This window comes from Eurytemora carolleeae, unplaced genomic scaffold, assembly GCF_000591075.1.
Source record: "Eurytemora carolleeae unplaced genomic scaffold, Eaff_2.0 scaffold131, whole genome shotgun sequence".
Classification (NCBI taxonomy): Eukaryota; Metazoa; Arthropoda; class Copepoda; order Calanoida; family Temoridae; genus Eurytemora; species Eurytemora carolleeae.
In genome coordinates, this window is record NW_019396496.1 from 253,413 (window position 1) to 395,739 (window position 142,327).

The 142,327-nt window shown below is 33.4% G+C and overlaps 14 protein-coding genes across 21 annotated transcripts in view; 7 read left to right on the plus strand and 7 right to left on the minus strand.

Annotated features, from left to right (window-relative positions):
* Positions 1 to 1,968, plus strand: part of LOC111704376 (extended synaptotagmin-3) — a 16,109-nt gene extending 14,141 nt beyond the window's left edge. The window contains exons 14-15 of the mRNA XM_023476603.1: positions 1,118 to 1,218; positions 1,690 to 1,968. Coding sequence (XP_023332371.1) covers positions 1,118 to 1,218; positions 1,690 to 1,847 — 259 coding nt within the window. The 3' untranslated portion in view covers positions 1,848 to 1,968. The remainder of the gene's footprint in view (positions 1 to 1,117; positions 1,219 to 1,689) is intronic.
* Positions 1,969 to 8,335: 6,367 nt separating this feature from the next.
* On the plus strand, positions 8,336 to 10,668 carry LOC111704377 (zinc finger protein 271). Of its 3 annotated transcripts, none has more exons than XR_002765811.1 (3): positions 8,336 to 8,594; positions 8,957 to 10,120; positions 10,304 to 10,668. XR_002765811.1 is itself a non-coding variant. In XM_023476604.1 (2 exons), exons 1-2 carry the CDS (start codon positions 8,360 to 8,362, stop codon positions 9,772 to 9,774), a joined length of 1,053 nt encoding a protein of 350 aa, XP_023332372.1. In that variant the 5' UTR covers positions 8,336 to 8,359; the 3' UTR covers positions 9,775 to 10,173. The 3 variants fall into 3 exon arrangements, 1 of the variants encoding a protein (XP_023332372.1); XR_002765812.1 differs by having other exon boundaries at positions 10,345 to 10,668; XM_023476604.1 differs by lacking the exon at positions 10,304 to 10,668 and having other exon boundaries at positions 8,957 to 10,173.
* A 203-nt stretch (positions 10,669 to 10,871) lies between these two features.
* LOC111704378 (RE1-silencing transcription factor B-like) lies at positions 10,872 to 12,978 on the plus strand. The gene is made up of 3 exons (XM_023476605.1): positions 10,872 to 11,035; positions 11,618 to 11,770; positions 12,002 to 12,978. The coding sequence occupies exons 1-3, from the start codon at positions 10,873 to 10,875 to the stop codon at positions 12,829 to 12,831; spliced, it is 1,146 nt and encodes a 381-aa protein (XP_023332373.1). The 5' UTR covers position 10,872; the 3' UTR covers positions 12,832 to 12,978.
* A 1,833-nt stretch (positions 12,979 to 14,811) lies between these two features.
* LOC111704364 (zinc finger protein ZFAT) lies at positions 14,812 to 23,304 on the plus strand. Of its 3 annotated transcripts, XM_023476590.1 has the most exons (4): positions 14,812 to 16,132; positions 17,314 to 17,481; positions 17,672 to 17,791; positions 20,299 to 21,650. In XM_023476590.1, exons 1-4 carry the CDS (start codon positions 15,988 to 15,990, stop codon positions 20,361 to 20,363), a joined length of 498 nt encoding a protein of 165 aa, XP_023332358.1. In that variant the 5' UTR covers positions 14,812 to 15,987; the 3' UTR covers positions 20,364 to 21,650. The 3 variants fall into 3 exon arrangements, with proteins under 3 accessions (XP_023332358.1, XP_023332356.1, XP_023332357.1); XM_023476588.1 differs by lacking the exon at positions 20,299 to 21,650 and having other exon boundaries at positions 17,672 to 18,682; XM_023476589.1 differs by lacking the exons at positions 17,314 to 17,481; positions 17,672 to 17,791; positions 20,299 to 21,650 and adding exons at positions 21,652 to 22,005; positions 22,247 to 23,304 and having other exon boundaries at positions 14,867 to 16,132.
* A 41-nt stretch (positions 23,305 to 23,345) lies between these two features.
* LOC111704365 (RE1-silencing transcription factor B) lies at positions 23,346 to 26,886 on the plus strand. Its single transcript, XM_023476591.1, has 3 exons — positions 23,346 to 23,463; positions 25,402 to 25,526; positions 26,041 to 26,886. The coding sequence occupies exons 1-3, from the start codon at positions 23,429 to 23,431 to the stop codon at positions 26,694 to 26,696; spliced, it is 816 nt and encodes a 271-aa protein (XP_023332359.1). The 5' UTR covers positions 23,346 to 23,428; the 3' UTR covers positions 26,697 to 26,886.
* Positions 26,887 to 32,229: 5,343 nt separating this feature from the next.
* On the minus strand, positions 32,230 to 59,516 carry LOC111704366 (DNA topoisomerase 2-binding protein 1). The gene is made up of 41 exons (XM_023476592.1): positions 59,446 to 59,516; positions 59,104 to 59,173; positions 58,518 to 58,609; positions 58,368 to 58,408; positions 57,991 to 58,094; positions 57,348 to 57,389; positions 56,867 to 56,939; positions 55,514 to 55,614; positions 53,888 to 53,978; positions 53,357 to 53,429; positions 52,764 to 52,849; positions 51,367 to 51,431; positions 50,598 to 50,723; positions 50,431 to 50,491; positions 48,633 to 48,862; positions 48,320 to 48,356; positions 46,210 to 46,296; positions 44,200 to 44,340; positions 43,396 to 43,490; positions 42,606 to 42,721; positions 41,772 to 41,900; positions 41,583 to 41,637; positions 41,174 to 41,211; positions 40,926 to 40,986; positions 40,769 to 40,840; positions 40,338 to 40,427; positions 39,655 to 39,743; positions 38,873 to 38,954; positions 38,207 to 38,257; positions 38,030 to 38,101; positions 37,828 to 37,863; positions 37,395 to 37,475; positions 36,811 to 36,858; positions 36,513 to 36,595; positions 36,217 to 36,376; positions 35,697 to 35,783; positions 35,135 to 35,236; positions 34,050 to 34,237; positions 33,550 to 33,655; positions 32,931 to 33,049; positions 32,230 to 32,738 (listed from the first exon to the last, which is right to left on the minus strand). Exons 5-41 carry the CDS (start codon positions 58,048 to 58,050, stop codon positions 32,660 to 32,662), a joined length of 3,312 nt encoding a protein of 1,103 aa, XP_023332360.1. The 5' UTR covers positions 58,051 to 58,094; positions 58,368 to 58,408; positions 58,518 to 58,609; positions 59,104 to 59,173; positions 59,446 to 59,516; the 3' UTR covers positions 32,230 to 32,659.
* Positions 59,517 to 60,664: 1,148 nt separating this feature from the next.
* On the minus strand, positions 60,665 to 72,763 carry LOC111704372 (DNA topoisomerase 2-binding protein 1-A). Its single transcript, XM_023476600.1, has 14 exons — positions 72,669 to 72,763; positions 70,422 to 70,462; positions 69,752 to 69,873; positions 68,534 to 68,595; positions 67,708 to 67,810; positions 67,240 to 67,330; positions 66,532 to 66,590; positions 66,077 to 66,147; positions 65,718 to 65,785; positions 64,292 to 64,345; positions 63,714 to 63,788; positions 62,047 to 62,141; positions 61,350 to 61,419; positions 60,665 to 60,690 (listed from the first exon to the last, which is right to left on the minus strand). Exons 1-14 carry the CDS (start codon positions 72,698 to 72,700, stop codon positions 60,665 to 60,667), a joined length of 969 nt encoding a protein of 322 aa, XP_023332368.1. The 5' UTR covers positions 72,701 to 72,763.
* Positions 72,764 to 83,722: 10,959 nt separating this feature from the next.
* On the plus strand, positions 83,723 to 89,497 carry LOC111704354 (histone-lysine N-methyltransferase SETD7). The gene is made up of 9 exons (XM_023476577.1): positions 83,723 to 83,831; positions 84,279 to 84,401; positions 84,630 to 84,789; positions 85,349 to 85,458; positions 85,823 to 85,938; positions 87,084 to 87,150; positions 87,465 to 87,584; positions 88,165 to 88,300; positions 89,043 to 89,497. The coding sequence occupies exons 1-9, from the start codon at positions 83,767 to 83,769 to the stop codon at positions 89,475 to 89,477; spliced, it is 1,332 nt and encodes a 443-aa protein (XP_023332345.1). The 5' UTR covers positions 83,723 to 83,766; the 3' UTR covers positions 89,478 to 89,497.
* A 1,897-nt stretch (positions 89,498 to 91,394) lies between these two features.
* Positions 91,395 to 93,674, minus strand: LOC111704359 (zinc finger protein 845). The gene is made up of 2 exons (XM_023476582.1): positions 93,493 to 93,674; positions 91,395 to 93,289 (listed from the first exon to the last, which is right to left on the minus strand). Exons 1-2 carry the CDS (start codon positions 93,641 to 93,643, stop codon positions 91,977 to 91,979), a joined length of 1,464 nt encoding a protein of 487 aa, XP_023332350.1. The 5' UTR covers positions 93,644 to 93,674; the 3' UTR covers positions 91,395 to 91,976.
* Positions 93,675 to 93,777: 103 nt separating this feature from the next.
* On the minus strand, positions 93,778 to 97,220 carry LOC111704358 (zinc finger protein 142). Its single transcript, XM_023476581.1, has 2 exons — positions 96,916 to 97,220; positions 93,778 to 95,441 (listed from the first exon to the last, which is right to left on the minus strand). Exons 1-2 carry the CDS (start codon positions 97,070 to 97,072, stop codon positions 94,012 to 94,014), a joined length of 1,587 nt encoding a protein of 528 aa, XP_023332349.1. The 5' UTR covers positions 97,073 to 97,220; the 3' UTR covers positions 93,778 to 94,011.
* A 140-nt stretch (positions 97,221 to 97,360) lies between these two features.
* On the minus strand, positions 97,361 to 100,573 carry LOC111704361 (myoneurin). Its single transcript, XM_023476583.1, has 3 exons — positions 100,096 to 100,573; positions 99,692 to 99,772; positions 97,361 to 98,211 (listed from the first exon to the last, which is right to left on the minus strand). Exons 1-3 carry the CDS (start codon positions 100,535 to 100,537, stop codon positions 97,427 to 97,429), a joined length of 1,308 nt encoding a protein of 435 aa, XP_023332351.1. The 5' UTR covers positions 100,538 to 100,573; the 3' UTR covers positions 97,361 to 97,426.
* Positions 100,574 to 104,912: 4,339 nt separating this feature from the next.
* On the minus strand, positions 104,913 to 107,027 carry LOC111704363 (CCAAT/enhancer-binding protein gamma). Its single transcript, XM_023476586.1, has 3 exons — positions 106,477 to 107,027; positions 105,821 to 105,967; positions 104,913 to 105,181 (listed from the first exon to the last, which is right to left on the minus strand). Exons 1-3 carry the CDS (start codon positions 106,645 to 106,647, stop codon positions 105,164 to 105,166), a joined length of 336 nt encoding a protein of 111 aa, XP_023332354.1. The 5' UTR covers positions 106,648 to 107,027; the 3' UTR covers positions 104,913 to 105,163.
* A 3,225-nt stretch (positions 107,028 to 110,252) lies between these two features.
* Positions 110,253 to 118,496, minus strand: LOC111704362 (vitellogenin). 2 transcript variants are annotated; one of them, XM_023476585.1, is made up of 7 exons: positions 118,391 to 118,496; positions 117,334 to 117,410; positions 116,160 to 116,318; positions 115,554 to 115,770; positions 112,912 to 115,508; positions 112,640 to 112,859; positions 110,253 to 112,319 (listed from the first exon to the last, which is right to left on the minus strand). In XM_023476585.1, exons 1-7 carry the CDS (start codon positions 118,428 to 118,430, stop codon positions 110,362 to 110,364), a joined length of 5,268 nt encoding a protein of 1,755 aa, XP_023332353.1. In that variant the 5' UTR covers positions 118,431 to 118,496; the 3' UTR covers positions 110,253 to 110,361. The 2 variants fall into 2 exon arrangements, with proteins under 2 accessions (XP_023332353.1, XP_023332352.1); XM_023476584.1 differs by having other exon boundaries at positions 112,912 to 115,770.
* A 4,997-nt stretch (positions 118,497 to 123,493) lies between these two features.
* Positions 123,494 to 134,982, plus strand: LOC111704370 (CD63 antigen). 3 transcript variants are annotated; one of them, XM_023476596.1, is made up of 8 exons: positions 123,494 to 123,834; positions 124,380 to 124,483; positions 125,412 to 125,566; positions 127,076 to 127,152; positions 127,508 to 127,630; positions 128,766 to 128,890; positions 129,095 to 129,196; positions 133,662 to 134,982. In XM_023476596.1, the coding sequence occupies exons 1-8, from the start codon at positions 123,608 to 123,610 to the stop codon at positions 134,093 to 134,095; spliced, it is 1,347 nt and encodes a 448-aa protein (XP_023332364.1). In that variant the 5' UTR covers positions 123,494 to 123,607; the 3' UTR covers positions 134,096 to 134,982. The 3 variants fall into 3 exon arrangements, with proteins under 3 accessions (XP_023332364.1, XP_023332366.1, XP_023332365.1); XM_023476598.1 differs by lacking the exon at positions 133,662 to 134,982 and adding an exon at positions 131,501 to 132,300 and having other exon boundaries at positions 123,502 to 123,834; XM_023476597.1 differs by having other exon boundaries at positions 123,806 to 123,895.
* Positions 134,983 to 142,327: the final 7,345 nt, after the last annotated feature.

The following is a 142,327-nucleotide window of genomic DNA, read 5'->3' on the forward strand; positions in this document are numbered from 1 at the left end:
TGGGGTTAATCTGAGTTGGAAAAACTATAAACACAGTTTTATTAAAGTTATATCCTAATAGTACAAAGGAAGTATTGCAACACTCTACACCAAAGAAAAAGTAGTTTTTGTTTTTTTACCAACTCTCTTAAGTTTCAGACTCTGCACATGGAGATAATTTACCAAAAATCACAGAAAAAATGTGCATTTTTCAATAAAAGTACAAATCTGTTGAACATTCACGCTGATATTTATAAAGTATAACTGTACACACTGACATGTACATAGGCAGTACCGCTGTACATAGACATGTACCGAGTGCAGTAATTTATAAATGCTGACATGTACTATAGACTGAACATGGTAAACTGATATATTTGTATACTGTATGTACATTATAAACGGACAACTTGACAAGTACGCGTGGACAGTACATTGTTCACTGACAAGTACACGTAGACAATACATTGTACACTGACAAGTACAAGTAGACAGTAAATTGTTCACTGACAAGTACACGTAGACAGTACATTGTACACTGACAAGTACAAGTAGACAGTACATTGTTCACTGACAAGTACAAGTAGACAGTTCATTGTTCCCTGACAAGTACACATAGACAGTACATTGTACACTGACAAGAACACGCAGACAGTACATTGTTCACTGACAAGTACAAGTAGACAGTTCATTGTTCCCTGACAAGTACACATAGACAGTACATTGTACACTGACAAGAACACGAAGACAGTACATTTTGCACTGACAAGAACACGTAGTCAGTGCATTGTACACTGACAAGTACACGTAGTCAGTACATTGTAAACTGACAAGTAAACGTAGTCAGTACATTGTAAACTGACAAGTACACGTAGTCAGTACATTGTACACTGACAAGTACACCTAGTCAGTACATTGTAAACTGACAAGTACACGTAGACAGTACATACATTGAACACTCATAAGTAAGTATAAAATACACTGTACATTGACCTATGCTAGGACAATATACTTTATATTGACATGTACGTAACTGAATTTGGACCTAAATGGCGTAGATACGATCGACTGAAACGTATTTATATAGTACTGGACACGTACATATGTACATATGAAATACTGTAAATTGTATGCACAGGGACACCCAGCAAGCTAGTTTCAACTTTGGAACAAGTTTCAGTCTTCAACAAAACTGGAAAACTCAATCTTTAACTATTAAACTGGAAGATACTGAGTCAAGTAAGTAAAACTAATATTTCTTGAGATTAAGCTTCTTACCTTTTTCTTAATTATTGAACTAAAAAACCAATAATGAAATCGATCTCCCACATTCAGATTTAAATGTTTATAAAAATCTTTTTACTGAAGATTTAGAACGTGATTCTCACGACCATTTAAGAATTTAAAACAACCTTAATAATGTGTGCTTCAGTGATATATTTTTTTTTAATATGATGACAATTTCTAACATTGTTTTGGACAAATATTTTGGTTTTCATTTCAATCTTTTGTTTATGCGTAAATGCCGCGTTTATAGAAGACGAGTTTATTATCATCGTACAAATTTGTACATCTATACCAAAAGAATAAATATATCGTATTCGTAAGTAGAGGATCAAAATTATAGTTTTAATAGTTTAAAGTCGTCTAGTAAAGTTAAATTAAGTTTTAAATTGACAAAACTCAAAGAAGATATTTCCTTGTGTTTAGGAAAATCCCTTGGTGAGGTTCAGCTGAGTTTATCTTCTCTCCTAGGTTCAGATAAAACCAAGGAGATCGTCTCATTAGATCCTAAATATCCGTCCCAGACAATCACATTGTCCGCCAAACTCAGGTTTCCGGCAGATACTACACAGCATCAGGGCTAATCTACCAAAATGTTAACATAAGGATTATTTTGTGATTAATAAATTAATTTAGATTTTTAAATTATTATTTTGTACAAATGTACGTAATTAAAGAAGGAATAAATTAGCATGCAAAATTTCATTGATTTCAGACAAATCTCCTTGTATTTTTTATGTAATAAATGATGAAGGGGATAAAAGTAAGTGAACCAAAGTTTATATAAAAAATAATAATAATAATAATAATAATAATAATATAATCTTGCTAAGGTTTGTTTTAACAGTGTTCCTTTACTTAGCTAATAATTTGCTAAGGTTTGTATAACATTAATAAATATAGAATAAAATTTTAATTGATATTGTTATATTAGCAATAATTATTTTGAATTATTAAATAAGTTACTGTGTGACTACTCCCTACATAGTCATTGCTACACCATACATAACCTTCATGCATCAAGATCTGACCCAGGGGTGTATTGGAGGTTTTACAGTCCAGGGGGGGGTGGTGAATTTTTTTTGTAACCCCCATAGCGTTCGTTGTTCACCCCTTCAAAAAACGGTATTAAGAAAAAAATAGAGTATTAAATTCATTACTAATGACTAATAACTAGAATGGAAAAAATGTTAATTGTTTAAGGAACCAAATATGGGGGGGGGGGGCTTTCGGGCCCATCCCAATACGCCCATGATGTGACTTTCTGTATGATCTGTATACGCTAAACCATGCATTGTCTAGTTTTTTACAGACAGCTTCAATGTTAATGCACAATAGAGAGAACACAATACACAAAATTTACACAATACTAGATATGTAGACATTCAGAGGTAACATGCAGATATTGTATAATAGACATGAATACATTTTAGAGAAGACATGCAGACATTAAATACTAAACACGTATACATTGTCTACTAGACATGCAGACAAGAGAAGCGCTTACATTTGGAAATGCAATCTTGAATAGAGAAAACAAATTGCACAATATGAAACTGATGTATTTGTAAAACCATATCATCCATATGATAGAAGCAAGGACTAAATATGTAAGGTTGGTTTAATGTATTATATATATATATTTATATATTTTAGTGACAAACTTTTACAGCAAACATTTAAATACAATTACAACTTTTAAATATGTAGAAACATATGTAAAACTCTTAAACTTGGTTTTGGTTTGGTCTCCTTTAAAAGGAAGTTTCTTATCCTGCCTAAATGGACAAGTGCAGTGCAAGGCATGGTGCGGGGGTTGCTGGAAAATCAATTTTTTCCCGCATTTTCAATTAACTCGAATTCTCGCTTAAATTGGGCTTCGCCAAAATGTTGAAAATAACTCAACCTTTTTCCAACACGTTTTTCCAGCACGTATATTTGACATTGGTGTTTTATCTAATTTTATTTCATCTCCATTTCTTTTCAAAACACTAAAAAATTTAAACCCTCGAAATATTTTTGAAAAAGGAGTTGGAGGAAGTGATCAATTTCGTGCATGGGTTAATATCAGTCAATCAATCAATCAATTCTACTGAATATTTTTATGTGAAGAGAATGTGAAATTATTAAAAATCCGACACATATGTTTATTCATGAAATACATCAAAAATTTGCATTTAATTTGTCCCGGCATGTTTCCAACAAAATATATTCATCATTTTTCAAGATACCGCGAGTTTTATCCACAGGGTAACTTTAGAGACGACTGTTCGTATTTTATTTGAGTCGTTTTTCTTGAATTCATGAATCCCTCCATCTAGAAAAAAGCTTCTTTCTTTTCCTAAACATTTAATCCGCACTAACATGGCATATTGAAGACAGAAGATCAAATCTCACATCCAAATATGTCATATTTATAAAGTTTTTGGTCGTCATCTTAGTCTCATGCTTTGTGGGTAACCCTGTATAAGACGAGAAGTAAAGTAAAAATGTAAACGCACCCCCCCCCNTAGGGTTTAATGGACTGTAGACAAACATTTTCGAGCGACATGTCCGATGCAGACGTGAAACGATATCGTTGTTTTCCTCTTTAAAAGTGGTAATTTCTGACAATATCCTTATTTGTATCTGCAGCATAAATGCGCAAAGCCTCCTTTACAAGGAAACCTCACTTAAAAAATAATCAATTTTCAGCTGGAAAATGAGGATATCTTCAGTTTTTTTGCTAAAACAGATGTTTGTGAATTTAAAATACAACTTTTTTAAAAGGGGGGAAACTGTAAGTTACGTTGACGCTCACTTTAAAATTCAGACTAATTAATAACATCTATCTTTAATTATTTTTTTATTCTTTATTATTTAAGTATGTATAATGTCTGTTTAGTATATGTCTTCTATATTTCGGTTTAAAAAGACGCGAGAAAACTTGAACACAAATAATGAATTTTGAAAAATTCCTCCAATTATAAATGTTTAGAAAAATAATTTTAAAATTGTTAAATATTTTCAAAAACATATTTAGGATTCCTGAAATATTTAGGATTCCTGAAATATTTAGGATTCCTAAAATGGGCCTAATTTCAGTAAATGTCTAATATTTCTGTTTAAAGAAGAGATGTGGAGAAAAACTTGAAGAAAAATGAAGACACACCTGTGTAGGAGTCCCTGCAGACAAAGGGTCAAATCAATTATATAGCTTGGCATTTAGGGGAGGGGAGCAAGGTTACGAGGAACCCTCTCAGCTTAGTAAATAATATTAATATTTTAGAAATCAATTATATTCTGCGAATTTGCACGAGCTGGCATTCACACAGAAACCTTGTATATTGCAGTCTATAGCAGGGGTGTTTATAAGGAAGGGAGTAGGGAGAAGGGAGACGTGAGTAAGGAGTAGGGAGTAGGGATTAGGGAGTAAGGAGTAGACAACAGGAATTTAGGAAGTAGGGCAGTGGCGTAAATAAGGGGGGTAATTTGGGTTATTTACCCCACCCCCCTAGAATCCTGGGGGTCCCCACTCAGAATCTTGAAGGTAATTACCTCTGAACAATTCAGGCCTGAATAGCAGGGCTTACTGCACTTACTACCCCTTCAAGTTCCATGTTGCCTTCCCCCCTAAAAAAGACATTCCCTCATGGTGGCGGAAATAGAGCTGGGTTTTTAAGGTTTTTTACCCCCCCCCCCCTAGAATTTGTTTTTAAAAAAGGTTGATTTTAAAAATTAAATATCTTTAAAATTTGCACAAAAATAATTTAAATGTGCAGATACTTCAGATATTTAAGATTTTAAGTCAACATATTCTAAATGATTCTAAATTCTAAAACTCTAAAAATCTAAAACAATAAAAATTTACCCCCCCCCCCCTACAGAATTCTTATTTACGCCCCTGGAGAGGGCTAAAAGGATAGGCCGTGTGGCATTTTCATCGTCTGTGACAGGCTCCGGGCCGAGCGCCGCGGCTAGTATAGGCTAGGGGGCCATATCTCAGCTGTAATACTACGTGCTAGGTCGGATGTGTAGTATAGAGGATTTGGCGTAGGTTAGAAGTGGAGTATGGCGGATATATGTGGGTCGAAAAATACACCACCTTTCTTCTGCTTTTATTTTACAAAAGGACTTGTCGTCTTTAATTTAGAAATTTTTCTAAGAAATAGTTCCGCGGCACAAGCCCATTCTCTATTTACTTTTAATTTTATTTAGTTTTGATGTAGTGTCGTTCCTATAAATGTACTTTTAAATATTGGGATAAAAATTTAATATTAATAGTTGAAGGAAGCAAGCCTAATGCGTCTGAATTAGCTAGGAACTCAATTTGGTTATTTCCTGAGTCAGCTATAAGATAACGTTGTTTGGACCCGGTCGGGCCCCTCCCGCACCCCATCTCCTTTTATTTTTGTGCATAGAGCTTATATGGTCAAAGTTGGACATGCGACCGCAGCACCCTCCTTAATAGCCCTTCTCGGCCGCGTGGTCTGGCCCCCTAGCCTATTTTTGCCAAAGAACTCGCCCCCGCCCCCTAGCCTGCCCTGGTCACAGCGATCTGCTTGAAAATTACATAAACCCAACCTAACCACAAACCAACATAAAATGAAAATTTTTTCTGTGCTAGAGATTTATTTCAAATGTTTTCTTGTTTCAACCTTGTTTCTGTTCATTCTTCTGTATTATATTTATTTATTTATTTATAAATCTGTGTTTCTAATATCTGGGAAACTATGGTCCTCTCTTCCCGCCAGGCAAAGTTAATTTTATTGGCTCAATAACAAATGACGGATTCTGGTGTCCATTGATTTATATGGGTTGTCCTAGAGAACGCTTTTTGCCCCCCCCCCCCCCACCGTGGAGCCCTCCTCCTATCATTTTTGTAAATGTCCAATATTTTTCGACATAATTAACAATATTTATTTAGTATTACTTCAGGGTTATGTTAAGTTAAGCCAATTTCTGGGCGGCTAGGATATGTTGGGGGACATTAAACATAAATTAGAAATTAGATATCCTTGTACTAGTTGTGACTACTTTGCATCTACTCCACATATTGAGTTTAAACTCGAGGGCGATATATATCCTTGTGATAAATGTGAATATATTTCTGCTTTAGCTAAAGATCTAAAATGAAACATTGAGATTATACACGAGGGAGTTAGATATGGTTGTAAAAAATGTGAATACGCGGGAACTTCAGCAAGTCATCTGAAAATACACATTCAGAGTAAACCCGAATGAGTGAGACTTCCCTGTGATAAATGTGATTTCACTTTATCTTCAGCAAAAGATCTGAGAAGACCAAATGAGATAAAACATCAAGAAGTCAGATATCCTTGTGATAAATGTGAACACGCTGCTACTACAGCAAGCAATCTAAGAATACACATTGAGGGCAAGCATGAAGGAGTAAAATAGTCTTATGAAAAATGTGGATGCATTGTAGATTCTGCAAGACAACACATCAAAATAAAGCACGAAAGAGGTGAGATATTTATGTGAATACGCTGCAACTACAAGAAGAGATCTCAAGAAGCATATTCGGAGGAAACATGAAACAACCCTTTCTTGTGAGGAATGTGCGTACATATCATCTAAACCTAGTGATCTAATGAAACACATTCATAGTGAACATAAAGACTGCCAAGTGGAAGGAAAAATCAAGATTAAAGGAACTGATTCTTTGCCACAACATTAAATATTTTATATATCTTTACAACCTGATGGTTTAAACCTTTGACATTTCAAACTTAGATTATTTGATAATATAGAATCTTTAGTTAGAAATATATAAGGTCTACAACATTGGATTGCTCAGAAATAGGGATTAGAAAATCAGAGTTTGTGGCAACGAATCAATTCCTTTACGCTTTAGATAGTTCTATAAATACTGATTAAATTCAATAGTGTAAATGTTATAAAATTAGAGAGTTTGATTCCAAGACGATGATATATCTATTTAAAACTATGAGTATAAGTCGATTCAAAGGGAACAATATTCATTAATTCAAATCATCGAAATATACGACATTGTTTCCTTTAATAAAAAAGTAATAAAATTAAACCTGATCAAATACGCCATATTTTCAGTACTATTATTGCAGAATAAGTTCAGTACTTATTATACAACTTCATTTAAGACAAATAAGATTTTTCGTGAAACTGTTTTTGTCAATTTCTATTTAATAATAATGGTTCCCATCTATTGCTTCTATGTTGAGGCCTCGGTAGAACTGTGTTAGCTCTAACTCCTCGGTAGAGCTAGAGCTGTGTTAGCTCTAACCCCTCGGTAGAGATGTGTTAGCTCCAATCCCTCGGTAGAACTGTGTTAGCTCCAACCCCTCGGTAGAACTGTGTTAGCTCCAACCCCTCGGTAGAGTTGTGTTAGCTCCAACCTCTTGGTAGAACTGTGTTAGCTGCAACCCCTCGGTTGAGTTGTGTTAGCTCCAACCCCTCTGTAGAGCTGTGTTAGCTCCACCCCTCGGTAGACCTGTGTTAGCTCCACCCCTCGGTAGAGTTGTGTTAGCTCTAACCCCTCGGTAGAACTGTGTTAGCTCTAACCCCTCGGTAGAGATGTGTTAGCTCCAACCCCTCTGTAGAGCTGTGTTAGCTCTAACCCCTCGGTAGAGCTGTGTTAGCTCTAACCCCTCGGTAGAGCTGTGTAAGCTCTAACCCCTCGGCCAACTTCACAAATCTTGACAGTTTTCTCTCAGGATCCGGAACTATGCATTATGTAAAATGATCAACAGTATTGGTCGGGTGTATGTTTTAAAGGTGCTAGGGACGTAAATTCAAGTGACCCTCCATTTAATAAGGAGTTTAATGCCAAATTCACAACGGTACCTTTTCATCCTTTGTCTGAGAAAAAAATACAACTTCATGTTTTGGTGCTTAAAAACTGAATTCAATCGGGAGAGAGAAAAGGTTTCAAATTGACTAAATTTATTTGTAATATTTTCCCATTACCTTTTAAAAGGTTGAACGGACCGTTGTTAATTGCGCATGTAGATTTTTAAATAAGGGGTTTGTTAGAAAATACATTGGCCTTCCATAAACGAATTTCATCCCGGAAAAGTTAGAAACTGTAAAATACAGTGTACTTATTTCAGAGAGAATGGCTAGAGTTAGTATGGAAGATTTGGAGATGAAAGAAGAAATGAATATCAAAGAGGAAATAGTATCTCCCTCTACTGTAGAGGATACATGTACTGGAGAGGATACATGTACTGCAAAAGATATATTTACTGCAGAGGATACATGTACTGGAGAGGATACATTTAGCATAGAGGACAAATGTACTGTTTATATAAAGGAAGAAGATGTAAAGATTGAAACCACAACGATTAAAGGTAAAGATAAAATTTATGTAAAATTAAGTATAGTCGTCGTCGTTTGTATTAATACAGTGAAGACGACTTTTAATTTCAATTTTAAATTCCAAGCTCTCAAACAGCAAAGAAAAGCTGACATTTTATAGCTTTTCTTTGTTTACTCGTAAACTTATAATCTGAAAAAAGCTTATTAGGAAGCAAATAGAAAACTCGACCACTGCACTGTATGTAATACTTTTATTAGAGTAATTTATTTCTACACAAACAAACAGACAATTTAACTAATTAAACCTTTTTTAATACTTTTTGATTTTTTTCCCTCAGTTTATTATTCGTTAGAATTAATTTTATTCCGTTTTTAATATTGATTTAATGTTCAGATGAACTGATGGATTATGAAGAAGAATCAATGCAAAAAAACATTAAGAATAAATCAGAGAAAGTAAGATATCCCTGTTCTATGTGCTCATTTACAGGAGGCACTACAAGTCATCTTAGAAGGCACATTGACATTAAACATAAAGGAATTAGATATTCTTGTTCTAGTTGTCACTACTCTGCAACTACACCACAGGGTTTAAGAATACATGTTGAGTTTAAACATGAGGGAAAAAGGTATCCTTGCGATAAATGTGAATACATTGCTGCTTTAGCTAAAGATCTCAAAAGACACACTGAGATTATTCATATGGGAATAAGATATCCCTGTGATAAATGTGAATACGCTGGATCGTCGGCATATCATTTAAAAATACACATTCAGAGTAAACACGACGGAGTGAGATATCCCTGCGATAAGTGTGAATTAACTTTCTGTTCTCCAAAAGATCTTCGGAGACACATTGAGATCAAACACGAAGGAGTGAGATATCCTTGTGATATGTGTGATTACACTACGACTAGACCCAATTTACTTAGAAATCATATTGAAGGTAAACATGAAGGAGTAAGATATCCTTGTGATAAGTGTGAATACGCTACAACTTCGGCAAGAACACTTTTACAGCACATTAAAGTTAATCACGAAGGAGTGAGATATCTTTGTGATCAATGCGAATATGCTTCCACTACAAGAAGTCATCTGAAGAAACACATTGAAAAGAAACATGAGACAAAGTATCCGTGTGAGAAATGTGAGTTTATAGGGGACAAAGCTATTGATCTGAGGAAGCATTGTAAAAGTGAACACAAAGACTGACAAGTGACAGGGAATAATATTGAAAATAAGTTTAGACCGTCGAAATCTCGATTAAAACTTTAAAATGATAATATTTCCGAAAGAGAATATCTGTAAATATGCTCCGATCCTCTCCCATCTATCTTTCTACCTGAATTGGCGTATTTCTATGAGAAGGGGTTTATTTGTTGGCTTATTATAGATTAGTGTCATACTTCACCTGGTTCATTAATTTACATCATTTGGTGGAAATTTTGGTACCCAATACCCAGTCATTAAACTGCTAAATAATCTTGAGTCTTTTATTTTTAACTATATGAAATATCTTAAACGACTTTTGAATTTCAGAATCTTCTAGCTTTATTCCGTAACTCATCCCTAGCTCATAGATTATCCTAAAAAATCGTCCCCCCCCCCCCCATATAGAAAATCATTTTTCTTATGGGGTTTTTACGCTGAATTGGGAAAAATAAATGATTTTTTCGGGTGAAATTAATGGGTAAAATATATAAAAAAAATGAAAAAATTTGTCTTTTTGATGTCTCATCAGGGGTGAAATTCTGAAAAATATACACCCCTGCTGCAATCTAGCATCAGGAGTGAACGAACGCTCCATTGCTCACCCATGTATCCGCCCCTGAATGATCATAAAATAGTTTACATGAACATAAAAATAATTTAATGAAATAGTTTTTTTGTTTGGGCTATTTATAGTGACAAATGGACATAGTTGGATATGTGGCCGCAGCGCCTGGCCCACTAGCCTGTCCTAGCCGTAGCGCTCGGCCCACTAGCCTGTCCTAGCCGTAGCGCTCGGCCCGAAAACTGTCTTAACCTCTCCTAACCCTGAAATAATACAAAACAAAAAATAATTCAAATTACTAAAGTAAATAGTTCAAATGAAAAATCTATGTTCATTTGAATTTGATGATTGTTTAACCTATTTTTTTTAATGAAAGTTAAAGATTTTAAGCCTGATATTCAAAGAAAATAGTTCAAATGAGGAAATAACCACTCAAAGGTTAATTTTATTTGAAGCCGTCATTACCCCCCTTTGTTAATGTTTAGATGAAGTATGTTAAAATCTGGTAATTCTTTCAATGAATTATTTCAGAAAAAATGGCCGGGAACTTCAAGAAGGAAATAAAGATGGAGAATGTTGAGATTAAAGGAAAGATTCAGGAAGAAATTCTTCCCTCCTCTACTGTTGAGAATACATGTACTGTAGAGGATTTGTGTACTGTTTATATAAAAGAAGAAGATACAAAGATGGAAACTCAAGGTAAACAATATTTAAAAATAATAAATACCCCACTAATTCTCGTCCGAGTCCTGGTAGTTGCAAAATATCTTCCCGAGTTCCACATCTGAAGATTTAATTTATATTTTATAATATTTAAACATTAAAATAGGGGATCACAATAAGGCTATATTTTCACCATTGTAACTTCAATTTGGTGAATAGTGTTTTCGCGTTAAAATTTCCTTCTTTTCAACGCAATCCAGGTTTCGATCCCAGATAGTTAACAAATACTCGGCCGAGCCCTACATAGGATAAAATTGAGTTCTTTTTTAATCTCATGTACAGGCTTATGTGGTCGATCAATTTGGGGGGCTCGAACGAGATTTTGTGCGGTGCCTAACGTCCCTCCCTCGGTGGACATGGTTTTTCGCAGCAGCAGCTTGCAGACCCTTGCCAATCCAGTTCCCGGGACTATTATCTTAACTTTAGTGACTTTATGACAAAAGTTTTCAAACAATAGCCACCAAAATCCTTTTTTTCAACAATGAGCAATGAGCTTTAATGATTTAATGCACAAGTGGAGCCAATGAGTTCTTGATTGTATATATAATGTAATTTTAGAAAGAATGGAGGAGATAAAGATGGAAAGTGTTGAAATAAAAGAAGAAATTCAAGAAGATATCACCTCATCCTCTACTGAAGAGGATACAGAGGATACAAATATTGTCTATATTAAGGAAGAAGATGTAAAGATTGAAATCACTGAAAATCAAGGTAAATATAAATTTTTTGTTCCTTTTTCTGTTTTATCTCATCTTATCATTTTATACCGCTGTTGTATTGGTATTTGAGGGAGAAGGGCGAGGCACATTTTTATAAAGTAATTATTTATAACAGCAGGCTTTTAATAACAGTTTTCGGACAAGAAAATGATGCAAGATTTCCTACTTAGTATTTTGATAAAAAAAAATCACTATTTGTTTTGTCAAATTGGAAACTTTTCAGATGAAATCTTAGAGGATCCATTGCAACCCAAGTCTAAGGTAAAAAGTCAAAGGAAAGCAGAAGAAGGGAGATATCCATGTGATAAATGTGAGTTTAGGGCGCCTCATCCATGTAAACTTAAGTTGCATATTGAGATCAAACATGAGGGATTGAGGTACCCATGTAAACATTGTGATTATTCTACAACTTCGGCAAGCTATCTTCGAGTACATATTAGGAGTAAACATGAAGGAGTGAGTTATACTTGTAATCAATGCAAGTACACTGCATCTAGAGCAAGTATTCTAAGAATTCATATTGAGAGTAAGCATGAAGGAGTGAGATATCCTTGTGATAAATGTGAATACGCTGCAACTAGAGCAGGAGATCTTAAAGTTCATATTAAGAGTGTACACGAAGGACTAAAATATCCATGTGATAGATGTGGATTCACTTCAACCAGAGAAAGTCATCTCAAATCACATATTGAGGCAAAACATGAAGGAGTCAGATTTCTTTGTAATAAATGTGAATACTCTACTTCTACAGAACGAAATCTTAGAGTACATATTGAGAGTAAACACGAAGGAGTAACATATCCCTGTGATAAATGTGAATTCACTACAACTAGGAAAAATCATCTTAAATCACACATTGAGAGCAAGCACGAAGGAGTAAGATATACATGTGATAAGTGTGAATACTCTGCAGCTAGAGCATATCAGTTAAAACAACACATTAAGAGTAAACACGCAGGAGTAAGATATCCTTGTGATAAATGTGAACATAGGTCAAGTAATAACAGTGATCTCAAGAAGCACATTCGTAAAAAACACGGAGGAATAGGTTGAATTAATTAATCTCGAGAAAATAAAATTACGTGTATATTATGCATGTAATTTCAGAAATCTCATTTAAAATTCGGATGGTGATGGACCAAACCTCTGTAGAGTAAAAAAGTAGATGTTAGTTCCACATTTATTGAAAATATATTTCGGTCTGGGTTGACCCTCTTCAGTTCTAACGATATAACAACCATCAAAATCGATAAAAAAAAAAAATGAAACCAAAGGAAAATAAACAAAAAGATTATTTAAAAAAAAATTGGGCTGTCAAATGGACTAAAGGGAAACGAACACAGATCATGAGTTTGAAAAAAAGATAATTTGCAAATATTCACTTTAAAAAAATGTTTTTAGACAATTATTATTCCTTGAGATTGTTTCTTCACAAAGATTAAAAACAAACTGTGTCGATGTGTGTGTATAGAGTGGGGGTCGGGGTGGGGGTCGATCTAATTAACGAACTTTTGCGTAAGTCGGGGGGAGGGGGAGGGGGGGCGGCTTGTTTAAGGAGGGGTATTTAAACCTTTTAAAGAATTGGACATAAAAAAACTCTTTTTTTAAAACATACTGAATTAGAGTTAACAATTAAAGTAAAACTATTTTTTTCTGTTCATTCCTCTGAGTTCTGTTATAAAATCTCTGATGTATTTAGATTCTCGTACTTCAAGTAAACTTCTTCCGTGGTCCCAAACCTTCTCTAGAACGCTAATTTTTAGATGGTAGAGTTCATGTCCAGGAAGGTTAACATGTTCAGAAATCTCTTCAATCTCATTATCTTGTAAAAACCAACATTAACATTTTTTGGTTTCAAGAATGATTTTAGAAATAATCGATTAGGTTAACTCAACGCGCCTTTTTAGGGATTTAAAAACCAGAAAGACCTCTTTATTGTTTTATAACAATGGTCTTTGAAAATAAAAAATCTGAATTAAGAGTCTGATGCAATTGTTATTATTGTGTTTGGAATAAAAGGAGAATCGGTACCAGTACAAACGTCAGTCCAACAAACGGCGGATGTTTCAAATGTCGGACACTACAAACGTTGGACTTACAAACGTCAGACTGGTACAAACGTCGGACTGGTACAAACGGCAGACCAGTACAAACGTCAGACTGGTACAAACGTCGGACTGGTACAATTGGCAGACCAGTACAAACGTCGGACGGGAACATTTATAAGGAAAAGACCGTTGCTATAATAAATAAATTAAAAATCACATATTGTGTTCAAAATCAAAGACAACTGAATAAAGTCTCATCCTTTGTAGGTAGCACTGTATAAAACAACAGACAATAAAGGATTTGGGTTCAATTGTCACAAACTCTAATGCTTCAAAATTTCTATATCTTTGAAACCCGACGTCGTATAACCTTTAATATTTTAACCTGTCCTGTGAAATCAATAAGATCATACAGTTTAAGTTTAAAAGTATTAAATGTTAATTACCAGGTTGCAAAGATATAGGGATGAGAATATTTGAGTTGGTGGCAAGAAGTCAGTTCCTTTGGATAGTTTTTAATTAGACCAGTCGATAAAGGAAATAACTTTTTAATTAAAAAATCTTAAAGTTCAAATAATTTTTTTTCCTTAGTCCGACCTTTGTACTGTTCCGACGTTTGTACTGGTCCGACGTTTGTACTAGTCCGACGTTTGTCCTGGTTCAACGTTTGTACTGTCCGACGTTTTTACTGTCCGACGTCTGTAAGTCTTAGGTTTGTACCGTCCGACGTTTGTGGGTCCGACGTTTGAACTGGTACCGGAGAATCCTTAAGTTAAATATTTCATACAGCGATAACCGGAAAACAATGGAATAGAAAGACGAAGCAATATTCAAGCGTTTTGTTACAAAGCAAATATTTTTACTGGTAACTTAGCAAAACACTACTTAAGTGAAATGGGTCTATTTACACTGTACAATTGATATGTCTAATGTTCATTGAACTAGTTTAAGTCCTAACTTGAGTTTAAAAGTCATATTCCTTTTTCAGAATTTTCTGGTTATCACAGTAAAATTGATTAAACACGTAATAAAAAGGATTTATTAAATCATTAGTAAGCGCTTAAAAAGGAATAGATAATCACTATCATTACTACCTTTGATTAGATATGTAAAAATGAATTATACTATGATATAATTTATATTGAACTTTAACAAGTTTAAAGTATCATAGGTCTGTAAATTCTCAAAATTAAATATATCTAGTCAAATAATGTATTCTGTGGCAAATATTTGATTCTTTCACGTTGTTTCAACTACAGGGTTACCCACAAAGGATAAGACTTAAAGACGACCTGAATCGCTTGAAATATGAAGATTCCAAAAATACAGAAACCCCTCGAAAATTTTACAGAAAAGTCTCCAAAAAAGTAAAAACCTCAACTAAATAGAGTTTTAAAAGTACGGAAACCCCTCAAAAATTTTGCGTAAACGCCTTAAAGAAAAAGAGCTAACACCTCAACTAAATAGAGTTTAAAAATATATAGAAACGCCTAAAATATTTTGCGGAAACACCTCAAAAATATTGTGAAATCCCTAAAAAATACTGGGAAATCCCTTAAAAATATTTGTCGGCTAAAAATATTTTAGGAAATGCCTCAAAATAAAGAGGGCACCCCACAAAAACTGGGTTTTGAGGGATTTCCATATTTCTCACAGAAATCGCGGAAACAACTCCAAAAAACTTCTTTTGAGGGGTTTACGCTTTGTAAGAATTCTTCACCGACAGGAATTAATGCAGTAATAATCTGTGTTTGTCTATTTGTTCATATGTCCAATTATCTACTTACATAAAATAGTAATATCTGTTTGTTTGTTTGTATGTTCGATCAGAACCCATAAAATTCTTGACCGATTTGCCTCAAGTTTTGATTCGGGAACTTGTTAGAGCTACGAAAATGTTCTCAGTGTATAGGAAAACTTAGATTTCTGAGAAATGCTGGGTTCCTAAGCTAGTAATTCATGATCTTCTTTAAAAAACTTTGATGGCCCAATACAATTCTCATTTAAATAATTTTTATCAAGTCTCAATTACAAATTCTTAACATTGTAGAAAATTGGGTGTTTTTATTTGTTTTGAAACCTTAAATAATATTCTCCAACTTCATTGAGAATTTTCACAAGTTTTATCCCCATTACAACTAATTACAATATTCCAGAGAATATGGCCGAAAACCAGAGAAAGAAAATAAAAATGGAAAATATTGATATCATAGATGCAATCCTTCTTCCCTCTACTCTAGAGGAAACATGTGCTGTTTATATAAAGGAAGAAGATGTAAAGGTTGAGATAAGTGAACCATATCAAGGTAAAATTATAAAATGTAATTTAAATATCAATATTAAATCTTCTTGCATTGAAAATTTTCCAACAAGAGTTTTGGATAAATTCGAGGTGATGTGCAGATATTTAAAAAAACACACAAAACTTATTAAAACACCGGTAAGTCTAAAGTATTGCTTCTAGATCTACAAAAAGGCAAGACTAGTGTATTTTACCCCAAATCAAGAAAACAACTACATTATTAATCCGATTTAGAACGATACCTTTCATGAATGCCTAATCTATATATAAATTTGGCTTGTCTGTCTGTCTGTTTGTTTGTATCCAATAAACGTCAAAACGGCTGAACCGATCGGGCCCAAATTTTTTGTGGGACATCTAGGGACCCCAGGGAAGGTTTATGAATGATTGAAATTTTAAATATTTGTCTCAATCAAAATTCGATCTTCATTAAATTTTTTAAAATTTTGAAAATCCACGAAATTTTTTGTGAAAATCCGCGAATTATTTTTGTTTTGTTTTACGATGTACACAAAGAGAACATTGTTCACAATTAATTTAGAATATGGGTGCGAAGCGCCCTCTAAGGCTAGAAAGAAGGGCGCGAAGCGCCTTGAATTTCTAGTCTAAATATTGGCTTGTCTGTTTGTTTGTATCCAATAAACGTCAAAACGGCTGAACCGATCGGGCCCAAATTTTTTGTGGGACCTCACGTGACCCCAGGGAAGGTTTATGAATAATCAAAATTTTAAAAATGTGTGTTTAAAATTTTTTTATTTTGAAAAATTTTGAAAATGCGCAAAAAATATTATGAAATCCGCAAACTTTTTTGTTTTTGTTTTATACTGTACAAAGAGAAGATGTTCAGAGATAAAGCCACAATTAAAAGTTGAAATAGAAGATGGGCGCGAAGCGCCCTATAAGCCTAGAAAGAAGGGCGCTTCGCGCCCTGAATTTCTAGTATATTCATATTTCCTCCTTCATCATTTGATTATTTTTTATATTGGTTTCTCTTTGATGGGACTTGCGCATTTCTCCTTTAAAAACATTCGGGAATTTGTGAGAATTCAACATTTACCACTCTAGAAAGTTGACGACAACTTTCACATTGCTGATTAAATATGGATTTAAAGGGTATCATTGTGCATCCGACATACCCCTCTTTTAAATTAATGGTCAATTTGTAATATTTGCACTATATTTTAGAGGACACATGTACTGTATATGTAAAAGAAGAAGAAATCAAGGAGGAAGAGATTAAAGAAGAAAATATTTGTATCAAGGATGAAGTACCCTCCCCTTCTACTGAAGAGGATACATGTACTGTATATGTAAAGGAAGAAGATGTTAAGATGGAAAATACTGAGATTACAGGTAATGATAGAATATCATTACTTCTTTCTTACTTAATGACATAAGTAGGAACTTCATAGGGACTACGCATCTTGATTCAAAGTATTAGCAGAAATGTTTAACTATATTCTTTAATGCGTGATTATTTCCATGTTTAGATTTAGTTTTCCTAATGTGAAATTCCCAGGGTATAATAAAATGTATATTTTAGATGAAATAGTTCTCAATGAAGAGGATCCTCTGCTGGTTGGATCAAAGATAACCAAGAAGAGGAAACTAGAAGGAGTAATATATTCTTGTGATAAATGCGACTATACTGCAACTTGCAGAGGTAATCTAAATAAACATATTAACAGTAAGCATGAAGGAGTGAGATATCCTTGTGATAAATGTGAGTACTCTGCAATCAGCCGAAGTCATCTCAAAAAACATACTGAAAATAAACACGATGGAGTGAGATATCCATGTGATAAATGTGATTATTTGGCAACTAGACCAACTCGTTTAAGAGAACATATTAAGGTTAAACACGAAGGAGGAGGATTTTCGTGTTTGAAATGTGAATACGCTGCAACTACAGCAGCGGATCTTAGAAGACATACCGAAAGTAAACATGAAGGGGTGAGATACCCATGTGATAAATGCGAGTATTCAGCAACTAGACCAACATTTCTCAAAGAACACATTCAGAGGAAACACGAAGGAGGGGGACATCAGTGTGTTATATGTGAACATGTTTTAACTACAGCTGGGGATCTTAGAAAACATATGGAAAGTAAACATGAAGGAGTGAGATATCCTTGTGATCAATGTGAGTATTTGGCTACTAGACCGATTCATCTAAAAACTCATAAAGAGTCTGTGCACGAAGGACTGAGATTTCCTTGTGATAAATGTGAATACTCAGCAACTTGCCGAGGTAATCTCAAAAAACATATTGAGACTAAACATGAAGGAGTAAGATATCCATGTGATAAATGTGAATACGCTGCTACTAGGCCAAATCATCTCAGAGACCATATTAAGGTTAAACACTTAGGTGTGCGATATCCTTGTGATAAATGTGAATACACAGCTTCTAAAGTACAGGATCTGAGAAGACATATCGGAAATAATCATTAAGATATCTTTGAGTTAGATATCTTTGTAATACTAGCCTTAGAGGGCGCTTCGCGCCCATCTTCTTAATTAATTGTGAACATGTTCTCTTTGTGTACATCGTAAAACAAAACAAAAATAATTCGCGGATTTTCACACAAAATTTCGTGGATTTTCAAAATTTTAAAAAATTTAATGAAGATCGAATTTTGATTGAGACAAATATTTAAAATTTCAATCATTCATAAACCTTCCCTGGGGTCCCTAGATGTCCTACAAAAAATGTGGGCCCGATCGGTTCAGCCGTTTTGACGTTTATTGGATACAAACAGACAGACAGACAAGCCAAATTTATATATAGATATGTGAATAAGTTTTAAAATACAAAGTTAGTATTAAGAGTAAACTTAAAGGAGTGAATTATCCTTGTGATGAATGTGATTAAGCTGCAAATAATCATAGTAATCAACTCTTAAAATATAAAGAGTAGAAAAAAAGTAAGTGACTAGTGAGAGATCCCTGTGATAAATGTAAATACTGTGCACCAACAACATCAAATCAAATTTAAAGAGACACTTTCTTGCAAAACATTGAAATTTATCGCCAAGGCTGAGTTCAGAGATATTATTATCCTTGCGCAATTTGTTGGCCTTTTTCGTCTTTTTTCGCTCAGCCCCGCAATTTTCTAAACATTTCAATCTAATTCGATCCAGTTTTGCAATTTATTTATCTGTTTCTATTTGTTGGAACGATTTTCTAATCTCAATTGAATATTTTTTTTTAAGCCGGAAACGGATAAAATATTTTCAGATTAAGAATTTGAGTTGTTTAAAGTTTAGGAAATACGGAAAAAATATTAAGAAATGGAGCAAATAAATTCCTCAGAATTAGAATTTTTAAGTTTTTCAAAAAGCAGAACCAGATCGAAAAATATAGAAAACCTGATCATTAAATTGAGATTAATTCTCTTTCCTTTAAATAATACTTTTCAAGCCACCATGTTTTTTCATCTTTGTAAAATATAGAATTTCGCGTAATTTTCCGTTAACATGGATGAGGGATGCGGCCATGAGCCCAGCAATATCCTGTTCGAACCCAGGTAGTCAGGAGAACCCTGCCCGAACCCCGCAGAATCCTTTTTTTAAAATTCGCGGATTTTCTTGTAAAAATTTAGAAAATTTTCTTCCTTCTAAATATAAAAAAATTCTACCTTTTGAACGTTCTGCCTTTTGTCTATTCTACCTTTTGATCGTTCTACCTTTTGATTGTTCTACCTTTTGTCATTCTACCTTTTGTCATTCTACCTTTTGTCATTCTACCTTTTGTCATTCTACCTTTTGTAATTCTACCTTTTGTACGTGAGCCCCTTTTCGAGCCAAGCAAAAGACTGCCAAAAAAAAACCACTTTTTTTCATAATTGATTTTAAAAAGAAAAAAAAATCATAAAAGAAAATGGTGCGGGAATAGATAATTTTAAAAACTTTAAACCTCTTCTTCAGTGTTAAATGTTGTCCTCTTAACACTGAAAAAGAGTTTTAATGTTTTAAAACTTTAAAGAGTATGTAATCTATTCCCGCACCTTTTCCTTTTATGAATTTTTGTAGATATCTTTTGTAAATATCTTTCAAGTGTAAATTCTTTATTAAACTCATGTAGATTTATTAAAATTTACACCCTTTCTATTGTTAACGTTTCTTATTCTTTCCCTTGGCAGTTTGCCTTTATCTTCTCTGTTTTAAGGGACTTTAAGCGTAATAATGCAAAGATGGCAAGAAGACAGGTGGAAAGTAAACATGATGGAGTAAGATATCCCTGTAATAATTGTAGAATGCTGCATCTTCTACCAGTATTCTGAAAAGGCATATGAAGAGTATACAGGGTGTCAAAAAAAACGGGGAATAAGGGTCAACAGACTCGTTTGAAATCGGATTTTAAAGATTGAGACCATTTTTAAAATCTATTTACAATATTTCCGATTCAAAAAGCCCTATTTAAGGCTTGTAGACCTAAACAAATTGTATAGGCTCCAAAAGTTTCCAACTGGAGTGAGTAAATTTGGTTCAAATAAAGATAATCTCCATTTGCACATACGGGTCTATGCAGACTTGTTTGTAATCGGATTTTCAAATTGTAAACCATTTTTGATATCTACACACAATGTTTGATTCAATGAGCTCAATTAATTGTACTGTAATAAACTGTAACCTTACATTAAATATAAAATAGTGCAAACTGAGATTATCTTTTACTTTTTACTTCGCTCCAGTTGGAAACTTGAGGAGCTTATAAAATTGTTGTTTGTATGTCTACAAGCCTAAAATTGGACTCAATGATTTGGGTATTGTACGTAGATATCAAAAATGATCTCAATCTTGAAAATCCCGTTTACAAGCAAGTCTGTAGACCCTTATACAAAATTGTGCAAACGGAGATTATCTTTTTTTTTACCAAATTTACTCACTCCGATTGAAAACTTTAGTAGCCTAATATTTAAGATGCTGGTAATAAGGCATAAAGAAATAATCGATAATCAATCAATCAATCAATCAATTTAGTAGCCTATAAAACTGTTGCTTTTAGATCTACAAACTCAAAATTGAGCTTTTTGAATTGGAAATTGTAAATAGATTTTAAAATGGGCTCAATCCTTAAAATACGATTATAAACGAGTCTTATTTTCCAAAATGGGCTCAATCCTTAAAATACGAGTACAAACGACCTTTATTTCCCGATTTTTCGAGACACTCTGTAGCTTAAAAAGATTAACGAACTGAAATAGTCTTGTAATAAATGTGAGTTTACTTTGATAACAGTAACAAACAATCTTAGAAAATACACATTGAAAGTAAACACGAAGAAGTGAAACATTCTTGCAATAATTGTAAATACGTTGAAATTTCAATAAAAAGACTTAGGATACTTATTAGGAGTAAACATATAGGAGTAAGTTTCACATCAAAATTTGACGATTTGTCTACCTCATTATGTCTTTTTGGGGACAAACAAACCTATCTTATGAAAAAAAGTGTTTTCGTCAAAGTCATAATCTTCTGAAATAATATATCAATAATAATAACTAATGAAATTTTTCAGAGAGAATGGCCGAAAACATGGCGGCGGAAATAAAGATGGAAATTATTGAGATTGAAGAAGTAATTTATCCATCGTTTGTAGAAGAGGATTCATTTGAGGTTCATTTAACAGAAGAAGATGAAAAAATGGAAAATGTTGAGATAAAAGAAGAAATCCAGGAAGTTATCTTTAAATCCTTCCCTGAAGCGGATACATATACTGTTCATAAAACGGAAGAAGATGTTGGCGTCATGGAAAATATTGAAATAAAAGAAGAAATTCAAGATGAGATCCCAATATCGTCTACTGGAGAGGATACATGTACTGTTCATATCAAGGAAGAAGATGTGAAGATTGAAATTACTGACTCCCAAGGTAAAACTTTGACTTATTCTTTTTTTGTACTAAATATTATTATTTTTTTATTATTATTATAATTATTATCGAGTAACCAACAGCTGCAAGAGTTAGACCAAATTCTCAGATTTTATTGATAGATATTTATAACGACCTGGAGCAGTTTTGGTTGTGGAAGACTTATACTTTAAAGATTATTGTTATATTGATAAAAAATTAAAAGGTAAAAATAAAATTAAAATTTGTTGTTTCTGTCTAGGTAAACTTGTGGCGTATCAAAATGAATTTCCCCTTCCAAACAAACCCACGAAGAGAAAACTCGAAGGAGCTAAACATATCTGCGGTAAATGTGATTTTGCTGCAACTACAAGAAGAGATCTCAGAAGACACACTGAGAGTATACACGAAGGAGTGAGATATCCCTGTGATAAATGTGTGTATAGTGCGACTAGGTCTAGTCATCTTAGAAAACACATTGAAAGTAAACATGAAGGAGTGAGATATCCATGTGAAAAATGCACTTACGCGGCAACTACAGCAAGTGACCTTAAAAGACATGTTGAGGTTATACACGAAGGAGTAAGATACCCATGTGACACATGCGCTTACTCGGCAACTACAGTAAATGGCCTAAGATTGCACGTTCTGAGTAGACATGTAGGCGTAAGATATCCCTGCAAACTTTGTGATTACGCATCCACAAGAAGGAGTGATCTCAACAGACACATGAGAACAAAACATCATGGTTTTCAGTTAAATATTCGTCCTGTTACTGTTCCAGGGGTAACATATCAACTTGTATCTCCCAAGCTAGAGGAACCAGGAGTGTGATACAATGTACTTAATTAGACTTTCACGTAAATTAGACATGGAATATTTCTTTAATGATGATACCCATATTCCCGGAGAAGAACAAAAAATGAGACATCAATTGAATTTATTGGGTTTTCCCTCAAGTCATTCTTCCCCTTAAATTTTAGTATTTAACGATTGAAAATCTAGTGCTTGTTCTGCACTGTGTTATACCACAATTTGGGAGATTAAAGTTTTCAAGGGGATGGGATAATTTTTCTAAAACTTATTTACCCCGGTCTATTTTACATATTGCGCCTAACCGACTTATACCTACATTAAGCTTCTATCTGACCCACTTATTGTTATCACATCATGTCTAAAAGACCAACACTAAGTGACCAATTTTCACTAAAAACTATATTTTATATCTATAAATGACTTTTTATTTATTTTCTTCTCACTTCTTCATTGTGATTCCTCCACTCGGTCTTTTTCCTCTTCTTTGACATGTTTTTTTATTCAACACTTTTTTCAATTAAAATGAGTAATTTTATTATAAAGATTTATTTCCAAATTCTGTAAAAATAACTAAAAATGCCTTTCAGAGAGAATGGTCGGAAATGTTAAAAAGTAAAGATGGAAAATAATGAGATCAAAAAAGAGCTCCTTCCCTACTCTACGGTAGATGATACATGTACTGTAGAGGATACATGTACTGTAGAGGATACATGTACTGTAGAGGAAACATGTACTTTTTACATAAAGGAAGAAGATGTAAAGTATGAGATTACCGAACCTGGAATTACTGGAAAATTTTTCGCTGGGAGATCACTTTTGTGACATTTTCAGCGAGTCAATATATCTTTTTTGTTTCTACTGATAGTGAATTAAGTTTAATCAGGGATCTAGACGCCCCTGACACCTATCACATTGAAGAAATATGTTTGTCATACATATTCTTAAAACTAATCAATGAGGTGGCATTTTTAATGACTATTGGCAAACTGTTCCATCTTTTAATAACTCACAAGCTAAAGAAGTTTCTCCTAATATCTAGATTGCAGTGTTGAGTTGAGGTTCATATTGTATGTCGAAAATCTTGTTTCTCGTTAAGCTGTGTCTACAGACCTTGTAAACCATGTACCTTCTTTACCTTATCATGTTTATAGGAGAATCTTCCAAGTCTGGATTATATCCCCTCTTATTCTTCTTTCTTCTAAGGTGGTCAAGTTGACCTCCTTTAATTGATCAAGGTATGAGGTACTATGAAGGCCTGAACACTCTCAAGCAGTTCAATATCTGATTTAAGCCAAGGTGACCAAGCCTGAACACAGTACTCTAGAAGAGGTCGTACATATACTTTGTAAAGCCTGATCCAAGTATACTTGTCTCTGTATTAGGAGAAGGACCTAAATATCTTTTTCACAATTAGTTACTTCAAGAATCTGACCACCTGGAGCATGACCTCCCATGGTGTAGCTGAACTGTTTATTCTTTTTACCTAGATGCAAGACTTTTCACTTTGATGCATTAAACTCCATTTGCCACTCTTCTGCCCAGATCATTAGGCGGTCAATGACCTCTTGTAATAATAGTGATCTTCTTCACTATTTACTTCACAACCCACCTTAGTATCAAGATACTGGCAAGATTATCTACAACAAGGTCAATGTATTCTGCTTCCACAGCCAGTGGTCTCAGATCACACATTCAAATGAAACATGAAGGAGTAAGATATCCTTGTGATAAATGTGATTACGCTGCAATTACAAAAAGTTTTCTCAGGCAACATACTGAGAGTAAACATGCAGGAATAAAATACCATTGTGATAAATGTGAGTATTCTGTATCTACAAAAGGCACACTCAGAAAACATATTCAATGTAAACATGAAAATGTGAGATATCCTTGTCTTAAATGGAACAACATCAAGTAATCTTAAAGTTCATACTCGGAATAAACATGAACTGTTCTTGATGTATCTATATTTGTGCTACAACTCCATCAAATGATATTTAGTAAACATACATTGAGCTATTTTTATGATGAATGTAATAATGATATTATTAATATCTAATTTGGGAACCCAACTTCGCCTGGAGTTTTCCCTATAAAAGTCAACCCATTCAACATAAATTTATACTCTTAGCTAAGATTCCCGTGGTTCTACCGAATTTCCCAATCAAACTTTTAGGGAAATAGGCTTACGTGGTTCCAAGTTATGATCGGGCATCCAAAAAAACATATAATACAGTAATACCCAGGAAATTCTAAAATAGGAAGACGACTTTTAAACTCAAGTTAGGACTTAAACTAGTTCAATGACTATTAGACATAGCAATTGTACATTGTAAATAGAACCATTTCACTTTAATAGTGCTTTGCAAAGTTACCAGTAAAAATATTTGCTTTATAACAACATTAAAACGCTTGAGTATTGCTATGATGTCGTCTTTCTATTCCACTGTATAATATATAATATATAGATTACAAGTCAAATATGATAAGTTTTATCGAATTTTTTTTGTTAACATTCCAGAAAAGATCGCTATTTTAACAATTGATTTCATATTCTATAAAATGAATGGTTTTACTTGGAAAGTAAGTAAAATTTTTCAGAAAAACTGCCAGAAACTTGAAGATTAATAAAATTGAGATGCGTGAAAAAATTCTGTTACCCTCTACTGTAGAGGAAACAAGCATTGTTTATATAAAAGAAGAAGATGTGAAGAATGCAATTCAAGGTAAAGTTACTGACCTTAAAGGGACTGTAAACGTAATTTTAATCGACCTTCCATTATAGAGTGGCATCATGGTATGTCCGAATGGCAGCAGGAGAAAAAGAAGGAAATAGTTAGAATGCACGTCTTTTCAAGATAGAAAGAAACGGTATCTTTCTACATTTTGCTCAGATGAAAGAATTAATAAGATACTGACGTCAGCTATACAGCCTTCTCTAAAAATTGGGGTTGGGGGGGCAATTACAAAAGAGCCCCCCCCCCCTTCTCTTGTATTAATATAAATTAACCTTGTATAGACTTTAATTGATATCCGTCCATTAATGAGATATATCAGCCATTTAATTTAAAAGTTTTCTTATTTATTTAATTAATTAAAAACTCTAGCTTTCAGTATTTAATGATACTGACAAGGGTTAAATGTGATTTTCTCTTCACAGATTTTGAACCAGTTAATTATCTTAAGTCTCTGTAGATCAAATTAAAGAATCATGATATTGATTTTTTTTACCTTTTTTAGACGGAACCATAAACAATGAAGGAGATCCTCTCGAATCAAACAGAACCAAGAAGAGGAAATTAGAAGGAGCGAGATATCCTTGTGATAAATGTGAATACACTACAACAAGAAAAACCCTTCTTAGAGAACACATTGAAAGCAATCATAAAGGAGTGAGATATCTTTGTGATAAGTGTGAATACGCTGCAACTGCAACTAGGGATTTGAGAAGACATATTGAGAATAAACATTTAGGAGTGAGATATCCCTGTGATAAATGTCATTACGCTGCAACGAAACCAAATCATCTTAGAAGACATAAAGAGACAAAGCATGAAGGATTGAGATATCTTTGTGATCAATGTGAGTACGTTGCGTCTAGACCCAGTCATCTCAAAGAGCATATTGAGAATATACATGAAGGCGTGAAATATTCCTGTGATAAATGTGATTACGCAGTAGCTAGGGAATCACATCTTAGAAGACATTTTGAAAGTACTCATGAGGGAGTGAGGTATCCCTGCTCGAAATGTGAGTACGCTGCAACTACATCAAGTGATCTAAGAAGACATACTGAGAGTAAACATGAAGGAATTAGATATTCTTGTGATAAATGTGAATATTCTGCCACTACAACGTCTAATCTCAAAAGACATATTGGGAGTAAACACAAGTAAAGAAGTCAAGAATTCTGTATTTTTGAAGTAAATATGTTAATTTTACTTCCCTTTCCCCACACCCCCTTTCCTCGCAACCCCCTCTCCCTTTTCCTTACACTCCCTCACCTTACCTTTTTCCTGATTTATCATCATTATTATGTTTAAAATGCACTTTACAGTGTAATCCCTTGTATCTATCTATTTACAATTCTCATTCGTTTATAGTGGGCCAACCAATTTAAACAACCTACTCTGGTTAGGCAGGTACAAATTACACAGTAAATTGTGATTTTATTTTATCTCGTGCTTTGTAGTTAAATAAAAATATGAAAAAAATATGAAAGAATAAACGATGATAAAAGATAAATCGGTTTTTTAAATATTTACATTGCATCCTTTAACTACAATATGTGCTTTTTGATAATTAAAAATAGATTTATCATAAATAAAAAGCACCAGATATTTCAATTATAAAACATTGTTATATTCTTATATAATTAATTAAAATAAAAAACTATGTTGCAATTTACAGGGTGTCCCAATAATCATGGGAATTCAGTGACGAATTCGATATCGTCTTTTTAAATAATTCTTTGATTTAGTATAGTGATACCTACTGAGAAAGCTGTAGTCTGTAAGAGTTTCGTCTGCTATGTTCACATTTTGTTTGTTTATGTTTTGACTGCATAAGGTTGTAGTTCATAAAACAAGAAAATTGCAGTATACAGAGTAAACGGTGACATGGAAACGCCTCAACACGGAAATGTCTCAAAATAACGGACTCATAAAACTAATTTAATGTCGTCTTCTCTCATTAAAAAAATATTTTAACAATTATTTTACCATTAATTTAGGGTAAGTTAGGTTGCGCCGCAGGCTACAGTGTGGGCCGAGCTCTGCGGCTATGATGGGCTAGGGGGCCGAGCGATGCGACTAGGACAGGCTAGGGGGCCGTGCGCTGCGGCTAGAACAGGCTAGGAGGCCGAGCGCTGCAGCTAGAACAGGCTAGGAGGCCGAGCGCTGCGGCCATTGCTGTGAAAATCGTTAGAATACAGTCTTTTTAATTTGAAGTTGAGAGAAGACGACATTAAATTAGTTTTATGATTCTGTTTTTTTGAGGCATTTCCGTGTTGAGTCGTTTCCGTGTTGAGGCGTTTCCATGTCACCGAGTAAACTTGTCCGTCTTCTCTGTTCATATTGCGGAGACATTATAGACACATTTTTGCAGTCTTTTACCCTTTTTATAAAATATACTCTAGCAAACATAAAAATATTATGGCTTTTGAAACTAGGTATTACTATGCTAGTTCATAACAAAGACGATATCGAATTCGTCACTGAATTCCCATGTTTTTTGGGACACCCTGTATTATTTACTCTCTGGAGTCAGGAAAATTAAAATCAATGGAATAATGAACCCGATAGCGTAGTTCAAGGGTTTATCATTGATGGAAGACAATGTTTCTATTTACAAAACAACTAAGAGAGCCCGAGCAAAAACACATCTACGGTTTGGCGCGCATACTTGTAAAGCGTCAACAGTGCAAATCTGTAAAATGACTCAACATCATCTATCGGTTTAAAAAGCGTTATGTGAATTTGAAAATTGTGATATTTTTCAAAATAAAATTATTTATTATCAAAAGCAGAAACAGTTCCAATACTAGAAGAATAATTTGCAATTGTTTTATCTAAAATTGTAGCTTTGAATATTTTACACAAAAGTATGGGGAGCGCGGACGGTTTAAATTAAAAAACATAAAAAGTAAAAAAGGATAGCTTCGTTGCTTTCGCCCAAACATGAAACTTGTTTTTTTTCTTATTGATAGAAATTAAAAAAACATTGACAGTAAAAAAAGTTAATTTTGTTGATTTGGTCAGTGTCAGGTCCAGGTGCGGACTCACGGTTTGGAACTTGCATCCCCAGTATTAATTAAAAGTGTTAGTTGATTGTTAGCTTCCTAAATGTTAAAGGGATTGTGGGCGTAATTTTAAGCGACCCTCCGTACAAAGATGGCAATGCCTGATTCACAACGGTACTATTAATCTTATCAATAATGGAAAAGATTTGTTTTTTCTATGCTTAAATAATTCCGATAATTTCATTACAAATTCCTGCATTAGAAATGTGCAAGTCACTAGAAGAGAAACCACAATTGAAAATAATATGATTTTAAAATTGTAAAAATTGATGTATTAAAACTTTATCAGGCAAAGCTTTTTAGAGTAAATCATGTCAGTCAGGCATGCCATCTTTGCATGTTGGGTCACTTTAAATTACACACAGTTACCCTAAAAGAATAAATAAACATTGAGTATTTAAAATATAACTTTATGATGGCTGCATTTTGTTTTCTGCCTTCTACATAGTTAAATATTTCCTTAAAATTAAATGATATAATTCACAGTTGCAATGAACCAAGACTGTGAGATAAAACGAATAAATTATGAATTAAAGTCCTTTATGGATAACCCTATAATCTATAGACAGTAGACACAGTATTTTGTCCTATTAGAACGCCTCAGTATGGCTCAATTTATCAGATTTTAATTTTGCAGTTGGTGGGACTTGAACTATGAATCCTTAGAATATGGATCAAACCCTGATGATTGGGTAATGAAATAGGACCAGAGACAATTAACAACGTTATTAAATAACTACATAAAAACTTGTATCATGGTTTATCTTCACTATGAACCTGTATCACGATTTAGCTTAATTATGTTTTGTCTTTTAAGACCGATACCTGAGAAAACAGACTGAGTAGTATCCGGATTGATATTGACTATGGTATTTGTGATGAACTTTGAGTTCTAGATTGAGTTGTATCTTGTAAGACAGATTTTTGAGAATATAGAGAGTCGTATCGGATTGATACTGACCAAGGTATTTTTGGAGAACCTGGAGTTCGAGATTGAGATACCCGGATTGGTACTTATCTGAAAGAATTTATTGGAGTCATTTGAGCAGGGCATTTACTACAAACCAACTCGTTATAAGTTGAATTTGCATAATGCTAATTAGTAGTTATATGAATTACCTCCAAGTGCTCAAGTTTAGCGGATTAAACGCATTTATATCCGTAGACACGGTGTTTCGTCCTATTGAATCATCCGTATGGGTCAATTCATCAGTTTTTGATTTGGTATATATATATATATATATAGATATATATAGATATATACATCACCCGACATTTAAATTGGCCGATGTTTCAAATAAAGGAGTGTAAAAGGATAATTTGTAATGATATATTTTTTAAATACTTAAATACAATAGGGCTAGTGTCTAGCCGCATCCCTCTGTTTTTTTTTTATATCATCCAGGATCCTCCTGGGCATGATGCAGGCCAGGTTTTCCAGGTCAGGTCCTATCCTCTGAAGCCAAAACTCAACACTTCACACTTTTTTCTCTCAAAGGATTAATTATTACCTGATCAAATTGGAATTAATATGACAGAGACTCCTCTAGGATGTCAGGACTTATTGGTTATAACGTTTTTGGATTTCGTCCAACCTGCTCTGAATGTCGGCTCCTTGTATCTTTCTTAAAAACCATCACTGACTTAATACTTTTTTATCAGGTTTTACTGTAAAAATGTAATCATGGAGACGATACAGTAAATTCAAAATACATATTAGAAAGCTGTCAATCTTAGCTTTCGTCAGCCGCCAAGATCAACTTCCTACTGTGAGTACAGAGGCGTCAAGAGACCATCATGTACCGGCCAATTCAAATTTCGTGTACTGTAGATAGAGTACTCTAAAAGTGCTTAAATACTTATAGAAAGAAGCTTCTTTCTTAATACAAATATCTTAGATTTATTGAATAAATCTGAAAAAAACATTTGGAAAACAGAAATAACATTGAATTTGCATTACTATGATTTAAAAAGATAAGATTTCCAATTCCTTTACAAACTAGTTGAAGCAACTTTAAACATGAAATGCAAGTCCAATTTTATCACACCTTTAATAACAATTATACAGGGTGTCCCAATAAACATGGGAATTGATAGAAGACTTGAAAATCTTCTATGACTTCCGATATTAGATAAATGACTTAACATGCAACAAAAAAATTTGAAGTCTAATGAGCTTTCTAAAATGTTGTCTACCTTCTTTTATCTTTAAAATTGGCGAAGATATTAAATATTTCAATAGTAATGTTAAATTTTGATAAACTGGAATCTGGACAAATTTCCTGATACCTGCGTTAATCTTGAAGGCAAAAAAATGGTATACATTTTGAAAATTCAATACTCGTAGTTTTCAGCGTTGTATGCGTTAAACTTTGATACTACAAAATTATGTTAACGAAATAGTCCAGCATGGAAAAAAGACAATATAGAAGTCATAATTCAATTCCCTTGTTTATTGGGACACCCTGTAGGATAGAAGACTACTATAGACGGTAAAGTGTTAACAGAGTGAGGACCAGAAAAATGTGGAATAGTATGACGACAATATAGCAGTAGTTAAATGTATTTGATGTTACAAAGCAAATAGTTGTAACAGCAATCTATAAAATTCATAACAAGTTGAATGGGTCTCTTAACATACTACAATTTCTCAGTCTCATGTTTTCGGACAATTTAAAGTCTCATTTTCTGGTTCTCACTGTAGTAAAAACTTAAGATTCTTATAAACTGTAGATCATTGATTGTAGACAAGTAGAGAGTGTTTAGTGTACAGTAGTATACTGCTGACTGTAGCCTAAAATTTAGCCTTTTCTTATTTTTGAATAAGTGTGGCTTTTTATCCATTTGACATCAGACAATTTTTTAGTAACTGAGTATTATTTTTGTAGAAAAAATTGCTTACTTTAAATTTTGTAAAATTTGACTGAACTCCACGGTATGATGTAACCAAATAAAAATTCACAGAAAATCAAATTTACCTTTCAATTTAGGTGTTATGGAACGAAACGTACTAACAGTTTTTATCCAATATATTTCCGAAATCATTTCACCCTTTTACCAGAAATTAGTGTCAAACACCGGCGTAGTGGAGGTTTAAGCTTTTTGGTTCTTTTTGAACCGGAATATGAATTTATCTTAAGAGTAATATTTAACAGAAATATTAGTTTAACCAATCAAATAAATACAGAATAGGATAGTTCAGTTCTCCCTTGTTGAAAGAACCCTATCAAGGCAAAGAGAAAGACAAAAAGGGGGGGGGGACATTGACCTTTGATATTTCAAACAAAAGATCAATAAGTGCAGTAAGTTTGAAATAAAAAGATTTACACGATTAGGTTGCAAAAATATAGGGATTCAAAAATTTGAGTTTGCGACAATAACTGAATTCCTTACTAGGTAGTTAACAAGTCGTATAGCAATTAAATGATAATTTTTGGTTTGTTGATTTAAAGAAGTTCTGGACAATGGAGTTCTTTGCATGCCCTTATAAATATCAAAACAGTATTCATTTGCTTTATTATATCTATTTAAAGGGACTGTAGTCGTTATTTCAAGAGACCTTTCGCCTAATGTCCCTTTAAGATGTCATAAAAGCAACCCTTCCCGTTTAAAGATAAAAATAACTGATGTTTTGTTTTCAAATATGTATTTATTTTCGGAATGTATTTTATCACGCGAATACAGATATTTATGATAGTCATATTAATAATTTCAAAATGATGCTTAATATATTGCCATAGATTAGAAAAAAAAAGAAATAATTTTGTTTCGTCCCAGAAAATTGTCTCCACAGCTTTTTTGTTTGTGGGATTCCGTGACCCAAAAAAATGTCAAAAAAGATAAACTTGGTCTAATTCAAAAATAGGCTGTATAAAAGTCGGTTGATAGTTTTAAAATAAAATAAAAAAACAATAATAGTAGTTATAAATCAGGAATCGGTGATTCAATTCATCTTAAGTTTTAAAGCTTCAAATATTGAGAGATAAAATGAAACAATTGAAGGTTGGGTGAAAGTTTTAACTATAATGTTAAATATAATCATTTCTGAATGATTGTCGTCTACAGTCTGCTCTTTTTAGGAAGACTGGTTGGAGTATCCGTAGTCACTCTGCTCCTTTTATTCTTCTCCCAGCAGGGCCTGAACAGAAATATAAATTTTAAATATAAATTTTAAGATTAAATATAAAAATTTAAAGATTAATATAGATTTTTGTAACTTGGGATAAAAAACTGTAAAAACATTCTAAATCCTATCTCGCACCATCTAATACAATCCCATTTACACAATCTTTAATTCCTTTCAATTCGATCTGATCCCATCCCGTCTTACTTGTACTCTTCCAACATATAGTTCTCTACAACTGGATGTTTCTCGTTAGAAAGATACTCGCTGAGATAAACAGGTTGAAGAACAGGGATACAGAACTCACTTATACAAGGCAACATTTTCTAGATAATAGAATAATTAGTTTGAAGGTAGGTACAGGTTCACCCGCTATGGATGAGACCTGACACCCTTTAAATATGCCGATTGCAAGGTTAAGTTTTCTGTTTTGAAGATAATATTTTTATGGCCTTGCAGAGAATCATTAACGTAAGGAAACTGATATGATAAATTCCGTAAGTCGTCTCTGCTGTTCACCCTTTGTAGGTAACCCTACAGATGGGTAGCCAGTTTATTAGGCTATTGAGTAAAAATCTGATAGTTAAGAGATGTAGTAATGTTTGTAGGCAGGATGTTGGGTGGACACGTATGCAGGAGGTATTGTTGGTAGATAGAATCATTGTCAGTAGACTGATAGGTGAGTTGTTAGAGATGTAATCGGGTAGAGAAGTAGAATGGTTTGTGGATAGTTAGGAAGGTTATAGTTTATGTAGATTGTAGGTATATAGGAAGATACAAGTGTGTATGATATAAAACTCATTTTTCAACAGGGGGGAGACTTCACCTGTATGGTTGGGAAGTATTTTGGTTCTGTGAAAACATGAGATATTTCCATCATTGTGGTCTCACTTAACAAATCAATAATCTTTCCGCCTCCTGCTTCAATTAACCTAAAATTCATTAAATAATAAATCATATAGTTATCAAATCATAGTTTTCAGGTATTGCTTGAGGCATATTTCCTGTAAGATATCAATTAAATTAAACCCCAATTGTTGTTGTGCACTTGTATCTGAAGGGTAGGGGGTGAAACGGTGTTGTGTACTTTCTTCAAGAACTGTTCCCAAGTTGCAAATTTCCATTTGTGAAATGTGTGAATGTTCGACTGAAAAAGAACAACTTCTTCTACACTTGGGAAAATATCTAACATATTAAAGAGGGTCTGGTCGGAGGATTGCTAGAGAGTATAAGTGGGATTCGAAGAAAAAGTCTAAGTCGAACCGTCGCCCGGAGCACAGCAATTAAAAATACCCCAGATCCTAAAATTTACACAAGAATATTTACCTAGCAAAAGATCCTTGCTTCTGACTAGGTATAGCAATGTACGCTTTCATTCCGCTGAAGACCTTTCCTTCACCGCGTTCACGAGCCATCCTCCATCTACGGGCAGCAACACTCATTCTAGACTCAATACTTGCGCTCGTTAGATCTAAGAAGTCGGAGCTTGGATTTCCCCACTCATAGGCCTCCTCCTGCAATGAAAAAACTTTAATACTTTCCTTGATATAGGACGGATTCAACATGAGATACTGACCTGTAACCAGAACCTTGCAGCTAGACTATCCTTGATATAGGACGGATACAACATGAGATATTAACCTGTAACCAGAACCCTGCAGCTAGACTATCCTTGATATAGGACGGATACATCATGAGAAACTAACCTGTAACCAGAACCCAGCAGCTAGACTATCCATGATATAGGACGGATACAACATGAGATATCAACCTGTAACCAGAACCCAGCAGCTAGTCTATCCTTGATATAGGACGGATACAACATGAGATATTAACCTGTAACCAGAACCCTGCAGCTAGTCTATCCATGATATAGGACGGATACAACATGAGATATCAACCTGTAACCAGAACCCTGCAGCTAGACTATCCTTGATATAGGACGGATACAGCATGACATATCAACCTGTAACCAGAACCCTACAGCTAGATTATCCTTGATATAGGACGGATATATCATGAGATACAAACCTGTAACCAGAACCCTGCAGCTAGACTATCCTTGATGTAGGACGGATACAACATGAGATATTAACCTGTAACCAGAACCCAGCAGCTAGACTATCCTTGATATAGGACGGATACAACATGAGATACTAACCTGTAACCAGAACCCATATCCTTGATATAGGACGGATACAACATGAGATATTAACCTGTAACCAGAACCCTGCAGCTAGACTATCCTTGATATAGGACGGATACAACATGACATATCAACCTGTAACCAGCACCCTGCAGTTAGACTATCCTTGATATAGGACGGATACAACATGACATATCAACCTGTAACCAGAACCCTGCAGTTAGACTATCCTTGATATAGGACGGATACAACATGAGATACTAACCTGTAACCAGAAACCTGCAGCTAGACTATCCTTGATATAGGACGGATGAAGAATCCATGAACCTGCAGCTATGCAACCAAGACTCTTTTCACTTCGGTTCACCTAAATAATAAACAAATATATTTCTTTATTATTAATGATTTTATTAGAAACTAGCTGAAGGGCACGGCGTTGCCCGTGGAAAAAAACACCCCCAGGTCACCCATGAGTGTCCACAAGAAATTTCAGCCAAATCGTCCAGCCGTTTGGACGGCAATACGCAACATATATATATATATATATATATATACGAATGTCTTGTTTTATTATATAGATAATAATACCCCATAAAACTAAGAAGAGTTGGAAAGAAAACTATATTAAGGAAGTGTTTACGAGAAAACAGAAGGAATTGTCAATGGAATGGATCGGAAGAAAAACAATTTTACATATAGACTGAACATTTTTGTGAGCATTTTTTTATGCCAAAATGAATCTTCAATAAGTATGAATTCCGAAATTCTCCATCAAAACAGCTTTATACAGCCCAAAAATTTAAAACGTTAATAAAAAAGTTTCCAACCTTTCCCGCAATCATATGTGTAGCTGAGGAGTCATACATTCCCTTCTTACTAACCTCCCCTCCAAGCTTTTTAACTGCAGAACAAATCTGAAGAAAAATATCAGTTAACACAATTTAAATCTTTTAAAAAAGGAGAATGTAAAGTGTAGACACAACTTAAAGCGACCCTCCATTTTAGTGCCTTGTAATATGCAACAATGCCATTCGTTAAATTTGATTTTTAAAAATATTTTTTTTTAAATTGTTCAATCACATCTCAAATTCCTCTCCCCTAATCGCTCTACAGTGAGACCCAAGAAACTGTGGACGAGAAAGACTATTAAACACTTGTTATAATCTTAAAAATCCAATGAACATGAACACAACAAAATTGTGCAGTGTACACAAACTCATTTCAATTAAACTACTTGCTGTAAAGCGACGTCAAATATAAATAAGATTGCTTATATTACGTCTTCTAATTAGTAATTTCCCAGTTTGATGGGTATAATAAAAATGATAATAAAATATTATTTTTAACCTGGTGCTCCTCTACTCCTGAGAATGAGAAGACCTTGTGAATCCCTGAATCCATTTCTGCGGTCATATTCTCAGAGAATCCAGATATCTCCTGGGTCTCCAGACTAATATTAATAATTATAATATTCTCGGAGAATCCAGAAATCTCCTGGGTCTCCAGACTAATATTAATAATTATATTCATGTTACTAATAAAAACGATGATAATGATAACCATGCCCCTCCCCCCCCTTTCTTCATTTTACCTTTATCCTTTCCAATTCCCCCGTTTACCCATTTCCTCCCCCCCCCGCTTACCTAAGTTTATGAGCCAACTCCTTCCTATTCCTTTCCTCTTCAGGGTCAACCCAGAGAACCTGGCTCTCAACCTCTTTAGACTCCTAATACATATTGGTTATAATTGAAGACAATCAGAAGAAAGCTTAGCCGCAGAATTTCTTCTGGAATTTTGGTAGCTTAAGACTTCCACTTCCTGTACATCCTTGAAATCATCTCTGAATTGTTCGTGATATTGACCCATCCAACATCTCAATCAGTCAGTCAGTCAGGTTAGTCAGTCATCAATATTTTTTGTTAGAAATTTAAATATCTATACCTTAGTTCGAGGAGTAGTAATCCTCGTTTTATCCTCAGACATGTCCAACTATAACAATAAATACACTTGTTTATATAAATATATTATATTCGCCTCTTTATAAAATTCTATCTTTCATTCTTGTAAGATTGTGCAAGAGAATTCATTTTGCGTATGCTTGCTAAAATTTCTCAGTGTGTTTACTGCATTCGAAGTTTGATCAATTTGTATTTTGAAAGCCACCGAAGCTCGAAAAAAGACCGAATCGACCGAAAGACCGAAGAAAATAATTACTTGAATTTATGACCAACTTGAAACTTTACTAGGTTTCAGGTCTAACAAACAAACAATTATCGAAGCATGCATTTATTTCGAAACCTTGGGAAAAATCTTTAAAAATCATTCTGCCGGCTTTTATCTTACCTCAAACAAAATTCAATGAACTTCATTGTTCATGAATTGGGAAAATGATGAGAGGGGGGGGGGGATAATGATGAGAGAGTAGGGAAAATGATGAGAGGGGGGGGATAATGAGAGAGTAGGGAAAATGATGAAAGGGGGGGGGGGATAATCGGAAGTTTGAAAAAATTGGATTGGGGATATACCTGCATCGGTTTTAGTTTTGAACTAGATGCGATAGAGACAGAAGGAGAGTTCTTCATTTCTTCAACAAGGGATTCAAGGGACTTAATACAAATACATTCAGATCAGGGATCAGGTCCAGGATACATCATAATTCATTCAAGGATCAGGATCATTTATAATTATTTATGAATTCAGAAATCATGATAATAAATGATTATATATGAATTCAGAAATCAGGATAATTAATAATTATTTATGAATTCAGGGATCAGGATAAATACATAAATATATAGGAATCGGGATAATTATATATATGAATTGAATACATGGATCAGGATAATTATATAAATGAATTAAATACATGGATCAGGATAATTATATATTTGAATTCAGGGATCAGGATAATTATATATATGAATTAAATGCAAGGTTCAGGATAATTATATTATCTACCTTTAAACTCTTCTTATATGAGTCTACTGGAGTTTCCTTTAAAAGAGAAAATCTTGTGAAATTCAAAATCCGTTTTAATTTTTAAGAAAGTTTTACAAGCTATAAAATAAAATGTATCGCTAATTTATCAAATTGTGCAAATTTCCCAAATTTACCGCATTTTGATTTGGTTAAATGATATAATTGAGTTACAAGTTCTTTCCTGGATAAGTTTGCTTCTTTCTGGTTCAGTTTTATTCATTCCTTCATCCATACTATTCGAATTCTCATCATCCTAACAATAATAATTTATTCATTCCTTCATCCATACTAATCAAATTATCATAATCCTATAATAATCCATTCAGAATACAAAAATTAAATATTAAATATTTTTTACCTGAAATACAGGCTTGGCAAGTTTTTCTTTCTGTTTCAACCGGTTCCCTCGCTATATAAAAAAATATAATTATACGAGGTATACATATATTTACATATATAAAATCGGATCTAATAGTTGCTTCATTATATTTGTGAACATTCCGGTTCTTTTCCTCCATGGATATGGATAAAAATTCTGCACTTCGCGGAAAAAACACATTTAGATTTTTTCAGAGCTTTTGATTTATAGAAATTTAGCGTTTAACATCGCTAGTTTAGTGACCTGTGGTTCTATTTAATAAGGACAGACTTGTCCAAAGATTAAATGAGTAAGGTTGGAGCAACTAACTACCTGTGGTTCTATGAAGAAAAGACTTGTCCAAAGATTTAATGAGTGAGGTTGGAGTAACTGACTACCTGCGGTTCTCTTTGATAAGGACAGACTTGTCCAAAGATTTAATGAGTAAGGTTGGAGCAACTAACTACCTGTGGTTCTACAAAGGAAAGACTTGTCCAAAGATTTAATGAGTGAGGTTGGAGTAACTGACTACCTGTGGTTCTCTTTGATAAGGACAGACTTGTCCAAAGATTAAATGAGTAAGGTTGGAGCAACTAACTACCTGTGGTTCTACAAAGGATAGACTTGTCCAAAGATTAAATGAGTAAGGTTGGAGCAACTAACTACCTGTGGTTCTACAAAGGATAGACTTGTTCTAGGATTGTAAGTGTGGGGGAAAGCTGATTCGTCCACTCTTCTCCCTTCATCTCTGAACATTTTAAATGTTGAAATTAGAAAAATCATGAAATTTTATTGACAATTAAGCTGAAAATAAATGATTTCACAGAACACATGTTAATGTTCAAATCTGAAAGTTAGTGAGTAAGTAAGCACAGACTAAATGCATATCCCCTAGTGTGGAAGTAAGTACATTTTAAATATTCCAATTAGAAAAATTAGGATGAGTTAAAGAATTAAAATGTAAGGATAGTTATTTCAGAGGCGTACGCAGTTTGTCTGCAGAGTACTGTCTCTGGACTTTAAAGTAAAAAAAAGACGGGTGTCACAGCCTGACATGGGATCCATCTTTCACATAAAAAATCAAAGAAATATTCTGGTCATAGGAAACAATTTTGTGAATTATCGAAAATGCTTTTATCCTCCACGGATACTAGAAGAACACTGACGCATCTATTCTTGTTTACAAATACCCCGCCCAGAGAGAACTGTTTTCAATATGTACGCAGAGAATCAATTAACATTCCTTGCCTTATTACCTTGGGATAAGTTAATTAACAAGTAAGGTAAGAAAAACGATTTAAAAGAAAATTACTTGTTAATGTTCAAACCTGAAAGTTGGGGAGAAAGTAAGTAAGTAAGAAATTTTCAAGAGAGTAATATTCTATTTCAACATTTTGAGATAAAATGATGTGTTATTCCACATCTATGTACTGTACATAAAAACTAACCTGCAAATATGTACCCAAACTGGAGAAACAATACATTTTCCTCCTTCTCTTGCCTGTCTAAACTCCTTCGTCAGATCATTGGTTTTACCCTAGACAATTAGTGGGTGAATAGTGTTCATGGATTACTTTACCAGCACATTTCCAGGAGCGTATATTTTTTTGAAAAAGTATTCCCCTCTTTTAAAAATCATTTTATCCCTCAAATGTTTGATATGTAGGAAATGAAAGAAATTTAGAACATATTCAAATGAAATGGTTTTGTTATTATTATTCAAGACACCAAAGATATTAAGTAACCAATCAGCTAACATAGCAAACAAGAAACCATCCAACCCACCAACCAATCTCCCGGTAAACAAGTAACCAACCAGCTAACATAGCAAAAAAGTAACAAACCAACTATCAACACCTAACCAACCCAAACCAACAACACACCCACTCACCCAAACACCCACCAAGCAACAAACCAACCAACAAAATAACCAATAAACTAACCAACCGGAACAAGTAACCAATCAATCAACTAACCCACCAACCAAATAATCAATCAACCAACCAACAAGTAACCCTCCAACCAACCAACCAACCAACCAACCAACCAACCAACCCTCCAACCAACCAACCAACCAACCAACCAACCAACCAAACATCCAACCAACAAACCACCAAACCAACCAACCAACCAGAAATATAAGATGAGTGACGCTTGAATCTAAAGAACTGGATACAGACCCTCCCATCTCTCCTACCATCTCCTCTATTTCTTGGCTCATCTATAAACTCATAAAAAATATTTAAATATTTAGATTTTAATATTACATTGTATACAATTAAACTTCAGCGTTGTATTGAAGAGTCAACATGTCTGTTTTCAAAGTTCTAGTTACCCAATTAGTGAATATTTATAAATAAAAATCTTTTTTAGCCACAAAAAAGCTATGAAAGGCAGATATTTTTTTTTAATTAGCACAAAGCCAGGAAATTTTTGTGAGCTTGATCTATTTCTGAGTTCAATTGGATCCATTTTTTTGGACGGATTCAATTAGGATCCGCATTTGCACCAATATTATTGGATCCTCAGCTTTAAAAACTATAATATGAACTGAGAACAGACCTGCGCATGCTTCTTGGCAATATAAACTGTGACCCCAGCAAGAATCTTGTCAGCGCTATCATCAGTCATTTCCTGAAATTTTATCTTTTTTGTTAAGATAATTCTTTTTGAATTAAAACATAACCAACTATTATTTTGAAGAGAAAGTTGATAAAACCTGATCGGAAGTTTCTTCTCCCTCATCTCCGCCAGATCTCGGCTTTTTAGCCACACTTTCTCTAAAATAAAATCTATCAACTAATCAATTATTAACCAACAAACTTTTAAAAAGTTAGCAACAATTAAAAATTGACTTCCCTTTTCCTAAAAAATTAGAATGTTACGAAAATATTCAGTCTTATCTATTTGAACACAGCAAGAGAATCTAAATGTCAGAATTTTTCTTAAATAAAAAAAGAAAATTACCTTTCCGCGTCATCTATTTCAGCTTCCTGCAGACCCTCCTATAATAAAGGTAGGTATGTATTTTCATGAAAAATCCTTACCCCCCCCCCCCCTGTCTGTTGAAAATATTTCTCCTATAGATTTCAGGTATGTTTGCAGGTCGCAAAATTGAAAAGAAGAAAATATTATTTAGGGGGAAAATAAAAGAATGTAATATTAGTAAAAAAAAACTTTCCAAAAGTTTGAAAAAACTTTCTTTTAGCCTTAAGAATATGTTCTATATTTCATTATTTCTATAGAGCATAGAACTCCCCCCTCTTGAAAATAAATACCTTGATTGAACGGTTACGCATAATTGTCCAATATCTTTTAATATGTAAAATATGGAAAGTTTAAATTTTCTATCAGTATTTTTGTTGTTTTTCTTTACCTGTTTTTTCTCTAACTTTGCATATTTTTCCTCAAGAACTTTCATAAAATTTGGTCTAAAATATTAACAAATTAATTTATAGTTTAGAAATTTCAAAATTTATAAGGATAATAATGATAATAATAATAATAATAGAATAATATAATAACAAATTAACAATAATCACAATGATAATAATGATAACCTGACCTAGGCTGAGGTTTAGGTTTAGTTTTTATATCCTCAGAATATTTTTCCAGAGCTTCCCGTTCCCGTTCTATTTCCTCCTTATGTAAGGTTTGGTAATTTTCAGCAAACCTCTTCAGATCCTCACTCCTCCTGAAGTTAAAACTTTTATGTAAAATCCTTGATCTCGATATCAATTGTGACAACTTTTAATGAGAGATAGGTGCTTGATCTCCTCATTTTGATTATCCCTTACTATCACTTTAATGAGATATGGTGCTTGATCTCCTCATTTTGATTATCCCTTACTATCACTTTAATGAGATATTGGTGCTTGATCTCCTCATTTTGATTATCCCTTACTATCACTTTAATGAGATATTGGTGCTTGATCTCTTCATTTTGATTATCCCTTACTATCACTTTAATGAGATATAGGTGCTTGATCCCCTCATTTTGATTATCCCTTACTATCACTTTAATGAGATATAGGTGCTTGATCCCCTCATTTTGATTATCCCTTACTATCACTTTAATGAGATATTGGTGCTTGATCCCCTCATTTTGATTATCCCATACCGGCGAAGACAGATTAGCGACTCCGTAAATTAATTAAATTCGGTCCTATGACCCACAAAGCTATGAATTAGGAAGACGAACTTCAATAGTTGATGTTGTTAAAAAGCAAATAGAACAACATCAACTGTGTACACTGGACAATTGCTGTCTTTCATAATCATTGGCATAAATTGAGTCTAGACGTTGTCTTACTATTCCACATTTTTTGGATCTCACTGAATTCTGGGATTACAAAAATAAAAAATTAGTGAGTAAGTGCCAATTTACAAGTTTACTCACTTTTTGAAATATTTCCTAGTTGTTGGAGATGGATCTGCTCCCATATGCTGTCCATACGGAGTGTCAGGGGTTGGCATATTCAAGTATCCGTATCCGTCACCTCTCTTCCTCTTCGTCTAAACATAAACATTATTTAATATACAGACATTTCTTTTCTTTTTATAAAGGACCTCGCTGACCCAGCACCCCATGAGACCATGGGATGTTCATCTATGATAACTTGATAAAGGGGTCTGTTAGGTTAGTCCACTGGGGCCGTCTTTAGTAAATCCAGTAAGACTAGAGCATCAATGTTTGTAACAGAGAAATGTTGGGTTAAATCACTCATAAAGGACCTGTCAACGTATTTCAAACTGTTAGTGGTTAAGCCATTACTGTTAGTCTGTATGAACATACTGTTAGTTTGGTTGAGCTTATACTGCCTTTACTGTTAGTACTATGGTAAGGCAATAGACTGAACGAACATACTGTTAGTTTGGTTGAGTATAAATGCCAGTCTGGTACTAAAGGGTGTCCCGAAAAACATGACAGTTGGTTAATAGTTTTGAATGTCGTCTTCCATACACTGTATAAGATATTAAAGGCTGTTTGCAGTTTATTTCGTTTAAAAAATCTTTTGCTGAAATATTTTACTTTGAAGTTAATTTTACTATAATATGACTCCTATATAATATTTTTATTACTGTCTTTGGTATTGAACAACTTAACAAATTATGGAAGAAGACATTTAAAACTATTTACTAACTGTCATGTTTCGTGGGACACCCTGTATATGTCTGGTTGAACCTACCCCTGAAGCAGGCGTGATCGGAGCTTGAGTATCTGGCCAGGGCTGAGAAGGAAGAGGAGAATAATCCATAGGAGCTCCCCGTACTCTACCTACACCTAAACAATGTTCTGTTATCCTGGCACAAAACTGAGAGATGATTTGTGTACATTCAGTGATAATTAAATAAATATGAGTAACTGAGAATCAAGCATTGTAATTTGAAATAAGCGTTGTTTTCAGTTTTCAGAATCTCTACTGTATATTGTCAAGAATTTCAGCATTCCATATATGGTTCAAAAATGGCAGGACCATATTTTGGAATTCCCGGAAAGAGTATTTTTCCGTAATAATACCGCGCAGGACATAGACGACAAATAAGTCGTCACTTAATCCCCAGTTTTAATTTGGCATCCTGTACTAGTTAGCACTTTTCCATCTACAACCATCCTTGTGTTTTCAGATCAATAATAATCTGCAGAACAATACTTTTTTTAAGATTAATAATAATTTGTAGATCAATAATAATCAGCAAAACAATAATACTCTTCAGATCAATAATAATCTCCAGATGAATAATAATCTTTAGATAAATAATAATCTTCATGTGAAAAATAATCTTCAGAATCAGATCAATAATAATCTTCAGATCGATAATAATCTTTGGATCAATAATAATCTTCAGATCAATAATAATCTGCAGATCGATAATAATCTTTGGATCAATAATAATCTTCAGATCAATAATAATCTTCAAATGAATAATAATCTTCACATCAATAATAATCTGTAGATCAATAATAATCTGCAGATGCATAATCATCTAACCTGGTGTAGTAGGACTACTAGTTTTGACTCCAGGAGTAGTGGATATCTTTAATCTGTCAAAAGCAATATGTTCAGGTTTCCTGATATCCTTGGTTCTACTGGATACTGGAGTACCTTCGTCCAACTCCATTCTACTCCCTCCTAGTTCAAGAAAACAATTACACAAAGGAGTAACAATAGACAAGCATTCTACTCACTCCTAGTTCAAGAAAACAATTACACAAAGGATTAACATAGACCACCATTCTACTCATTTCTAGTTCAAGAAAACAATTACACAAGGGAGTAACATAAACCTCCATTCTACTCACCCTAGTTTAAGAAAACAATTACACAAAGGAGTAAAATAGACCTCCATTCTACTCCATTCTAGTTCAAGAAAATAATTACACAGAACCAGTCCTGATCTAGAATGAACCAGTCCTGATCTAAGATGAACCAGTCCTGATCTAAGATGAACCAGTCCTGATGTAGGATGAACCAGTCCTGATCTAGGATGAACCAGTCCTGATGTAGGATGACCCAGTCCTGATCTAAGATGAACCAGTCCTGATCTAAGATGAACCAGTCCTGATCTAGGATGAACCAGTCCTGATCTAAGATGAACCAGCCCTGATCTAAGATGAACCAGTCCTGATCTAAGATGAACCAGTCCTGATCTAAGATGAACCAGTCCTGATCTAAGATGAACCAGTCCTGATATAGGATGAACCAGTCCTGATATAGGATGAACCAGTCCTGATATAGGATGAACCAGTCCTGATCTAAGATGATCCAATGACCCAGTCCTGATCTAAGATGAACCAGTCCTGATCTAAGATGAACCAGTCCTGATCTAAGATGAACCCTGATCTAAGATGAACCAGTCCTGATCTAAGATGAACCAGCCCTGATCTAAGATGAACCAGTCCTGATCTAAGATGAACCAGTCCTGATCTAGGATGAACCAGTCCTGATATAGGATGAACCAGTCCTGATATAGGATGAACCAGTCCTGATCTAAGATGACCCAGTCCTTATGTAAGATGAATCAGTCCTGTTCTAGGATAAACCAGTCCTGATCTAAGATGATCCAGTCCTGATCTAAGATGACCCAGTCCTGATGTAAGATGTAAGTCCTGATCTAAGATGAACCAGTCCTGATCTAAGATGAACCAGTCCTGATCTAGGATGACCCAGTCCTGATCTAAGATGACCCAGTCCTGATGTAAGATGAACCAGTCCTGATCTAGGATGAACCAGTCCTGATCTAAGATGAACCAGCCCTGATCTAAGATGAACCAGTCCTGATCTAAGATGAACCAGTCCTGATCTAAGATGAACCAGTCCTGATCTAAGATGAACCAGTCCTGATAGATGAACCAGTCCTGATCTAAGATGAACCAGCCCTGATCTAAGATGAACCAGTCCTGATCTAAGATGAACCAGTCCTGATATAGGATGAACCAGTCCTGATATAGGATGAACCAGTCCTGATATAGGATGAACCAGTCCTGATCTAAGATGACCCAGTCCTGATCTAAGATGACCCAGTCCTGATATAGGATGAACCAGTCCTGATATAGGATGAACCAGTCCTGATCTAAGATGAACCAGTCCTGATCTAAGATGAACCAGTCCTGATCTAGGATGAACCAGTCCTGACCTAGGATGAACTAGTCCTGATCTAAGATGAACCAGTCCTGATCTAAGATGAACCAGTCCTGATGTAGGATGAACCAGTCCTGATCTAGGATGAACCAGTTTTGATGTAGGATGACCCAGTCCTGATCTAAGATGAACCAGTCCTGATCTAAGATGAACCAGTCCTGATCTAGGATGAACCAGTCCTGATCTNGAGGCAGGCCATTAACCAGTCCTCTAAGATGACCCAGTCCTGATGTAAAATAAACAAGTCCTGATCTAAGATGAACCAGTCCTGATCTAGGATGAACCAGTCCTGATCTAAGATGACCCAGTCCTGATCTAAGATGACCCAGTCCTGATGCTAGATGACCCAGTTAAGTTTACCTCTTTCTTTGATAATAATCTCTGAATTGTCCAAAGAGTCTCTTCTTCCTCCGGACTTTCTGAGCTGACTGGTTCTCCTTCTAGTTCCTATTTATAGTAAAATATAATAAAAAATCTTTAAAAAATGTTTGCAATTTTTTGCTTAAAATCATATTTTGGTTGATCAAGAAATCGAGTCATTTTATCATGAATCCGGATCCAGGATTTGTATCCAGAACGGATCTTATAAGAAATATGGTGGATTCTGATTAAGAGGGGGACAAGAACCTCGGAGTATGTTTTGTTTACATGGCAGCTCTGATCACAGGGAATGATGAATTTAAGGAGTGAAATAGGAAGTTGTACGGCATTATAGAGAATACATGCAATTGTTGATCGCAAAAGGCTATGATTGCATTGTTATGGGTTTCCCTTAGTCCTCTGTATATAATTTTCCGGTTTATGTTTACAAACACTTAGTGTACTGCTCTATACACAAACTAGCCTTAGCCCAGTCAGTTTTAACTGAATCTTAATACATGAAGGATCAATTTGTACTCCAGAGCGTCATCTTGGTACATAATTTTAACTTTATTTTGTCTATATTTATATGCATTTTTCTAACTTTGTCCTATTTTTAGTTAAAACAATGAAGATAAAATAAACTTTTCCTTCTACTGTTCTTTACCTATGAACCCCAAAGAAACAGTTTTCATGTCAACTTATAAGTTGCCGGATCAGTTGTGTCTAAGTCGGCATGCTGATCACTAAACTGCTCTCTGCATTTTGTATATGTGGGCGCTGTTAAAGGCTTTATACATTGGAGGGAGGGAAGGCCAAGCAGCCATGAACCCCATGCTTGATTACTTCCTATCTTACTGATACAGTATATACGGCCGGGGTACTAAGTTAAGAAAAATAAAAAGAGGGAAATATAATAAAGAGCCAATGTGTACACCTACCCTACTTAACAATCAGAGCCCTTTATGGAAAGCCCTGTTCCCCAGCTGATTAAAAAGACACACTCCCTGTGTTTAAAAGCAATGGGAGTTAAATACATGTATCAGTAAATTTGTTTTATAATAAATCTGGAGAAAAAAAATTGTTCAAAATTAAGTTGCAAATCAAGCAAATAAATTTTAGACTCAAGCAGAGGGAAGAGGGAAGGGAAAAGGGGAAGAGGGGAAGACTGAAGATGGAAAGGAAAAATGAGAAGAAGGAAGGTAAAAAGCAGAAAAGGGAAGGAAAAAATGGGAAGAGGGAAGAGAAAAAGAGAAAGATGGAAGGGAAAAGGGGCAAGAGGGAAGGGAAAAGGGGAAGAGGGGAAGACTGAAGATGGAAAGGAAAAATGAGAAGAAGGAAGGTAAAAAGCAGAAAAGGGAAGGAAAAAATGGGAAGAGGGAAGAGAAAAAGAGAAAGATGGAAGGGAAAAGGGGCAAGAGGGAAGGGAAAAGGGGCTAAAGGGAAGGGAAAAGGGGAAAAGAAAAGGGGCAAGGGGGAAAGGAAAAGGGGGAAGGGGGAAAGGAAGAAAAAAGGGGGAAAGGGAAGGGAAAAAACCAGACAAAAAAATAAAATAAAATAAACAGTATCAGAAATGCATAAAAAAAAACTCAGGGGGGACCTTGACCTTTTTTAGGGCTAAAATCAAAAATTTCTTTGCAATTGGGCTTTGCCCCCCATGCAGCCCCTCCCCCACCTCCTGCCGCCGCAAACTTCTTTGAAGTTTGCGCGCGCTTTAGAAACCTGTAAAATACTCCTGTTTTTTTTAAGTTGTGGAGGTGGGGAAATACATGATTCTGAAAGGGAGGGGGGGGGGCAAAAATATGAGTCTCACAACTAATATACACCCCTGAAGTCAATAATCAGTGTCCTTCATTTATAAAACCATCTTGAACATCTGGCCGTACTAATGGTACCGAAAGGATCATTAGGTATCTGAGAGTGTACAGAATGGTCCATGGCAGACCGCCATAGACTTGTCTCTCACCCCTGAATTTGCACTCAGCTCTTAACTGGGTTAATTAATTGGAACATAAAGGGAAGGGAGCTCAAGCCTGAAATCTTAGATTGAGTGATTATTATTATTGTTATTATATTTGGAACCAAGACAAATTAAGAAAAATATTATTACCTGATAAAGCGCCAGATTGGTTTAGGTCTAAGTCCTGCTTTAAAAACTTTGCTAGGAGAAAATAATCCTCATTGGATCCTTTTTTTGGATCCTTTTTGTACTTTTTAAAACATTTGAACATTCTTAAATTACGTCAAATAAAACTAAATTTTACGCATTCACAATCTTTACTCCTCTTTTAAAAGAGGTATTGAGTAGAGATTAAAACGGTAAATGTCTGATATGCAGACAAAACATTCTTTAACGTAAAATCAAAACAGGAGATAAATAGAAACAAAGTTGTAGACAAGGGTTATATAAAGCAAAGTTGTCCCTGGAGTACGGCATCTTCATGTACTGTATCATCCTCCTCGGCGTCATGTACAGTATCATTCTCGGCTTCATGTACAGAATCACAGTGGGCTTCCTGTACAGTATCGTCCTGGGCTTCATGTACAGTATCGTCCTGGGCTTCATCAGCATCATTCTGAGGGTGTTGAAGAGTGTCATCTTGAATATCTTCAGAAGGCAGCGGTTTACCCTCGGTAACGGCGGAGGAATCACCTGGGTAAATTAAAAAAATAATAAGTTTTGAGTAATAAGAATTTTGGCGTGAATTTATGAAATTACAGAGCTCTTATCATAGTTTGATTTGATAATAGTTAAAGCAATATTCTGTTAAAAAATATAATTTCCTTATTAAATAAGGGGTATTCATCTAATCCGGGGTTTTTCTTTCAGGAGAAAACAGAAACATTAATTTAATGTATAACACACTGATTATCGTTTTAGCAAATCTCGAAAGAAAACAAATTCTTTGTGAAATGTACATTACACTATCTGTAAAGGATATGGATGTTTAGATCCCTGGATACACTAGATTAGCAATATTTTAGCTCCTTGAACCCGGGACCAAGTGATAAAATAACAACCAAAATATACAACAAAATCAGCAATTATGTATCTAGACATATTTCTCTTAATGAACAAGTTGATTTTCAAGTTACTAGTGAACTTATTTGCATTTTAACAGCATTAAATACTTAAAAGATTGCTTTAATGTCGTCTTCATATTCCAAGGGTTTTAGGGTCCCACTGTAGATAAATCGGATCCGGGTTCGGATCAATGTCTGTGGCTTTAACTGAACCCAGAATGAAACTTTACTAGATCCCATTATTGTGAATAATTGAAGGATCCCTGAAAATCTCATTCCTTCTTATATTTTAAAGGGACGGTGTGACGGTAGTCGTAATTTGAAGTGACTCGACATATTTAAAGTGGGATGTCCGTTTCTCAACTTTGTCTCATCAAAAATAAATGAGACCCATGTATATTAGGTTGGTTCATAATGAGGTAAATTTTTTTTATTTATGATGTTTAAGGGTGGCGAGGGGGAGCTAAATTTTTTCCCCATTGGGTCCCAAAAAAAACCTGGAAACAATAGATTTCACTGATCCAGGGGGCTAAGCCCCCATAGCCCCCTCCTCCTAAATACACCTCTGAGGGAGGATGAGAAATTTCATGCTAATTTCAGCCCCTCCCCCCTGAAAAAAAGGATTAAATTGAATTAATTATTCTAATATATCACAAAATAATTCATCATTTAAGATTTAAATCTACAATAGAGTGCCGTCTTATATTTTTATTTTAGTTATTTTGAGATTATAGAAAGAACAAAATTTGAATTTATGAATGTTTAAGGGTAAAAAGAAGGGGTTACAGTTTGACAAATATTGCAAAAAAACGGCTAAATAAAAAACTTTAAGCCCCTTAAGCCACCCTAGAACATTGTCAAAGAAAAAAATTTGAAAAAATTATACATAAAATAAATGTCTGTTCACCTTATAAGATACCACTCTAGTCAAGAAAATGTTTGACCTTATTATAAACCAACCTAATGTATTTTGTATAACTTTTTAAAATTTTAATATTTTCAATTATGGATTCGCTACAAAGTGACTTGCGCATTTCTGTTGCCTATAGGATGAAACAAAATTATCAGAATTGAATACTTATTAAGCTACAAAAACGACGATATGTTCCACATTCTTGATAAGATTAACAGTGTGCTGTTGTAAATCTGACATGTACTTCTTTCAATGGAAGGTCCCTTGAAGTTACAATTTCTTACCAACAAGAAAGGGTTGTTCACTGATAAATTTAGATTCCTTGAGGCAGGCCATTAACCAGTCCTATTAAACAATAAAATCAAAATAAAGATAAACAACTAAAATAAAAAGAGAAATATCANGTCTTAGAAATTTGTGTGTTTTGATTTTAAATACTTCTATTTGATACCTTAGTGATGACTGGAAGTCCCCATTTGAGTGCTGCCAAATATTTTTGACCTTCTGCCAGAGGACAAAGTAAATGAGTTGAGGCTTTTACATTCTTTTCTTTATTATCTTTTTTCGCAAACATTTCCTGCACACACATTTAAATATAATGTCGTCGTTTTTTGTAAGTGGCCCTATATGTAAAAAACGGTTATGCCGAATTAGATTCTAGTACAATAGATGGCAACGAAGGATTGTACACTCTTAGTACAGCTGTATTCTGACGTCACAAGTGTCAATTCAGTTTTTTTGTCGGACAAAATTATTGATAATAGTGTAAATTTTAGAATAAAGTGTTTATCTTACAGTAACATAAGTGCAATTTTATGTGTTCCCTATTTTCTGTTTAAACTTTTTTATTTAATCTTGGAAAACATGTCAACTAGTGTGAGAAAATTTCCTTTTCCTTGTTATATTTGGCACTTGTGACGTCGTGTATAATGGTCCATTTCTCTGTTGCCACCTATTGTACTTGACAATCTATTTGGTCATGCCTGATTCATAACGGTACTCTTGAAAACTAAAAATGATAAAAAATGTTGATTTTCATGTTTTTTCTTTGTATCTAAAAAGAAAGTTTTAAAGGGTACCGTAGAAAATCTTGCGTGCCACTTCACATCAATGAGGGTTAAATTAAACCAATTGGAATAGAAAAGATAAGTTTTTTTTTAACCTTTATGAAACTCCTAAGAGTAATAATTTTTCTAGAAAATAAATTTCCCTGGTTTTACCTGGGGGTTACCACCTAGAAGTTCAATAATTGTGTTGATATAAACTCTTTCTCTCCCGGTATATCCTAGAATAAATGCAGAAATGTTATTAAGAAGAGGAATTCAGAATTCAGGTTTTAATTCTGTCGTTTATTTCCATCATAGGAAAACTAAAAAAGCTTAGAGATCAAGGGGTGTCATGCGTAGGTCACAGTGAATCCACCTTGTTTTTCTTAACAATTTCAACACGATCTTAGACATCAAAAGTAATGTTATAACACTTGTTTAAGTTTAGGAATATTTTTTATATTTTAAGAAACACATTGCAAATTATCAATGTCTCAAATAAATATTAATTATTAGATTATTTGAAAGGAAGACGACATTTGAGAGGAAATATCATTTTAGATTTAAATGCGACCATCTTGTACATGTTGGGATGAGAAGGAAATGTACACACTGTGATTTAAAAGTCACAAGCTCCCCAGTAAAAATCTATAAGCAATATGTCAATTACTTCCTAAATACAAAAGCATTTTACTACGTGATTTAATAATTTTCTGTAAGGGGGATTAACTGTCGCAGCTGGGAGATGAACTAATGTAGGACAGTGTCAATAAAGTATTAAAATAAGAATAACTAGCTTTAGTGCCCGGCGTTACCCGAGAAGAATAATCTTTAAAATAAAAACTGTTTAAAAAATATTTATAAAAAAAATGTCGAAATTTGTTAAGCCTCTTTTACTCCCCGGGCACCCATGGTTTCCCTCGAATGTTTCAGCCCATTTGATCCAGTTGGATGGCAAGCTATAGCTAACACATAAATATTATTTTATAATAATCTAAGGAAATAATTTATATACATTATCATATAGATGATAAGGATAAGGAAACTGATCTGTAGATTATTTTATAATAATCTAAGGAAATAATTTATATACATTATCATATAGATGATAAGGATAAGGAAACTGATCTGTAGATTATTTTATAATAATCTAAGGATAAAAAATAAAAATAATAATATCTCTTGTTCAATATTATATCATCGAATTATATCAAATAGACTTGAATGGACTACATTCAGTATCAGTTCTAAAAATTAATAAACTAAGCCAGGGCTGGATTGAAGTTCATAATTATATTTTCAAGAGTAAGTTACACAAGAGGGAGTAGAATGTCAAGAGGTCAGAACTTATGCGTTGCGTTGATATCTCCATGTTATTCAGACCTACGGATTAGTATAATTTCGCTTTGATATCCATAGTGGTTATACCCTGCAATTAATCCCCAAAATTGGCAATCTTAATTGGAAATTGGAAATATTTTTAACAATTAATAAATTCTCGATTATTACAAATAAAAGAGTATTTTCACCTGTTCTTTAAAGAAATAAAATTTTTCGTTTTGTTTCCTGACCTGAGACACAAGTGATGATCCCACTAAGTGGAGAGTCTTTTATCTTCTTGCTGAGGGGTAGATGGTAATATTCTCGTGCCAACATTCTTAAATATACTAATTAAAGGGACTGTTTCCGTAATTAAAGTTATCCTCTTTGCAAAGATGGCAATTTCCGATTCACAACCGTACGCTTATAAGTATGAATTAAATATCCATGTTTATAATTTTGATAACTTAATATTTTCAATTGTGATTTCTATCTAAAAGTCACTTTCGCATTTCTACTGCAGGGAAACATAAATAAATTATCAAAATTAAAAACTTCAGAAAATCGACAAAAATCTAATTCTAATATTTACTAGTTATTTTTTACTAAATAAAGCCGCAATTAAAGCCCATTACTGACTAAAGGTTTTAATATTTAATTTTAAATTTTTTAAGATTCTTTATGTACAATTTTTTTATATTTGAGTTGTCCATGAAATAATATCGATTAAAGATTACAGTACAATAAAGGTTCCGCTGTACATTGCTGTACAGAGTACATTGCTGTACAGTGTACATTGCTGTACAGAGTATATTGCTGTACAGTGTACATATTCCCCCTCTACCTGCCAATATCTAGGGAATCTTCAACCCACAAATAGTTGAGATGCTCTTTATATTTAAATCTGGTGGAACAGCCTAAAATACATATATTGTTTAAACTAGTCAGCAATGACTTGGTTCGGTTTTAAGAAACTTTTTAAATTTTAAAAAGTTCCAACCAACGAGGTTATAGTGTGCAGAGTGATATACCTAAGTGTACAGTCTGGTCTCAATTTTTCAATAAAAGTTTGCTGTCATTAAACCATGTAAAAGTTGTATCCCACTAGAAAAATATGAGGAAAACGATCCAAAAACGTATTTACCCTTTCTCTAAGGAGGTAAGTTTTTCAATAAAGCAGCAATATTAATTTTTGGAGCATTAACTTTAATTTTTGTAAATAAGATCTTCATAAAATATTAGCAATTAGAAACCCAGCTTTATCCCATTTAACCGAGTTTAACCAATTTCCTTTATTAAAATTTGAGGCAAATCTGTCGAGGTGTTCATGAGTTATGATCGGAAATACAAACCAACAAACAGATATGGATATAACCTGAGATTGTAGAGATAAGGAAGTCCACAGTTCCGGTATAATCTGAGAAAACTATTTCCCCTCCGACCTCATGAATCCATTCGGTTAAATCCTTAACAATAACATTTCTTTAATCACGGGATCTTTAAAAAATCCGCAAAACGATTCAGCAAATCAAGAAAGTCTTCATAACCATAATTTTCTATTTTGCCGACTATTATTACCCTCTTAGGTCATTCAAAGCTTTTAAGCTTAAGTGTACCGTTATAATCGGACCTTCCACATTAGATATGAAGTTTCTCTTGCAATGATTACTACAGAGACCCTTTGAATTAAATCCTTTTACCCAATACATAATGTGCATGTTAAGGATCCGGTCCACTGGATCACGATATTTTATCCGGATTGAAGGGGTTTAACATAAACCAAAACATGTGTATGTTAAGGATCCGGTCCACTGGATCGTGATATTTTATCCGGATTGAAGGGGTATAACATAAACCAAAACATAATGTGCATGTCAGACCTCATCTAGAATTTTCTACTCCAGTCTGGGCTCCAACCTCACAACAAGATATTAGGTCTATAGAAAATGTCCAAATACAACCTGTGAATATGATTAGTGGATTGAGAGCAGTTGGATATACTGAAAAACTAAAGAACTAGGACTTCTATCCCATGAAACAAGGAGAACTAGATATGATCTAATACAAACCTACAAAACCTAAGAGGTTGAAGGAGATGAATTCTGGTTTAAAAGAGTTAATCAAGTATCTGTGAGAACCACCAGACAATCAGATGACAGAACCAGGCTGACTAAACAGAGAAGCAACACCACAATCAGAAGTAACTTCATTACCCAAAGAGTCATTGATGATTGGAACCAGTTACCCAGCACAATTAGAGAGTCCCAAAATATCAAGATATTTAAAAGAAATCTAGATCAATATCTATCTTCTTCTGAGATGAACTGATGAACTGAGAATATGACAGGATCTCCAGAAGAAGACTGTGTGGAAAAGATGTTGCTAAATGCCCCTAGTTGGGGCTACACCAACTACTCTCCAAGTATACAAGTAAGTTAAGGATCTGGTCCACTGGATCACGATATTTTATCCGGATTGAAGGGGTATAACATAAACCAAAACAAAATGTGCATGTTAAGGATCCGATCCACTGGATCACGATATTTTATCCGGATTGAAGGGGTATAACATAAACCAAAACATAATTTGTATGTTAAGGATCCGGTCCACTGGATCACGATATTTTATCCGGATTGAAGGGGTATAACATAAACCAAAACATTGAAGAACCAACATTTTCCTTTAAGGCAAAATCATTTTAAATTTCAATTTATCATTCTTTCCAAGCTACCAAGCCAGTCGTATTTTTCTTAAACAACAATTCTTTTGTCCTAATTTACAATCCAGAAACTTTAATTTGCAAATATTTTCTTTACGAAGTGATCATCAATCTAAAGTAAGTTTGGTCGTTTGAGAATAAAGTTTCAACAGAAAATAATCTGAAAGAAGTTTGGTGGGAAAAGATATTAGTAATATTCATTATTATCAAAATCGACTCAAAGTAGTAGCTTTAATATGTGCGAAAAAGTAACGATTAAAAGGGAAAACGTTTATTTCTGACCTGTTCGATCTCCGCTGAAAGTCCAACCAGTGCAAACTTTAAGTTTGAAAAGAAAGGATCAATCTTTGAGGACATGTCTTGGGTCATCGTCCTGTCATCTTCTAGAATAAACTTCAAATCAAAACAGAAAATCGAAGCAGAAAAAAACAAATGATTAGATTTGTGATAGTTTTCTATCAAGGTTAAAAACATAAAGTACATCATATAAATATAATAACTATTTGATTTACATTATTTCTAGTAGAAGGAGTTTAAAAAGTACGGTGCAGTAAATAGCAGTGCTGTGCAGTTCATATTTCATATTTCATATTTTTATTCAACTACAAAGCACGAGATAATACAAATAAAAAAATCACAATTTACTATGTTCTTTGGACCCGCCTAACCAGAGTAGGTTGTTTTAATTGGTTGGCCCACTATAAACGAATGAGAATTGCAGATAAAAACAATGTACATTGTATATTTTAAACATAAGAATGATGATAAATCAGGAAAAAGGTAAGGAGGAGGTGAGGGAGTCTAAGGGAAAGGGAGGATACTCAGCGTAAGGTTTGGAACAGAGTGTAACATAAGTTATTAGAATCATGTTTATGAACTACAGGGTGAAGAAGATAGTAAAGACAGTTGAGCACAGTAAAGTACAGTACAGTACAGTGCAGTGCAGTACAGTACAGTACAGTACAGTACAGTAAAGTACAGTACAGTACAGTACATTACATTACATTACATTACAGTACAGTACAGTACAGTACAGTACTATACAGTACACTACTGTACAGTAAAGTACAGTATATTACAGTACAGTACAGTACAGTACAGTACAGTACAGTACAGTACAGTACAGTACAGTACAGTAAAGTACAGTACATTACATTACATTACAGTACAGTACAGTACAGTACAGTACTGTACAGTACACTACAGTACAGTAAAGTACAGTATATTACAGTACAGTACAGTACAGTACAGTACAGTACAGTACAGTACAGTACAGTACAGTACAGTACAGTACAGTACAGGATGATAGGTACTTTCCCATAGAACTTTTCCCAAGCGGCAACTTCCTAAATGTGCAATTTCCCATGCGGCACTTTTCAAGTCTGTCCTAGACGCAACGCTCGGCACCCTGGCGCATCCTAGCCCCAGTGCTCGGCACCTACTGCAACCTGCGGCACCTCAGAAGGCCTAACTTAACCTTTTTTGAAGTTGCCGCTTGGGAACTTGCACATTTGGGAAGTTGTCAGTTGGGTAGTTGTCACTTTGGAAGTTGCCACTTGGGAAATTGTCACTTGGGAAGTCACCCCTGAAAAAATGCCTTTGGAAAAATAACTAACCCCTGTACAGTACAATTACCTGTTTGGTTTGGTTTGTACTGATCTAGAATATTATCTTCCGCTTTATCAATTCCTACAGAACCCATCGGTATCTGGTCAATAGTTTAAACATTTTGGGCTTAATTTCAAAATAGAAAAATATAAATTTAAAAGGACTGTAAACCTAATTTCAAGTGACCCTCCATGCAAAGATGACAATGCCCGACAGCTGTAAAACCCTTAAAAGCATGGTCTAATCAAGTTTGACTTAGATATCCATGTTTGCTGTTTCTTGAACTGTTTATTTTCATATGAGGTTTCCCCAGAAAAATTACTTGCGCATTTCTTGTCTTTAGGAAACAATGGAGAAATGGAGAACAGAAATAAACAGTTTTCCGAGTCAGAAAATTGACGTTACCGTCCGCATTTTTGATCAATTTAAGATTTCAAGGGATCCGTATGCTTACAGTCTTTTCAGGCTATATCCATCTAAAATAATCGAATTTTGCTAAAACTGTTTCCTGCTGCGGGGATCTAAATGTTTTCTCAGCTGCATTTCCATCCTTGAAAATATATATTTAATTAGAGGTGGCTAAAATAGATAAAATAGATATTTTGAGGTTGTTGTAGCGTATATAGACAAGAACAATTTGTAGTCAAATTTTTTTAAACAATCAACTGAATAGTATAAGGTTCGCGCACCATGTCAGATAAATCAATATTTTCTGTTGGATTGCTGGGAGTAAGCAAGCTGAATTTAGGTTACAATCTTAAATTTTGCTCTAAGAACTAAGTTTAAACTAATGAGATATTATTAAAACCTTCATAAGCTGGATCCAGATTAATTTTTTCAAATCAAATCAATTCATAATTTTTTGAGATTGCTTAAGGCTCCCTTATGCAAGACTGGGTTTCAATTCGTCCTGCATTTGGGAATTTTTTTTTGAGAAAGAACTGTTTAATGTTTTGTAGAACTTGGTTCAAACATAGTTAATTATTTGACCAATCTCGAGTTTAAAGTAATAAGATATTATAAAAAACCTTCATGAGCTGGATCCGATCCATTTTTTACAGGACAAATTTTGACAAACTGACGTCAAAATGGAATGGATCCAAAGCAATGTCTAAATCAGTACCTGGAAGCTGAAAGAAAACAAACCTTACCTTAATCTCTGTAGGAGGGAAGGGGTAACTACTCTCTGAAACCTTCTGTCCACGTTTCATGCTTTCAACAATCCATTCCAGGGATACAGAATACGGACATAAACCTAATTCCGAATTTCAAAAACTTATTTCTTAAAATTTAAAAAAAAAATTTATGCTCTAAATATATTTATGCTGGGACCGAATTTTATGAATTTGAGCTAGGTCGCTGAACTACATACCGCTGGTTCAAATCTTGAATCGCCGATTCAAAGTTAAAGGTTCACCAGAATTTGAACCGGCTGTATGTAGTTCAGCAACCTCTCTAATTCATTAAATTCGGTTCTCCATACCGCAGAATAAGAAACTTTTAAAAAATTGTGTTAAGAAATAATTTCCTAAATCCTTGATGAGTCTTGAGGTTTCAGGTTCAACATTTCTGTTGACGTCCCCCTACCCCTTCTTCCAAGATGGAGAGGAGTTACTTTTCATGAAAATTGTACTTCTGTTGAGAACTTATGTGAGCAGTCTGTTAAATGTATATTTGCCTGGCTACGGCATGAACAACGTGAGTGACACTGTCCACTAGCTGGGCTAGACGAGTAGCTCCAGCATACTTTAGAACACGGGTCAACAGTACCTTAACAAGAAGAGATAATAAAAATAAGATATGACTAAGCATTCGCACGCTTTTCAATTTTTGATCCCCCCCCCATCAGGTTCTTAAAAAAATAACAGATTTTATTCTAAAAAGTAATATTTTTACTCGAAACAAAATGTTGTGAAAAAAACTATTATGGATTTACAATGTTTGTTTCTGCCAAGTTAAAAGTTTTTACAGGAAGCTTCACAACAAAAAATGTTTTTATTTTTCTGCTGAGGGGACTTATATGAAGAGGAGAAAATACCTAGTAAATCAAAAATCTAATATTTGTGTGAAAATGGAACATCCTACTGTACTAGGGGCAATAAGAGGGTGTCATTTTTCTACGGTTAAAAATTGACCATCTATATCACAATCAGCAAGTGTAATGATTTAAAAATGTTTTAAAATTAAGTAGACTTTGGAACGAATTACTGTAGGTTATATATGATTAAGAAATCTATTTTAAAATAAAAAAGATAGATATCCACCTGATCCGTTTCCACAAATCCACTCAGATATATCTTGAGATTATCCAAGAAGGGTCCGCTCTTTTTCACCCTGATCAAAAACACAGGATTAAAAAAATCGACATATTATGAAAACTTGTTATACTTTAATATAAATAGTCATTTGCTTTAAAAATTTATAATGTTAAAATATGATTATAATTTATAATATAAAAAGACCAGTTGAATTATGTTCAAGCCTTGTTTTTTTTCCCCCAACACAAAGCTTCAAAGCCTAAATTCCTCATTAACAATGTATTGCAATTATCGTAATTTTGTGTAAAAGTTAAAAATAAAACAAAATGATAAAATGATTTAATTTACCTTGCCAGATCTAGTTCTCCCAACCAATCCTGGGTACCTTTACCCTGTACAGGAGGGGTAAATATTCCTAGAAAATCATTAAAAAATAGATATTATGCTTGCCTTTACCCCAAGAGTAACCCTAACCCCCTCCCAACCCCGCCCCCATACAAGCCCAACCTCCACTTCACATAAGTTTCAAAAATACTGATAAGACCTCCCAAGAAAAATGCTATTCCCAGATATTTCCGTTTTCCAATTTCGTCAATTATTTGGCTTACATATTGGATTTTGTCTTGTTGGGTTAAGATTCCGAATCAGGTCATTAATTAATACATCATAATGACATTGAAAAGTTTAAAAAAGAACAAATTAATTCGTCCGGAGAAAACATTTATTTCTGACCTGTTCGATCTCCGCTGAAAGTCCAACCAGTGCAAACTTTAAGTTTGAAAAGAAAGGATCAATCTTTGAGGACATGTCTATTTATATACATTATCATATAGATGATAAGGATAAGGAAACTGATCTGTAGATTATTTTATAATAATCTAAGGAAATAATTTATATACATTATCATATAGATGATAAGGATAAGGAAACTGATCTGTAGATTATTTTATAATAATCTAAGGATAAAAAATAAAAATAATAATATCTCTTGTTCAATATTATATCATCGAATTATATCAAATAGACTTGAATGGACTACATTCAGTATCAGTTCTAAAAATTAATAAACTAAGCCAGGGCTGGATTGAAGTTCATAATTATATTTTCAAGAGTAAGTTACACAAGAGGGAGTAGAATGTCAAGAGGTCAGAACTTATGCGTTGCGTTGATATCTCCATGTTATTCAGACCTACGGATTAGTATAATTTCGCTTTGATATCCATAGTGGTTATACCCTGCAATTAATCCCCAAAATTGGCAATCTTAATTGGAAATTGGAAATATTTTTAACAATTAATAAATTCTCGATTATTACAAATAAAAGAGTATTTTCACCTGTTCTTTAAAGAAATAAAATTTTTCGTTTTGTTTCCTGACCTGAGACACAAGTGATGATCCCACTAAGTGGAGAGTCTTTTATCTTCTTGCTGNGTGGAACACATAGAAACCTCTTCAAGACCTAAATAAGATTTTACTACAACTGAATCATTAGGATTCAATATAGTGGAACACATAGAAACCTCTTCAAGACCTAAATAAGATTTTACTACAGCTGAATCATTAGGGTTCAATATATAGAAACCTCTTCAAGACCTTAACAAGATTTTAACTAGTGGTGTATGGAACTATGTTTCAGAAGTGCATATTAACCTCTAGGGGGGGGTATGCAGGTAATAATACAACACAGTTAAATAAAATGAAAAACGGTAGACAGAAAAGAAGCATATTGGAAAAATTAGTATCTGCATTAAAACATGTATCAATTTCTAGTCGCTTAAAACTTATAATTTGTAAAAAATATAAAAATAAAAAAATATCAGCGTAATCTGAATCCCCCCTACATGCGAAGAAGGGAATGTCCGAATTGCCAAAAACTGCAGTGAACTCATCGCAACTGACTTTCCATAAATTTCTCGAAAATCCAGAATATTGTTGTCCAAAACTTATTTCTGAAAAGTAAATGCTAATATTTCTTACATAAAAAACAGATGGCAAACGAGGTTATCAACCATTACAAGCGTTTATATAGACAAATAAGAAAAAGTCTACCAGCCTTAATCAATTAAAGGTTTATAAGCACTACTGTGAATCTCGGCATATAAATTGGGTCACTTGAAATTACTCTTACAGACCCCTTTCAGAAATAAGTAATTAACTGGGTACTGTTGTAAATTGGACACGCAACTCTTCTAATGAAAGGTCACTTGGAATTGACGGGGGCAGCTTTTGGTAAAATAAATTATTGAGGATACCTGTGACAGTTGTATCTTCTTTCGTTGGTGTGGAGGCCTTGTTAGATTCCCGCTCTACCCTGTACTCATCCTAATATATAGTTCTTTGTAGTTCTTAGTAATTTATTGAAATATTACCTCTCCTCATCGACTTTTTGGAATTCATTTTTTCACTGAATGTAAGGTATACACATGTTTTAGCGCTATATTTCTTGAATTTGAAAAAAATGATTTTAAGGGGAAAATAATTTTTTTTGAGTATTTATTATCAGAAAGTCCTATTATGTGGTATACTACTCAGTACTCACCATTGGCAGAGCTAATCCCTTGTCTTAGTATACTATTCACCATTGGCAGAGCTAATCCCTTGTCCTAGTATACTACTCAGTACTCACCATTGGCAGAGCTAATCCCTTGTCCTAGTATACTACTCACCATTGACAGAGCTAATCCCTTGTCTTAGTATACTATTCACCATTGACAGAGCTAATCCCTTGGCCTAGTATACTACTCAGTACTCACCATTGGCAGAGCTAATCCCTTGTCTTAGTATACTACTCACCATTGGTAGAGTAGATCCCTTGTCCTAGTATACTACTCACCATTGGTAGAGTCCCTTGTCCTAGTATTCTACTTACCATTGGCAGAGCTAATCCCTTTACCTAGTATGCTACTAACAATTGGTAGAGCAGATCCCTTGTCTTAGTATACTACTTACCATTGGTAATGCAGTTCCCTTGTCTACACTGTGTAGAATCCATTGTATGTTTAGACAAGGAATTTTCCATTTCTGAGCAAATTCGAACTTAGGACCTGAAATGGTTTATCTTTTTTTTCTAATATTATTTTGTTCTACTATAAACTGTAAGATCTGAGGATCTTTATATAAATATTGTTTAGGTTGATTCACGAGATGCAGAACTAGGAGACTTTGCGAGTGTTAATGAAGAAATAATTCGTTCTCCTAATATTCTTTTTAAACATTTAATTGTAAAGCTGAGAATTTTATCTGAGAAAACTATCTACTGATCACTTTTAACTGAGAACAAGAATTTTATTTAAGTTATAAAGTATTAGATTTTATATGAATAAGCCTAGCCTAACAATATTTAATGGCCGTTATGTTTCAGAAGGTGTAAGGTTATTTCCCCAGCGCAACTTCCCCAGTCACAACTTCCCCAACAGCCAATTTCCTCAACAGCCAATTTCCCCATCAACAATTTCCTCAATCACTAATTTCCATAACAGCAACTTCACCAAACAACAATTTCCCCTTGCAGGAAAAACAGAAACTTCCCCAACAACAATTTCCCCATGCAGTAAAAATAGCAATTTCCCCAATAACAATTTCACCATGCAGTAAAATGTTAAACATTTCCCTTTTTAACACTATTCAAATGGGCACCTGCGCAATTTGAAGATAAAAATTCGAAACTTTTCATATTTGAAAACCCCAATCAGTTGGATTAGAGTCGTCATGCTAGCAGTCTATACAAAGCCACGAATAAGAGAAATGTAATGGTGGATGAGTAAAACTTACAATTAATGTCAGGGGACAAAACTAAATCATACTTTCCAACCAACCATAATAATAATATAAACCATGCAATTGCTAAGTGTGGAGCTTCCGCCAATTAAAAACAGCATATTAGCAATGCTGTGGCCAACCCTGATATTCCAGGCAGGTCGGTTCTGGTAAACCATCAGAAATGAACAGAAGTGTTTCTCTGGTTGCTGCTGACTGCTGAGAGACTAAAAGTTTCTGAGTCAGCACAAGAATTCTTTAATCTCCCGGAAAGGATTCAACTGATGGGGGAGTTGCTGTTGGGGAAATTAGGGACTGGGGAAGTTAGTGTTGGGGAAATTAGCGGTTGGGGAAATTGCTCTTGGGGAAGTTTTGACTGGGGAAATTGTGCTTGTTTTTGAAAAATAATATCCCTTTAGCTCCAGGTTGGTGCAAAACCAGGCTTATATTAGCTTGAATCACTTCTAAAAGAGGTTTCGGATAAGAATGTGAGTCCATGGTATCAGCGTGTGCCTAATCAGATCTGAACCTGGAAGTGAATGAAGTGAATGTTAGCCTGATCTAACATCTACATTTTATAACTCTAATTGGTGTAACAGACGCCACCTAAAGATCCCTAGTGTCTTATTGACTATAATTTTAAAGTGTTCATTTTTAAGACTTGAATTAGTGTAAGGGGCGGGTAATGATCCCTAGTGTTAACTATGACTTTTAAGCTAATAGTGAAAAGGTGTGAAAAAATATCCCTTTCATATTAATCATTTTGATTTACTAAAGAGATTATTTTGATTTAATTACATTAATAAATAAAATTTTATACTTTTTCTGAAACTAAATAAAAATATTTTGTTTGAATGTACCTTCTCCTGAGACACAGATAAGAATATCTGTTTCATCCATTGTCAGCTCGGGCAAGAAGTATCCACCATGAGTTTCTAGCAACATATTTTTTATAAAACTTAGGACTGAATTTAATGAATTGGAGAGTTCGCTGAAATACCTATTGCCGGTACAAATCTTTATTGATTAACATTTAATCTTTAACCAAGAATTGGTGATTCTTTGCACCGGCATGCAGAAGGTAGTTGAGCGACCTAGCTTAAATTCTTGAAATTTGGTCGCTGATTAAAAGAATTTTTTCTAAAGTTGTAACGAGAACTCCTCGAGTATACAATCTCAAGAATTACCCCATACTTCAAGAACGAGAAAGAATAAATTAAAAAGCTGAAAGGGAATAAAAATTGGGTAATCAGTGTGCAAGTTACCCCCCAACACATTTACCATTTTGATACTTTTTTCAAAACTGGATTTTGTGATTTTTCAGGGAGAGGGACGGAGTAATCTTTAAGAAAATACGGACCCCGATTTATACAAGAGAAGAAATTTTTTTTTAAAACCTTTGCTTGAATTAGAATTAATTAAAAGATCTAGTTATCACCTATTTTCTTTTTTATCGCATTTCTATCCACCTTAGAGAGCTGGGATACGGTCACTAAAACAACAATGACAATTATTTTACATTTCTTAATATACTTTTTAGCATTTTATCTCTAAAAAAATTAAAACAAGATAATACAAAATTGTATACAAAATCATTTTAATAGAATTGCAGTATTCATTTCATTAAAATGTTCCATATATTGTAGTTAGATTCATTCATATTCATATTTTTATTCAACGACATTGTAAGCATGAGATATTACAAAAAAGCAATCCCAATTTACTTAGCAGTTTGGACCCGCCTAACCAGGGTAGATTGTTTTGAGTGGTTGGCCCTAAGTTAGTTAACGATACTGAATATAATTGGTTACACACATCAAATTATGTTTTTGAATAGGTAAGGAGTTGATAGGAAGGAAGGAGATTTTCAGGTGATCTGTGGCAGGGTGAGATCAGAGGGATTAATGTAGAGATATATTAAAATACAGGGTGTTAAGGATGGTGGATACACAAACACAAATAAGCTAATAAAGTTTCATTTTTTAAAGTTTTTTTATATATATAAAATTTACTCATATGATATACAACTAGTTTTTTCTTTCGCATTTATACCTCTCATAATTCTCAAGATAAAAATTGATTACTCTGTCTTTAAATATTTTTGCAGATTTAATTTCTTTAAGGTCAATTTCAATTGCATTTTACAATTTAGGAAACATTGTGGACGGAAAGCTTTCTAGATTTTTGTTGAAAGCCCGTTCTGATCTATATGATTTAATTCTATTCGGTTAAGCTAGAGACTTAAACATATTTTGGAAGGAAGAGGGAAGGTTATCATGAAAGTATCCATGCATAAATGTCAGAACACTAAGTTTGTATGTATTATCAAGATTAAGAACTTTCAGTTTTGAAAATAATGGATTTGAATGTGCCTTGAAAGTACTATTATCAACCGCTCTGATTGCATTTTTTTTCAAAGATCTGATTTTTTTTGCAGTTTTAGAGTTTTTAACCCCTCCCCAAGAAACAGTTACATATTCAATATGAGGCCTAACAAGAGAGTTATAAACAAGTAGACGAATGTTTAATTGTAAGATATTCTTAATTTGAGACACAGCAAAGATTGAGCTAGCAATTTTATTCTAGATATGTTCAATTTGAAAATCCCAGTTAAAATTCCTCAATTTAAGTCCAACAAATTACCATTACCAATTCTTTCAAGTATCTCATTTCCAATTAATATATATTAAAACTGTTGGAGTCCACGTGCATATTTTTATTTCTAAATACTGTGTATACTTTGTTTTGGAGACATTAAGTGTCAAACGATTTGCTTGAAACCATTTTGCTGCTTTTCTTAGTTCAGTGTTTGCATCAAGTATTAGACTTGCAATGGCAGGAGATGAATTTAAAAAATTTGAAACCTGTTAATCCAAGCAGAGCAGGGCAGATATATTGAAGAAAACGAGAATCCACCGCAGACACAGTTCCTCTGAATATGGATATTATTTAAAAATTGTACGTCAGATTCACAACGGTACCCTTTAAATCTTTATCTGGGCAAAAATGAAGAGGATATCGTTGTTTTACTGTTCCAAAACCTGGTAAATGTTACTGCATAAACTGTTTTAAACAGCAAGACTCTTTTACAGAGAATTCATTATTTCTCCTTATTAGTGCCCGGACTCAGAAACACAAGAAGCACATTTTCTTCTCTTGGTTGTGTGTAATATATTAAAATTATTTTTGTTAAAAAAACGAAAAGCTTTGCTAGCAATTTTACCTTTTGCACGCTTTCCAGACTTCGTAAACCCATTCCTTTGTCATAACTGGGATTGGGATTTTCACAGCTACCTGAAGAGCAGACATATTTTTGGGTTGTTGATTTTTAGTTTCACAGCCTTGCATCAAGAAGAAAAAAAAAACAAAAAACAGAGAAACAAGAAACAAAAAAAAGTTCCCAGCTCCGTACGAAGCAGGATCCTGATGCTAATCCGAAGATTTATCTTATTTACTTAACAGTTTACAAAAGCAACATTTTCATATCTCCAACGCTTTTTTAATGCTGGAACTCGATTAATTGAATCCTTTAAGATCAGAAGAGTTATACCGATCCCTCTCTAGTCTACACTAAATTTACGTTTTGAGAACAAAATTATAAACTTGAAAAAATTTCATGAATAAATTTTTTTTCTAGAAATAAATCAATTGAGTGTAAAAATTAATTAACTATTTTACCTTATATTTTTCACTATTCACTTTACTCGAGATGATATGTGTTACACCGTCATGAAGTACTGAAAAAAAGTTTTCCTCAAAATTAATGAGTAAACAGGGAGTTTTTTTAACGCTTTTCTTTACTTCGTTAGATACAGGGTGTCCCAATAAACACTGGAATTAATCAAAGACTTCTATATCATCTTTGTTGCCCGCGGAATTTTTTATTGGAGCACTCTTAACGGAAAGTTTTTTTTGGAAAAAATATCTGCTTAATCTGTACAACATAATGGTATTTGCGATGTAGTAAAATGTCAAAAAAGTAGAAAACTTGTTGGGGTGTAATCTGATATGGTGATCATGAAAACGCATAGATAGTCCCGCCAACGGAACGCGTTTTTTCTATTAGGAAAGAGAGAAAAAGTTTATTGATTTCCTGGCCAAAAATACATTTGAATTCGTGTCAGAAGTTTCAAAAGGAAAATTTCTTTTAGAAAATAAATTTCCCCCTGGATAATAGGCAAGAATTTTAGGGGGTTTAACTATGATTTATGAAAAATAAATGATTTTTATAGGAAAAGAAATGAATTTTTGGGTTAATAAACTTGCCTATAGATGTTCAATATTTCGTCTCCCCTTCGCGCGACGAATCGAAACACATTTACCCCCGGAGGGTCAGCGCATAATTCTTGAAAATAAATACACCAGATTAGAACAGAATCTGCTAACCTGGCGAATACATTCCTGACATCCTCTCTATTAAAGTTTGGATCTCAGCCTTCTCATCTTTATGGAATCCTGAGATTGTTATCCACAACCCCTGAACATAAAAAATATAAGAAAATACCAGAAATAACCGACATTTCCCGTGCCCATCAGTCTTTATAAGGCTTTCCACATCTCTCACGCTTATCTTTTGCTTTGAGGAAAAATCCAAATTGTCCTTTCCTTTCTTACCAAGGGGTCATTGAGACATTTAGTGCCGTAACTGATTCTTTAGGGATAAGCCACCTATCCTAGGTTACATACCTTCATTGCTGTACAGTACATTGGATAGGGCAGGTTACATACCTTCATTGCTGTACTGTACATAGGATAGGGCAGGTTACATACCTTCATTGCTGTACTCTACATAGGATAGGGCAGGTTACATACCTTCATTGCTGTACTGTACATAGGATAGGGCAGGTTACACACCTTCATTGCTGTACTGTACATAGGATAGGGCAGGTTAGGTATAGGAGAGTTCTCCTCTACACAAGGAATTAAACACATTGGTCCAACTACAGTACATTTAAACCTATAAAACATTAATGTTTATATTTTTTAACACCATTATTTGGTTCGCAGTGCTGTAATGTTATAACAGAAATTTTCTTTTAATCGAGAATGTTTAAGCGATTTAACAAAGTAACCTTCGAGATACAGAGAAAATTTCAGTCCGGATAAACTTTATAAAACGTTGTTCCAAAATAAAAGTGATGTAAGTAATTTTATGAAATGTGTTAGTACTGATCATGATGCAATTGTTATTTCTGGACACACTAATTAAGCTTTTGAACAAAACAGAAATATCAAATAAAACTTCAATTTTATTTTCATTTTAAATGAAAAAATTATTTTAATATTATCTTTTTTTTGGGAGAAAATCCAGAAATCAATTAAAACTTAAAGCTTATGGCAACTTAGAAATTCAATAATGAATTTTACCATGAGTTGACCATTAATGATAAAATACACACTAGTTTCATTAAATGTATTAAAAGGATGAATATGTAATATGTATTCATCAAAAAGAGGCATTCAGGCATAATTAGTAAATTGATAAAAGTATCAATTCCCGTTCAACTAGAAAAAGGATTTTTATTTTTCATTTTCCAAATGGAAAATTTTAAGTCATTTTATTAAAAAAAATTCTAGACAAAAAGATTATCCTTAAAAATCATTCAGAAAAAAAGATTTAATAACTAATACATAAATATAAATAACAATATTAATTTATAACCCCTCATGAAAAATATACTTGTTAGATTTTGTAAGATGTTCAAACCCCGGTCCCTCGAAAGGATCAAAAACAAACACATCCTGAAAATATTTCATTTTTAATTTTTCATAATTTAATTATTCAATAAATATTAAAGATCAGGTAATCAATAAGAGGAGCTTAGCATGCACAGTACAATATGCAACATGTTTCCTTATAAGAGTAATTTCAGGTGACCCTTCATATGATGACTCTTGACTGGTCATGAATTAATGGTTCATAATTCACTCTTTGAAAATTCATTATTTTCAATCGTGGTTTCACTTGTAAGGAAGAAATAATTGAAAAATTGGAGAAGAAATACGACATGGAACCAACTGATGGCATGCTGATTGCTGATTTATAATACAGAAACATTTGTGGAAATCGCCAGAAATAAACACTTTCCTATCAAGCTAGAAAACGACATTATATTCCACATTGTTGATTAGATAACGGTTAGAATAACACTGTTCTAAGTTTAAACATGTCCTTCTTGCAACGAAGGTCTCTAAAAATTACAACAAAATTCTTTTTATTCTTCTTCTCACCATCGTTTGTTAAAAACAATTTCTAATTATTATATATTGAAGACAAGAAAAAACTTAACAACTACTTTTAGTTCTATGAAATACTTCAATCCTTAAGACATTGTTTTATATTTAGTTTAAAGTTGACTGTTGTCAATTTGTTCCCCAAATGCAGGGGTGTTTATTTTCTGGAAAAAATTCCCCTTTCGAAATTCATTATTTTTTCCACAGTTATACATCCTTTTTTTTTTTTCGCTAAATAGGGGAAAGTAAATGATTTTTTAGGGGATAATATATAAAATTTTGAGTAAATAGTATCAAAAAGAATAAAAAAGACTTGCCTTAAAATGTCCGATTTTTCGTTTGAAAATATACACCCTGTCTATTTCAAAAACTTAGATTCTAGACGTGAAGGGTGGAGTTGTATTAGGAAAAAATCAGGGGGATTTATTTTCTAGAATTACACCCCCCCCCCTCATCCTTTTGGAAATTTTATACCCAGAAAATCATTTATTCCTCTAGAAATTTTTTTTTCCAATTTAGCAAATAAACCACTGAAAAAAAAACACAACTAGTATATGGGGGGGAAATATCTTTTTAAAAATGGGGTGGGGGATAATTTTCCACAAAATATGCACCGCAAGAAAGAATTGTAGTTAAGGTGGGCCCGGTGGGCTCATATTCTCACCAGGTCCCCCTGGATAAAGGTTACCGTCTTGGTAGGGTTTAACTCCAGTAGTTTGTTCTCCTTGATCCAGGTCGGTTCAAAACCTTGCTCCGAGCACAGTTGGAAGGCGTTAACCATTCCATCTACAATAGATACGATATTAAAAACTATTAACCTGTAGAATAACTCCAAATTTAACTTGATCAAGGGATAAAAAGTTTGAATCCTTCCCTCATTCAATATAACCAGTAAATATCTGTATTCTGAAGGCATAATCAAGATTGAGATAATTTGATTATTGCCAGTTGGTGCACACTGCACATTACACGGGGATGTGATTGTACCCCCCCCCCCCCTCCATATTAACCCTTTCTTAAAGGAAATGTCGTTTTCATTTTAAGTGATCCCCATGTAAACAATAGACGGGCATGCCCAATTCACAACAGTATCCTTAACTCCTAAATATAGGATAAATTATATAGAAGATATCGTCGTTTTTATAAATTGAAAAGTTTAAACTTCAAAAAAATCCTCCACTGTATCTCTTATCTATGTAGAAGTTATCACATGGATATCTTAATTGTTCTCGATTATACACAGCTTTAAAGGGTACCGTTGTAAATCGGACATGCCAATCTTTTTAGTAGGGGGTTACCCGAAATAACGTCAGCAAAGGCTGAACAACCCTCACCTGACACTGTCAGCTCCGATTCCCCGGTCGGAATAACAAATCTAAAAGATATGTAAATAATTCATAAACTAAGGCCCGTAGCGAAGGGGCCACAGGGGCAGGTACCCCCCCCCCCCCTCCATTTTGATCCCGAAGGGGGCACACTTTCTGAGACAGAAAAAGAAGAAAATGAAAAGAAAACTGAAAATGAAAGAAAATCGGAAAAAAGGGGAGAAAATCAGCATACAATTAATTTTTGTTTATAGTACTAGGTGTGTAGGGTTATTTTTTCTTCAAATTAAAGAAAAATTGAGTGCTTTCTGAAATTAATTATTTGGGATTTTTTATTTTCTATCCTGTCTTGTGAAATGATATGGTTTAAATAATTTTTTTTATTTTGAAAAGCAATTGGAGAAAATTTCAATTTTATACAAAATATGGCCAGGTTTAGGAGAAGCTGTTTGTACTAAGCGATAGGTAATAGCTAGATTCATTTTACAGAAACTTAAAAAAATATATTTTTAGACTTTTATAAGGTTTACGACAGTCTGAGGGAGTTCCAACGATTTAAATATGTATTCTGTAGAGGTTTGCTTTTATCAAACATGAAAATATCGTTTTAAAAACCCCAAAATTATCGTTTTAAAACGATAGTTTTTGCCGCATTTTTTCTTCTAGGGTAACACATTTGCATGTTTGATAAAAACAAACTTCTACAGAATAAAGTTTTTAAATCTTGGAACCTTCTCCTATTGTTGTAAAACATTCTAAAAGTCGAATCTGGCTATTTCCCATCCCTATTATTGCATGGGGAGTTTATTTCTAATTTTAGGTTCGAGAAAACGGAAGATTTTCATACTTGAGCTTTTCCTGATCTTTACCGGCATTTCATTAGTACATTTATTTATAATTAAACTCAAATTTCTACATCTTAAACCTACATTTTTTTTTGATTTGTTGCAAATAGCTTCTCATTAGCACTTAAGGGAAAGAAAACAGGCAAAATATTTATCTTAATAAACTATAATGTGGGATAAGTTAAAATTCTATCTTTTTTATTCTTCATTCTGCATCGCGCCCCTTACTTCTCTTACTTATCTTACCTATTATCTTATCTATATATACTATTTTTTACTTTTGTGCCACCCCCCTTTTTATATACCTAGGTACGGGCCTGCAAAACTCGAACATACTTCAAAAAAATTCATCGCAACTTATAATTTGTTTAGTGTTTTTTTATTTCACAATAAAGCTTGAATTCCAGGAAACCTTTCAGATCTCTGAGAAAAATTAAATGATTTCTTTCGAAAAGGTTTTAATACAGAGGTAATAAGTTTTCATTAGAAGTACACTATATGATTCCACGTAATTGTCATTTCTAAAAATTACCGATCCCCGTAAAAGCGGGATGAAATTTGAATGAACTAAAATTCTTAGAACCTCAGGAGGCTTTAAGAAAAAACGGGGAATAATCGTATTTTCAAGATTGAGACCATTATAAACATCTATTTGCAATTTCCGATTCAAAAAGGCAAATTTTTGGCTTGTAAATCTAAAAATGACAATTTTAAAGGCTCCAAAAGTTTCCAACTGGAGTGAGTAAATTTGTTAAAAATAAAGATAATCTCCATTTGAACATAAGGGTCTTTGCAGACTTGTTTGTAATCCGATTTTCAAGATTGTGGCCATTTTTGATATCTACGCACATCTACGAACAATTTCCGATTCGGGTCTGTCCTAGTGAACGATTTTTGATTGTATTGTATTGTATTGTATTGTATTGTATTGTATTGTATTGTATTGTATTGTATTGTATTGTATTGTATTGTATTGTATTGTATTGTATTATCTGTAATCTAATATTGAATATAATATTGAGCAAACGGAGATTATCATACTCTTTGTACTTCGCTCCAGTAGGATACTTGAGGAGCCTATAAAATTGTTATTTTCATAAAATTGGACTCATTGAATGAGAAATTGTACGTAAAAATCCTATTACAAACAAGTCTATAGAGCCTTATACAAAATTGTGTATACGGAGATTATCTTATTTATACCAAATAACTCACTCCAGTTGGAAACTTTAGGAGCATTAAAATTTTTATTTTAGATCTACAAACTTTATGAATCGGAAATATTGTAAATAGATTTTTTTTTAAACTGGTCTCAACCTTGAAAATTCTATTACAAACGAGTCTGTAGACCCTTATTTCCCGTTTCTTTTAGACACCCTATATAATTAATTATTAATTAGGATATAAGTACCTCAAAGCAACCTTTTCATCCTCATCTTCCATTGCCGTGTTTTAGAATTGTCTGAAATAAAAACGCGTACGTTTTGACGACATGACCATAAAATTGAATTAGAAAATAAAAATATCTTTTTTTCTGAGATTGAGCCCCAATATGTGTTCAATGAAACTAAAGTGCGATTCAATGATAGTCTGATGTATTGAAGGAACGTTATTAATTCGAAACTGACTCTTATTTGAAATGTATTTTTATTTTGTAATTGTTCTAGTTGCCGCTGAAATTTCATAATTTTCCGCGCAAAACTTTCAAAGTATCAGCTGATTGTATAAAAGGGAGTAAATGTCGTCTTTAAGAAATGGGTACCCTGAGGGGTGTAATAAGATAAGATAAGATAAGATAAAGTTTATTGCTAAAATAAATGTATCTGTATACAGATAGAGTTTACAATTACAAATTGATGATTATATTAACAGTACAAGTATAAAGCAATTAGGTGGAAAATAGCTCTTGGCTGTTTTGATTATTTTTTCCACCTAATTTTAGTAATAATAACAAAACATTTCAATTAAATAGATTTAAGAAGAACGATTAGAGATCAGGGTGCGAATTTATCTTATACAAAATAGTTTAGACATTAATTCGAATAACTAGAGTTTAAAGTAATTTTCTGACATGTACACAACAAATATCAAAGCATATTAAAACATATCTAATTAGTTTTACATGAAAAGCAATTCGGTTTATAACACATTGTCCTATAATTTTCAAATAGAGAATTTAGTAGTCTATTTTTAAATATACTTAGAGAGTTGCTTCTTTTTAAGTCAAGAGGCAGGTTATTCCACATCTTAAGAAGAGAGCTTGATGGTAAATACTGTAATGAGCATATTTTGAGAATGTCAAGTTGATATCGCCATCCTTCTCATAAAGCTTCTCCTCTTTCACACCTTCTCAATCTCATGTCCTTCTCATTTTTTTCATTCTTCTCATCCTTCTCATCATTCTTATCCTATAATTCATACTTCACATCATCGTCCTTCTCATCCTTCTAATCCCTCTCATCTATCTCATCCTTCTTAAAGTCACAATCGTATTAAAGTCATACTCTTAAACTGCAAAATTAAACAAGAAAAATGCGACTTTGAAATGATTGTGATTTATAATTTCATACTTAGAAAGCGTCTTAGACATAATTTTGTCACCAAAAACAGGCTTAGACATAAATTTAGACATTTAAGACTGGAATTTCAGAATCGTGATTCGTGATATTTAATTTCAAGACTCGAGAAATATTCCTTTTGAAAAAATAATCAGGGCCCGGCGTTACCCGTGAAATAAGAATTAAAAAATAAATGATTTTGAAGCCTTCTTTAGCCTATGTCACCCCCAGGCTACCCATGAGTGTCTACAAAAAATTTCAGGCCATTCGGTCCAGCTGTTTGGCCGGCCAGAGGGAACATAACATATATATACGAATGTCTCGTTTTATTACATAAGATTGTCAATATTCTTTTGTTAACAACTTGCTTCAGACTGAAAAAGTTAATTCAATTTTAGCTAAAACATTTATTTATTAACACAGCTATAATACATACATACTTAACATATAGGGTTATCTCACAAAGAATGAGACTGCAGTAAAGACGACCAGAAGAATTTTGAATGTATGGTCTTTTTATGGCCCTTTTATTGATTGGACAAAGAAAGAAATGAGATTGTAGTTGCAAGGAATAATGAATATCAGGAAATATCACTACACATTCTGTACAGTCGATTCTTCAGTATCTTCCTGTGTGGGTAACCCTGATGTAAAAATCATCATAAACTTTTTAAAACAAAAATTCATTTAAACAACATTCTGTGCTGGACGAGCTGGACAGTGGACCTGGACACCTACTTGGTTGCTTTTTAATTGTAAAACTCGCGATTTGACTGCGATCAAAGTTTCTCGGAAATTAGTCATATTCTGGGAAAGTTTGTGCCTCCAGAATTCTTTGATTTTAGGACTTTGAGCAAAGTTGACTAAATACATAGTGAACACTGTCAGCCCTAGTATCAAACTGTAGGGCATCTTTGATTGATCAGTGAAGCGGCGAAGCAATACAATTGAAATGACAATGAAGATGGTCGAAATAACGGTTTTGATGACAGATTTCATGTTGATCATGTTCTTAGCTGAGTCCACATTCTCAGACATTGAACTGAGGTATAAACCCATTAGAGTAAAAATAAAACCTTTTTTTGGGTAGATTTTTACAGTAAGAGTTTAAAGTTCACTTGATGTTAACTTAAAGGGACTGTAAGCTTAATTTCCAATGACCCTCTGTGAAAAGATGGCTATGCTATATTCACAATGGTACCCTTGAAAACTTGAAACCCTGATCAATAACATGGAGGATATTAACGTGTTTTAGGGTTATAGAATAGTTAAATTCTAATATTCTGCAGGCTGCAGAATAAATGCGCAAACCATTGTTGTAGAGAAACCATAATTAAAATAACCTTGACACTCTACTCTTATTACTACAAAATACACAGTAATCGTTTTATCAGTTGTCATTGACATGCACTGGTTCATTCTCATTTTCATTTTTATTTTCAATTTTGTTTTTATTGCCTTTGTTGTCTTCGTTTCTAATTGAAGACTCATCAAACCTTGGATAGGAAAGTAATCGAAAAGACTCTACATATTATAAGTTAAATTGTATTTTCTTGGATTTAGATGAGCCAGCTGTTAGCCATGAAGAGCGCGCCGAGAGCTGCTGATCGTAGCAGCTTCTTGATCAGAGCTGGAAACTTTAGAATGGTGGTTATCGAGATTAATGCTTAATCCTATATTTTTGCTAATCTCCAGACTAACATAATCTCGAGATTATGTTAGTCTCAGGATTAAATATTTAGATCAACAATTTTGATTCTAGGAACTCCAGATTTGTTCGTTTTCTTTACTGGAAGGGCCTTCACTTAATTTCTCACCCATTTATTTATTAATACATTGGTCAATACAATTTACGAACTATAATTCCTGCACTCTCATTGGAGAAAGGAATGTACGGATATCCAAAGAGAGAGAAAAAGAGTGGATTAAGGACTAAAATTAAAAGTTTCCACAGTGGATATTCGGATTAAGTAGTTGGGATTAAAGGTTATCCATTCTAAAGTTCCCAGCTCAGGATGTATTATTTGAGCCGATTCAGTTTCAATGCACCTGTAGGACTGAGTTCTAATATCTTTTGATTACATAAACAGAGTATACATTAAAATATAAAATTGATATCTAATTAATACTTGATCAGAGTCAGACAAAGGGTATCGTTGTAAATCTTGCATTGCCATACTTGCATGGAGGGTCATTTGAAACTACGAGAACAGCCTCTTTAAGGAAAATAATAAATTGATTAAAAATTTTTAAGGGGTTTCCTAATAGAGTGATATCTCTTAAGGTGGTATCTTCCATAGAAGTAAGGTCCTACTGTCCCCAAGCCACAAACAAGCCATGTAGCAATAAAGCTTACTAGGTAGGGGTGTGGTTGTACATCTGATTGAGCCAACCCACTGTAGAATGCAACTTGAGGAGAAACATAATCTAAAATAAAAGAATTCAGTCTGTTTCTATTAAAGGGACTGTAATCTTAATTTGCCCAATTTATAACGATATTCCCAATTGAAACCTATAAATCTGATCAAAAATGTGGAAGATAACGTAGTTTTTCTGATTCAAAAAGTGGTTATTTCTGTTTCTCCATTGCTTCTCATAATCAAGAAATCCGCAAGTCACTTTCACAGATAAACCGAAAATGAAAATAAACAGTTGAAAGATTTAAAAACATGAATATTGAATATCTTTTTCGTACTTGATCAGACAAAGCTTTTAAGGGTACCGTTGTAAATCGGGCATTACCATCTTGGCATGGCAGGTCACTGCTACACAAACATGCCAAATGCATAGATAATCATGACAAACCTTTGGAAACTACGTAATATACTGGGAATCCGAGGATAAAAGAGAATATGACCAAAAGAAGAGAAAACACTCTTCTGCACTCTTCTTCTGGTTCAAACTCAATCATTCGATCAAACTAAACAGTAAAAATATACAAATTAGTTTATTTATTGATGATAACTTAATAGAATTTTAAATTTTTTATCTTTTGAATGACCAACAACGGAAATTTTTTTACAGTGAAACCCTTAATAACAAATACATCAGAAGAATTTATCAAATGTCGTCTTGGCAATTTTTCAATGAGTTTTATACTATATTACGTAAATTTCAGTATTTGCGAAAATAAATAAATAGCCATGAATATGCGGGAACAGTTTTAAAGAGTTCCATATAATCATTTAATTAAAAAACTAAATATCTGCAACATTCCATTATCAAAAAGTGAAGAATACGACATTGATGAATTCTTTCGATGTATTCGTTATTAAGGGTTTCACTGTATCTTTTGCTAAAAGTTTTTCAAGAGTTTTGAAGATTTCAAGATATCAATCATATTTGCAGATAATTCTTAATGTTTGAATTACGGCATTTACATTATATTTATATCGAATTTAAATCTTTCTGAGTTTCATGTTCCGTTAATGCCTAATCCTGTGTGTGATAAAAAATTATAGGTTGGTCTTTAGGATTTCTAACTTCAATCATTTGAAGAGTATTTTCATTGTAAATTCACAGACCATGAGATTGTGCTGCAGTCCCTATTATTCAAATCGTTATTATCTTAACATATCTTTCAGCTTCTTTGATTGCTTTTTGATGATTCGAAAAAAATGTCAACGATTGTTTTCTACAAAAATTTTAAAACATAAAAAAAACTGTGATTTAACATTCTTAACATTATTAATTTAATTTAAATCGACCCCGTCCCCTAAACTAAAATGCGATAATTTGATATTCAAAACGTACACAATATTTCAGCTATTGAAACCTCTATAGTAACTAATTATTTAAAATTTTCTGTTGAAAAAAAAGTAGGTGCTTTAGTTCCACTTTTTTTTTGAAACGATATTTCTATTTCTAACGATATTTAAAAAATTAACAATAAAAATTAAAAAATCACAGGAAAATAAACAAACAAAAATTATTTTTGTAAAAAAGAAAAGGTTGTCAAATGGAAAAAAACGAACCTGTATGATCATGAGAAGTCTGCAGGTTGAGATAACCATGGATATTCCCAAAGTAAGATGCAGAGAGAAGACAACAGGCAGCTCTATCAAGAGTGCACACCAGTGAGGAATGGAAATTATGCTGCCGATTATTGTTGCAACCGCCTATACATATACAGTTAGAAACTTTCATCATTGTTGCAACCCTCTATACATATACAGTTAGAAACTTCTATCATTGTTGCAACCGTCTATACATTTACAGTGGAAACTTCTATCATTGTTGCAACCCTCTATACATATACAGTTAGAAACTTCTATCATTGTTGCAACCCTCTATTCATATACAGTTAGAAACTTCTATCATTGTTGCAACCCTTTATATACAAATACAGTTAGAAACTTTAATCATTGTTGCAACCCTCTATACATATACAGTTAGAAACTTCCATCATTGTTGCAACCGTCTATACATATACAGTTAGAAACTTCCATCATTGTTGCAACCGCCTATACATATACAGTTAGAAACTTCCATCATTGTTGTAACCCTCTATACATATACAGTTAGAAACTTCCATCATTGTTGCAACCGCCTATACATATAACAGTTATAAACTTCTATCATTGTTGCAACCCTTTATATACAAATACAGTTAGAAACTTCAATCATTGTTGCAACCCTCTATACATATCCAGTTAGAAACTTCTATCATTGTTGCAACCCTTTATATACAAATACAGTTAGAAACTTTAATCATTGTTGCAACCGCCTATACATATACAGTTAGAAACTTCAATCATTGGTGCAACCGTCTATACATATACAGTTAAGAACTTCAATCATTGGTGCAACCCTCTATACAATACAATTAATAACTTCAATTATTGTTGCAATTGTCTTTGCATATACGCTTAGAAACTTCAATCATTGTTGCAACGTCCTCTATTTACCAATACAGTTAGAAACTTAAAATTGGAGAAAATGAAGAATATAGTGCAGAATGTGAACAGGCCCATTTCACTTACAAAGTTACTAAAGTGAAATGATTAGCTATATAACAACATTAAATAGCTTTAATTATTGCTTAATGTCGTCCTTTTATTCCATAAATTTTGTTCTCACTGCATAAAGGACTCAAATATCCCCCTGAAAAATGGAGAGAAGAGAATAAGTAATTAACAGATTCATGTCCTAACAATTGCACGAATTCAAAATCAAAGTAAAAATTTTATATATATTCTGTTAGCACTTTAGGTTCACTTCAGTATAATGTGTTAACATGGTGAAGCAAGAAAAAGTAAGATTAAATGATTATTTCTAGTGTTTGTAAGATCTATTTCTTGAAAAGAAATGATTATGTCTTATAATTAAAGGGACTGTAAGTGTAATTTAAAGTGACCCTCCATGCTAAGAAATAGCAATTTCCGGTTTATAACATTTAACAGTACCCTTAAAAGCTTTGTCTTATCAAATATGAATTAAATAACAATGTTTTAAATTTTTATTTACAATTGCGGTCTCTGTGTTAAAGTGACTTGCGGATTTCTTGCTTATAAAAAGCAATGGAGAATTTACAGACATAAAAACTTTTTGAGTCAGAAAAACGACGGTTTCTTCGACATTTTTTATCAGATTAAGGATTCAAGGCTACCGTTGTAAATTCGGGCATTGCCATCTTTGCATGGAGGGTTAATAAAAATTACGCTTACAGTCCCTTTAAGATATCTCTATTTTACCGTAATAGAGGCGCAGGTGTTGAAGGTCTCGACAAGGTAGTAGTTGAGGATAAGGATGATGTTAATGCGAAGGTAGGTTAAGGATCTCCTGTAACCTCGGATGGCTGCGGCGCTCAAGTTTGATATAAGAAGTATAACTAACATATAGATGAAAACTATAAAGTTTGGATTAAGAAATCCAACATTTGGGGAGTTGTTTACATTGACCAGCCTACTTTCAAGAGATTGATTGTTAGAAAAATTCATTTCTTGAAATTTAATTTTTCTTAATTAAATGATGTTTTCTCGCGAAGGAATCTTCTCAGAGTGGCCTCTTCTCTCATGGGTAAACATATTAACAACTCTAGAAAAACGATTCATCTAAGCTCTGAGGTCTCCACTCCAACAGCCAAAAGAATAATACAACTTTTCCTTAAGAGAAAATGGTTTTAGTTCCCAGCAGTGAAGAATTTTTGCATATTCAATGGTTATTTTACTTAATTTTGTTAATGCTCCATGGACGTATTATATGATGTAATTTCAAAATAAATATAAGTGCTAGGCTTCCATTTCTCCCTAGGCATGTTTAAGGGTAAGATAATTCAATTGTACAAAAAATCTCACGCTGATTTAACTGTTCGGTCCTTGCCAATCATCCTTGTTTCAAGTTTCCGGTAGCGTCTGATCCAATCAGGGTTCAGTCGCGTGCTTTTGTGACGATACAGAACCAATAGAAACTGTAACGGCGGTAACATCTATCGATCTATTTATCGTCCAATTATAGAGATGAATCCTACACTAAACAAATAGAGAATAGAATATATATTAGAGGGGAATTTAAAGAATCTCTCGGTATGAATTTTTTCAGTCCCTTTCAGTCTGAAAGGGAGTTCAAAGTGTACAAATCATGTAAATGTTCACAAATTATATGCAGTAGGGTACATTAATACAGTATGTTCCCTAGACTATTCATTTTCTATAAAATGATATTCCAGGGCCCAACAGGTTATAAGCATAAATATGTGAAGTACACCTGCAGTATGGAAACAGTACAACAAAATGGCCGTTTTACACTTTTTTCTAGTAAATTCCCCTCAAATATATATTCTATTCTCTATGACTAAACAGCAAAGTGATTATTTATTCACTTTGGCTAAACAAAGGGAAATGTGTACTTCAACTGAAACAAGATTGCGCGCGATCACAAATGACATATATATCATATAATATATATTAACCATATCTTTTCCCGTTTACCATTTTATACTTTTTTGTTAGTTAATGCATTTAAAATGAAAAGTTTATCAAAGACAACTCCGTCAGTTTTTATAGCTAATACGTACTCTATATAATTCCGTGTAAAACCGTTTATTGGACAATAGGGTCAGAGCCTCGCTACTTTCAGGATGGTCTAATTCCTATGTAGTAACAAAATAAAAATTTAAAAAAAAACGTAATAAAGAAAAACGGGATTTTTTAAAACATTATTCAACGATTTCATAAAATTTTCATTGGAGATTTTCACATTATTTCTGACCATTGAGTTTTTTTTCAGTTTAGAGCTATAAATGGAATTGACAGTTAAATACGGGTCATCCAAAAATATACTGTAAAGAATTTTCAAGGGAAATTTTATGATTTGGTAGGGCAAGAAGAGCAAAAAGGAAGTTTACCACTGCAGAGAAATATGTATATGTTCATATTTAAGACAAAAATATTGATCTACAATAATTATCAATAAGCTGATAAATCTTCATTAAATATTGATTTTTATTCCTTTTTTAGAACAAAATTGTCCAATTATTATAATTTTCAAGAAAATCTAGAAAACGAGGGTTATTTTACTGATAATTTAGTTTCTTAAACACATTATAAGATATTCATAATGATCTGTTTGATTTTATATATATTAGAAGACACTTTGAAAATTGCTTCAACTGGGAATTTCTTCTGGAATGTTTGGCTGCTTAAGCATTTCTTCCCCCTTAAATCCTTGAAATAATCTCATGGACTGTTCAGCAGATTGATGATTGTTCAGCAGATTGATGATTGTTCAGCAGATTGATGACTGTTCAGCAGATTGATGATTGTTCAGCAGATTGAGAATTATTGAGCAGATTGATGATTGTTCAGCAGATTGATGATTGTTCAGCAGATTGATGACTGTTCAGCAGATTGATGATTGTTCAGCAGATTGAGAATTATTGAGCAGATTGATGATTGTTCAGCAGATTGATGATTGTTCAGCAGATTTATGATTGTTCAGCAGATTGATGATTTTTCAGCTTATAACTAACTTAATATATTTGATATTTTAACCTTTTGATTTATATTTTAACTCAACCCTGACAATATTACCTAGAATGGCCATCCTAGAGTTTCTCGATAAAAAAAAATTAACGAAAAAAGTAAACGATTTAATCCAGAGTCTAAAACTAAAGAACGAGAAGTTTTGACTTAAATTGTTCAAGGTTAAATGCCACTTCTGACTTAATTTAAACCTGAACTTTAACCGTGAGGTTAAACATTTAACCCTGTGGTTAAATATTTAACTCGCCGAAATCGACGAGTTAAAATTTAAACACAGGTTTAAAATCTTGAAATCCTGCATTTTCCCTATTTGTCTATTATTCAATCATCATTCAGCTGCAGTTTTCGGTTACGTAAGAACAGCTGATTAGCGATGGTTATGTAATATTCTCCATAAATCCTTTTCTCTGATTGGTTCAGATTTTTCCCGGGAAATTCAAATTCAAAATTGAGAAAGTTTAATATTTAAGTAGCTATTCATTATTTTACAGAACTTTTAACCTCGAACTTAAAATTCGCGCATTCTTTAGTTTTAGACTCTGTTCCAACTAAATATATCCCCATTAACTTGTTAATTTTAATTCTATCATTAAGAAAAAAAATATTCGAAGGTTTAGAACTATGATTAAATTTTATTCGGTTGTAAGCATGACAGATGGCGTTTCTTTACATATCTACAGTGTAATTAATAATGAATAGCCAATTAATTAATATATTGAAGCATGAATAAGGAACCAAATTTAAATTTAACAGAGAAGGGAATAAAAAACTATCAGAAAAAGTTATGTTGTCGAAAAAACGTCTCAGTACAGAAATACCCACTAAGCATGAAAGTTAAGAAACGACTAACAGACTGTCTTTGATATTTTCTTGCTATCTAATGACAAAATGTGTATCACTATCAAGAAAAGGTTGACACGACTGTTTTACTTTCCACAATATGATGCCTTCTGTAAAGACAGGGTTACTCACAAAGATTCTTCTATAAAGTGAAAAAACTCATTAAATCATGTTCAGTCACCTCTAAAATATCATCCTTTCTGGATAATCCTACAGATTAAAATTTCAAAATAAGTTGGTAACAAAACATCTTCGTCTTTATTAAATAAATCTGAACTAGAGCTGAAAGAAACTAAATCTGCAAAATCGTTTAAAAGAAAAGTCGCCAAGATCTATTTAGATAGTTATGCAAATTATATCTGTAAAAAAAACAACTGTGTATCATGTGGATAAACTTAGTCTTTACTATCTTCTTCACCCTGTATTTCATAAACATGACTTTAATAACTTATGTTACCCTCTGATCCAACCCTTACGCTGAGTATCCTCCTTTCCCTTATACCATCTCACCTCCTCCTTACCTTTTTCCTGAGTTATCATCATTCTTATGTTTAAAATGTACAATGTACATTGTTTTTATCTGCAATTCTCATTCGTTTATAGTGGGCCAACCAATTAAAACAACCTACTCTGGTTAGACGGGGCCAAACTACATAGTAAATTGTGATTTTTTATTTGTATTATCTCGTGCAATTTGTACTTGAATAAAAATATGAATATGAAAAACGTAATTAGTTCTATCTTTGGTAATTTTGAAAACGTAAGAAGCAGGGTATAATTTATTTAGGAAATGCCAGGACTAGAGAGTTTAATATAAGATTAGTGTTTAATGATTCAAGTATCATACTTAAACAAGTAGTTTATATAAAAACCCTTTACTTAACGTAAAATAATTAGGTTGAAAAATAAATACCGCAAATTATAATCAAAGGTAAGAAGACCTTTCAGTCGTCTTTTCCCTGTCATATTTATTGAGACACTCTGAATTTCCAAAAACTATAAAAAAAAGTTTTATTTTTACATCTTGCAGATTTTGCAATTAAAAGTAAGCGCAATTAAACTTCAATGGCCTAGATAATACACTTGTGTAAAGCCCAGGCCTCTCTCTAATCTTGCTTAGTACTTCAAGATGAAGAGTTTTAAACTGTTCCTGAGCTTCTGTACTCTCATCAGGAGCTCAACAACGTCACCAGAGTAGGATTATAGGCATAAACATTCTTTTTAAGAAGACTGTCGTTGTAATTTTAAAGGGCCTTTTTATAGAAAACCCACAATTGTAAATAATTAATTTTCAAAGTAAAAAAAATGGAAATCACATTAATTTTCCAGTGTACCGTTGTGAATTGGACATTTTAAATGCCCGATGGAGGGTTATTTGAAATTACGTCAACAGACCCTTCAGAGAGATTGTCGGGAATTTCTTTGAAACTTTATGCTTAAAAACAATACTTTGTTTTGACTAACCCTGTATTGTATGTACAGACATGTACGAACAAAATATAAAGGGTGTCCCAGAATAACAGGACATGGTGAAATTCTTCAACTCAGATATATTTCACTTTGAAATCAATTTTATTAAAATATGATTGCCACGTCATATCGTTTATTATTCTCTTTGGTATCAAATTATGCCTGATTCAGTACAGAAGAATGTTACTCCGAACCCATGGCATCAACCAATCTCAGACTGTGGGTAGAAACAGAAGATTTCGGAATCGAGACTCAGACAATTAATTTCTTTGAATTAGAGCTTGCTCTGATTAGGTGATCAATATTTCTGGGTCTTTTTGCTAAACAAAATAAATTTTAATACTAATCTGCAGTTTTGCTTCTTCCTTTGACAAATACTCAAATAAGCCATTTAAAGACCTCATTCAAGGCTGAAGACTTAATTTAAACTTGAGTAGTTGGGAATGTTATATTTGAAGAATTTCATGTCGTCTTTACAGTCTCTTACTTGTGGGTAACCCTGTAAATGAATTGAAAATTAAGGAAAGAAGGAGGACCATACTGGTATCTAGCAGATGATGGTTTTCAAGGTGCGTTTTATTATGAGTCGGATGATTTGGGAGAACCAAGAGTTGGTGCATATCTTTATCCTGACTTCTCAACTGCTGTTCTTGGACTTTGGGAGGATCATGTTCTTCTCCAGGTCAATATTTAATAGATGGTGAATTGTTTAGCGCTGGTTCAAATCCTGAATCACCGATTCAAAATCAACGATTTATGAGGATTTGAAGCAGTGGTTCAGGATTTGAACCGGTGGAAAGTAGTTCAGCGACCTCCCTAGTCCCCAATTCATTAAATTCGGCCCCAGCTCTCAGCTGATTTTTATACATTTTCCTGAGCTGGGAACTTTTGAATGGTGGATATCGGGATTAATGCTTGATCCACTCTTTTTCTTTATCTCGAGATTAAATAATGCTTGTTCTCCTCTTGTTATTAATCTCCAGATTAATTAACCGATCGGAATTAAGGATATATCATTCTAAAGTTTTCAGCTCTGGTAAATTACTAAAAAACTCCGGCTCATTTAAAGCACCGGACTGATTTTTAGGCCACTAGAACAAGTTGTATGAATTATACAGTTATACATATAAAGACTTTAGAAGACTTAACAGGGCAGTACACAAAATAATTTATCCTCGATCTAATGATATTAATGTAAGATATTTATCCACAAAATCAAGAAGAAATATATCATTTTAAAGGGACAAGCTACAAAACTGGTAAAGGCTTGTAGATCTGGAGAATCCTGGTCTCTTGAGTTTGGGGATTTGTCCGGACCTAATCTTACATACTCTCCTCCTTCACATTTCAGGCAGGAGAACTTTCAGTTTTTGGATCCTAATCTTCATGACCCCCTTATTCTGAAAAAAAGCAACCATTGTGATTATGCTATTTAGGTTAGGTTAAGACAGATAGAAAGTCACGGGAGGGGGGTATCTGTCTAGAAGGATGGGGGTCCACTGCACATTTCAGAAAAAAAAAACAGTTTTTTATTTGTATGGGTTAAACTTACGTTTTGAATGAATTTCTTTTAAATCATTAACCGCAATTTTATATTCTGGGAAACTAACTGTAACCCATGGTTTTTAAAACCCAAAGAATCGAACCTTCCCCGCCCCTCCCAAAAGGGAAACACCGACGAGATTTTATTTTAATTCTTCGTCTAAATATTCTAGTTTGGGATTGAATGCAGTGCAGAGTGATCCCTTTGAGTTGAGTACAGTAGAGGTTCGGAGGAGTAAAATAGAAGGAGCGGAGAACGGACTTTTTACTACGAGAGATATTATTTCAGGTAGAGAGGAGAGGGGTGCAGAAACCGAACCACAATTCATCATATATTTTCTTATTTACGGCACCTCGATTTGTCATCTCTTTATTTTCCATATGTCAAAGGAACTGAGTTTTTGCCACAATTTCTAATATTCTAATCCATCTTTGCAACCTGATGGTGTAAACCTTTGATATTTCTAACTTAGAATATTTGATCTGACAGAATTCATAGATTGAAATATCTAAGGTCCAAGACATTGAGTTGCAAAGATATAATATATAAGGATTAGAAAATCAGCGTTTGTGGGAAAGACTCAATTCCTTTCTCATCTTTTATTTTCCAATATAAAACTTCCCTGATTGTAACCATTAACCTTTCTTTAACAAATCTGGTTTCATTATAACATTATACAAGTTATTAACATGACATTCATGTTCCATGTTCTAAAAAATGTGTTCTTGAAATTTTGGGTATTTCACTTATAATGGCGCAACTTATCAAGTTAAATTTTTTTATTAATTATGATGGAAGCCGGTTGTAGATTGTTCCGCTAAATTTCCATGGAAAAACGAAAATGCAAAGCTAAGATAAATTTTTCGGTTTTATTTTCTTTGCTCGCAAAAGTTAAAAGCATTCTTAATTTAATTTGTAATATTTTTATCAATTGTTGCAATATTTTTTAACGTAAAACATAATTTGAGTGAGCCTTCATACAAAGAGAGGAATGTCCAGTTAACAATGTTACCCCCTGGAACCTTTATCTGATCAGAGGCCGAATTTAAAGAATTTGAGCGGCAGTTTAAATTTAGGACGCGGCTTAAATATGGTTGGTGCCACTTAAAATTGTATCAAATGTTTCAAGATTTAAGCCGGCGCTTAATTTAAACCGGTTTTTGGCAGATTTAAACCGCGGCTCAAATTCTTTAAATTCCATCTCAGTTATATGGAATGTGTCGTCAATTAGTTTTTTCCTTTTCCAATTGTTTCTGTAAAAAAAATCGCAAGTATATTTTAATAAAAGATAAATGCAGTTAAAAATAATCAGATTTTTAAGTTTTTAAGTTCTTGATCATATGACGATTTTAAGGCTGCTGTTGTGAATAGGACATACCACTCGACTCATAAAATGGTCACTTTGAAAAAAAAGTAATTACAAATGAATTTAGGAGAAGTTGTTGCATTTTATAGTGGATATATTATTAATTGTAATATGTACCCTAGAGGATTGGACAGGTATTTACAACTTAATATATTTTCAAGAAAAGATAAAATAAAAATAAAATTATAAACTGTTTTTATATTGATGTATTATGTATCATTAAAAGAGTAATATGAATATAAGCTTTTGAAATTAAGAACTATTTTGGTTATAACGGTTCTGAAAATATATTAAATCTATAAACACTTTTCAGAATAGAAACTAAAGATTAAATTAATCTTGAGCTTAATAAAAAGAGAAGATCAGGCATTGATCTCAACATCAAAAATTCAAAGTTTTCAGCACAGGATACATTTAACCTATGTTGTATTGTTTATATATATTTTAGACGGGTGCTGAGTGCTGAGGAGTCCCTTATAAGAGATATGTATTACATAGAACTAGATATTGAACGTGAGCATCAACTTTGCATTGATCTACCCTTTGAGCTTGGAAATGATATAAACAGGTTTAATGAAAAACAACTTTATTCATTATTTTTAAAAAATGTTAGGTGAAAACGTTGAAAGTTTACACAAAGTATACTAGGTGTCTCAAGAGACGGGGAATAAGGGTCTCCAGACTAAAAGCCTAGTATTACTATACTTGAGGAGGAAAAATTAAAATTCATTTCCCTTCATACATTTTGTCAAGAAGAAAACCCCGACATTTTTAGTTTTAAGTGGAATAAAACTTCTTTATGTTCAACAAAAATTAAAAGGAGAAGAATCTTAATTGTATCTTTTCCATCAAATCTTTTTGTAACTTCCTTTGTTCGTTTTATACAATTTTCGGTTACCCACAATGAAGACGATTGTACGGAAATTGTTTGGTTCGTTTTCTTGCATTCAGGGTTCTTTTGGCTTATTTCTCCTTGTTCATTTAGTAAACCATCAACAACTCAATTGAATGCAAAAACCAAAGCCAAGCTTGAAATAGTCAAATTTTTCGAGTTTTGGGTTGTCTTTACAATCACATTCTTGTAAGGTAACCCTGTATTTAATACGTTCAAAGACCTATTAAAAGTTTTACTTGTTTATACTTTTTAGATATAATGCCACACTGGGACACAAGGTTAACCATAGTTTTAAACTATCAACAGAATTCATGCTGTTCTCAGTTCATCCTGTTCTAGGAGTAATCATGTCCTTAATAGCAATCAAGGATATACCAGCTAATCAGGAGGTAACATGTTTCATGAAACTGGGGGGGCCTTTTTTAGTTAAAAAATCAGGCAGCGTATTACAAAACTCAAGAAGGGGGCGGGGGGTGTAGATTAAACCTAAAGAGGGTGGACTGTATAAGCTCAAAACTCAGGGAAATGTAATTCAAAACTTATCAGTGTTTATGTTCAAAACTCATGAGATGTAGTCTTAAACTCTGGGAGTGTAGTTTAAAACTCAGGTAATGTAGTTTAAAACTCAGGTAATGTAGTTTAAAACTCAGGGAGTGTAGTTCATAACTCATGAGATGTAGTCTTAAACTCAGGGAGTGTAGTTTAAAACTCAGGTAATGTAGTTTAAAACTCAGGTGATGTAGTTTAAAACTCAGGGAGGTGTAGTTCAAAACTCAGGGAGATGTAGTTCAAAACTCAGGGGGGTGTAGTTCAAAACTCAGGGGGGTGTAGTTCAAAACTCAGTGGGGTGTAGTTCAAAACTCATTGGGGTATAGTTCAAAACTCAGGGGGGTGTAGTTCAAAACTCAGGGGGGTGTAGTTTAAAACTCAGGGGGTGTAGTTCAAAACTCAGGGGGTGTAATTAAAAACTCAGGGAGGTGTAGTTCAAAACTCAGGGGGGTTTAGTTCAAAACTCAATTTGGTGCATAGGTGGAAAATTTGCTTAGGTATTAAAAATCCAACTTAAAATAGGTTTATGAATCATTTTTCCCTTTTTTCTTTGAAACCCTATCCATAAAATGATTTGTTTAGCTGACTGTTGACTATGGGTACGAAACTGAGGATAAATCTTTAGTGGCAAATTGGTTTCTAGAGATATGGAACAAATACGGCAGTGAAGAAAACAATGATCTAGAAGAAGAAAACAATGAACTAAAAGAAGACAACATCAATGATCTAGAAAAAGATATAAATGATCTAGAAGAAGACACAAATGATCTAGTAGAAGATACAAATGATCTGGAAGATACAAATGATCTAGCAGAAGATATAAATGATCTGGAAGATACAAATGATCTAGCAGAAGATACAAATGATCTGGAAGATACAAATGATCTAGAAGAAGATACAAATGATCTGGAAGATACAAATGATCTAGAAGAAGATACAAATTATCTGGAAGATACAAATGATCTAGAAGAAGATACAAATGATAACAATCCTGATTTATATCATGATGAATTATAAAAATAAAATAACAAAAAGATCTTTAATCGAAACAAAAATTTAAGCAAGGAAAATATTTAAGGTTTTTAAGTTCTTAAATTTTAAGAATGCGACAAATCATTGATAGGAACATGCAATTTTCCATATTTAAAACCTGTAAACTATACTTTTAAAGTGTTTGAAATAATTTATTTAATACTTCATGAATATTGAATTGTCTGTAGTAAAAGAATATAAACATATACTAGATTTATAATGAATTTTTTTTTTAAAAACTACCAAAGTATGAGTAGTTTGAAAAAACCTCAGCAAATCATATGAAAGGCATTGATTATGGTAAATTTAAAGGTAAAAATGATTCCATAAAATTTAATTATTTATTATTATAATAAAATGTGATAATACAAAAATATCAATCTTAACAATTTATCATATATATCGTAACTTTTTAAAAATAATTTTTATGTGCATAATGTTATGTACACATATGTAGAACATCCCTCCCCCCCATTCCCCTCCTTCTCCTTTTATCAATATTTTTAGATAAGTTATCAAATGTGCCACTAACATAAAAAAAACATTATCAGCATTTATTTTCCACAGATTGCAGCGAAAAAAAAACGTAAGATCGGTTTAAAAACCCTTAACAAAAAGTTGCATTAAAATAGAACTATAACTAAAATATTTCTATAAAAGGCACTAGGTTACAAACAATAAGAATTTTGCGTTTAGATATTTTAGTAATTTTAATATAGAAATATAGAAATTTTTTCATTATAATCTTGAGAACGTTTTCAATCAATTTTTTTTCCTTCATAAAAAAAACATTTCATATCTATTAAACTTTGATTAGTGGATGGAAACATCTTTTTGTTTGTTTAAAGGATTTCTGTTACAACGAACATTTTATGTCATTAAACTTATTTCTGAAAACTTCTGAAAACCACAATTGAAAAGTATTCAGAAAGAAAAACAAAGAAATCTCATTCATTCTTGATCAGATAGAGGGTACCGTTGTGAATCCGACATGCCACTTAAAGCTCAAAGAGCGCCCATAACCGAAAATGTACACTATTTAACGAGAAAATTGCAAAATTGAATTTTTTTTTTGAGGAAATCTGTATTGCTTAGTTAATGACGAATTATGGAAAATAGTAGCGGCATATTTCTTTCCCTCCGGTTTATCGGAGAAGACCGGAGTAAAAAATATTTACGCAACCTCCCACCGGAGTATTCTTGGAGGGGAAGGGGGGGGGGGATTTTTTATAACTTGGAAGTTTTTAACCTTTCAATTTTTTAGATTTCTTGTAAAAAAGGTATAAAATCATTATTAAATGTAATATGAGTACTTATAACAGCGCCTTCTACAATTTGTTCCACAGTTTGTTTATGATACAAGTATATTTGTTTTATACCAAAAAGTGCATATGTGCATTAAACATTATCAAACAAATTTAAATTTTTTACTTGGTGTCTCCAATGAAAACTTGAGGGTCTCTGTAGAAAATGTTACTCATTTTTTTCGTATATGAATACTGATCGTTTATTTGCAAAATAGGGAAGTAATTCCAGTCAGGGGCGGATACTGGGGGGGGGGGCGGGGGACATTCGCCACACCCTGACAGATTCAGGGAGGGGCGTAGCCCCCCCTGAATTTGGAATTTTTGTTCCTATTTTCAGAATAGCTTCTCAATAGCATGCTTAAGGGAAAGAAACCCTTGTGCAAAACAGGAAAAAATCTGTCTTAATAAACTATAATGTGTGAAAAGTTAAAAATCTAGTTTTTTAGTCTTTAGCCATTAATTTGGACTCTTTTTGAGTTTTTTAAGTTAAAAAAAATTTTCGCCTGCAGCGCGATTTTTTGTTCCTAATTATGAATTTTTTTACGTTCCTAAAAAATCTTGCCCCCCCTTTCTTAATCCTGTATCCGCCCCTGATTCCAGTATTTTCTGCAACTTATAGGGGGGGGGGGAATAATTCCTCACAGTATTGGCATTAAATAGTTAAAAGGTCTAAGTATAATCAGGAGAAAAGGGAAGGTTGCATATTTTTTTTTCGCCTCAGATCCGGCGGGAAGTTGCGTGAACATTTTTTACTCCAGTCTTCTCCGAGAGAAATATGCTGCTACTATCTTTCAGCATTCGGCAATGACAGCTAATATTGTGTTTTTTCTCATTTTTTTCTTCTTCTTTAGAATAATTTGATCTCTAGCGTAATGCGGCAGTGTTGTTAAAAATCGTAATTGCAATTTCCTAAATTTACCAAACGTAATAACTCCAGGAAGACTCCCATGCAGTGGCATGGAATACCGTACGGTTGTGGCTCATGGCTTCCGGTAGACAAAAAAAGATGATATGTGGCATGGAAGGGGAAAATGTTGTGGCTTATTGCCGCCTGCCTTCCCCCCGCTCCTTAAGACATATATTTAAACCTATTTCTATTTCTAATAAAGGCACTTGTTTACAATAAGGCAATAAAAGAATCTAATATTGCATTAAGGACATTGGACATTTAATTTAATTATGTTTGGTGATTATTCTCTACATGTTCCTTTAAACTTCTAACAGACTTAGCTGAAAACTCACATTTAACACAGGGAAACCTTTCTCCTTCATGTTTGGTTATAATGTGCTTCCTTAGTTGTACAACTGAGGGTGTAGCCTCGCCACATAAATAACAGGGAAATTTGCCCTTTTTGTGAACAGTTTCAATGTGTCGTTTTAGAGAGCTGATTCTAGTGCCGTTATAATCATCACATAAAACACAGGGATATCTCTTTCCTTCGTGTTTCCACGTAATATGTCTCTTTAATTTTTCTGTTGTTGATCCAGTATATTCACACTTGTTACAGGGATATCTCACCCCCTCGTGGCATAATTTCATATGACTCTTAACACCGTCCATAGTGGTTGAAACATGTTTGCACTTGGTACAATTATATCTTACACCTTCGTGTAGAAACTTTTTATGAATCTTTAGACTATTTTCAGTAGTTGTGAGAAACTCACATTTATCACAAGAATACTTGAAATCTTCATGCTTTACACGAATGTGTAAAGTTAATTTAGACGCCACGGTAGCGACGAAATCACATTTATCACAAAGATATTTGACTCCTTCATGATGTATAGCCGTCTTGTGTATTTTTAAAGATCTTGTACTTTTTGTCTCAAATTGGCATTGATCACAGGAATATTTAAAACCTATATGCTGAAACTTTATGTGTAACCTCAGTTTCATTCTTGTATTTCCGGAAAATTGACATTGATCACAAGAATATTTTTCATTTTCATGTTGTCTTTCGATATGTCGTCTTAAACTTAAAACTCTAGTAGCTGCATACTCGCACTGATTGCATTGATATCTTATACCTCTATGTTTGATATCGAAGTGATATTTAAGATTCCTTCTGCAACTCGCGACAACATCACACTGACTACATGGGAATTCTTTTTTTATATCTGTATGCTCACTTTTCTTGTGGCGCTTCAGTTCTATACTTGTACCTGCCATAAAGTCACAATGAATACATTTATGCTCTGGATGCGACTGCTCCAAGTGTCGCTTTAGTTTATAATCTGAGATGGCAACATATTCACACTTCTCACACGGATATCCAATTCTCTTATGAATTCTCTTCTCGTGGTACTTTAAACTTATCAAAGTCTCCGCTTCAAATAAACACTCATCACATGGATAAACAGGACTTTCGTTCTGCTTGCTTACAAAGTGTTTCATCAAGTTTGACCTGTTTGACGATACATATTCACACTCATCACAGTAGAAGATAGGTTTAGGGAGCAGAGGATCATTCTCTTCAGTTATTGACACTTCTGAAATAAAATACAATTATTAAAAATTAATGTTAACAAATCACAAATAATTTTAGCTTACATTTGTAGCTTTCCATTTCAGGATTTCTTCAAAGACGTATTCAGGGGGCTGCTCAGCCCCTTGGATCAGTGAAATCTATCATTTCCAGTTTTTTAGAATTGAATCTAAAAGTTATTAATTTATCTTTTTCATTCTACCTTACCTTTCATTTCTATATTTTCAGATTTGATTTTGTTTTCTTGAACATCAATAGCTAACATATCTTCCACAGCAGAGGTTACAAGAACTTCTTCCTTAGTGGGAACAATCTCTTCTTTTATTGGTGACTCGGCCTTTTTCAAAAGTTCCGCCATTTTATCTGAAATATTAAAGAAAACATAAAATGGAAAACAAAAATTAAGAGATTAGCAACTGGAATGTAATCCATCTTTTTAGTATATAACAAGCTAGTGAAATTGAGTTTTTTGTTTCGTTTGAAAAATAAAAAGACAGGGGTATATCTTTATTGAAAAGTCAAATGCCCCCCTCCTAGCTATGCTAAGAATAGGGTTTAAAGGTATTTAAGCGCTTTATTCATAATATATCATATTAATATATAATAAAAATATGATTTTTACTTAATTCTATGTTTTTCGTTTATAAACGTTATTAACAAACTTGAACAATTGATGATAACATTTATAAAATCTCTTTCCGTTTACAAATCTTCAGTTAGTATTTATCATTGTGAAATTATCTCACTCCATCCATGTTTTTTCTTCTTATGATTGTTGAGATAATCACTTCTAGTTCCTGAATAAACACATTTATCACAAAAGTACCTTACACCCTTGTGTTCGCGCTTAATGTGTCTCTGTAGAGTCACTTCAGTAGTTGCAGCATAGTCACATTCTTCACAGGAATATTTTTTTCCTCCGTGTTTACGCATCACGTGAAGTTTTAAGTAACCTTCATTTGTAGCAGTATAATTGCACTCTTTACAAGAATGTTTTAACTCTCCGTGTTTTCTCTCAATGTGTGTTTTTAAACCACTGGATGTAGCAGCAGCATGATCACATTTATCACAAAGATACAATATTCCGTCGTGTTTCGACCGCTTATGTTTTTTTAGTCTCAAGGGTGTAGCTGCAACAAAATCACACTTATCACATGGATACCTCACTCCTTCATGTTTACTCTCAACGTGAATCTTTAGATTTCTGACAGTAGTTGTAGTGAAGTCACATCTCTTACAGGGATATCTCAAACCTTCATGCTTGGTCATTTTATGCCTTTTTAAACTGCCCGAGCTACTGGCAATAATCTCACACATATCACAAGGATAAGTGACACCCTCATGTTTACTCTCAATGTGCAATCTTAGTTGGCCTTGTGCATCTCCAATATAGCTACAATGATTGCATGAAAATCTCACACCTTCATGTTTACTCCTAGTGTGTGCTCTCAGATTTACTGCCGTTAGAGCAAAAAAATCACACTTATTACATGGATATGTCAAGCCTTCATGCTTACTTTCTATATGTATTTTCAGGGCTCTTCCACTAGCTGCAGAAAATTCACATTTATCACATGGATGCCTCACTCCATTGTGAATACTTTCAATATGCGATTTGAGACTTCTGGTTTGGGAAGCCGAGTAATCACATTTATCGCAGTAGTATCTCACATCTTCATGTTTACTCTCGATATGTCTCTTTAAATTACTATCATGTGTCGTAGTATACTCACATTGTTCACATTCATATGTTATTCCCTTATGTAGTCTCTCAATGTGTAATAATAGCAGTCTTGCTGTGTCAGCGCTATATTCACAATGGTCACATGGAAATTTTACTCCTTCGTGTGTACTGCTATAATGAGTTTTTATACTGATTTTCGAGGAAGCACTATATTCACAGAGATCACAGTAATATCTAACTCTTTCGTGTTTGCTCTCAACATGTCTTTTTAAACTTGTTGTAGTGGTTGCTGAATATTCACATAGATTACAGGGATATCTAACTCCTTCATGTTTAACCAAAATGTGAGTTTTCAAAGTCCCCTTAGCGCTGGCAGAATATTCACATCTATGACAAGTGAATATTTGTTTCCTCTCTTTAGTTCTCTGTCCATGAGATTTAGAAGGATTCTCTTCAGAAAACTTAATTTCATCTAAACATTATAATCTTTAGTTTAAACAAATGCTATGTGATTACTAATAATAAGTATAATTGTAAGAAATTAAGTAGTAAGCAATTATTCATTTATGAAATATAATAAAAATTTACTAATATGTTTCCTTGCTTTTTTGCTGTGGAAAATTCACGAGTTGGTAAATAGAAGAGTAAAACAAAGAAACAGCAAGAGCTTAATGGAAAAGGAGTTTATTAAAAAAAAGGACATCAGTTTAATCAGTATAATAGGACAGAAAGATAATGTAAAGAACACCATGCACAAATTCAGGCGCAAAAATAGGGGGGGCAATGGGGGTAAGGCCCCTTAGCCTGATTAAGGGAGGGGGCAAGCCCCATCCTTAGGAAGGCTTGCCCCCCGCAAGCCCCTCTATAGAAGTCCGAATAGTTCAAAAAATAGCTAATTTTCTCGAAAAAAAAATTATGCCCCCACATTTTTTTTTTTAAACCTACCCTCATTCTTAAAGCAAACTCAAATTCACTGTAACATTTTTCAATAAAGCTCAGATTCTTTTTGTTTTCGCCCCCTTTCTTAATAAAATGCCACCGAATTTGGTTTTTCAAATTACACTCACACATTCTTATTCAAATTGCCTCACCAGACTTTGATTTGCCCCTTTCTTCAACATTTTTAACCCTTAGTTTTTTAAATGCCACCAAATATTTTTAATTAGCACCTAAATTTAATTTTTTTTATCCCAAAATGTTTTATAAATGCACCCAACTTTAAAATTTTCAGCCATATCTAAAAAAAAAATGCCCCTACTTTTTTATGATAAAACTCCAAAATTAAGAAGTTTTGCGCCCAGCAAAAACATAACCTCTTTAGATTAAAAAAAAAAGCCTCTTCATATATTTTGAAAATGCCCTTGAATGAAAAATTTGACTCCAAAACAGATTTAAGATTTCCCATACACAAGATTGCCCAAACTGAAAAAAGCCCCCCCCCCCCTTGCTGAATGTCAAGTAGCGCGCCTGTTTAAAATACACATTGCACATAGCACATTACATAAGAATGATATTAAATATATTAAAGAAAGAAGAAAAGGAAAAAACAATTTGCGTCCGACAGAAATAGTTGGAAATAAATTCAAACGGGAAAATCAGATAGTCTAATAATTTAACCAGAAGGGGGAAGGCAAAACTCACACACTTTCTGTCCGCATCGCATATGACGTCTTACTAAAGATAAATCACACCCCCCCCCCCCGTTCAAAAAAAGGTGATTTCTCTTCCTTGTTATAAGACCAGGTTGCTTGAGAACGAAGAAGACCTGAGGACAGGAAAAAGGGGGGGGGGGGAATACGAGGCGGGTTGTTTCAACTATTAGATAGATATTACTGAATTAGTTCTGTTAATCCTGGTTACGATTAACTCTATTTTTAAAAAAAAAAACAGTTTTCAGTAGACCACTTCCCTAAGTTCGGCTGAGAAGTCACCCAACATGTGTGTACCTTTAATTTCTAATTTCTCCATTGTGTGTTCTTCTTCCTTATAGACTGGACCATTCTCTTCATCAAGGGGTTCAAATATTTCTTCCTTGGGTAGTTTAAACTCCTCACTCGGACCCGGGTCTAATTCTTTTAGTGAGTTCTCAGGATTCTCAGCCATCTTTTCTGAAATGTTGAACAGAATAGATCAAATAAGAAGAACTTCAGTTCAGCAAAAATGGCACGTAGAAGATTTTAAGTACAGGGTGTCCCACATCAAATTAGACCGCGTCAATGGGTCTAAACTACGATTTGTGGGACAAGTCAGAAAATTTAAGAAGAATTAATTATTTTGAAAATTTAATAAGGCTAATAGACATTTTTTGCAGAAAATGCTAGATTTTTCGAGTATCATTTGCGTAGTTTGACGTTAAAGATTGGAGATAATCTAATTTGATATGGGACGCTCTGTAATAACGGGATAAGTTTGACAATTTGGGAATAAATTCCGAACACTGCTTGATAATTAGATCAATCATTCGCATTTCAACTTCACAATTTTTACACCGTGCTTACTTCTTATGTGGTCGCTTAACGATTTTTTTGTGGTTGTAGAAATTTCACACTGATCACATGCATACCTTATTCCTTCATGTTTAGTCTTTATGTGTAGCCTTAGACTTTGCTTAGTTGACGCCTTATGATCACATTTATCACACAAATGTAGTATTTGTTTATGTTTACTCTCTATGTGTGTTTTTAGAATATAATTTGTTGTTGTGGAATATTTGCATTGATCACAGGTATACTTCACTCCGATGTGACGTTTTTCAATGTGCCTTTTTAAACTCCAAGCTCCAGTACTGACAAAATCACACTCATCACATGAGTATCTCACTCCCTCGTGTATACTTTGAATGTGCCTTCTGAGATATCTAGGAGTAGTTGCAACATACTCACACTGATCACATGGATATCTCACACCCTCATGTTTAATTTCAATGTGCTTTTTAAGTACGCTTGCAAAAGTGGAAGCGTATTCACAATAATCACAAGGGTATCTAACCCCTTCATGCTTACTTTCAAAATGATTCTTTAGATTTCTTTCCGAGGTTGCTAGATATTCACACTTGTCACACGAATATCTAACCCCGTCGTGTATACTCTTGATGTGAAATTTCAGTTGGCTTGATGTTGCAGCAGTATATTCACATTCGGCAGAAGGACATCTTATTCTTTTGTGTTTAGTCTTAATGTGCAACTTCATTTGGCTTGATGTTGTAGCTTTATATTTACATTCAGTACAAGGATATCTCTCTCCTTAAGAATACTTTTATTTTTTTCATATAAAATAGTCAACAGTAGTTTAAGATAGTCATTGACGCTTTAAGAGGCGGCTTATGAAATTTTCATGGGACGGGGGAACAGGCCCGTGGGTAACTGGGTCTTTTTGTAGGGGGAGGGGGGCGCACCGAGGGAAACGAGGTGAACGAGCCAGGGGAATTGCAGGGGGGCTGCTTAGAAATTTTTTTATCTTTCTGTCTGAAAAACTAACTTTTGTACTTTAAATTCTTGCTTAATTTCAATCTTTTTCATTGCTTAATTTTAATCTTTTTCATAACTTAATTTCATATCATTGAACTGTCATCAACACAGCTTTTTAAATGAACAATAATATCTGGAAACAAATTATTTTTTATTTCTATAATATAATACATATATTTAAAAAACTAAAAAAACTGGTTTAAGAATTGCAAAATGGAACAGAGCAGATATTGTTAAATAATTGAATAAATGAAATACAGTGATAACCAGAAAACTCTTGAATAGGAAGTTGAATTTTAGACTCAAATTAATAGTTCACACTGCTGAAAATGGACCATCAGGTTTCAAGTCAAAACACCTAAACTTTTCCTTTGGAATATATTAATATACAGTCTACTGAATTATAATTTCAATTTTCAGGAAATGCCATCTAGGGAATTTTGAGTAAATCCATTTTTAAGATATTGTAGAAATCAAGTGCATTTTTGGTCTAAAATCAAATGTATCTTTAGTTTCAAGACTTGATTAAGCTGATTCTAGTTATTTTTTGCGATATTTTTTGAACTGTTAATCGCAGGGTCTTTTAATTTTGTAAGTTGTCCTTATAACAGTCTAATTAAGACACGTTTTAGCAAAAATTCAAAGCCATAAGTGAACTGTATTGACTGTTTAAGTACTGCCTATACAAGGGTTTTTGAAGTGAAATCCTTAAAAATCACGTAAAAAAAGACTTTTTCAGGCCGTATCTAGTCAGTCAGGCAGGTGACTTTGGACTTAATTTTTTTACTACGCAATACGTCTTTTGACTGTTCATAAAGAGTTACAAAATTTGGAATCCTACCATTAACATTTCAAAAAACATTGTAAAAAAACCCAGAAGAAGCATTTTAAAGTTTTTAAACGAAATTTACGTTTGATTTGAAAACTGTAAACGCACTTGATTTCTGAGACATCTTTAAAATGGATTAGTTGAAAATTCCCTAGTTGGCATTTTCTGAAAATTAAGATTAAAACTCAGGAATAGACTGCATATTAACATCTTCTGAAGATAAAGTTTAGGTGCTTTGACTTGAAACCTCATGGTCCATTAACAGCAGTGTTAGTTATAATAGTTTTCGATTTCCAAGAGGGGGGGNGGGGGTATTTGTCTTTTTGAGAATAAAGGAGCGACAAGTGGGGGGGGAAGGGTACTTTTAATAGGAAATTACCCGTTTCTGCCTAGAAATGTATTATTATTATGAAGAAGTATTCCAACCTTTAGGCTTAATAATTTTATTCTTCTTGTTTCTTTTTGTTGGAGGTAGCAAAGGATCCTTCTCCTGGTTTATATTTTCACCTTAATTTTTAAAAATTAACATCATAAAACAACATAAAGCTCAAAGAGAGAATAAAGAATGTTGCCAGAAAAAATTAGATCAAAAAACAGAAATATTGGAATTGTAGTTTTTGTAGAAGGAAAAATAAAAAAGCATAAATTTTTACTAGAAAAATTAGCGTAAAGCGCCCTTTAAATCTTAGATTGCTATACTCTGTAGTAACAAAAAATATGAATTCAAAATTGAAAAACTAGATAGTTAAGCAACTAGAAAATCAAATCGACTTAGAAATAATAAAAAAATTTCAGAAGAATGACAATTATAGAGAAATATGCTGCCTTACTTTCATAAATTTCCATCTTAACATCTTCCTGTACATATACTGTACAAGTTTCCTCTACAGTACATGTATTCTCAACAGTACATGTATTATCAACAGTACATGTATCCTCAACAGTACATGTTTCATCAACAGTACATGTATCCTCAGCTGTACATGTATCCTCTACAGTACATGTATCCTCAACAGTACATGTATTCTCAACAGTACATGTATTCTCAACAGTACATGTATTCTCAACAGTACATGTATCCTCAACAGTACATGAATCCTCAACAGTACATGTATCCTCTACAGTACATGTATCCTCTACACTAGAGGTGGTGACGGTTTCTTCCTTGATTTTCATATTTTCTTTCATCTCAGATTCTTCCTTTCCTTTTTCTTCTTTCAGCACGAACTCTTCATCTTCTTTTAGATCCTCAATTTCTCCTTTAATTCTCATTCTATCTGAAAAATATCGTATTATGTATTTTAATTTAAATATTCTAGAAAAGTTTGACAAGTGTATCATAGGATATACCGTATCAGTATTACCGATAAAGGGTATTCATGGATTGATGAGAGGAGTGGATTCTTGCGAAGGGGCGCTCTGCACCCGTTGGTGTCTGAAAACCCCACGGAAACAATAAATTTCACATATCAGGGGGGGGGCTGCCTCCCCACCTCTGATTACATAACAAAATTTAGAATTGTATAAATAAAATAAAATAAATAAAATGTTAGTGTCGCTTATGTTTACTTTAAATGATCTGCAGTCGTTGCAGAATGCTGACAGTGATTACAGGGATATCTTACACCTTCATGTATACACTCTATATGTCTTTTAAGATGAGCTGGTATCGTTGCAGCATACCCACATTTGTCACAAGGATATCTCACTCCTTCGTGTTTACTCGCCATATTTATTATCAGAGAACATACTGTAGTTGCAGCGTATTTACATTGGTTACAGGAATAGCTTACTCCTTCGTGTTTACGCTCAATGTGTCTTCTAAGATCATTTAGTTGAGTTGCAGCATATTTACTTCATCACAGGGATATCTTATACCTTTCTTTATGCTTGCTCTCAACATGTTTTCTTAGATTACCAACTGTAGCAGAAGTGTACTCACACTTATCACATGAATACCTTGGTTCTTCGTGTTTACTTTCAATATGACTCTTTAGCTTACTTGGAAACAATGCAATGAATTCACATTTATCACAAGGATATCTTCCTTCTTCTCGTTTTCTCTTCTTTGTTCTCTTTGTCCCAGAAAACAGAGTATCCCCTGTATGAAGATTAACAGAGGAGATTTCGTTTAAACAATAATTTTGTTGGATTTTCTTTGAGAAAAAGAATTTCTAAAAAATGGATTTAAGCCTTACCCCGACTTTCCGTAATTTCAACCTTTACATATTCTTCCTTTATGAAAACAGTACATGTATCCTCTACAGTACATGTATCCTCTACAGTACATGTATCCTCTACAGTAGAGGATGGAATCTCATCCTTTATCTCAATATTTTCCATCTTAAATAGTATTCTCCATTTTCGAATATAAAGTTCTTTTTCTATAGTTAAATCCTCCTGTTCGTTTATCTTCTCCTCTTCAAATTTAAATCACTTTCATTCCTTAATCGTGTCTAAATATAAAACACATTCTAATGAATTATGTATTTTCTATGACTTGAAAAAAAGAATTGTAAAAGCTTTGAAGCTAAGAAACAGTCAACGCAACCTTTAAAGCCGGCTCTTCCCTTATAAGGTGTTCTATCTTTTATGCATAAATACTTTTATGAAAACCTTTCAGCTTCCTTCCATGATATGTTTAATTCTTTAACTGAACCAAATAGAACAAAATCATATAAACTTGAGCGGGTTCTCTTTAAAACTCTAGAATGTTTTCCCTCTGCTCTATTTCCAAAAATATGGAATTCGATTGAATTAGAGCTGAAAGAAACTAAATCTGCAAAATCGTTTAAAAGAAAAGTCGCCAAGATCTATCTAGATAGTTATGCAAATTGTATCTGTAAAAAAACTGTATATCATGTGGATAAACTTAGTCTTTACTATCTTCTTCACCCTGTAGTTCATAAACATGATTTTAATAACTTATGTTACCCTCTGTTCCAACCCTTACGCTGAGTATCCTCCCTTTCCCTTGTACTCCCTCACCTCCTCCTTACCATTTTCCTGATTTATCATCATTTTTATGTTTAAAATGTACAATGTACATTGTTTTTATCTGCAATTCTCATTCGTCTATAGTGGGCCAACCAATTAAAACAACCTACTCTGGTTAGGCGGGTCCAAACTACATAGTAAATTGTGATTTTTTTTTATCTGTATTATCTCGTGCTTTGTAGTTGAATAAAATATGAAATATGAAATTTAACGACGCACAAAAGTATCCCTTTAACATTTGTATAGAGAATAATAAACAGTAGATATCTTTATTTTTCTTTCAGAAAGTTAACCGCCACATTTATAAAAATATTCGTGGATTTCAACGCGAACAATATTTATCTATAAAGGATGGTGTTGTGAAATGTGAATGGTTCATGGCACTATTTAACTTTGAATTACAACTTTTCATTCTTTTAGGGTATTTATTTTTTTGAATTATCAGTTTTCCCACTTCTGAAAAGTTTAATTTTCCCCCTCTTAAAAATCATTTTTCCATCAAGACGTGTAGGGTTTGTTTACTAAATTAGGGGAAATAAAAAACAGATTTTGTGAAAAATAGAGACCGAAAAGATTGAAAAGCTGCCAGTTGATGTCCAATTTTCATTCTATATTCTCTCAATACCTTTACCCCTGAGCTAGGCCGAAATAAACATAAATTCTGATGTTTCATCTACAGCAGTCTACAGGTCTTCAGGTTTACACATTTAAATGATTCCAAATCAAATGAATCAATATTAAGAACATTTAAAAACCGAATGTTCCACAAAGCTTACCCCTATTATTTCACAACTTTTACTTCTACATTTTTCCTTTTCGATCTTTCTTTTTCCTGTGTAACTTTCATTTTTTCCTAAAATTAAGTTCTGAAAAAATTATATGTACACAATAAATTGGACCATGAATAATGCAAAATAAAAGTAAATCATTAAAAGAAATTTATTTTGTAAAATAATTAGTTAATACGCACATTTATCACATTCATTTTTCCAATTTCACGTTTCCACGTGCTTCTTTAAATCTTCTTTTCGAGGTGCTACATATTCACATTTATTACAGGGAATTCACCTGCCTCCATGCGTTCTCTTTAATTGTACATTTATAGATCGGATATACCAGTTTGGGAATGAATTTTCATTTTTCACAAAGTTTCATCAGCACTTCGTGTTTGTGTTGTTTTTGGTCAGTTTTTACATGATTATCTCAAAAACATTACTTTAGTGTAATACTCGCTATACTCTGAATATATACCTTAGGTGCCTTAGGTTAGGTTGTTTAACCCGAAAAACAATAAAATAAATATTCAAGGAAAAGACTATCAATTTCCACCTATTCAACACCCCCCCCCCCTAGACAAACATGGTCTATGCGCCCTAAAAATAATCCACCTATTAGTCTTTGTTTTCAGCAAAAATTAAAACGAATGAAACTATATCTGCTTGAATTAAAATTTTAGAACATAGAAGACGACATTTCTTAAAGCTTCTGTCCCTCCCCCTTCTCTTTAGATTTTTCAGACTACCGGTTTCTCAAGGAAGATTCAGACTTGGACACTTATTCGGACAAGGTTTAAATCTGCAATAGAAATTTGATCTTTGTTTCCTGTTTTCTTCCCTCATTACGGATTTATTTTTTTAATTAATTAACACAATTCTATCCATTTTTCCATCGAAAGCCTAGGCTTCAGTATTTAATTCTTATTCATTCTTACAATCTAACATATTCCATTATTGGTTTTTTTTGCTCTAATTTCTTACTTCTTCTTCATTGTTTTATCTCGCAAACCTTGGACCAAAACTTGCCTTATTATACCCTTTATTAACATTTAGTTTTTAAAGGCTTTCAGAAGACTAAAAATATCTGAGAAGTTTATTATACTTTAAAATTGTATTCTGTATAAGTTTGCTTAAAGTACTTTTTAAAAATGTTGTCTCTGACAGAACCTGGACAAAGCAAAACTAATCATCACTCGCTGAAACAATTTCTAAAATCAATGAGACTTTCCAAGTGAAGTGTAATGCAATAAAAAAATTCAATTTTAAAATATGTTAAACTTCTCAAATTTTTTAAGAGTCTCCTGAGATCGAAATTTTGTGAATGAGTATCGTTCATTTTGATCTCGATATCCAACGTGGACACTTTTAGATTTGAGGACCAATGCTTGATCCCTGAATTTTAGTTATTCCTGGAGAGTATGACTACCTAAGATATCCATCTTAAATCAGATCTACGGAGTAATTTATTACCGTTTTAATGTACCGTGAGTGTCATACCCTGAAGCAGTGCTTATAATCCGGATCCAGGAAGCCAAAATCTTGCGGATCCGGATCCAAGGGGTAAAAAATCAACCAAAAACTACAAAAAAAACTTTTTTACTCCTGAAACCCAAATCTGAACTTCTGAATGGTTCATCAAGTTTTAGGATAAAAATAAGCGAAAAAAATAAACAAAAAATTTGAAAATTATTTTTTTTTGTGGAAAAAATTCAGTGAATCTTAAAGAAATGACCTGGATCCGGATCCATTTTTTTCCAGTGCGGATCCGGATCCGCATCAAAATTAAATGGATCCTAGGCACTGCCCTGAAGGGATAAATTTGATTGAGAGATTAAGTATTGCGAATTAGAAATTTATCACTTAATTTAAGAAAATTATAGTTTATCGTTTATTTTTTCAAAATTTTAATAATAATCTTTTTAAATGTTTAAATGAAAGAACTGAATACTAGAAATACGAAAAAGAACAATTTTGAAAAGTTATCAATCATTTTGTTCTAAATCATCAAAGTGAGTTTTCACATAATTTCCATAAGAACTTGAAAATACAGACTTTTGTACTTAAAAAAGAAGTTTTTATTTTGAAAATATATTAGAATCCAGAGAAATGCGTAGAAACCCCGGTTCTACATCTCCATCACAGCCTAAATAAAAAATATTCTTAAATTTAATTAGTTCGATTTTTTGTCAAAAAGGAGGATAAAACAAATTCGTCGTTTTTTAAGACGTTCCTACAGTTTCCTTTATTGTAATTGTATATGTGCGCACTTCGCAACCACAATCAAAACAGTTTTTAGGCAGAAAAACAAGGATATTTATTATCTAAGTTATTCTTGATAAAGGTTTTAGGCGTTCCGACGAGGACGTCGAACAGTAAAAAAATACGTCCTTGAAAATAAATGGATATAGAATTGGATAGATATTGAAGTTTTACTTTTCAGAGGAAATTTAAAAGTCTATGAAAATATTTAAAATTTTACCCCGTTCAAAAGTGACCCAATGATATAAAAACTATAGGGTTAAAAATAAAAAATTCACGGAAACAACCATTTTTAATGTGAGAAGCGGAAGGGGGTAGGGAGATGGTACGTAAAAAATTTAAAAAATTTATTTACTTTATGAATCTGACTTTTCATCAAAGAAAATAAAAATTTTATTCCTTCCCTGTGTAAATGTACTCACGCTAAATATTTAAGGTTAGAATTGGTAGAAAGAATTTAATAATGAATAATCTCACAATATTGTCTATTTGAAACAGGAATGTAATTAATAATCATATATACCTCATCAACTTCCTTTAATAGATGCCCTAGTCCGAGATGAGCGGCGTCTAACCCATGAGCCCGGTTAGCGTGGGTTAGAAATATATCCTTGAGAAATGTTAACTCCTTGGATAACAGTTGAATTCGTTCTTCCAGTACCTCATTCTCCTGAGACAAACAAAAAACTTTTGTAAAAAATTATCTTCTCAATTTTACAAAAAAAAAACATCAAAAACAAACAATGTACCATATGAACTTAAATTGGTTTATTCCTAGAGAACGATTTTCCCATTATAATATTGAAAAAAAAACTCCCCTCCCCCTGTAAATGGTGTGAGCCGGGATATGAATTAGTAAAACATATTTATTTAAAATAGATTTCAATGTTTGTCAATATTCGGGTCCGTCATAGTATACGATTTTTGGACCCTCCCCCTACTATCAATTTTCTACATGACCACTTGTTTAGGGTTAGGTTAGGTCAAGACAATTTCTGGGCCGAGCGCTGCGGCTAGGAAAGGCTAGGGGGCCGAATGCCGCGGCTAGGACAAGCTAGGGGGCCGGGCGCTGCGGCCACATGATCAATTTTATCCATGAACAAAATTAATTGAGGGGGAGGGGAAGGGTGAGGGGGGTGGGTCCAATAATTGTACTCAATAAGGTCATTTATGATTTACCTGCTTTAAAATTGCCACTTTTCTCATCGTTTCTTCGGACTTTACTTTGGTTTTTTGTCGAGATTTCTTCACAGCGTCGTTATTTTTGTTACGTTTTTCTTTATAAACAGGATCTTCTTTAGTTATTTCTTTTTTACCAGGCATCAAAACTTTTCTAGGTGGCATCTTCATTGACAGATTTTAATTAAATTTAATTAATGGAAGTTGACGGAGCTGTGATGGAGCCGCTTCTGTTTCCTCTTCTAATGTTTTTTCAGTCAAAAAAACGAGTTTCTGAAATTATTTAGAACATGAAGTGGGTCCTCACAATATAGTTGGGTTGCTTGAGAAGCCCGTATAATGTTCGCCACTTGAAAATTCTCACAAAACATTTTGATTCATCTTGAGGGTTTTATTAACTTCAAAAATTTAGAATCTTTGAATTTCTTAGGATTGCCTTTAAAGTCTGTACCTTGAAAGTTCTTTGAAATGAAACTATCGAAAATTCGCCTGAAGGTCGGCAACTTTTGACGTAAAATTATAAACTGAATTAAACAATGAATGTTTGGCTTTACTATTGCTATGAATGACGCAATGGTATAAAAGTTTAAGCCCCCAACATGATGCAATCCCAGCTAAACCCTGAGTTGTGGCACGTAAAATATAATTTTTATAAAACCATGATGCAATATCGGTTAGTTGATGCGCCATTATATTCTAGCTTATTCTAGACCTGCGTCTCTGCCTAGATTAGAGCACGATTTCCCTGATACACGGGTTTTGTGTGAACAATTTGTTGTTAAACATGACGAAATTGTTTCTGCGTAATATTTTGAAATTATTAATTTAAGTTTCATAACAAAATTGCTGAAAAAAATAATGAAAAATAATTGTGTTTTTTTTCTTCATAATATTAAGGAAGGATTTTATCCCTGTACAGCGCTGCGTCGCACAAAGACATTCTTACAGAGACATCTATATTCAAGTTTCGGCATTAAATATATCATACCTTAATTATTGGGGGTTTTCCATTATTAAAATTTTTAAAGGCAGATAGATTGACTAACCTTTCTCCACTCTGTATTCCATCCATCCTTCTCCAGTAGTCCATCCAACCTTCTCCCTTCATCCCATCCAACCTTCTCCCTTAATCCCATCCATCCCTCTCCCGTTAACTATCCAACTTTCTCCCTCTTGTCCTATATTTCATCCAGTACTCATCCAACCTTCTCCATGTATTCCATCTTACCAACTCTACCTGTTATCTATCCAATTCTTTCTACCTGTATCCCATTCTTCCTTCTCCAATTGTATTTTACCAAACCTTCTCTCTCTGTCCCATCAAACCTTCTCCTTGTATTCCATCCAACCTTCTCCCATGTATTCCATCCATAACTTCTCCTTTTATCCTATCCAGATCTTTTTCCCTGTATTCCATCCAACCCTCCTGTATTGAATCCATATTCCTAAAACCATCTTTATTTCTGTATTCAATCCATCCTTCTCCCTGTATGTAGCAAAAAGCGTGTAAACATGATATTCTGTAAACTTGCAGTACGTTGTATGTACGTCATTGAAACTGCGTTTCAAACGAATGCTTAACATGATTAGCTCAAATCAAATACAGAGAGAGTTGTATCTGTATTGATACATACTTAAGAATACTGAGAGAGTTGTATCAGAAATATCAGCAACATGGGGAATCCAAGGGGCAACACTGGGAAGGGATCAAAAGGAGTCGAAGAGATATCCCCATTGTATCCTACGAAGAACTCGAGGACAACCTGGATGAATTGGATAAGCCTAAACCTTGTATTTATGGAGCCTATTGTGTATAAGGGCAATGCAACTGTATAGAAGAGGAAAGGGATCAAATGAAACGTGGCCTGTTTAATATAATGGAGTTAATGAATTCTCTGTTTGCAGTCTAGAAAGCGGAATGGAGACAAAACAAGAATCGTTGTGGAGAGGCTAAAATTGTAAAAAATAAGGGATAGATAACTCTATTTTTCAACATTCCTTCCCCCTCCCCATTTTGTAATAAATACTGTTACAGATCCTATAGTTGTAGATCAATTATGTTGTACATTGTCCATAAATCTAAATGCGCTTATCAGTAACTACACAAATCTTGTATTGCAATTAATCCAACCTAGATATGTCTATAAATAACTAAGTTGAACCCATATTGTGATTAGCTTAACTATGTTTGTATAAAAGGATGCAAAACTTGTAATTTCTTCTATTAAACTTAATCTGTAAGATAGAACCCAAAATACACTCAGTTGGAATAGACTCCACTTAGATTACAGTGAGAGAAGTAATCGTTCCTCATTTAGTGAACGATTTAATGAGATCATGTCTGTATTGGACATTGATAGTTTATGAGATTGTTTCTGTGTTTGATATTGATAGCTTATGAGATCATGGCAGTGTTTGGCATTGATAGTTTACGAGATAATGTCTGTGGTTTGACATTGATAGCTTATGAGATTGTGCGGGTGTTTGGCATTGATAGTATTCGAGATTGTGTCTGTTTTGACATTGAAAAGTTGAAAAACTGATTAGGTCTTATTCCTCGTAGACCAACGCGAGGGACTGAGTTTTACTTGGATTGATACAGGTCTGGAAGACTTTCATGGTGTAGTGCATTTACTACATATCTAGATTGATACATACTTAAGAATACTGAGAGAATTGTATCTGGATTGATTAATACATAAGAATACAGAGAGAGTTGTATCTGTATTGATACATACTTAAAGAACTATTGAAGTAAGGCATTTGTTACATCCTTGTATTCCATCCATCATTCTACTTTTATTCCATCCTAAATCCTTGTATTTCATTCATCCTCCTCCCTGTATTCCATCCTTATCATTTTATTTGATTCCAACCTTCAATAATCTACCTGTCCTGATATGAAAATTTTCTCATTGTACAATGAGAACCAGAAAATTCTGGAGTAGGAAGACGACTTTTAGACTTAAGTTCTGACCATAAATATTCCAATCTTAACATTAAACACAACAATTGTGCAGTGTAAACAGGCCCTTAATACAATAACTTACTTGTAAGGCTATTTTCTTAGTAGCAACATTAACAATGCTTCAGTATGGCTATAATGTCGTCTTCCTATTCCACGGTTTCAGATTATCACTGTATCTTACACACTAATCAGTTTGATGTATGCTAGCTGGGAAACCCAACTTTGCCCAAAAAATTCGACCCATTCATCTTAGAATTTTAAAACCAAGCTAATAACATTCTTGTGCTTCTCCCTAGTTCGTAAATTAAACTTTAATGCAAATCTTTGCAGTCTCATCCTTTGTGGGTATACCTGCAGTAGCTATTATAATATCCTTGATACAAACTATCTCAACTAAAGTTTTAACCCCAGCTTACATTTATCTGTGAAAATAACGAGATTTTTTTATGATATTGCAGCTGCTAAATCAAATTCATTGTACTTCAGAAATAGGGTTATGTACAATTAAATTGTGCATTGTAGACATTCACAGACCCATTTCACTTTATACTGGAACATCAAATAATAATCAGAGTGCTGTAATGTCGATTTCCTATTTGACAGTTTTATGGGTTTTGCTGCATTACATGGTTTTAGGATCATGATTCTCTAAAGTGAAAAGTTTTTCTGATCCCCCCCCCCCCCNTACGCAAAGTAGATCCCCAAAAACGGAGGATGAAACGTACTCTACATCAAAAAAAGTTTGAAATTTACAATTTAAAATTAAAGAAAACATAATTTTTCATTTACAATTATATGAACAAGTTCCTTAAAATTTACCTCATAGTATGATTTATTAACAAGATTTGAAAAAGTTTTGCAGAAACAATTCACCTTAAATGTGAATTATGATCTTGTCTTTACACAGTGATTTACAATTAAGGATTTGTCTTCTTGTTCTGCATTTGGTTATATTTTAACAATTGGGATATTTTTGTAGGAATCTCAGATTTCTTCTCACATTTTGACTGCTCTTTGTTAAATCTGGTTCTATGCTCTGTTGGAATACCTTGACAGTTTCCATCCTCAATCATGTAACTGAAACCAGCAAGCTTGGGTTTGGACATCAAGCACATTTTTGATGATTTCATGTCAGCTGATTTTTCTCCATTCAAATCCCCACATAGACCACACGCTGTGTTTCTGAATAAATGCTGATAAGAGAGAATTTCTATTCTTTCATGATCTACAAGAACTGTGACTCCATATTTCAGAGAAGTGACCTTAACAACACCATCTTTAAAGTTGGTGATATAGTTTTGACCATTATTGAGATAATTCTCCTCGCCATCAATGTACTGAAGATCATTTTTTTGCTGACTTCTTGATATTTCATTTGTGTTGACCTGCCTGTTCTTATTTTCTGATAGAAATTGACCATCAGCTTCATCTTGTCTTCTCCAGACCATTTCTTCTCCATTAACTCTAAGGATGGTCTTGCCTGAGGGTAAATATCTGTCAGGTTTATCAGTTTCCACCTCATATTTGTTACCATCAACGAAAATTGTAACATGCTGTTTGGATAGCCTTCTCTTGGTTGAAACACTGACCCTTTGATCTTCAGAACAATCTTGGAATACAATATGCTCGCAGTCATTCAGTTCATACTCATATTCTAGTTGATCAAAAGATGTGACCTTACCCCCTTCAATTCTGCAGCTTGAGGGAGAAGCGTGGTTTGTCATCTTTTGAAGAAATTCGTTGAGAAAAGAATGTTTTGTACTAAGTGGATAAAGTCCCTTGGTTAGGGAGCCAAGATGTATTCCTTTCAGTTCAGTTTCTACATTGTTACCTTTCAGTTGGAGTGTTGCTTCTTCCCCTGAATTTGAGATGGATCCTTCAACCTTGAAATCAATCCTATCATTGGACTCAACATGATCTATTTGTTTCTCTGATATGAATGGGAACAAGAAACCTTTAATTCCTTTCCCAAGAGAAATGTACATTTGGGTTTGGGAGAGCTTTCTTGGGATAGAAAGAGTTCCTGATATAATATCTAATGAGTCAGCTTGGCGTTTTGCTTGTTTACAGACTGTTGTCAAAGTTCTTCCTTCACCTAAGTCCTTTTCACACTGCTTTACTTCTTCAGAGTTTTGGGCAAAATGTTTCAAAGATTCAGATCTTCCAAGGTCAAAGTCAACATTAATGATATCTTTTTCTTCTCCTTGGAATCCATAATGAGAATTCAATACAATTTTGCCAGTTAAATCTTCATTTAGAACTTCATTAGAGTTCCAATAATGTTTAGGTTTCTGTATAATGCTTGAATACAAGTACTTGACTTCAAATGGCTGCCTTAAGCTTGGTGACTCCTGGATTAACTCCCCTCTCACTTGAATTTCTTCAGTTTTATTGCTTCTTTTCTGCCCGAGAGAAATGTGAGTGGTAAATCTTCTTAAATTTCTGCCTTGAGATTCCCTAAGAGTAGCAGACAGTGACACAGTCACAGCGTTGCCCTTTTTCAGATGTTTCAGAGTTTCCCTAGTAGTGTCTCTGTTTTCTCTCCTTTGATTGCAGAGCATGAGATTTTCAAAACAGATATTCATTTCAGATTGTCGGTTCTCATCGCACCAATGTTTTCCTTCTCTACAGATCTGTTTTTCAACTGCAACCTCTTGAGATTGCTGATTAATCAATTTTTCTCCCATGTTAGACCTTAGAATGTTCAAGTCAATTATTTCTCCTCCTAGTTTATGAAGGATGAATTCCTTGCAAGATGATATTTCATTTTCTTCTTGAGCATTCTTCTTGCAAACCCTTTCCACCTCTGATGCAAATTCAAATATTGGGTAACTCATGTGGGATTTTTCATGCTTTGATTCCTTTGTCCCGAATCCTTAACAAAAAAGTTTTGACATCTGTCACACATGGAAAAAACATAAAATAGATTAAAAAAATGTTTGCATTGTTATATAATTAAAAATCTTGTTTCTAAATCTAAAAAAAGGGAAAGAATAATGTTATTAAATTTGACTTCCTAATCCATGTATCTTTGTTACCTAATTAGAAAATTAGAGTTTAAACTTTAAAGGATGTTTCTTTGTTCTTTAAGTCAGTTAAAAGAAAAAAGAAAGCAAAAAAAAAATTTTAAGTGGCTGATTCTGAAAGGCATGAAAAACAATAATTTTTGAATATTACAGAAAAGGGTATTCTCACCTATGTTAACATTAAATGTGGCAGCCTCAACTTCTGATGGATTTCCTTCTAAGCGAATCATATGTCTTTTTGCTGATTTGAATGGGCTTGAAAACAAAGAACTGATCAAAAATGGTGAACTTTTCTTGGGTGCAAAAGCTAAAGGACCAACATTTTCTTGTTCTGTTTGAACCTGAACCTTAAGGTTCAATCCAAGGGATCTAAGAAGATTGTAGGATTCCTAAATAAAGGAAAAGATAAAAACAATTCAACTTTGCTGTTTTATAAATTACCTGTTTTTCCGGAGTTCTAGATTTTACAAACTTGGATGATGAAGATTTAATGGCAGGTCTAATCTTGTTGATAGTACAGCTGGTGGTGAAGGGAGTGACGGAAGATTGAAGAATTAACTTGTCTTCAGTATCATTAGTTTTCAGAACAGTTAGAGATGCTTGACCCTCCTGTAGAGATACCTTGCCCTTGAGAGGAAGAGATGCAAAAACTGAATAATCAGCCCCGGCAGCATGGGCCTGGTCAGTAATAGGAGTTATAATACCTCCTTGCACCTCTTGTTTGTAGTTTAGAATGGTCTTCAGCTCAAAGTTAAACTCCATGTTGGAAGGAAAACTTGAAGTTGCCTTTGGCACAACATTAATTCTAGTATAGAGCACTGAGGGATTTCTTCTTGTGATATAGGCCGGAAATCCAGATTCTGTTGGGAAAACTGTGTCAGAACCAGACCAATCATGGACTTTAAAGTACTCTTTTGATATACCGTTTGTTAAATCATGACGATTTCTTAGAAGTGATTCAAGGTCTTCCTTTATTGTTCTTATAAATTCAGCATCAAGGGAGTATATTTTCTGCAGGCCCAAAGTCTTTAATGTAAAGTGAGCCTCAGCATTATTATCTACATATCTTGGCTCAATTTGAAGCCTTGATGACCTTTCCCTCAATTCTCTAAAGTTATTATTTTGCTCCTGTGTTGTGTCCTGCCTATCAAACCTTCCAGAGTACATCTCATACAGTTGATCAATTACATATTGGGCTCCATGGATGTACAGATGGGCCTCAAGAGGAACAGCAGAATTGTCAATTCCTCTCATTTCCATTCTAGAGTAAATGGACTTAGGGATAAATGATTCTTCAGAGGAAACCCATTGTATGTTCTGATGAATGATATGTTTAAAAGATTCTAGAAATTGAGAAACTTGGACATTTCGTGAGGTTTGAATTCCATAGGCGCTTGGCTTACATAAGGTTAAAGCAATAGTTGCTTTTCTAGAAAACTCATTTGGTCCTCTAAGATTATTTTTGAGCGCCTTCAGAGCGGAATAAATATAAGAAGAAACTTGATTGGTTGGTTCAAACCAAGTTCTAATTGCAAGCCTCTGATAATCTGAAGTTGATGGCTGTGAGTAAGGAAAGGCTGTGATAGCAGCAATTCTCACTTCTGTGTTTTCAGATGGGTTTTCTATCAGAGCCTGGAATATAGTTTTGTAAAGAGCAGGATTCCCCTTGGCATTTCTGATCAGTCTATAAACAGCTAGAGAACGAATAAGGGGAGATGGTCCAAACCTTCCTTCAACAACATTAACTAGTTCCTGGCCAGCAGTTTCTGTTCCTAGATTTCCCAGGGCATTCACATAAACTAAAGCAGAATGTTTATTTCTGTTCCTACTATCTCTCATCTTATTGACCAGGAGAGGTTCTAACTGATCTTTGATGATTTTTGAGTCCTTATTGCAAAACTGTCCATAGATCTTGGTAGGAAATTCATTTCTGGAGCTAACAGGGTTAATACAAGCTTTGTAAACCATTTCTGTAAGTCCTAACACTAAGGATGATTGGGAAGGTCTTGAATCCTGAACCTGACGAGTCATTAAAAGTTCAACCAACTCCTGAAGAAGCTCCTCAGTGGGATACTTAATTGACCTTAAAGCATTGGATATAATCCAAGATCCAGTTTCTCCAGATATTTCTCCATCAAGAACTCTTTCTTTGATAAGTTTAATGCAAGGGTTTGTTCCGGTGATAGCCAGGAGGTCATAAAATATTTCAATTGAAAGTTTGCTGTCATGTTCCCTGCGCAGAGTTGATTCTACATCTCTAAGCTCAGCATACCCGAGTATGTGAATTGATCTTGAGATCACTGTAGACACCCCAGCAATATCCTTCTCAAGATTCTGGTTTATTTTTTTGCCATCTCTAACAAGATCAAGAATTGATTGAATAACCTTTTCTTTTACTTCCACTGCAGGAATAGACCTAGGCAACAAATGCTGAGGTGCTGTTGTCATATCAGGTTGGTCAGCAAAGATTATGGAACCATTTCTGACTCCTGACAAAGGCTCACCACTTAGATACCCTTTCCCATATTCATATGAAAGGGTGGTGTATGTTTTAATGGATGAAGAGGTCTCAATCTTGTCAGATATGTCCTTGACAGATTGAAGATGAAGAATAGAAGTTGAAGTGAGTTCTAAAATCTCGGAACTAGCCTTATCTCCAAGTGCACTTGAAATGATCTTATTCTGAGATGTGACCTTTACCATCCTGTAGTTGTCAATGGTTCCGCACATGATTGCTCTGGATACCGAGGAGTGACTGCTCTGGGAGGAGGAACCAGCTCCTTCAGATCTAGACCATGTGCCAAATGTCTTATGATACACAGGCTGTTTAAGACAGTTGTCCAAATTTCTGGATTTTATGACCTCAAAGTATTCTAAATCCTGACAACTTACATCACTTCCATGCTGCTCTTCTTGTTTGATTATGTTCTGAAGGTCTAGTGGTAATGGGTTAATGGAATATGATGTTTCACAGTTACCCAGAATAGATTCTTCCATTACCATAAAGGTAAGAGCTTGATCTTTAGACTGGACATGATTTTGAGCTACAGCTTGGGCCCTGGAATAGTTAGACTGGACATGATTTTGAGCTACAGCTTGGGCCCTGGAAAAGCTAGAATCTCTAAGCTCAAAGTGAAGGTGGGACATAAGACCTTTCTTAAGATTTACAATAAATTCTGGTTCAGAATCTTGTATCTCCATTTTCTCAAAATGACCTCTCTTATGATAGACAGTGAAGGAAGTTTCCAACCATTTTTTCATCTCAGAAGGAAGATTCTGTTCAAGATGCTTTCCAAAATCCTAAAAATATCAATAATCACTCCAGTGCAGTTTCACAATTTACCTGAAGCCTTACAAAAGGAACAAAGCCTTTGCCACAAATTCTAATCTCTATGTGTTTGCAACCTGATGGCATGACACCCTTTGACAAAGAATATTTGATCTACCAGAATTCATGGCTTGAAAATTCTAAGGTCTACAACATAGGGTTGCAAAGATTTAGGGTTTGGATAATCAGAGTTTGTGGCAAATACTCAATTCCTTTTATATGGAATGTATCTTTTATGCTTGCTCTTTTTAAATGTAAAGTGAGAACAAGAAAACAGGAGTAGGAGACTGATCCTGTTCCTGAGTTTTCAGGTTCTCACTTTCGAACTTAAGATTTAGTTAAATAAAGTTTAAGTTTAAACCTGAAGATTGTCTTGTTGGAGCTGATCATTGTGCAAATTAAATTTTGTGTTTTCAAGACGAATTCTTAGTGAGGAGTCTGATAAGCTCTGAACCCTGACATCAGAAGAGAGACGGATACCAGAGAACTGGTCATTCAGTTCTGGTATTCCTGTTAGCACCTGGATAAAATCATAAGTTACAAATGAGCGATATTGAAATTAAAACCTGAATTTGCAAATTAGGATGAATTTTTCACATTCAGACATCCGTAAGGTCAAAATTTAAAGAGGTTTGCATTTTCTGTCAAAGCTAAGCTGAAAAGCTGAAAAGCTGAAAACGCTTAACATGATCACTCTTTAACCAACTTTCAATTTTCAAATATTATCAATTCTTCAAAAGTACTTAATTTATAATAAAAATATTAGATCTGTAGATTTATCTCAATTAATTATTGAATTATATAGAAAACTATCTTTTCTACAGTAAAACTAAAAATGTGATAAAGCAACATTTGATTTTATTTTTACTTGACATGATTCAAATATGTGACAAGTGTACGACAATTTAATTATTTAATAATTTCCTTGTCTTCTTTTTAGGTAAAATTTAGACTTTGAATTAGGAAAACAAATTTTCCTACATCGATTTTGAGCAGTCAACAATTTTTACCAAAAAAACAAGTATAAAGGATTGCCGAAGTTTATCTATAAGTATTTTTCTTCCAAATGAAAAAGGATTTCAATGAATAAAAGTGACTTTCAAGCGCAAGTAAAAATTTATCAATTTCTTTTTAAACAAAGTTAGTTAAAGAATCTATGTTAGAAAACGGGAAAAGTTTTAGGAAAAAACCTGAAGTTAAAAACTAAAAATAATGTCAAGGGATTTGGATTCCTGGTACAATCTTTCCAAACACTATTAACTTTGGTGATTTTTTTTTTTAGGACTTTTTAGTGCAAAAGAAATTAATTTGTTGTCACAAACTGTGGCAAAAACTAAGTTTCTATTAGGACTTCATTCAGAGAATATTCTTGGTGACTACCCGGTTATAAAGGTTGAAAATCTGACAACTAACTCTTTAAATGGAGGAGGGTCGCTTGAAATATCGTGGAACGTCTTCTAAAAAACTATTCATATTCTTTGTCAAAATTTCTAAATATCCTCAACCCCCCCCCCCCCCCCGCCTAGCCTCTGCACCTGTGTCGTGTACTTGAAGATAAACTCCTGCTCAGGTTTCCATCCTCCTGTTTGGATAGAAGAGGCTGCCACCACTCCTAGAAAAGTTTATTCAATTTTGATATAAAAGAAGCCAGAGCTAAATCCTCAAGAATATATTGCTCAAACAATATAAACTATAGAACTATGTAAACCTAAATCACATTGTAATCTTTAAATCTGCATATACACACCTCAAACCCAAACTCGAAATCAAATAGTTATAAGATGTTTAATTTTAAAAAGGTGTTAAACAAATATTGTCCATCCATAATGTCTAGGAATCTCTAGTTAAACAAATATTGTCGATCCATTATGTCTAGGAATTTCTAGTTAAACAAATATTGTCAATCCATAATGTCTAGAAATCTCTAGTTAAACAAATTTTGTCGATCCATTATGTTTAGGAATTTCTAGTTAAAAAATTATTGTCGATCCATAATGTCTAGGAATCTCTAGTTAAACAAATATTGTCAATCCAAAATGTTTAGGAATCTCTAGTTAAACAAATATTGTCAATCCATAATGTCTAGGAATCTCTAGTGAAACAAATATTGTCGATCCACAATGTCTAGGAATCACTAAGTTCTAATCAGTAATGTATGCAAACTAACTAATAAATATTTAAATTTTAGAGAATTTCGATATAAAGTAAAACATATTCAAAATCTCCAAATTGGAATTTTTTTTCATGAAATTTTGGAAAATGCACTCAGACAGAAGATATAAATCATGCGTTAACTAACAACTTAAGAAATTTGAAATTCGGTGATGGTGATGGACCAACCTCTGTAGAGCAAAAAAAGTATATGCCAGTACCACATTTATTGAAAATATATTTTGGTCTGGGTTGACCCTCGTCAGTTCTTGAGATTGTTTCAGGAAGATTTAAAACAAAGATATTGTTTAAGTTTATATTATGTACCAGAAACAAGATTTAAAAATAAATTGTTAAAATGTTAAACTTCTCATACTTTTTTGGTGTCCCAGTTGAAAGCCAAAAAATGTTAAAAATGGATTAAAAAACGACCAACTGTACCTAGCAAAGCTAAAATGGCAGGAGAGACGAGGATCCTCATCTTATCCTACTCTTTCTTCTCTCACAGCTGCTTAAGAGGGGCTTCAGGCTTTTATAGACATTGAATATTTAGCGCTGAACTTGCAGTTTTCAGGTCTTTGTGTTTAATATCAAGTTTAAAGTTCACTTTTACTTTTCTAATTCTAAAGTTTGATAAGACAAAAAACAACATTTTATAATAATTTTTAAAAATCTTTTTCTTAAATGAAATAAACTAGATTTGATAACTAAATATTTTGATGTCCAAGTTTATAAAAATGTTTGGCTACCCAATATCAATAATTTTGTACTGAGACTATACTCCCTCTGTATGCAATATAAAGGGAATAAGGGTTAACACTCAACATTTACAATTAAAATCAGATTTTCATAATTAAGACAGTTTTCGAGCAAATGGTGGCCATTTTAAATAAAATTGGGATAAACTAAAAAGCTTAATTTTTTCTATGTATCTAATTTTTTCTATTTATCTGATTTTTTATTTTTATCTAATTTTTATATTTATCCAATTTTTTAATTTTATCTAATTTTTTATATTTATCTAATTTTTTCCAACCCCTTATAGATTTCAAAATATAGATTATCAAGTAAATTAAGTTTGAAATACCATCGGGATAAACCGCCAGGTTGCAAATATAGGTATTTATTTGAAAGATCAGATCTACAATTATTTTCGACAAAAATGTTCTTATTAGTATTCTTTTATAATTTTATTGACTTACAAAATTTAATAAAATACGAACAAATGCGCTGAACAACTAAGTTTTAAATTCTAGTCACCAGTCGGGAATATTTTTTAGCACGAGACATTGAAGTAATCCATAATAATAACAATATTAAATCGACTATCAACCTAGACGATTCATTTAAAGAACCAGGCCGACTTTTAACCAGTTAGAGTAAGCTGTACAGTACAATTACAGACTATATAAGGCAAATCGGGACGGTACGCCAAATGAATGATCCCCTTCTAGTGAAATTAATGTTATGTTATGAAAATTATCAAATTGTTGTCTCCCAATATTCCATGAACTCTTCCCCAACCCACTTTCTATTTTTTAAATCATTTTCTATTTTTAAATCATTTTCTTAACACATTCTGCAGCATTTTGATTTCTTAAGCTTTAATCTTCAATGTGTTCTCAGAGATTTTATGAATTTCCTGAAATCCAGATTTAGAGAGATTATAACTCTGATCCAGGTTTAGCTCCTCTAGTTTGGGAAGAGATGTTACTCCGTTCTTAACCCTATCACGATTAGGGGGGGGGGGTTCCACCCACACCCCTGTGGTTTTGTCTAAATAAGTTTAAAACAGCTTACACTAGAACGCTTACACTTTTACACTTTTTCAACATCATAGTTGAGAACAAACTTTGCCATTTTTAAATTCAAATAACCGATTTCTGTAGTTAGTAAGTTCTATAAAGTTGGTTTTTTATCTCTATTTTCTTTCAAGGTCAAAGTTTGGCAATTGTATAAAAAAAACAATTTTAAAACTGTTTATTCTCAACATTTTCGTTTCATAAAAGCAAAAAAAGAACCAAAAACGATCCAAAACAAACGTGTTTTAACGATCGTGTTGATATTTGAACACAGTCCAATATTCAAATTATTTTGGAAGGTTTTAACTCCGATCCACGAAACCCATGTAATATTGGTTTCTTTTATATAAAGTTCTATGTGGGTTAGATTTTGGGTTTAAAATACCCCCCCCCCCCCCAAAAAAAAAAAAAAAAGTATTTTAGTCTATGTATAGATTGCCTGGCTAGGCAAATTAATAGCACTAAACACGATTATATTAAAATAATTAATCGTTCGTTCTTTTTGATTCTCCGTCTGTTTATAAAGGAATTGAGTTCTTGCCTCAAACTCAAAATTTATAATCCCTATAAAGGGTGTTAAAATAAAACCAACCACTTGACACTTTTTTCTCTCAGAGAATTAATTTTCATCCAATTCTACTGAATTAATATCACAATGTCTATATAGGGTGTTAGGGGTATGTGAAAATAAATTATTAGATTTGGTCAACCCTGCTCTGAATAAATACTCTTTGTCTGTGCAATTGACAGAGATTTTTTCAATTCTTGAAACCTTCTTTTTATTAACCCACAATTACTCTCAATTATAGGACGGGCATTGTTAAACTTAATGTACATTGTCAAGTGTAAACCAAACTTTGTTTTAAACTATTGCTGAAATGCTGACAGCATGAGAGGCTGGCAGCGCGTGGCTGTTTACAATTTTGTTCTGCAAGCAAGGTCAGCCCTCGAGGACCATGGGTTAGAGTTGATTTCACCAGAAAAAGCTTTAGGATAAAGTAAGTACATTCCTTCTTGAAATAAAAATGTCCCAATCAGCTCACAGTAAGGGTCTCCGGCAGGTGTTCTCCTTGTTGAAGGAGAAGTGAAGGAACTGGTTCTGTATTTGTCTGGAAATGGTTGGCTTCAGTATCCTCCTAATAGGATTTGGGTAAAATTAACTCGACACTCTGAACTTGTAATCTGGTAACTAACCTATTCAGATATACCTTTAAACAGATTCTTGCCATTTTTAAGCCAGTTTGGGACCAATCTTAGTTTTGCATTTTTTTGCACGTAGGCTAGTCATTTCTAACCCTAAGAGACAAAGAGCATTTATTTAGAGCAGGGTTGACCAAATCCTAAAAAAATTTTCTTCACATAGTTTTACCATCCTAGAGACATTGTGATATTAATTTCATTATGATCGGGTAAAAATTAAGCCTCTGAGAGACAAAGTGAGAAGTGTTTGGTTTTTTAACACCCTTTTAACTCTGCAACCAGATGTTGTAGACCTTTGATATTTCAATATATAACACTCTGTGAGATATATAGTTTAAGAATAAAAGGTTTACAACATTAGGCTGCAACGATATAGGGATTAGAAAATGTGGGTTTGTGGCAAAAAATCTTTTACGTTACGATTCTTAACGTTTGTTTTTATCAAATTGATTATTATGGGTTCTTTCAGTTTTAAACCAGATTTTCCGTAAAGGAACTGAGTCGTTGCCAAAAAACTCAAATTTTCTCATCTCTATATCATTGCAACCTGGTGGTGTAAACCTTTGATATTTCTAACTTATTTGATCTAACAGAATTCATAGTTTGAAATATCAAAGGTTCACGACATTTGGTTGCTATGATATAGGGATTAGGATTTTGTGGCAAAGACTTAAATCATTTTCGAAAGTTTCGATTCATTTACGGAACTTTAATGGTTCCCTAAATTTTTAAGCAAAATTGCCCCATCACCAGTTGAATATTCTCGATGGTTTGCAAAGTATTTTCTCAAAATTCAATTAAAAAAGAAATCCTTGCCAATAAATTCAGTGCTTACTATTTTTATTCAAATAATTTTCCTATGCTATCTCCTGACGCACCCATGTTGCGTTATTGGCGAAGTCACGTGAGCGTGAGAAATAAAAATGCGTATTTCCATGAAATTATTTAATTTCACGCTCTGCTTCCCTTTGATAAAGTTTACGCAAATATTCTCAAGGTTTAAGTACATTGTACAATATCATCTTGACATTATAGTTACAATTTAATCATGAAACTTCATAAATATTTTATTAAATATTTCATTAAACCCTTAATTGACTTTCGAGGGTATGAGAGAGCTTCAGGTTATTTATATACAAAATACAGTGGCTTACGGGGGGGGGGAGCACTGGGTGGACGTGACCCCCCCACGGGTGAACCCCCTGGGGGGGCACGCATGGGGAGCCTTATGATATTAAAAGGCAACTTAATTCATCCTTTTTAAAATATCTTTTAAACAAAAATTCAGTAAGTAAAACCTTGAAAATTTTTATGGCGCATACTAAGTAGATAGGTAGGTTGATAGGTAAGTAAGTAGGTGGGTCACGAAGTAGGTAGGTATGTAAATATGTTAGTAAGTAGGTGGATAGATTAGTAAGTAGGTGGGTCATTAAGTAGGTAAGTAGGTTTATAGGTTAGTAAGAAGGTGGGTTACAAAGTAGGTAGGTTGGTTAATAGGTTAGGAAGTAGGTGGGTCACTAATTAGGTAGGTAGATATTTTATTCAGAATGTGGATAGGTTAGTAAGTAGATGGATATGTTAGTAAGTAGATGGATAGGTTAGTAAGTAGGTGGGTTACTAAGTAGGTAGGTTGGTTGATAGGTTAGTAAGTAGGTGGGTTACTAGGTAGGTAGGTAGGCTGATAGGTTAGTAAGTAGATGGGCTACTAAGTTGGTAGGTAGATATTTTAGTTAGTAGGTGGATAGGTTACTAAGTAGATGGATAGGTTAGTAAGTAGATGGATAGGTTAGTAAGTAGGTGGATAGGTTACTAAGTAGATGGATAGGTTAGTAAGTAGATGGATAGGTTAGTCAGTAGATTGATAGGTTAGTAAGTAGATGGATAGGTTATTAAGTAGGTGGATAGGTTAGTAAGTAGATGGATAGGTTAGTAAGTAGGTGGGTTACTAAGTAGGTAGGTAGATATTTTAGTTAGTAGGTGGATAGGTTAGTTAGTAGATGGATAGGGTAGTAAGTATGTGGGTTACTAAGTAGGTAGGTTGGTTGATAGGTTAGTAAGTAGGTGGGTTACTAGGTAGGTAGGTAGGCTGATAGGTTAGTAAGTAGATGGGTTACTAAGTAGGTAGGTAGATATTTTAGTTAGTAGGTGGATAGGTTACTAAGTAGATGGATAGGTTAGTAAGTAGATGGATAGGTTAGTAAGTAGATGGATAGGTTAGTAAGTAGGTGGATAGGTTAGTAAGTAGGTGGATAGGTAGTAAGTAGGTGGGTTACTAAGAAGGTAGGGCGCGGTAAAGAATTCTTACATCATGCACTAGGAATGGTTCCGTTCCCCTCAATTCTTCTCAGTTTTACTCCGACAGCTTTAAACTACACAATCTAGGCTTTCTGTGATTGGAGCCAAATATTCTCAACTTTGTGAAGAATTCAAGATTTTAAAAGTTTAGATGATTTAAGAGTAGAAAACAATTTATTTTTGATCAATTAGAATTTTCATTGTCTTCTTTGTAAATATTTTTTACACATAAAGTTTCCCAACTTAAATCAAATTTTTTACATAGTTTTTTTTTCAGAAATATTATGTAGTTTAAATTTCTTTACCTAGCATATAAATCCGGAGAAAAAACTGGTGTAAACCCCGTAGTGTAAACCGTGCAATGGGTTTATTCAGTAAAGCTGTGGATGGAAAGGATGAGAAGGAAGGAAGGAAGAATGACAAAGACTCAGCTCCGAAAAAGAAAACTAGTACTATAGTGAAGAAAGTAAATATGCCGGAGCGGAGTAGGGTTGAAAGAATCCTGGAGGGGGAACGGAACCGTGTATCCACCCTACTCATCACACTTACTCTTATTATTCTTCTCAGTACAGTTCTTCTTGTTATATGGTAACTAAACTTAAACTACAGATGTATTAATACACCCTCCTCCAGTTCTTCTTGTTATATGGTAACTAAACTTAAACTACAGATGTATTAATACACTCTCCTTCGAGGAATATCGTTTCTTTTACTGGAAACACCTTTTAATTCTTTCTCTCAATTTCAGTATTTATACAGGGTTACCCACAAAGGATGAGACTTCAGAGACGATGTTATAGTTCGTTTTCTTGTATTTTAGGTTCCTTGTAGGCCAGTTGGCATAGATCTTTGCTTGATCATTTAGTAAACTATCAAAATACTGAATTGAATGCAGAGACTAAAAATCAAGCTTCAAATAGTCATATTTTTAGAGTTTTGGGTCGTCTTTAAAATCTCATCCTTTGTGGGTAACCTTGTATTTCGCTTTCAAAATTATCAATCTAGCTTGATTTCCTGATTTCTTTCATATTCTCAGTTTTTTTGCCCTCTTATGTCCATCAAAATTGTTTTTGATATTTTATATTTTGGTTCCAATTAACTATAGAACTTAATTGATTTTTTAAATGATTTAGTTGTATTTTCCTTGGGAGCTTTAAACTCCATCTGTTGACGATGGCTTCAAACAATTTCCGTGGTGGACCAATCCTCATGATAATAGCCAGCTCCTGCAGTATAGGAAAACATACATCATTATATATAAAGATGTTTTCTCTGTTTGTCTGATCATAACTCATAAACCCTTGGACCGATTTGCATCAAATTTTGATTGGGAAACTTGGGAGAACGACGGGAATGTTCTTAGCTTGGTTTTAATATTATAAGTTGAGCGGGCAGTTTTTTGCGACAAAACGCGGGTAAATGGTGGGACTAACTATTATTAACCTGGGCAACGCTGGGTTCCCAAGCTAGTATTACCTATTTATTTTTTGAATAATTTAGTTTTTTTTTGTGATTTTTGAACATTAATATGAAATGAGAATATGGCTGGTTGAACAGGTAACTGCAGTGACAACCAAAAAACAATGGAATAGGAAGACGACATTGTAGCAGTACTAAAACGTATTTGTATGTTGTTAAAATGCTAAATATTTGTTCTAGAAACTTTTTGAATCACTCATCAATTGCTTTGTCTCATGCTCATTATATTTTTAAAAGTTAGAATTTCTAAAACGTCGTCTTCCCATTTCAGAGTTTTCTGGTTATAACTGTAGTTCTCTAATGCATTCTTGGCTTAAGAAGAGAAGAAGTTTAACTATCTGTACCTAGTTCAACTATATCTGGCTATTCATCAAATCCAACCTAAAATGGGAGCTTTTCAATTGAGGAAATAAGTTAAGCCCATTTCGACCTCTACCAAATACGTTATTTTCTCAAAGAGCGAATTATAACACCATTTTGTCAATTTAAATTTGCCCACCTGCTTACATGATTTTTACTGAAGTGTACTGCGGTGTAAATAAATTGTACTTTTTATATATTTTGGGGGAGGGGGTGAAGGGGTGGTAGGCCATTTTTCATTGTCCAATACAGCTTTATGGGTAAACGATGCCAGAACCTTATTATAAATGCCAATAATCTGAGTAAATGATATGTTGGATATCCAGGGTTCTCTATCCTCTCTATAGCATTAATCTTTGAGAAGAAGAGGAACTTGTACGCCATGTTCTCCGTGTTGGGTTGCATAGTGTTCTGTATACAGTTGGCAGCTCTCATACTTGCCTTCATTCTCAGGAATAATATTCAAACTGATCTTAATAAGGTAGAGTAATTTATTTTACAAAATAAATTGTCTTTTTAAATAGTAAAAGAATCCATGTGATTTCTGATTTTTTTTCCAAGATTTGGATTTCTTAAGAAATTTTGCACAAATAAAACGTTTGCAGAATGGAAATAGAGAAAATCTAAAAAAAATGACACACCTTACTCTAAAATACACTTAGCTGGAAATATGAAATATGGAATTTTTAAGGAACTGTACAGGATGCTTCAGTGTACAGGAATATGGTAATGTGCTATAATGTACACTGTACAGGAATATGGTACTGTGTACATGATTATGCTACAGTGTATGGTAATATTTTTAGGTGTACAGGAGTATTGACGGTGAACAGTTTTATACAACATTGTACAGATATATTGCAAGGTGTACAGGAATATATGGTACGGATATGCAACAGTGTACAGAAATATTTTTAGGTGTACAGGTGTATGGAACAGTGTACATAATAAAACCTATAATCTCAGGACTGGCAAAAATTTATATTTATGTACTGCATTGTACATAAATTATCTTGAAGTGAAGGTGAACCTGAGAGTGAAAGTCTGAATGGTTTAACAAACAAAATGGTTTTATGGTCTAAATATTTGAACACGCTATCATCAAACCACTTCAACGGTTGGTGAACCAAACCAAACCAAACCATTGAAAACATGCAACACTTTAGTTTACATAATCAATTAAAGAATTCATCAATTTATTCATTTTTATGATTATAAAATCAGTCACTGTGTTTTTATTTTCTGCGTAGAAAAGTTTTTTAAATCAATTTTTTTACAAGCTCAAATAATTTAAAATTATAAATTATAAAAAATTATAAAAATTATAAAAAATTTTAATAAGCGAACGAAAAGTTTTTAAATTTTTTTCTTGAACAATTGAAGAATTTCTGGGTTTTGTAATTTGTTCAATTTATGTGGAATGTTCTAATAAAAATGGGAAATGGTAATTTAGAGACGAAATAAAATTTTTTTATTTTTATAAATGTCATAGATTGTGTCATTAATAGGTCGCAGCTCTTCTCAGCTTCCAAAATTGTGTCTATCTGGAGATATTATTGATATTTAGACAATTTTGATTTTATTTCATAATTTAAAATTTGACATTATCGATAAAGGTAAAACACATGTTTAAAATCCCAGAAATTTCCAGTTTTATCCGTGGCTAAAAATTTACTTGTAAAAAATTGGGGCCACAAAGAAACACCGAGTGGATCAAACACGATATAAATGCCGGTTTATTCAATCCACGTTATTTCCTTTTGGGAACCCTGTATAATCTAGAATGATCTTCTAGTACAAAGTCGATTTTTCTAATCCCTAAAGCTCTGCAACTCAATTTCGATGACCTTAGATATTTCAATCTATAAATTCTGCATAGATCATATAATCTAAGTTTGAAATATAAAAGGTTTACACCATCAGGTTGCTAAAATATAGGGATTAGAAAATTTGAGCTTGTGGGAAAGACTCGAATCTTTTGTTTGAAAAGGTGAATGTTGAAAGACAGCTTGAAATGGCAGTATCAGATAATTCTACAATGGAAACCTGGAGCTCCTTACAAACCAGGTATTCAAGGAATCTTTAAAGTGGGGGGGGGGGGGAATTGTTAAATTAAATGTTTTTAATTAATTAATCAAACTAAAAATCTACATGATATTGCATTGATATTTAGATATTGCATCTAAACTGTCCCAGAACGACAGATATTTAATAGAAATATTAAATTAAGATATTTTTTAAATCTGGGGTTGGATTTGGTTATAGGTTATAAAATTATAACCTATACACTGTACACACATCTTGTACACATTGAAATCACGTTCTGGAATAACCGATAACTGTACACTTGTCATAGACTGTACCCTGTATACCTGGCATTAACTATAAACTGTACACTTGCTACAAACTGTACACTGTACAGGTACAGCTGCTGTGGAGGAAGAGGAGCTAGTGGATACAGAGAATGGGAGAAATATCTTCTCTCTTCTTATCCAGATTCCTGCTGTACAGTACCCTATCCAGACTGCGGTATACAGGCTAAAAGGTCAGAATAAATAATTACAAAAATGATAGAATGAATATCATCATTTTTTGCTAATTTGAAATTGTTAAAAGTGTAATAAAGAGACTGTAGACGTAATTTCAAACTTCCAAACGACAGTGATAAAAATCATGAAACAGCAATGATTAGAACGGGGCATTCATAAAATACCCAAGATACAAGAAAGCGCATTTTATCTGAGCCACTTAGATCTTTTTCCTAACTTAATATCACCATTTATTAAAAAGGTATTTACAACCATTTTAACATTTCTGAACATTCCCTTTAAACCATCGTAAAGACTCCTTTTAATCCTTTCCCTAAACATTCCTGAATACTCCATTTAATCCCTTTACACATTCCTGAATATTCCCTAAAAACCCTTTAAACATTCCTGAACATTCTCTTAAAAATCATTTAACATTCTTGAATACTCCTTTAAAACCCCTTTAACCATACCTAAACACTCCCTTAAAAACTCTTTAAATATTCCTGAAAATTCCCTTTAAACCCCTTAAACAATCGTTAACACTCCCTTTAACCCCTTTCAACATTATCGAACACTCCCTTTAAGGTGTAAGTTTTCTAGAGTGAATATCTGTGTAATCAGCTGCTGTGAGTTTGACTGCCAAACCAAATTCTAGTTTTTGCTTTCAACCATGAATGAATTAATGTATTAAGTTTAAGCACCTCTCCACACCCATATCCAACCCATATTCAACCCATATCCAACCTTTATCCAACCCATATCCAACCCATATCCCACCCATATCCAACCCATATCCAACCCATATCCAACCCATATCCAACCCATATCCAACCCATATCCAACCAATATCCAACCCATATCCAACCCATATCCAACCCATATCCAACCCATAACCAACCCATAACCAACCCATATCCAACCCATATCCAACCCATATCCAACCCATATCCAACCCATATCCAACCCTTATCCAACCCTTATCCAACCCATATCCAACCCTTATCCAACCCATATCCAACCCTTATCCAACCCATATCCAACCCATATCCAACCCATATCTAACCCATATCCAACCTAAATCCAAAGAATAGGATGAGGACGAGGACGAATGAATAGAAAATAGGCAGAGGCTTAGTATTTAATATTTAGGCCCCTGGATACTGATTTTACACAGAAAATCTATGAGAGGATCCATGTCAAGGGTTGTATCACGACCATCAAGGAGTCCTGGGATACGTACGTCATGCCCCTGCTTCTAGCCTGGGGGCTTATAGGTAATATTTTGAAAGGAAGGGGCAGCGATGGGGGGGGGATGGGGGTTATTATAGTTAGGTTGTGCGGGAGGGGATCATGGGGTGATACTGATACTGATACTGTTACTGTTACTGATACTGATACTGATACTGATACTGATACTGATACTGATACTGATACTGATACTGATACTGATACTGATACTGATACTGATACTGATCCAGGTATAGTGGTTGCTTTGTGTGAGCTTTTCTTGATTCTGTCTTGTGTACTGTTCTCTTACCACTTGAGTACTAGCACTCGGAGAACAAGAACATCTAGTACAGGTATATATAGTACATACGAGTCAAAGTACATAAAATGATACAGTTTCACCCAGTCAGTCAAGTTTTTGACGTCTTTTAAACTTTCCATAAATCCGTTAGAAATCCGTACATTGTACTTACAATACACAAACACATGACTTTTTTAGTGAGGTGTTCATCACTACTTGTCTTGTTACAATCCGTGCATTGTACTCACAATACACAAGTACATGACTTTTTAGTGTGGTGTTCATCACTACTTGTCTTGTTACAATGCCCTTCTATTATGTACAAATACAAATGGGTTAAACTCGTTCTATGTTTATGTTAAATAATTTAACTTATATTACTTTTTTAAAAACCACCCATCTGTAAGTAATATATGTTATTGAAGCACCACATTGCACCACAATTTCAAGCTTATACATGCATAGAGAATAGAATATATATTAGAGGGGAATTTACTAGAAAAAAGTGTAAAACGGCCATTTTGTTGTACTGTTTCCATACTGCAGGTGTACTTCACATATTTATGCTATATAACCTTTTGGGCCCTGGAATATCATTTTATAGAAAATCTAAAATTATTGTTAAAAGAAAACCAAATTATGAAATAGGCTGGTTTCATAATTGACCAATGATCATTTCACATAGACTCTATGCCTTCCACTTTACAAACGATGATTTTCCGTTATAACTATAAATCAAATGATGTTTTTTATTCACCTAATTCATTAAAAAGTTTATTTAACAGTTCAAAAAATTCGAAATTGAAATGAATAGTCTAGGGAACAAACTGTATTAATGTACTCTACTGCATATAATTTGTGAACATTTACATGATTTGTATACTTTAAACTCCCTTTCAGGCTGAAAGGAACTGCAAAAATTCATACCGATAGATTCTTTAAATTCCCTTCTAATATATATTCTATTCTCTATGTATACATGCTTTTGAAGAAAGCAACGGTTTTGGTTTTTGGTTTATCTTTTTGAGGATATTTTTGTGAATTTATTTGCGAATTGCGATTATACAAATTGTTAAGAATAATTAAAATCTTAATGTTTTGACATTGCCAAAATTTTGCACAATTTAACGCACTGTATAGTTCGAGTGGTGGTATTTTGAAATCATTTCAAACACATATGCAACTGCAGAATTGCATATTTTAAATTTTTATATTTTCTACACTGCATGCAAAGAAAATTATCACTCACTTCAAACTCTAATTTTGTAAACCTTAGATATTTCAAACTTTAAGGATTTGATCTATTCAGAATATACGGTTTGAAATATCCCTTGGCGGATTCAATGAAATAAGGATTAGAAACTTAGAGTTTGGGGAGATTATTATAAGGATTTGAACTGTTATAAAGATATGAGGATTGAGGATGTCTTGCCTTATAGTTAGAGCTAGGTGTATATGTTACAAATCCGAAATTGTTAAATAACTCTATAATATTTTAGACATTGGATAAGATTCGGCATTGTAAGAAAGTTGTTTTTATTTTAACTATTTGCTTTAGAAAACATCAAAGACAAGTAGCTTACTTAAATGTCGTCGTAGTTTTCCACAGTTTTATAAAACTGTACGTTTATCGATTCCACTGTTCCACTGTTATTGTTATCATTAAACCTGAGTGCGAAGTTATTGATTAAGATAATCTGCAATGCTGTCTAATGACTATATTCAAGGAATGAGACTCGGTATACATTTAAATCCTCATATCCTCATAACTAAACAATATCTATAAAATTAAAGGTTTCGGAATTTGATGGGTTTGGGACGGAATTGGTTTTTATTTGATTTGATAGGTTTAAGACGGAATTGGTTTATATTTGATGTGATGGGTTTGAGACGGAATTGGTTTATATTTGATGTGATGGGTTTGGGACGGAATTGGTTTTATTTGATTTGATGGGTTTAAGACAGAATTGGTTTTTATTTGATGTGATGGGTTTAGGACGGAATTGGTTTATATTTGATGTGATGGGTTTAAGACAGAATTGGTTTTTATTTGATGTGATGAGTTTAGGACGGAATTGGTTTTTATTTGATGTGATGGGTTAAAGACGGAATTGGTTTTTATTTGATTTGATGGGTTTGGGACGGAATTGGTTTATATTTGATGTGATGGGTTAAAGACGGAATTAGTTTTAATTTGATGTGATGGATTTAGGACGGATTTGGTTTATATTTGATGTGATGGGTTTAAGACGGAATTGGTTTTTATTTGATGTGAAGGGTTTGGGACGGAATCGTTTTTTATTTGATTTGATGGGTTTAAGGCGGACTTGGTTTATATTTGATGTGATGGGTTTAGGACGGATGGAGTTAGAACCTCTGAAGTATACAAGTACTCTCAACGTGAACCTGACAGAGAGGCGAAACTAGAGTATTAGCTTGAAACTCTATTAAAGAGAAATGATAGAGTATACTAAATATTCACATATTTGTTTCACAACAGTTCTCGTTTGACTTTAATTACTGCATTTTTCATTGTCGCTTTGTATAAGAGTAAGCCTTACAAGTTAAAAAATTAAATAACTCGTTAACTCGACTATCGATGCCTAGATAAAGTTTTATAGGGTGTCATGTGATTCTTTCACACTCTTTCCATTCACAATCCCTTTAACATTTCATACTTAGTTTACAGTCTTCCAGTTTTCTTTCTTCACTGATCAATCCTTCCTATCCACCCTTACTATTCATCCCATCCTTCCTTTCCCATCCTTCCTATTCCATCCTATTCCATCCTTCCTATTCCATTCTTCCTTTTTTAAATCAAGTGCCATAATTAATGCTGTGTTATTTAATATGTTATGTCACATGTGCTATTTTGGAAAAAAGAGCATTTAAAAAGGAACTGATAACTTGCTTCAAACTCCTAATACTTTCATGTTAGCGGATGTACATACATGTCACAGACCTTTAATATTTGCTAAAAGTTTGAATATTCGAATGTTTACACCCTCAGGTTGCAAAGATATAGGAATTCGAAAATTAGAGTTTGAGACAAGTTCAGTTCCTTCAAATCAATCTGCAATAAAAAAGCTTTATAAGTAAAAATCTTATTTAAATTTAATTTTCTGTATTTCATTTCAATAAATATTTTATCATTTATTCATATTTTTTTGATTTACTCAGGGCATTTGAATTCAGCTGTTAATCTTTGCAAATGTTGTTAACCTTGGAACTTCGAAATATGAATTCTGTTAGATTAAATATCTAATTTTGAAATGTTAAAGGTTTCCACCATTAGGTTGCAATGATATGGATGTGAAAATTTCCTTTTCTGGCAAAAACTCAAATCCTCCAGGAGATTAAAATAATATGTTCTTAGCAATAGAAATTCTTTTTTAAATATCGTTATCTAAGCAAAGCTTTTTGATAAACACTTTTTGTGTTTTACTGTATACAGCATGCAGACCATTATCAGTGATTTGTAGATTTATAGATGTTTAGACCCCAAAAAGTTATTGGAAATAACTTGGTTAATTTTTATAAGACTTTCAGATTTTTGGCATCACAAAATACGGTTCTACAAAAATGAAGGTTCCAACATTTGAAAACTGTATTCTGTAATGATTTTCTTTTATCAAACTATGAAAAATTTATATCCTATGGAAAAGGTTTCGTTTTTAGCATTTGTCTTCTCAAATTGTACAGAGGAAAACTTTTAAACATTAATTTTAAAAGTCTAAAAAAATTGAAAGTTTTAACAAAACAAGTTCATGTTCGACACAAATATAGTTCTAGACTGAAACAGTAAAAAAGTTGCAGAGTAATGTTCATATCAAGAAAAAGAGGAAAATGCAGCAGAACTGATAGTAGATTTTAAAATGATGAAATATAAAACTTCTTATAAACTTTTGATGTTGATTTATACCATTAAAATTGCTCTTGCTGTTATTAATTTACTTAGAATATTATCATATAGGAACAATAATTTTGAAAATAAATTAGTTTAGTAAGCAATGTTTTTTGTTTGTATTGTTTGCACCGAATGCAGATGCATGAAACCTCTACAATATCACACGAGGTAAAGGGTAAATAGTTAATTTTTTATTATCATTATTGTTATCATTATCATTGTTGTTATCGATATTATTACAATTATTATTATTATTAATATCATTATTGTTATTATATTATTATTATGATAATTATTATTTTATCATTCAAAAGTTTAATACAAAGTGATCGATGTTAATTCCATGTTTATAAAAACAACTTGAGAGTTGAGACAATGAAACTATGAAATTGATCTCATGCACTTCAGAAATTTGTGTTGCACTGGTTTATAAAAAACCGTAATAGAACTACAAAAGAGAAGGATTAACTTCTAAAAATGCAATCATGAAAAAACAGTGCTAATTTTTCTCAATTAGAAAAACGTTTGATTTCTCTAACTTTGTGGCATATTTTGCCTTATGTCTTGTATTTTAAAAAATCGTCTAAAAATAATCTTTATTATATTCTAGCTGGTGACTGTCCTGTCCACGGTCAAAGAAAGGTATCCGCTGTTTCCACCCAAACAGGCGTGGTGAGAAAACTCTCAGAACTATCTGAAAAGAATAGAAAAATGTCGGAATTCGTCACAGAAAAGCATAGATTAGCTGCAAAAGAAGAAAATGATGAGAAGAACGATAATGTCTCACCGTCGGATGAACAAACTAGAAGAAAAAGTTCGCCGCTTGAGGATAAAAACGGGAGAAAAAATTCGCCGCTTGAGGATAAAAACGGAAAAAAACGTTCACCACTTACGGAAGAGAAAAAAATGTCTAGGGAAAAGAAAAATCAGGAAAATGGTCTGTGTAACAATACTTTAATCATTGAAAACATGAAAAATGAGAGGAATAATCGGAAAACTGGGAAAGTTCAGAGAAATTCGGTCAAAAATGATTCACTTTCGTAAACAACTTTTGTAAAAAATATTTCGAAATTATTTTTAAAATTTTATCAGAACCCTAGCCATCAGTTATCATCTTCCTTAAAGGAAATACAAATCTTATTAAATAGTATATGCCTTATTTATAATTTACTTAGTTTCTGAGAAACATGATCAAAAAACATTATTGTTTTTCTTCGAAAAATAGTTCGAACCCACGGTCCAATTAAGTAAGCATTTTCTTTATTTCCGCCAGTCTCATTCTACACAGTTTTATCCATAAAACTATGGAAGACGATATTTAGAAGTAGTTGATGCTGTTATAAAGCAAGTAGTTTTACCAGTTGCTTTAAAACCAAATTTTTAAGTAAAATAATTTGTGGAAAAAGAACAATTGCTGTATTTTTATGTGAATTCCTAGGTAAATTAGACTAGACAGCTCATGTCGTCTTCACCATACCGGAGTGTTTCAGCTGATATTAAAAATGTAAACTTAGCTTTGTACTAGTATCTACGTCCATATAGTAAATTGAATAAAAAGAGTTGCGGCAAGTATTGTTACACTCAGTTCATGGGGTGTTTTGTTTTGTTTAGAGGACCAGTAATTCGTGTAATTCACACCATTCAGAATGACAAGATACTGACCAGTTAAAAATTGTTTTCTACAGATTGAACCCAAGAGCAATAAGTAAAACGTATTCACTGACCTTCTTGTATGACGAGTTCATGATGTACAATTTTCAGCTTTACAGTCTGCACTGCAGTCTGCGTGAACAATCTATTATAATGTATCTAGGTGTGAATTGGACTTTTTAAAGTCATAAGTATAGTCTAACAGTCGTCTTCCGATTCTACAGCTGTTAATTGCAATCGCTGCACAGATATGTTGAAAATAAAAATTCATGAAATACTTATTTATTAACATTAACTTTAAAGAAGGCATACAATCCTCTCTAAGAAAGAGAAACATGATAAAAAAATTTATTATTTTAATCAAAAGTCATTTACTAACACTGTATTATATTAAATAAAAGTTTATATTATTATGGATCTCTATATTCTACGATGTACAATGCAAAAGAGACACTAGCATGAGAACCCAGCTTTGCCTGGCAAATTTTCTTTATAAAAGTCAACCTACTCAACATACAATTTTGAAACCAAGATGATTCCCGTGGTTCTACCTACTTTCCCAATTAATATTTGAGGCAAATCGGCCAAAGGGTTTATGAATTATGAACCCTTAAAAAACATACCAAACCCCATACAGAGATTACTTTATTTCTATCTAAATATATATACTATGCTTGTCTGGGTGTCTGTTTGTTTGTTTGTATCCAATAAAGTCAAAACGGTTGAACCGATCGGGCCCAAATTTGTTGTGGGACCTCGCGTAACCCCAAGTAAGGTTTATGGATGAATGAATTTTCAAAAATTTCATCTTAACAAAATTCGATTTCGAAAATTTTGAAAATCCACGAAATTTATTTTTAAATCCGCGAATTTTTTGTTTTTTGTTTTGTTTTACTATGTATATATTATTTCTATCAAATGCTAAAATCAAAATATAAGATTGAATTACAGAATCACAAAAAATTAGCAAAATCGTAATAAGAAAATTGGCAATTTTCAGTTCTCTGGTTTAATTTTTAAGTTATAAATATACGCTGTTCAGTTTAAAATTGAGGAGCCATTGAAAACAACTTTTCCTTCAAAAAATTACACCAGAAATGAAAATTGCGAATATTCTTATTGCAATTTTTCAATTAGTCCAAATGATATGACACCACAATGCGGGAAGATTAAAAAACCGGGTTTTCAAAAGTTGGATAGCGCATCTCTAATCTCTAGAAATTAATCTAGAGACTAAATTAGTCTTGAGATTAGCAAAAAGAGAGAATCAAACATTGATCTCGATATCCACCATTCTAAAGTTTTCTACTCTGGTTACATATTATAAATTAAAAATATTTTTTTCTTCTCAACATCTTTTTAATAAAAGGAGTTATGATTGAAAACATTTAATATTTCAATCTTACGTACATTTTCTCTAGTTTATCTTGTGTAGATCAAATAATCTAGGTTTGAATTATCAAAGGTTTAGACTTTTAGGTTGAAAAGATATGGGGATTAGAACGTTTGAGTTTGTAGCAAAGACTCAATTCCTTTCCAACAATTATTCTCTTGTTTCCGATAACTCTACAAATTAAAATGTCGTCTTCCAATCCCGTTGTTTTATAATACACAATTCTGATATATTTTTTTGGCATCAGTAAGGTTTTAGTTTATTTTGTTCTTAACCTAAAAACCTAACCAAATTCAAACTATTAATTTTGTGAAATATCAAATATCAGTCTGAAAAGATATAGGGATTAGAAAATTTAATGGAAATCAGATCAACATTTTATCGAATTTCTAAGTTTATAAAAATTATTAAAAAGATCCAAACATAAACCTCTTTCTGAGAGAAAATTTAATCTAAATTTAAGGGAGTGTTCGTGAAAAATGAAGAGGATACAGGCTGATCCCGAATTGAATTCGGTTTTGATCGCTACTAATTTTACTTCTATATCTGTTGCGTATATATATATATATATATATGTATGGGAGAAAATGGTTAAAAACGTTGTTATACCCAAGAGAGTGGAACCCATATAAATGACTGTCCAGCCAACTAAGGAAAAATCATAATCCATTGATCCGGATCCTTAACATTGAACAGTCTCTTATTTAGCTTTATTATATTGATAGAGTCATGTCCTGTCATGTCAGCTTGATGAAGACATGCACAAGTAATTTAAAGGGACTGTAAAGGAAAAATGAAAGGGGGTATAGGATGAAACTTGAGGTTCTCAGGTTTTGAACTATACCATATATGACATATATCTGATGTTCCTGTCTCGAGAAATTTATATAAAACTGTGTCAAAATTATACCAAAACGGGTATATACCCCCTCTCATTTTTTCTTTACAGTCCCTTTAAGGGACTGTAAGCGTAATTTCAAGTGACCCTCCGTGTAAAGAGGGTAATGGCTGATTTACAACGGTACCCTTGAAATCTTTGACTGTTCATCGAGTAAAGAGAACTCTTTGTTTTATTCCTGTAAAACGCAGTGTACGCTGTGTACAGTGGATGCTCTACTTGTGTAAATTGACATTACCGAATATTTTACATTCAAATTTTTTTTTTGTCAATTCTAGAAAGTGAATGTAATTATTGTTAAAACTTAAAACAACTTTCAAACAAACGTTCAATAATTAATCGCGTTTTGTAGATTAATGAGAATAAGTCTGACAACATTGATCAGCCGAAGGTTTTAAGGGTACCGTTGTGAATTGGGCACTGAAAATACGCTTACACATTTTTAAAACATAGTTGAACGGGGGGGGGGGGTAAAATAAGGATTAAAAGGCACGTTACCTCGTTTAAGTTTGCTGATTAAATTTTTATTTTCAATAATCTTATTTTGACGAAAAATGCTTTGTTAGAATTTTCATTATTTTTCTTATAAATTATATAAATTTTCAATAAACGTTGAAGATTCTCTGAAACAAGAATCATTCTCATTTATATTCATATTGAACAATGGTTCAGAATCTATTTTCTTTTATTATTTGACCCAATTTTGGGCAAGAAATATGTTCTTTGGCGATTTTACACTTACTAGGACATTTGAATATTTCAGATTCTCAGTAATATCTTTTTTTTGCCTGACTGTTATCGTATTTTTTTGACGATTTTTCAACAAATCTTTTTTTATAAGCGATAAAAATTATGGAAAAATTTAACAAAATTTCGGATGCGTAGTTTGTAAAAACAAAAAATTCCTTATTTTCGTGCAAAGGAAGTATCAAGTTTGATAAATAAATTTTTTAACTTTCTAAGTTTAATTCCTCCTGGAATTGATTAATGCAGGGGGCAGGGGTGCAACAACCCCCTTCTCGACCTACCTAGGGGGCAGGGGTGCAACAACCCCCTTCTCAACCTACCTAGGGGGCAGGGGTGCAACAACACCCTTCTCAACCTACCTAGGGGGCAGGGGTGCAAAAACCCCCTTCTCAACCTACCTAGGGGGCAGGGGTGCAACAAGCCTCTTCTCAACCTACCTTACTACCTGCAGGAAATCGGTACATATGTTCCCCCCCGAATCCGTCCTTGCTTATTGTACTGGTTCAAAGATTTCATTCCTAGCAAAGTTATGAATTGGTATATGACTTTGCTAAAAAGTCAACCCCCCCCCCCTTCCTGTTTTACTTCTAGGTAGTTTATATACACACTACAGATGTGAAATCAAGGTAGTCTATTGCATGCAATTTCTCTAAAACACAAGTTAAATTTCTAAAAAATTTAAAAGATATTAAAAAGTAATTTGATAGAAACACGAAATGTTATATTCTTGTAAAATTGTGCAAAAAATCAAGTTATAAAAGGACATATATATTATATTTCTTAGGCATGTCTTTTATTTTCAAAAAAAGATTAAGACTAAGGGACCTCAAACACGCTGAGTTAATCCAAGTCACTTTCGATCCCATTANAAACCATAATCAATACTCCTCTTAAAATGCATTTGTCTTGTGTTTCATGCCGAGAATGGAGAAAATGAATAAATTCTTATAATCTTTTCCTTTACAGACATTGTTTGAATTGTAGCTAACATTGATTTTCAATGATTTCAATTTATAAATACTTTTCCCGTTCATATATTTACCCTTGAATGGATCCTGTAATCCCGCAATATGACTAGATGTCGTCTTTGTTACAGCGAGTATTTCGGAAGAAAAACATATATTTTTATTCCATAGTATAAAAGCACAAGCACAAGGGTTTCGGGATAATCTAAATATATAAATAGATTCTAACAGCATATAGAAAAGATTTAGGGGCTCCAGTAGCACCCCAAATCCTTATTTGACATAAATAAGAGGTTTATGAAATAAATTCTTTTTGGCTGACCCTCCCCTAATACCCCACTGTGCATGGGTAGGTTACGATATTTTCCAGGGAGGAGCAAATAATTGAAAGATTTATCAAGCCCCGTGGCAGAAAAAAATTCTCCCCCTCAGGATGTCTATAAGGAAATTTTTAAAAAATCCCGACTTGGTCAGGGGCGGGAGGGGTAAATGAGGTGCCATACTTTTAAAATTTAGCTTAGAAGAAACAAGTGGCGCCGCCGTGGGAAAATTTTTAAAAAATCCATTCTGCAAAGATCGAATAAAGGAACTTATAGTCAAATCCTTTCTTCAGTTATGCGATAATGCCCTACATTTTTACAGGGGGGGGGGGGGGCATACCCCCAATTTTCCGTTGAAGGGCACGTCCCCCCCATACCCTTCTCTGTTTTGACTTGTTAGTTTGATTTAAAAGTTTTAAAAAACCTGGACAAAATATTAAAAGACGTCAACTCCGTCAACAATAATAAAAATAACGGAAAATTTAAAGATCTGGACAAAAATTAAATGACCTGGTTAAAAATTTATAGGCCAGGACAAAATATAAGTTGAAAATCAACCAATACATATTGTGAATTATAGTTTCACCTTTTTATCATTGGGTCTCAATGCCGACATTCTCTCTCAGAAGAGTGCAGTACATACACAAAGAATAAGACTGTAAAGACGACCAGAAACTTTTAAAATGAGAAGATACAAGGTTAAATTATGTATTATGCCTTAAATATAGTTATCTAATGGCTTATTTAATGATTTGACTAAGAAACTAACAAGTTTACAGTTGCAGAGAATCATGAATAAAAGGCACCAAACAGTATAAACTCCGTACAGTCGTCTCCTCCTTTGTAGGCAACCCGATNAGAGGAAAAAATGTTATTTATGGTTAACGTTTTAGGGTTGTTGTTGTTGTTGCACTATAGAGTTCATGAATGCATTATTAAAGAGAAGCTTGGATTCCAGGTATTCAATCCAATCTATTTTATATTATGTTGAATAACAAGTTTCAAAACAAAAATTGAAATATTAATATCTACAGAAGTGTGGAAATTATAAAAATGTATTTTTAACATTTTTCTTCAAAACCATGATATTAGTCTCCAAAACCTTGATATTTGTCTTCTAAACCTTGATATTTTTCTCCTAAACCTTGATATTTTTCTCCTAAACCGTGATATTTGTCTCCTAAACCATGATATTTGTCTCCTAAACCATAATATTTGTCTCTTAAACCATAATATTTGTCTCCTAAACCATGATATTTGTCTCCTAAACCATGATATTTGTCTCCTAAACCATGATATTTGTCTCCTAAACCATGATATTTGTCTCCTAAACCATAATATTTGTCTCCTAAACCTTGATATTTGTCTCCTAAACCATGATATTTGTCTCCTAAACCTTGAATTCTTGTTTTTATTTTTTGACTGTTTAATTAACATTCCTTATATTATAATATTTTCTTAATGACATCAAACAATTTCTCAAACAAAAGGGGAAATTTAAACTTTTTAGTTAATTTATTAAATTTTATACATTTTAGATCTACTTCATTCTAGTTAAGTATTGGGAAAGTTTTAAAGAAACCCCTGGGGCCAAAAACTCGATCAATCTGATATTCATGAAAATTAAAGTTTTAACTTGAAGTTTATAAATATTTCTCCAATATTAAAACCGACCAAACCGACGGTTAGAGAGGACTAAAGAGCTCTGAAGAAGGATTATTTTTGTTTGTTTAAAAGAGAATAATTACCCATTATTAAACAGACACTCTAATCAATCCTTTTTGTGGTTCTATACAAACTATAAAGCCAAACAGATAAATAAATTAATTTTATAGTTCTCACTGTTCTTCTAGCTGTTCTAAGATCAACCCAAGTAAAATAAAGTTATTGCATAAAAAAATAATAATTCATGTGGAGCCTTACATTTTTTTCTAAATTATTTGAGCTAAGTCTAAAAATTATATTAAATTAGTCTTTTTTTGGCTATTGAAGATGGCAAAAAGTGAATAATATTGTATATTTTTGTAAAAATAAAAAGTTTTCAAGTGTAGCCTGCAGACATCTCAAAATAATTCATTTTTAGAAAAATGTCAGAGAGTAGGTAATTTGTTTTCATAAAAAGTGTATACTGTAAATATTTATAAAGAAAACTCTGTCTGAGTAGAGAAAAGTTTGTTTACATTTCTCCCTGAAACTGCAGTACACATTTTATGTAAGCAAAGATGGGGGTTCACGGTATAATCCTTGATCTATACTTTGTATATTTACTGGCACCCAAAGAGATTGACAAGCAGAAATAATAAAGCAAAATATCCATAATTCGTAATTTTATATACATACTGCTAGCTTGGGTTGGCTTGGTAATTTTGGATAAAAAAGTTTGCTGTTGTTATATCTACTATAAAACAACCATTATATAAATAAATGCATGTTATTACCCCCTCTTTCAACAAAACTTTATAATGAGATGAGAGTTGCTCTCTATGCAAGAACTGTTTGTATAATCATTAAATATCTGATTAATTAGAGAGAAACAGATAATTGAGGGAGGGGAGGCTGGGGAGGGGGGGGAATAATCAAGCTTAGTGTAAACACCAACAATTACTTACGCAGTGAATATATGAAAGAATGGGACTGGGAGGGATTTGAAAACTAGGAAAAGGCATAGTAATCCAATTCAGTAGATTTCTATAATTTACTTTCGAACCCTTTTTATCCATTTATCTTTTGTTGTGGAAGATGAACATTTGCAATTTTAGGCTTTCTTAACTGTTGTTTTGAAAATCGCCATTTATAATCGTTCTCAAATCTTCGCGGATTTTTCTGTAAAACATTGGTGCATTTTCAAAAATGATTTTTCCCGGGCAAAATATTTCATTTTTAATCGCCCATGAACCTTCCCTGGGGTCGTGTGTTGCCACAAGAATATTGGTCAGACGTTCTAACATTTATTGGCTACAGACAGATAGACAAGCTAAATACATATACATAGATATAGATAAACATTATTGTTCTTTTTTACAAGAATTATACAGTCTGACGTGACAGTCTATTTATAAATTAAAGTAAAGTAAGCCAGAGGACGGTTTGGCAGAGGTCTAGATATAGTTTGGCAGAGGTCTAGATATAGTTTGGCACTTTACACTTTTAGTCTGACTCTGCACAACATAAATGTATGCATAGATAAATTGGATAAATAGATCAACTGTATGGATGGATCAACGTGATAACTAAATAAATGGATCAACTTGATGGATGGATCAACTGGGTAAATGGATCATAAATGGATCAACTGGATGAATG

Bases quoted from the DNA above. Each gene is read 5' to 3' on its own strand.
- LOC111704377 (XM_023476604.1), top strand. From the start codon at position 8,360: ATGGCTAGAGTTAGTATGGAAGATTTGGAGATGAAAGAAGAAATGAAT. The intron at 8,595-8,956 runs GTAAAGATAAAA...TTTAATGTTCAG, and splicing joins TGAAACCACAACGATTAAAG to ATGAACTGATGGATTATGAA.
- LOC111704378 (XM_023476605.1), top strand. From the start codon at position 10,873: ATGGCCGGGAACTTCAAGAAGGAAATAAAGATGGAGAATGTTGAGATT. The intron at 11,036-11,617 runs GTAAACAATATT...ATGTAATTTTAG, and splicing joins TACAAAGATGGAAACTCAAG to AAAGAATGGAGGAGATAAAG. The intron at 11,771-12,001 runs GTAAATATAAAT...GAAACTTTTCAG, and splicing joins TGAAATCACTGAAAATCAAG to ATGAAATCTTAGAGGATCCA.
- LOC111704364 (XM_023476588.1), top strand. From the start codon at position 15,988: ATGGCCGAAAACCAGAGAAAGAAAATAAAAATGGAAAATATTGATATC. The intron at 16,133-17,313 runs GTAAAATTATAA...ACTATATTTTAG, and splicing joins GATAAGTGAACCATATCAAG to AGGACACATGTACTGTATAT. The intron at 17,482-17,671 runs GTAATGATAGAA...TGTATATTTTAG, and splicing joins GGAAAATACTGAGATTACAG to ATGAAATAGTTCTCAATGAA.
- LOC111704365 (XM_023476591.1), top strand. From the start codon at position 23,429: ATGAGATCAAAAAAGAGCTCCTTCCCTACTCTACG. The intron at 23,464-25,401 runs GTAGATGATACA...AAAATTTTTCAG, and splicing joins AGCTCCTTCCCTACTCTACG to AAAAACTGCCAGAAACTTGA. The intron at 25,527-26,040 runs GTAAAGTTACTG...TACCTTTTTTAG, and splicing joins TGTGAAGAATGCAATTCAAG to ACGGAACCATAAACAATGAA.
- LOC111704366 (XM_023476592.1), bottom strand. From the start codon at position 58,050: ATGAAACGTGGACAGAAGGTTTCAGAGAGTAGTTACCCCTTCCCTCCT. The intron at 51,432-52,763 runs GTCAGGAAACAA...CATTTATTCTAG, and splicing joins GATCATCACTTGTGTCTCAG to GATATACCGGGAGAGAAAGA. The intron at 38,258-38,872 runs GTAGTTAGTTGC...TTTTTTATATAG, and splicing joins TATCCTTTGTAGAACCACAG to CGAGGGAACCGGTTGAAACA.
- LOC111704372 (XM_023476600.1), bottom strand. From the start codon at position 72,700: ATGGAAGATGAGGATGAAAAGGTTGCTTTGAG. The intron at 66,591-67,239 runs GTTAGCAGATTC...ACTTTTTTTCAG, and splicing joins GTCAGGAATGTATTCGCCAG to TACTTCATGACGGTGTAACA. The intron at 65,786-66,076 runs GTAAAATTGCTA...ATCCATATTCAG, and splicing joins GTCTGGAAAGCGTGCAAAAG to AGGAACTGTGTCTGCGGTGG.
- LOC111704354 (XM_023476577.1), top strand. From the start codon at position 83,767: ATGAAGAGTTTTAAACTGTTCCTGAGCTTCTGTACTCTCATCAGGAGC. The intron at 84,402-84,629 runs GTGATCAATATT...TTGAAAATTAAG, and splicing joins TTAGAGCTTGCTCTGATTAG to GAAAGAAGGAGGACCATACT. The intron at 87,151-87,464 runs GTATTTACAACT...TATATATTTTAG, and splicing joins TACCCTAGAGGATTGGACAG to ACGGGTGCTGAGTGCTGAGG.
- LOC111704359 (XM_023476582.1), bottom strand. From the start codon at position 93,643: ATGGCGGAACTTTTGAAAAAGGCCGAGTCACCAATAAAAGAAGAGATT. The intron at 93,290-93,492 runs GTAAGGTAGAAT...ATTTTATTTCAG, and splicing joins TGAAAATATAGAAATGAAAG to AAGTGTCAATAACTGAAGAG.
- LOC111704358 (XM_023476581.1), bottom strand. From the start codon at position 97,072: ATGGCTGAGAATCCTGAGAACTCACTAAAAGAATTAGACCCGGGTCCG. The intron at 95,442-96,915 runs GTACACACATGT...TATAATGTTTAG, and splicing joins GGAGAAATTAGAAATTAAAG to ATGAAATTAAGTTTTCTGAA.
- LOC111704361 (XM_023476583.1), bottom strand. From the start codon at position 100,537: ATGAGAATTAAAGGAGAAATTGAGGATCTAAAAGAAGATGAAGAGTTC. The intron at 99,773-100,095 runs GTAAGGCAGCAT...TTAAAAATTAAG, and splicing joins TAAGATGGAAATTTATGAAA to GTGAAAATATAAACCAGGAG. The intron at 98,212-99,691 runs GTTGGAATACTT...AGTATTCTTAAG, and splicing joins TAAAATTATTAAGCCTAAAG to GAGAGAGATATCCTTGTACT.
- LOC111704363 (XM_023476586.1), bottom strand. From the start codon at position 106,647: ATGAAGATGCCACCTAGAAAAGTTTTGATGCCTGGTAAAAAAGAAATA. The intron at 105,968-106,476 runs GTAAATCATAAA...TGTTTGTCTCAG, and splicing joins AAGTGGCAATTTTAAAGCAG to GAGAATGAGGTACTGGAAGA.
- LOC111704362 (XM_023476584.1), bottom strand. From the start codon at position 118,430: ATGAGGATCCTCGTCTCTCCTGCCATTTTAGCTTTGCTAG. The intron at 116,319-117,333 runs GTGCAGAGGCTA...GATTTTATCCAG, and splicing joins TCTTCAAGTACACGACACAG to GTGCTAACAGGAATACCAGA. The intron at 115,771-116,159 runs GTTTAAACTTAA...TGATATTTTTAG, and splicing joins TCCAACAAGACAATCTTCAG to GATTTTGGAAAGCATCTTGA.
- LOC111704370 (XM_023476596.1), top strand. From the start codon at position 123,608: ATGGGTTTATTCAGTAAAGCTGTGGATGGAAAGGATGAGAAGGAAGGA. The intron at 123,835-124,379 runs GTAACTAAACTT...TAAATGATTTAG, and splicing joins ACAGTTCTTCTTGTTATATG to TTGTATTTTCCTTGGGAGCT. The intron at 128,891-129,094 runs GTAATATTTTGA...ATACTGATCCAG, and splicing joins TCTAGCCTGGGGGCTTATAG to GTATAGTGGTTGCTTTGTGT.